At 43.2% G+C, this 144,179-nt stretch overlaps 1 protein-coding gene and 1 pseudogene across 1 annotated transcript; one reads left to right on the top strand and one right to left on the bottom strand.

Annotated features, from left to right (window-relative positions):
- Positions 1-22,956: 22,956 nt before the first annotated feature.
- Positions 22,957-125,061, bottom strand: NUDCD3 (NudC domain containing 3). Its single transcript, XM_053608964.1, has 6 exons — positions 124,624-125,061; positions 121,079-121,401; positions 52,794-52,926; positions 41,920-42,063; positions 32,200-32,388; positions 22,957-25,507 (listed from the first exon to the last, which is right to left on the bottom strand). Exons 1-6 carry the CDS (start codon positions 124,813-124,815, stop codon positions 25,397-25,399), a joined length of 1,092 nt encoding a protein of 363 aa, XP_053464939.1. The 5' UTR covers positions 124,816-125,061; the 3' UTR covers positions 22,957-25,396.
- LOC128598508 (60S ribosomal protein L30-like) lies at positions 25,514-32,192 on the top strand (annotated as a pseudogene).
- Positions 125,062-144,179: the final 19,118 nt, after the last annotated feature.

Genomic DNA, 144,179 nt, shown 5'->3' with positions numbered 1-144,179 from the left:
TATTTATCAATGAGGTATGTAGCACTTTTTTAAGGAAGAGTTAGAGTATTCAATTTTCAGACCTTATATAAAAAAATACCTAAGACTGTAATTTCTAAACAACTGAAATTTGTTTCTTACAGTTGTGGAGGTTGGGAAGTCAAGATCAAGCCATTGGCACCTAGCATCTGGTGAGGGCTTTTCTGCTACATGCTCTCATGGCAGAGTGGAGAACACTGTGTCCTCAAATGGCAGCAGATGGAAAGAGCCGAGCTAGTTCTCTCCAGCTCTTTTATAAGGTTGCTCATCCCATTCATGATTTAATCTCCTCCCAAAGACTCTCCCTCTTAATATCATCACATTGGAGTTTAAGTTCCAACATGAATTTTGGAGGGTACACAAACATTCATAGCAACAATTATAGTTGGGGGCTTCAAGAATTCCACTCTCAGAAACTGATAAAACTACTAAATAGAAAACAAACAAGGGTCTAGAAGAACTGCACAATACCATTAACCAACAGAATCTAATTAATATTTACAGAACATTCCCTCCAACTAATAATAGCAAAATACACATTCAAGTGTCCGTAGACACTCGCCAAAATAGACCATATCCTAGGTCATAAGACAAACTTTACCAAATTTTAAAAAATTGAAATCACATAGACTATGCCCTGTGATGACAATATAATTAAAGTAGAATTAATTAAGAGAAAGACAGGAAAAAAAATCTACAAACATTGTGCTTGGAAATTCAACACCACACTTCTGAATCATCTATGGGACAAAGAGAAAAGTCCCAAAGAAAAAAACAATCAAAATGTGTTGAATGCAACTAAAACAGTGTTGAGATGTCTTCCTAGTAAAGTATCACAAGAATGGAAAAGCAAATATCCAATGTACACAATACTAACATGAATCCAGCAGATAATCTAATTCACACCCACATAGGAGAAAAACTCATTTCAATTTAAGCTGGGGGGAGGAGAAAGGGAAAGGGGGGTTGGGGTGCTCCCACTTAATGGGCACAATGTAGGGGTATGGTACACCTTTCGGGTGTGGGATACAACTTACAAGAGGGACTCTAACAAATCCCAAAACTGTGACCTGGTTGTTTGTACCCTGACATTAACCTGAAATTAAAAAAAAAAAAAATAATACAGAGAAGAAAAAAATATCTTTGTCAGGAGTGAAACAAGGCACATCAGAACAGATCCATCAGCCATTTTTAATTTTTAAGGATAATAAGAGGCCCAGTGTTGTGGCTCACTCCTATAATCCTAGCATTCTGGGACCCTGACGCGGGTGGATCCCTTGAGTTCAGGAGTTCAATAAGAGTGAGACCTCATCTCTACTAAAAATAGAAAAACTAGCCAGACATTGTGGTGGGTGCCTGTAGTTCCAGCTACTCAGGAGGCTGAGGCAAGAGGATCACTTGAACCCAGGAGTTTGAGTTTGCTGTGAGCTACAACTCCACAGTACTCTACCCAAGCCAATGGAGTGAGACTTTGTCTCAAAAAAAAACAAAAAGAAAAGAAAAGAAAGAAAGAAAGAAAGAAAAAAAAAGAATGATGAGAGAATATTATGAATACTTTTACATTCATAAATTCAACAGCTTAGAAGAAATGGACCAATTTCTCAAAAGTTACAAACTACCAAAACCCAAACAAGATGAAATGGTCAACCTAAAGAGTCCTATAACAATTAAATAAATTCAATTTATAATTTTGAAGTTCCTGTAAAACAAATCTCCAGGCTCAAGTGTATTAAGAATTAACACCAGTCTCCCCCACAAACTCTTTTTATGAGGCCAAGATTACCTTGATACCAAGTCAAAAACAGACAGCATAAAAAAAGAAAACTACATAACAATCTTTCATGAACTTTTACATAAAAAATTCTCAATAAATCAAATCAAACAATGTATAGACCAAGTGGGATTTCTTCCAGGTATGCAAGGCTGATTCAATATTTAAAAATCAATTATTATTACCCACGATATCAACAGGCTAAAGAAGAACATACAGTTATATAAGTTGATCCAGAAAAAAAAAGGTACCAAAATTCAACACTCAGCACACCAGGAATAGAGATGAATTTCCTAGCCTCATAAATAGCATCTACCAAACACTACAGTTAGCATCATACCTAATGGCGACAAATTGGGTGCTTTCCCTCTAAGTTCTGGAACAAGTAAAGAAAATCTGTTGTTGGGCAGCACCTGTGGCTCAGTCAGTAAGGCACCGGCCCCATATACCGAAGGTGGCGGGTTCAAACCCGGCCCCGGCTGAACTGCAAACCAAGGGATAGCTGGGCGTTGTGGCGGGCGCCTGTAGTCCCAGCTACTTAGGGGGCTGAGGCAAAAGAATCACTTCAGCCCAGGAGTTGGAGGTTGCTGTGAGCTGTGTGAGGCCATGGCACTCTACCTAGGGTGATAAAGTGAGACTCTGTCTCTACAAAAAAAAAAAAAAAAGAAAATCTGTTGTCACCAATCCTTTCAATATAATACTGGAAGTTCTAGCCACTGCAATAAGAAAATAAAAATACACAAATGGTATCAAGATTGGAAAGGGAGAAATAAAACTGTCCCTATTTGTAGAGACATGATCCGTTATACGGAAAATAAAATCCCAAGGAAGCTCAAAAAAACATTCCTAGAACGAGTTTAGTGAGGTCATAGGATACAAGATTAACACACAGGAGTCTATTTCATTTCTGTATTCTGACACTATGACAATGAACAAGAGGAAACCAAAATTTATTAAATACAATTATAATTGATCCAAAGAACATGAAATACTTAGGCATAAGTCTAATCAAACATGTATAGAATCTATATAACAAAAATTACAAAGTGCTGATAAAACAAATCAAAGAAGGTCTAAATAATTGGAGATAGACACCATGTTCGTGAATTGGAAGACTCAACCTAAATGGATCTATAGGTTTAATGCAATTCTTAGCAAAATCTTGGCAAGGTTTTTGATATATGTAGACAAACTTATTCTAAAATTTATATAAAAGGACAAAGACCCAAGATTAGCCAAAACAAGTATGATAAAGGAGAAGAAAGTTCACTATGTCAAGGCTGACCATGTAGGGACAGTAGCAAAGCAAAGGAGCAGACACCTGGATCAAAGGAATAGAATAAAGATGCCAGAAAGAGATCCATGGAAACATGCTCAACTCATTTTTGATGGAGAAAAAGTAGTTCAGTGGAGGAAAGATAGCCTTTTCAACAATGGTACCTGAGCAATTAGACACTCATAAATGGATCATAGATTTAAATGTAGAACATAAACATTAACACCTCTAGGAAAAAAACCATAAGAGAAAATCTTTGAGATCTAGGACGAGGCAAGATACTTTTAGACATGACACCAAAAGCCTAAGGAAATAAAAGGAAATTGTGATATACTGGACCTCATCAATATTAAAAACTATTGCTTTAGAAAAGACTATGTCAAAACGATGAAAAGACTAATTATAGACCAGGATAAAATATTTGCAAATCACGTATCCAGCAAAGGACTTTTATCTAGAATATATATATTGAAAATGTTCAAAACTTGGCCAGGCGCAGTGGCTCACACTTGTAATCCTAGCATTCTGAGTGGCTGAGGCCGGTGGATTGCTTGAGCTCACAGATTTGAGACCAGCCTGAGGAAGAGCGAGACCCCGTCTCCACTAAAAATAGAAAAACTGAGGCAAGAGGATCGCTTGAGCCCGAGTTGGAGGTTGCTATGAGCTATAACACCATGGCACTCTGCCCAGGGCAACAGCTTGAGACTCCATCTCAAAAAAGAAAAAAGTTCAAAACTTGACACTTAAAAAAATTAATCCAGTTAGAAAATAGGCTAAAGACTTGACAAATATTTTATATGTATACACCAAATATTTTATATATACATATATAAGACTATTATATACATTAATTCCATCTGTCACTATAATTTCCCCTGATGTAACATATTCTATAGGTTGTGAGGATTAGGATTGGGCTTCTGTGGGGGCCAATATTTCCTGCCTATTACAGAACTAATATAAAATATGAAATATTTGGTGTGCATATATATATACTTGGTGTATATCAGTATACATACTTGGTGTGTGTATACATACATACATCAAATATTTTATACATATACATACATACATACACACATACATACATGCAGACATATCATGGCAAAAAGCACATGAAAATATGCTCAACATTAACCATGGAGAAAATGCAAATTAAATCATAACATACCACTATACACCTAGAACAGTTAAAACAAAAAATACACCTATGGAGGGTACCTATAATAGTTTCCTATTACTACTCCTATTACCACAAATTTAGTGACTTAAAATAGCACACGTTTATTACATTTATTATCTTATAGTCCTGAAGGTCAGAAGTCCTAAATGAGTTTTGCCAGGGTCTTGGCCACCACCCATCTCAAATCTCTCTCACATCACATCATTCTGACAGTCTGTGTCTCCCTCTTCCACATTTAAAGGACTCTTACCGGGTCCATCTGTATAATCCAGAATAATTTTTTCTTAAGGTCAACTAATTGGCAACCTTAATTCCACCCATAACCATAATTTCCCCGTTCATAATATATTCCACAGGTTGTGAGGATTAGGATGTGGGCTTCTTTGGGGGCCATTTTTTCTGCCTATTACAGAACTAAATACAGGCAAGAATGTAGAGAAATTAGAGCTCATACATTGCTGGTGAGAATGTAAAATGATACAGCCACTCTGGAAAAGTTTGACAGTTTTTTTAAAAAGTTAAACATACACTTAAGCATATGAGCCAGCAATTGTAGTCTTGGGTATTCATCCTAAAGAAATGAAATTTTATGTTCACTGTATATATACGTATATATATATATATATATATATATTCATGTATATGAATATTCATAGCAGTTTTATTTGTAATAGATAAAAAAAAGGAAACTACCCCAAACTACCCAAATGTCCTTCAATGGGTGGATGGTTAAACAAACTGGTATATCCATGTACCCTGGCATACTACTTAGCAATACAAAGGAATGAACTATGATACACACAACTCAAATGGACCTCAAGGAAATTATGCTGAGTGAAAAAGCCAATCTCAAAAATATACATATCGCATAAATTCCATTTATATAACACTCATGAAACAACATAATTATAGCTAAGAAGAACAGATTAGTGGTTTCCAGGGAATAGGGATGAGGAGGGTGTGCCTATAAAGAGGCAGCATGTGGGAGCCCTGTGGCTACCAAACAGTTCTGTATCTGGACTGTGGCAGCAGTTATACATAGTTACATGTGATGAAATGGCATACAGCTATACATACACATACACACATACCCCCCCACACGAGTGCATGTAAAATTGATGGAATCTGAATAAGCTCCGTGGTGTGAGCAATGTGTCAGTCCCCTGGTTTTGATGTTGTGCCAAGCCTTCACAAGACATTTCCATTGGGGAGGCTGAGTGAAGGGTACATGGGACATTTCTTTACAAATTCCTGTGACTCTATAATTGTTTCAAAATAAATGGTGATGGTAGCAAGATGACCAACTAGAAGCCCCTAGTGCTCATCTCCCTCACAAAAATAAAACAGAACAACATTTTAATGAGAAAAATTGAGGGAGAGGACCAGTTCATTATAAGAATAACAGAAACTTTGGTGAGTACAGAAACTCAAAACAGCCAAATAAAGACAGGAAGGATATGCCAGACTGCCATCATCCCATCCCCAACCTGGGGTCAGCTGAGAACAGGAGGAACCTCCCCTTATCACAGAACGTAAGCAAGAAAATTCCAACAACTCTCATCAACACTTCAATCACCTAAAGACCTCACCTCTGAGGTCCTTTGTGGTCCTCACAGGCACTAAGCCCAGCAGAGGGAGCTGCCTAGAGTCTACATAGCTATGCTCCACAGGAGAAAGAACCAGCACTGTGCACTGCACCCTGTGGCCCACCTGGCTACTATGCTACACCATCTTGAAATTGGAACTACAGCTGGAGTGTGTTTTGCTCCCCTTCATCCCTAGGCTAAGTCACCACTGAATCACCCCAGGGTGATGACCCAAAATTCCCAAGATGAGCTGCAGGCAGCTATTACACCCTTCCCCATGGGATCAAGCAGAGGTGGAGCTGCTCCTCCTACCCCACTCTGACCCTTCAGATCAAAGGTAAAACACTACCTGGCCTCCTAGGAAAATGGTGTCTTAGCTGCTCAGACAATCACACCTCCCTGGCGCCTAAGTTGAAGTAGTACCCTGGAAATGGTGTCTGGGTCTCCCAGAGCAGTCATGCTCTCCAGACCTGAGCTGAAGCAGCACACCACCCCTTGGGGAATGGGTGTCTTGGCTGAGACGAGCAGCTATGCATCCTGGGGCTGAGCTTATATAGTACACCAGGTCCCAGGGAAACAGAGCAGCAGCTAAACTGAGACACCACACCATACAAGCAAAAAAACACTAGTATACTCTCCTTCCCCGAAGCTGAACTAGCCCCCTAGAGTCTGAGCTTCTGTGACATCCCTCTCCTTGGAGAGTGGAGTCATTGCTGTACCATTCCCTGACTCCCTTCCTCAGGTCCAAATGATAGCTGTGATCCATCATTCTCAGGTCAGAGTCTGGGATATCGCTGAGCCTCATCATCACAGTATCTAGAGTTACTATAACACTATGTGGTGCTTTATTCCCTGGGACCTAAGTTGCCACTGGGCTCTTTTGGTTCCCAAACTGCAGCCATATCCTGCTCTCTAGGCCCAAACCTCTAGAGCATGCCTTTTTCCCAGGAGTCTTCCCAGGAATGTCCTGCCCGCTAGGGGTACAATCACAGCTGTAACTCAGCCTCCTGGGCCCAAACTGCTAAGAGTTGCTTTAGAGCTACCAGTCTTGGCTCTGTGGGCACCCCATAGTCAATCCTGTCATGCAGAATAAACCTATATCCCAAAACCCACGTGTCACAATAGGTTCACAGACCCTGAGCCTAGGACCCCCGCCCCACAGCCACTCCAAGTATGTGCAGCTGGAACCCAGCACTGCTGCAGATGCTTGTAGGTTGCATCAGACCTGATGTCAAGAGAGATCCCCTTGGCTAGGTCTCCCCATTGTGGGGAAAATGAGCATGGGGGGGTCCCAAAAGCCCTTGACCCTGAAGACACTAACATCCTACACTACTGCCACTGCCACCACAAACTTCTACAGCCTAGGCAGCTAAGATGTCCATAGCTACAGAGCAAAGCTGAAGAAGCCACACAGAGATTATACTATAGCTCCTATGTGGAAACAGTCAATGCACCCTTCCCAGCCAACACCCTAAGACCCAACTGTAAGTGAAAGACTTTCTCTGTGGAAACCACTTTAGAAAGTTGGAAAGTGGTGATCATTCCACCATCTGCACAGATATCCATGCAGGGACACAAAAGGCAAAGAGATATGACACCACCAAAAGAACATTACTCTTATTTATTTTTTATTTTTTTGCAGTTTTTGGCCAGGGCTGGATTTGAACCTGCCACCTCTGGCATATGGGGCTGGCGCCCTACTCCTTTGAGCCACAGGAGCCCCCCAAGAGCATTACTCTCTAGTAACAGAGTCCAATGAAAAGGAAATCAGTGAATTGACAGAAAAGGAATTCAAAATAATGATTTTGATGAAACTCAACAAGATACAAAAAAAGACAGATAATTCAACAAAATCAGAAAAGCAATGCATGATATGAACATAAAATTCAACAAAGATAGAAATCATAAAAAAGAACCAAATAAATGGGCAGCACCTGTGGCTCAAAGGGATAGAGTGCCTGTCCCATATGCTGGAGGTGTCAGGTTCAAACCCAGCCCCAGCCAAAAACTGCAAAAAATAAATGAATAAATAAATAAAGAACCAAATAAATATCTTGCAATTAAATAATTCAATAAATGAAATAAAAAAATGCAATAGAAAGCTTCAACAGCAGATTTGATTAAACTGAAGAAAGAATCTCTCAACTTGAAGTTAGGCTGTTTGAAAGTATCCAGTCAGAGGAGGGAAAAAAGAATTAAGAATGTAAAAGTGTGTGGGCGATGCCTGTGGCTCAAAGGAGTGGAGCACCGGCACCATATACCTGGAGGTGGTGGATTCAAACCCGGCCCTGGCCAAAAACTGCAAAAAAAAAAAAAAGAATGTAAAAGTGTGAAAAAAGCTGAAAAAACTTATGGGACACAATTAAGCACAGAAACATTTGCGTTATGATAATTTCAGAAGGTGAAGAGAAGGAAAAAGGTTTAGAAAAACCTATTTAATGAAATAATAGCAGAAAACTCTCCAAGTCTGGGAGAGATATGAACATCCAGATCCAGGAAGTTCAAAGATTCCCACATAGATTCAACCTAAATAGGTCTTTCCCAAGACCTTTTATAATCAAATTGTCAAAAATTAAAGACAAAGAGATAATTCCAAAAACAGCAAGAGAAAAGTTTCAAGTCACATGTAAGGGAATCCTGATTAGACTAAGAGAAGATGTCTCTGCAGAAATCTTACAGGCCAGGAAAGAATGAGATGATATATTCAAAAGGCTGAAAGAAAAAAAAGTCAGCTAAGAATACTATACCCAGAAAAGCTATCCTTCAGAAATGAGGAAAAAATGTCTTTCCCAGACAAACAAAAATTAAGGGAATTCATCACCACTAGACTGGTTTTATAAGAAATGTTTAAGAGACTCCTAAATCTGGAAATGATAATAATTACTACTATGAAAATGCACAAAAGTATAAAACTCTCAGGTTGAGCAGGTACACAAGAGAGAAAGAGAAAAGAATCCAATTTTATTATTACAGAAAACCACCAAACTACAATAAAAAAAAAGTAAGTGAGGAAGAGAGGAACAAAGAATACATAAAACAATCAGAAAACAATAAACAAAATGACAGGAATAAGTCCTTTCCTATCGATAATAATCTTAAATGTAAATAAATTAAATTCTATTCTTAAAAGCTATAGATTGTCAGAATGAGTAAAACACATGAGCAAACTACATGCTGCCAACAAGAAATTCACCTCACATGTAAGGACACATCTAGACTGAAAGTGAAGGGGTGAATAAAAGATATTTCATGCAAATGAAAAACAGAAGTAATCAGGAGTAGCTACACATATATGATATACAATAAACTTTAAATCAAAAGCTATAAAAAGATACAAACAAGGTCAATAAATCATGACAAAGGGATCAATTCAGCAAAAGGATATAACTGTTGTAAATACATGGGACCCCAATACCAGAATACCCAGATATATAAAGCAAATATTTTTGGATCTAAAGAGGGAGAAGATTCCAATATAATAATATTTGGGGACGTCACCACTCTCAGCATTGGACAGATCATCCAGACAGAAAATCAACAAAGAAACATTGTATTTAAACTGCTCTTTAGACCAAATGAACTGAACAGACATTTATAGAACCTTTCCTCCAATAGTTGCAGAATACACATTTGTTTCTTCAGTACATGGAACCTTCTCCAGGATAGACCATATATTAGGCCACAAAACAAGTCTTGATAAATTTAAAAGAATTGATATTATATAGCAAGTATCTTTTCTGACCATAACAAAATAAAACTAGAAATAAGTAATAAGAGAAACTTTCAAAATTATTTCTCTGGAACATGGAAACTAAATATACTCCTGGTTGACTGATGGATCAATGAAGAAACTAAGAAGAAAATTAAAAAATGTCTTGAAACATGAAAATAGGAACACAACATACCAAAATCTATGGGATACAGCAAGAACAGTATTAATGGGAAGTTTATAACAATAAATGCCTACATCAAAAAAGTAGAAAGATTTGCCAGGTACGGTGGCTCACGCCTGTAATCCTAGCACTCTTGGAGGCTGAGGTGGGTGGACTGCCTGAGCTCACAAGTTCAAGACTAGCCTGAGCTAGAGCGAGACCCCACCTCTAAAAATAGCTGGGCTATTTTTATAGCCACCTGTAATCCCAGCTACTCGGGAGGCTGAGGCAAGAGAATCACTTGAGCCCCAGGACTCAAGTGTGAGCTATGATACCACAGCATTCTAAGGGGGGGTGATAAAGTGAGACTCTCAAATATACATATATATTTCAAGAAACAATACAGTGATGCATCTCAAGAAACTAGAAAAGCAAGAACAAGCCAAACTCAAAATTAAGGTCAGAGGAGAAATAAATAAAACCAAGACTAAATACACACACACACACACACACACATATATATATATGAAAAAGGTAAAAGAAAAAAAGATCTACAAAATGAAAAGTAGGTTTATTGAAAAGATAAACAAAACTGACAAACCATTAGCTAGACTAACCAAGAAAAAAAAGAGAGAAAGAAAACCCACATAAATAAAATTAGAAATGAAAAAGGAGATATTACAACTGATACCACAGAAATACAAAGGATCTTTAGAGATTATCACAAATTGCTACATGCCAACAAGTTAGAGTACCTAGAACAAACTGATAAATTCCTAGACACACACATCCTACCAAGATTGAACTAGGAAGAAATAAAAAGTCTGAACAGAGTAATTATGAGTAATGAAATTGGATCTGTACTAAAACGTCCCCCATCAAAAAAAATAAATCCTCGGGCGGCGCCTGTGGCTCAAGGAGTAGGGCGCCAGTCCCATATGCCGGAGGTGGCGGGTTCAAACCTAGCCCTGGCCAAAATAAAACAAACAAACAAAAAATAATAATAATAATAAATAAATCCTGCTAGGATTTTGATTGGGGTTGCATTGAATCTATAGACCAGTTTGGGGAAAACTGACAGCTTACCGATATCAAGGCTTCCAATTCACAAACACGAAATATCTCTCCATTTCTTAAATGTCTTACTTAAATTCTTCCCAGCAGTTTTTAAATAGTTTTCAGTATACAAGTCCTATACATGCTTGATTAAATTAACTTCTATTTTATGCTTTGATGCTATAGTGAATGGCATGTTAAATTTTATTTTCCACTTGTTTCTTGGTAGTATACACAAATACAATTGATTTTGTATATTGATCTTGTATTCTGTAACTTTACTAAATTCACTTATTACTGTAGTAGCCTTTTTGGGTAGATTCATTTGTATTTTCTAAGTACACAATTATGTCCTATATGAATGTAAAAGCTTAGTTTTATGTTTTCTAAAAAAAAGAGAGAAGAAGAAAGTAGAAAGGAAGAGAGGTGATACTTTCATTTAGCTTTCATTGAACACGGCTGAGAATTCAAAGAAGAAAATTTGCAAAGGATGACAGCCACAATTATTAGGCAATTCAGAAGATGACAGATAGCAGCACTCTCTAATGATAATGATAATGATAATGATGAAACGGAAAGTATCAGGGAGATCTTAGAATGAGTCTTCAAATGATGATATCCTTGATAAATTTTCTCGAACTCAAAAATCAACAATGAACAATATGTTTCTAATTTCAAAAAGGCAATATGACGGTGCATCTTACAAGGGTACATGTGAAACTTACTAAATGTAGAATATAAATGTCTTAACCCAATAACTAAGAAAATGTCAGGTAGGCTGCGTTAACTAGTTTGATGAGAATATTTCAAATTGTATATAAAACCAGTGCACGGTGCCTCATGATTGCATTAATGTACACAGCTATGATTTACTTAAAAAAATAATAAAAATTTTTTAAAAAGGCAATATGGCATTCTTATCCAGTGAGTCATTAAATAGGGAGGACTTTATCCCGCAATATTTCACAACATCCTGGACCATCCCATTTTGCTATAAGGACAGTATTGTGTGACTGTATTCTTTCATTTTTCATGATTGTTCTTACATCTAAATAGACTTGGTATATTAAAATGTCTTTTAAAGAGTAGGAAGTAAAAATTAATCCCAGCAACCCATCTATGGCCACATGTTGAACATAACCTTGGTCGTCTATGAAGGCAGGGCTCAAACAGTGCCTTCATCCTAGGTGTCCACTTGGCCTTTCTGAATGGACGAGAGGGTTAGGAGAGAAGGCAGCCAGAGGTGGACAGTGTCCAGACCCTGCTAATGCATCTCCTTTCTCCACCTCTGACTTAGTCCCTCCCTGTGCCATGGTCCTAAATTCTAGGGCTTTCCCTGCCATGCAAGAGCTCTCTACATCTTCCACTGACCACAAACCTGCTTTCACCCTTTGGTTTGCTGTCCCTCAGGACCCTGGTAGCCTCTGTTGCTCAGCCTCCCAGTCAGGCTAACCAGGCTGACCACTGCTTCACCAGGGGATGCTGCCTGGCCATGGGCAATGGGTCCCCCTCTGCCTGAATGCCCCCATGTCAGGGAGCCCTGGCAGCAGTGGGGAGTGGTGGGACTGTGGTACTCAGCCCTGCCCACCTGCTAGAGCCATGGCTGTTCCTAGATAAGATCTCGTCCAGTGCTTCCTGGGCTCCCACTTTTTCAAAACAGCCCAGAAACTAGGACTTTAGATAAAATCTCTTGGTTTTTCAATGCCGGCAAGAAATATTTGTTTTTGATTTTTTGTTTTTTTTGGAGTTTTTTGGCTGGGGCCGGGTTTGAACCCGCCACCTCCGGTATATGGGGCTGACGCCCTACTCCTTTGAGCCACAGGTGCCACCCAATATTTGTTTTTTTTTTTAAGAGACAGAGTCTCACTCTGTTATCCAAGCTAGAGTGCATAGGCATAATTATAGCTTATCACAGCATCTAACCCCTGGGCTCAAGTGATCCTCCCACCCAGCCTCCATAGTAGCTGGGACTACAGGAATGCACCACCATGCCTAGCTAGTTCTTAAATTGTTTTAGGTACAGATAGGGTCTCACTGTGTTGCCCAGCCTGGTCTTGAACTTCTGGGCTCAGGTAATTCTCTTGTCTCAGCCTGTCAGAGTGCTGGGATTACAGGTGTGAGTAATTCTCCCAGTGATTAACCCCACTGGGAGGAACAGGAGGCTGAGCAAGCCCAGCCCAAATTAAAGATTTGAATGGATATGAAGTTTCAGTTGGGGAAGATTCTGGAGCTGGTTGATGGTAATGCTTGCATAATCACATGAATATACTTAATGCCACAAAGCTGTACACTTAAAATGGTTAAAATGATAAACCTTCCATAATGTATATATTATCACAATAAAACAATTTAAAGTGAGAAAGGGTCTCACAATGCCTCCCATCCCAAGCTGGAGGAGTGTAGTGAACAGTGAGGGGGCAGAGGATTTGAGTGGGCAGGCATCAGAGAGGAAGGGTCGGCTGTAAGGATCAGGCTGGGTTTTGCCTGGGCAGTGGGGGTTCTGAAGGAGGGGCACTGATGCACATCCAGGTCTGGGTCCTGAGTTTTGTGGGGGCTAAGAGGAGCCTGACAGTCCAGCAGAGGCAGGCAGTGGGTGCAAAGTAGCAGTCAGATAGGTGGGGGTTTAGGGTGGGTGACCCTAGGTTTAGGTTGGCAGGCCCCAAGCAGTGGTGGAGGCTGTTCACTGGAGGGCTAGGGTGGCGGTGCTCCCACAAGTTCTGATTTCACCTTGGGGTAGGCCCCCTAGAGGGGCCACAGATGCCTTTGAACTCTCAAGACCACTGTCCTTCTTGTCAAATGTTGGTCATTTAACAGCTACAGAAACTGAGGCATGGGGAGGTCATGTCCCTTCCCAACCTTCCCATGGTGGCCCTGGCTCTAGGCAAGCAGTAAGGGAGACCCCAGCTGCATTCCACCTTTCCCAGTGTGGAGGTGACAGTGAGGGATAGGCAAGGCAGGGAAAATGGCAGGGGTAACAAAACACCCCTCTGAGGACAAACTGAGAGGAAGTTCTCAGCTCCTGGGGCCACGGCCCATTCACGTGGCAGCCAACATGGACCTTTGTGTAAACCTGGGCTCAGACCTCCACCTTCCCACCTGCCCTCCCATAGGGTTCTCTAGGGGCCACATGTAGTGAGTCTGTGTGCCTGAATGGAGGAGTCGAAGGAGGAGGATAAGAGCGGGCACAAGAGAGTTAGGAAGGGGAGTGGAGGGAGAGCAGAGCGAATCTGAGCTGTGCAGGTCCGCAGTGGTGGGACAGAGAGTGGCCCCACCCTCAGGGGCCTGGCTGGACCAGGGTGTCCCTGTCTCCCATTGTCCAGCCTCAGGGTCTGGCTCTTTCCTACTCCTCCCTCCTGCCTTCAGGGATTTGGGATAAATCTCAAATACCATGCCATGGCCTTTCAGATCTGGCCCCCAAGGTCCCACCTTCCTTTCTCATCCCTGTCTCCAGGGCCCTCTCACCACAATGGGACCCCCAGGCCCTGCAGAGTCCAGCAGAGCCCAGGCCTCCCCGGCTTGTGACAGCAGAGTCCTTTGCTTTATCTTTAGTCACTGCCTGGATAATTTGGGTTTCAGTGCCCCGTGTTGCTTACATGGGTCCTAAAAACATGATGTGGCTGTCTGTGGCTGGGTAGGACCAGGCTGAGGCCCAGACAGCTGTCTGCTTTCTGCCAGTGGTGTGTGTATATGTTCCATGCAAACCCATGTCCTGAACAGCAGACATGCGGACTGCCTCCTCCTGCTTATTAAGAGGGTGTCCATCTCCCCCAAGCCGACACACTCATGTTTGGTGACAGCGGAGAGTGCTGACCAGGCCTGGGGTCTAAGGCTGAGCCCTGAGGGAGGTGGGGACTGGGAGGGCTGCATGGCACGTGGACCAAGGCCCAGGAGAGTCCTTCCCACAAAGCAGGGGCAGGGGCTAGAGAGACAGCCCCTCAAACCCAAGCCCAGCTGTCTGGGGGCTTCTGTTCCCTTTTCCTTCCTTACCTGAGCGTTGTGGACCCTGCCTGTCTCTACCGGGCAGATTCCAACTCACAATTCTGTGGGGCTGCGGGAGGCTGGTCAGGTCTCTATTTGGAGGAAGTGAGCTCTTTCCCACATCAGCCGCCCTAGCGCAGAGCTTGTTGGTGCCACACTGTCCCGCCCACGTGCTTGGGAGGGCTACAGGCTGTGTCCTGGGGTGAGTCTGAGGCCCCCCTTCCCGGCAGGAAGCAGGTGACAGGGCCTCCTCCTTCCCAGGTGGGCCCCTCAGCCCACCTTTCTGCAGAGGTCCAGTGGACTGCTAGACACAAGTCAGACACAGGGCAATCAGAAGATACACCTTAGAGTTCTGTCACCTTCCACCTGCCTCAGTTTTCTCAGTGTCACAGAGGGATGGGTAGGCCCACCTCAGGGCACTGTTCAGGGGAGTGCTCTGGTCTCCATCCTGTAGGAGGAGGGGTGGGGTCTGCCCTCTAACTGGCCCAGGTGCTGGACTCTACGATTGGGACCCCACTCTGAGAACCACCACTGAGGAGGATCTGGGAGCTGTGATCTGTCCCATAAACCCCACAGCTGGCAATGTGCCTTGGGAATAAGCATAGGCCTGCAAAGGGGACAAGAGTGGCCCCAGTTAGAACACTTTCTTACTCCAAAGACACAAAAATGACTTGACTTACCTTCAGGGATGTTTACCTTGATAACACAGAATACCATGCGGCCTGGCAGGATCCTCTCCGTCCATCCTTCTGTTCTTCTCTGAGCATGTCCTCCTCCCTCCTTGTCCCCCTGTCCCTCTGTCCCTGGGCATGCCTTTCCCTCCCTGTCACTGTGTCCATATCTCAATGTGCCCCTCTCCCTCCCTGTCCCTCTGTCTCTGAATGTGCTCCTCTCCCTCCCTGTCTCTGAGCTTGCCCATCTCCCTCCCTGTCTCTGAGTGTGCCCCTCTCCTTCTCTGTCTCCGTGTCTCTGAGTGTGCCCCTCTCCCTCCCTGTCCCTCTGTCCATCTCTGAGCTCGCCCTCTCTCTCCTTGTTCCTTCTGTCTCCATTTTCCTTTGTGTCGCCTCCAGCTTCTCACCCTTCAGCTATCCTCTGTCCTCAACCTGCTCCCCAGGTGGCTGCTCAGCCCAGCTGGGAGGTTTGGGCCCTGGTCCTCCCATCCCAAGACCAAGGGTCTGCTCTCAGAGGGCAGGTCAATTCTCAGAGAGCTGAGGGCCTGACAGCTTAGCATGTGCACCTCAGGGCTTCACCAGAGGCTTCCACCGAGGTGGTGAACATGGTGTCTCTGTACCCAGCTGATCCCTTTCCATGTTCCTTCCAGTGAGGCTCCAGCAGCGGCCTCTGCCCTCAGTGGGCGTCTCATGTCTGCCTGTCTGTCCAGCTTCAGGGTGGCAGTTTGCGTATGACTGTGATTCTCTGGTGATTCTGACAAGAGTTGTTCCTTCTCCGTTTGGTCCACTGTTTCCTCGTCATTGTGTGGATGGAGATCCCTCTCATGTTACCCCCACTGACTATGAGGTGCGGTGGGGCTGGAGATGCCGGGCAGATGCTGGCTGGGGATGCAGCAAGTGACTCCCAGACTCAAGGCACAGGTGACCTTTCCCTGGAGGGTCCGGGGATGGGAAAAGGGGTAGGGGGACATGGAGGGCTGGGTCACATAGCTGGCCTCTCCACCTGTGTCTTTACCCAGAGCCAGCAGCAGAGAGGGATAGACACTCCCCAGGCAAAGTGCTGGGCGGCTGCACCTCTGAGAGGGGCAACTCCTCAGCCCTGGTCCAGCTAGGCAAGAGCCAGGAAGGGCCAACGGGGTCTACTTCTGGGGCGTTTGCTTTCTGCTGTCCATGCAGATGTGGACCAGATGTGACAAAAGCTGCACAGCTCATTTCAGTGGCCAGTGCTTTCTTCCTTGAAGGCCTGCGACAAAGGATAGACATTACTCATTCAGTTGTCAAAAAGGTCATGAAGGGGCCCTGTCTGCAGACCAGTGAGTGGGGAGCTGCCACCAGCCACAGTTGGGAGAGCAGGTCCCTAAACCTGAGGAAATGGCCTTAGGCACAGGTGGCTTTGGTGGGGGGTCTGGGCAGCTCCTGTCCCAGGTACCTGCCTTGCTGCTGTTTTCCCACTTGGGAGGTATGGAAGAAATGCAGCCTATGTCTGGGGACTCGCTGTGGCCAGAAGACAGAATGAGGTGTGATCCCCTCTCCCAAGCGGCCCTTACCTTGGGGGAGTGGGCCCCTGAAGGTAAGGAGGGAGAGCTCAGAGTGAAAAGACAGGCTTCAGGCTGGGAAATTCTAGAATAAATTCAACTGACAAAGGTTTGTATTCAGAATGCTCCAGCAAGTCAGTAACAAAAGATGAACAGCTAACTAGAATAAAGACAAAAATGCAAACAGAAAATTCATTTTTTCATAGAAAAAACCTGAATGACTAATACAAATGTAAAAGGATGGCCAACCTCACCGTGACAAGGGACATGCACGGGCAACCCAACTTTATAATCAGAATCAGCATGACTGCAAATGTTAAAAAGTCCAGGCTAGGTACAGTGACTCATGCCTTAATCCCAGCATTTTGGGCGGCCTAAGTGGAGGGTTGCTTGAGCCCAGGAGTTCAAGACCAGCCTGGGCAACATAGCAAGACCCCCATCTCTACAAAAAAAAAAAAAAAAAAAAAGAGGGAGAATTAGCCAGATGTGGAGGTGCACATTTGTAGTCCTAGTTACTGGGGAGGCTGAAGTAGGAAGATCACTTGAGCCCAGAATCTTGAGGCTGCAGTGAGCTGTGATTGTGCCACTGCACTCCAGCCTGGGCAACAGAGCAAGACCCCATCTCATAAAAGAAACAGTCCACTGAAATGGTGAAGAGCTAAGCAACACACACTTCCCCCTGTAGGGGTGCATGGGCTGCACTATGCCCTCACAAATCCATTCGTAGGACATGCTCTGGGAATCTCTCAAACCTAAGAACGACTGCTGCCTTGTCATACTATTGAGAAACTGAGATCAACCTGAGTCCTCATCAGCAGGAAGTGGTTGAGCAAACTGTGATAGTCACTCAAGGGATCACACCAGAGACATTCACAAGGTAAGGGCAAAAGGAAAGCAAAGCAAGTGACAAATACATTGATTTTTGCAGTTTAGCAATATGTGTGTAGTAAAAAAATAACATTGGAAAATTCCGGTTGGCTGTTAGTTTGGGGCCGAGATGAGGCGACCAGGGACTTGCAGAGTCCTGGCTGCTCTGAAGCTGTGAAGTGAGGACAGCAGAGCCAGCTCAGAAGGTTGTTGTCTGTTCGGGGCTTCGTAGAGGGCCTGATTCAGCCAGTGGTGGGCTGTTAAAGGCAGGAGGGGCCAGGGTGTCCAGGAAACCCCCTGCAGAGCACTCGCTAGGACTCCATGCTCAGTTAACGCTCTGCTATTGCCATAGTAATAATTTTTGTACAAGGGAACCCATATTCCCATTTTGCCCTAGGCTGAACAAATTCTGTAGCCAGTCTATGGGGTATTAACGTGTAGGAAGATGGGGTCTGCCTCCTTGGATTTTTGAAGATTAACACGAACGTCCCAAGGGTCTGCTACAGGTACTGGGAAGGGACCGCAGGACGGACTGAGGCTGAGCCTAAACTGGAGGCCTGTGGCCCCGTCCTGGCCTCCCAGGTGTCAGTAGAGGAGATGGGGAGCTCTAGGGATGTAGCAGGGGGTGGGGTCCTGTAGGGAGGAGAGTCAGCAAGCCATAAGGGTTAGAGACATGACTGCAAACTCCAGGGTGGGGCCGGAGAGGGAACTCTTTAAAAGCAGTTTGTCAAAAGGACTCTTTATCGGGAAAACATTTTAAATTGGGTTATAAGTCTTCTATTCAGGAGAATCAATCAATATTGCCACTGTGGTCTTTATATACTGCTACCCAAACTGCACCCTTCCCCCAATTTTTTCTATAATAGTATCTGTGACATTGTAGGATTACAGAGACCACCTCTGACCTGACCTACTTTTATGAGATGTACAGGCTGGAGTGCAGCAAATCACTGGAGCCGTGAACTCCTGGCCTCAAGTGATCCTCCCACCTTAGCCTACCAAAGCGCTGGTATTACAGGCAAGAGCCACCATACCCTAAATCATCTGTTTAAAGCTTCAAAATGTATTTTCCAAACAGCATCCTGCTAGTCTGCTCAGATCCTGGGGTATCCCTGTCCAGCACATCACCAACCCATGTCCCCGGGGCTCACAGAGCAGATAGCCTGAGATAGCACCCTAGGTAGCTGTGAAGGACAGGATGGCACTCATTTGGCAGGGACAGAGGAAGGTCTTTTGGACATCAAAGTCCCAGTGGTCTGGACAATGAAGCTTAAAACAGATTCAGGGAGGGGTGAAGAACTTGGAGGAAGGGTTCCCAAGGAGACCTGCCTTAGTGAAGGGGGAGAGGATCAAGCTCACACAAGGAAAAAGCACCCACTGGAGGGCACACACACATCTGGTGGCAGTGAGTGACAATGTCCCTGTGAGTGCAGACACCTCTCCCAAAAGGACAAAATAGTCCCTCTCTTGATGTCCCTTGACTTCTGAGTGTGTTGGTGCTGCCTTAAGTTTCTGGAGACTTCAAAAGCTCAACATGTGGTTCTTGTAATCACAAGGTCAATCATTTCTGGGGTGAATACAGAACAGTTCACGGGTGCCCAAGTTTGCTCCACTGCAGACAGCCTTGTGCCACAGAAGACAGGCCACACTGCACTCTCGGAGGGTGATGAGGAACCAGAGCAGGATGCAAGTCTCTGAGGGGTGGAGCTGGGGGAGTCTAAGTAGTGGGGACTGCATGGACGTGAGAAACGGTGGGCACAGAGCTTGGCTAATTTCAACGCAGAAGGGTGAGGTAATTCCTCTCCAAAGTCAGAGGCAAAAGCAAACTGGAAAATGGTCCTGTAGGGAGGATAGACCAGCCCTAGGAGGCAGATGCAGGGTTCACCACCACCAGGCCCCTTTGCTTGGTGCTCACTTTCCTACCAGGACACAACAGCCTATGGTGGCTGGGGTCTTGTCACCAGGCACCCTGAATGCTATGGTGGGGGGTGGTGGTGGTGGCAGTCTGGATTCTTCCTCATGGTGGGTTGGTCCATGTGAGGACAAGCTGTGGATTGTACATTTGACCACTTTCTGTACAAGACCTGTCCCAGCCCCTCACCCAGTTCTCCCCTCCTCAGAGTTGCTGCCCTGACCCTTGGCAGGCCCATAAGGGGAGTGAGCCCTGTTGCCTGGAAGGGCTTAGATAGCCCCAGAAGAATGGTCACACACATCGAGCCCAAGTCATCACCCTTCTCCACACTGTCAGACTGAGAAACAGGTGGTCGGTCACCCAGGGCTGCTGGAATCTTCCTCACCTGAAGTCCTAGCTACAATCTACAGCCTCTTCCCTGATAGACACTTGGATCTCCCAGACCCTAATGACCCAAACTATGTCTTCCTAAGGGCCACTATCTACGGGATGTGTATGGGTCATTAGTCCTTCTAAGCAATCCTTGGGGATTTCCTGAGCTTCCACACTGGAGCTCAGTTGCCTCACCAGGGACCACCACTAGGGTCATAAGAGGGCTTGACCTGGGTTTCCTGGCTCTGACTGGAGCAGCCTCCATGGCCCCCGCCCCAGACTCCAGCCCCAACATCTGCACACCCTGTCCTCTGGCAGAACCCTACCCACCAAAGCCTTGTACAAAGTCCATGCAGGGAGGCAAGACCCCATGTCTGTAGTGAAAGGGACTGAGCAGCAGCGTCTGGCAGGCAGGTAGGCTGGCTGTGCCCAGTACCTGAGTCAGGAGGCTCATAATGGCTTCAGCAGCCTCCATTCTGCATAGGTCTCTGTGGCGCTAATCTCTGGGTTGTTGAGGGTTTCAGTGGGTAAATGATGCGGTCTGAGGGGGGTTCTCCCTCTCCCTTCTCCACCCAACACAGAGTATCTCTCACATGCCAGGCTTGCAGGACACAAGGGTGACTTCGACAGTCCAAGGCAGTGAGTCCTGTCATGAAACACCTGCTGGGACTGGGCTCTGCAGCAGCCACTGGAAGATCTCAGTCCCTGCTGCTTGCCTTGGGCGCAGTGCTACAGAGAATGTGAGATGGCCAGGGCTGTACCTGAGGCAGCTGGTCTTGCTTTTACCTCTGGAGACAAGGCAAGCACAGTGACCAAGCTTGAGCTGAAGAGAATGTTGGCCTCAGAGGAGGCTGCTCCAAGAAGCACGCAGGAAATAAGGAACCACTGGCCCCATAAAGAAGATGGGACAGGGGTCTTAAACTTGGGTTCCCTACGCCATGTGACCTAGGGACTGTCACTTTTGTGACCATAGCACAATGAGGGTTTGAACTACAAAGTCCACCAGATCCGGTTCAGCTCTGGGCAAGAAAGCCTAGGGCTGAGAAAGGCAGCAGGGATGCTGGCCAGGATCACTTCTAAGGTCCAGGCATCTTTCCTGCAGATGCCTCCTAACCTGCCCTCCTCTAGGCAAAATAGCCTTAGCCCCACTTGACAAGAGGCAGCACCCGCCCTCCCCAGTGTGCACCTGCACCTCCATCAGCACCACCAGGAGGATGGTGAGCTCCAGCATACCAGGGGTTTACCCAGCATACCCCCTACACAGTGGTCCCAGCAGGACTAAGCCAGCTGGGATCCCCAATAGCTGGCCCTGCCATGGGCTCTAGGTTCCCCACCACCCTCCGAGGGGCAGCTGTGCCCCACCTATCTTCCCTGACATATATGCAGTGGTGGTACTTTGGGCCCCTGATGCAGGAGGATGGGTGACAGATCTAAAATCCCTACCTGGCCCCAACCGCACAAGGGAGCCCAGTGATGTAGGGTTACTTCTCTCCCTTTGAAGGCAAGGTCAGTCATTCCATTTTCAATGTCAAATAAAACCAAGAAAATCAGATAAAATGAACAAAACCATATTAGTGTGAACTAAGGAGTTCTGTCTGAAATGACAGAATATTAATGTTTCTCTTTACCTGACAGTGACTGCACTGTCCTATCCAGGGTTGGCAGGGGAGGTCTCTCATGTTTTCTACGCATGTCCACATGGGGCGCCCAGTGTTCAGTGAACACCCTCTGGGGCTGCGGCCTGGTTCTGAAGTCTGTTCCCTAGACCCTCACAACGTGGATAGGAACTTCACTGGCCACAAGGAGTCCCAAGTACTGGGGACACAGCTCAGTTCTTCAGGACCTTGAGCCAAGTAGATCGCTCCATTTCTGACCAAAGTGGAGGGAACTTACACAGGCTGGCTGGATTCCACACTAACAACTTTCATGCTTTTCTTTTTTTTTTTTTTTTTTTTAATTTGGCCGGGGCTGGGTTTGAACCCGCCACCTCCGGCATATGGGACCAGCGCCCTACCCGCTGAGCCACTTTTCATTCACAAAGGGAGCCAGCTCCCTTTTGAGACTCGTCCCTTCCTGAGGTGGCGGCCAGCTGGCCTGGTGAGGAGCAGATCTGAGGTAGGAGTGAGGGTCTGCTCCCCACACACAGTGCTCTGGGCAGTAAGTTCTCCATGCAGCAGCTGATGCCTCTTGGACACATTTCTACACAAACCACCTCAGGACTATTCTCCCTCCTGCACTCTTTAGGGCAAAGCTGTTGAAGATGTCTCTCCTTTCTGCTGGTTTTTTTCTGGAAATTTGCTTGACAATTCCACTGTTTAGTGTTTGAAATGTTCTTCATTCAGCCAAGTACTTTTCACACACCCCAGGTCCTGCCCTCTGTGTGGGGCCAGAGGAAGCAGACTGAGCTGAGATGGGTCTCCAGGGAGGAGGACAAGGGCACAGACAGGGAGAGCCTAGGATCTGACTGAGGGAGGAGCAGTTGGCAGCTGCAGCAGGTTCCATATCAGACATCAGGTTATGTTCCGGCGGAAGCTGTGTTCTGAGAGCTGAGTACAGGTAATGGCATGTGTACACCTAGAGATGGAGGTCCTCCGCACCCCCACCCCAACCCCCGCCAGTAGAAACTGACCAGAATTCTGCACTCACCTTGAGCTTTCAAGTAACTACAGCATCCCAGAACCTGCTTGTAAGATCTACAGCTATATTCCTCTTACAGGATTTCTAAAAGCTGTGTGAAGTCTTGCCCCGGGCATTCAGATCAGATGGTAATAACCCTTAAGAATCCCCCACTCACAGGTAATGACCATGCATAGACAGAACTGCCTCAGCAGCAAATGTCACGCACAGACCCAGAACTGTTTAAATACAGATTTATTGCAAACCAACACCGAGGAGCTGGAGCAACTTTGCAGGCTGGACACCCCACTCTCCTGGACCCCTGGACAAGGGGAATGAGTCCTGCTTTCCTCGGACCTCAGCTGGTGGGACTTAGTGGCCAAACTGCAGTTGTCGTGTCTAAAAGAGAAAACAGGCAGAGTGCACCAGTTCTGGAGGCAGGGCAGGTCCAGGGTGGTGCCTTGGGTCAGAGAATCACCCACCAGATGGTGTGGCTCTGTGTAGCTTGCTGGGAGCAAGGTACATAGGACAGGCTCCACAGCCACACCAAGCACCACAGTGTGGCACAGGGACCGTATGCAGGTGGCTGCTCCTGCCACGGGCCAATACTCAACATTGCCCCTCAGCTGGTTTATCATTTATTACAGCAGGGCAGGGAGTGGGGAGAAATGCAACACAGAAAATAAAATCGGGCAAAAAGAATTCACCATGGAAGTGAATGACTCTCAAAGTCTCCCAAATAACAAAGTGGAGGGCACTCTCACCCCACTTAATCACTCCTTCTGGAAGACTGTCCACAGGGTGGGGGTTAACTTGGGGACAAGATAAGACAGGAGATTTACACACAATCTCTGAGAGACCTCCCTTCATTAGCTGGGGAAGCTCTCGCAGCACGGTGGTGTGCAAATCCTAGAACTCTGATGGGAACTCCAGGAAAACATGACAAAGCCTTTCTCAGGAGCCTTCATGGGTTCTGCTCCCCAAAGTGGAGACCTCTTCAGAGGGGCTTTTGCCAGCTCAGTGCTAGATTATTACACTGAGCTAGATATTACAACAGGGCTCTGATTCCAAAATGAGTACATGTATTTGGGGCCCTCTGCTCTCCCTTGACAATCAAAGTGACATGTTTTGACCCATAGATTATTTCCCAGGAATGCTTTCTTACAAGGACTGTCAGCCACCACTGTAAACCGGAAATCTACCCCTAAATGACCACAATAAGCCAGCTCCCTTCTATGCAGTCGAAAGTGGAAGCTTTTGGAAGGACCAACTACCAACTTATTCTACTAGATAGCTCCTTCCCCCACTTATTCACTGAGAGAGCTTGCAGGGAATAGGGTTCTTTCCCTAAGACAGTAGGCCTCCTTAGCGTCTTCAGGCCTTGATTCCTGCTGGCTGTACATAGTATCAGGGAGCAGAGACCATGCCAGGCAAATGGACAGCACTGGTAGCGGTGGCACCACATTCCTGGTGATAGGCACAAAGAGTGCTCCTGGGAGTACTCCAGGCATGGGCCTGATGCCCTGACCCACACTCCACGATCGGGTCTTCGCACCTGGGCTGGAGTCGGTCAGTAGCCACGGCTCAGGGGTCCTGCGGTGGTGGCCAGTCCTTGGAGAACTGGTGGGATGGGGCCACAAGCCCCAGGGAGCACAGTTCAGCACATGGAACAGAGGATGGTGACAGGGTAGTCCTTACTTTCTCTGGCTCAGTCATGGTGAGATAGTGTGCCTTCATGCCCAGTGCAGAAATTCCTCCTCCCAGAGGCCCCTCGAGGTCAAGGCTGTTCAGGACCTGAGTCTGATGTGCTCTGCATATGGGCTGCTGGACATGCTGTGGTTTCCTCCTGAGGGCGGTGGCTCTCCACTCCTCCCCACGCTTTGATACACTGTACCCAATGAGGTCTCACAGGGAGCCAAACAGGATGTGCCATGCAGTGGTGGCTGGGCTTGGCCCACTTCAGCAAGAATCAAAGCAAGGCAGCCACTGTCAGACAACAGACAGAAGCCCCACTGTGCCTGCCCTAAGGCCAGAACCTCCCAGCATCTAGAACGTGAGACTAGGACTCCAGTTTTCACTGCTCTACCCATGAGGCTGAGGCAGGCAGAGCACACTTACAAAGGGATGAGCATGACTGTACATGAATGTACCCAATGAGAGGTCAAGTGGCAAGGAGTTTCCTGGAGCAGCCCCAGAAAACAGCTGCACATCACTCCACACTTGCCCTCAGGCAAGCTGCAAGCTCGATACATGTCACACCTTCAGCTTCACCTGCGAGCCCAGCAGCAACTCCACACCATTAACCAGAAGCAAAGCAAGCAGAACGGCATCAAACAACAGCAAGCAGAGAGCAGAGAAGGAAAGAAATGCTGCCTGCAGTGGCTGGTTGCTGTGGAGACAAAAGCATGTGATCCCAGTTTGCTGGGATGTCCCCTCCTGCATTACAAACACCTTCACTCAGTGTTGGCCACAGTGACCACCATAAAGCAGCTGGCCCCGCATCTTCTCTGGAACAGTCTAGAGATGCAAGGTCAGGGCAGAAGGCCTGGTGCATCCTTGAAAGAAAGGATGGCTAGGGGTGAACAAGACGAGCAAGTCCCTGGAACGCAGGGAGCCGAGAAGGGCAGCTGAGGACAAGGCCTCTGCTTCCCTGCTGGCGAGGGTTTTCCTTTCCTTCTGGTCATTAAAACTGCACAGCCCCGGGGGAGATGTTGAACATAGCTGGGTCGAATCGCTGGCCTCGGAAGGGAGAGCCTTCAGCATCCCACCCCTTCTTCAGCATCTCATGGACTTTCTACAAACAAAAAATAGAGAGATTAAAGGGGAATCACAAAGCACCACGTACTTTCTCCCAGAGCTGACTCTGGCTGCAGGCACAGAGCCTCCCTGCTATCTCAGGGCTTGGGAACACACCTGGTAAGACCAACCGGCCAGAGAACCGTACTGCCCTGGAGCAGCCTACAACCAGGGGAAGTACTGGATAACTGCCAATTTCTCTGCAAGACTGTGTTCTCCGCACTGAATTTTTAGCCCTCCATCTTCTGTCCCCAGCAAAACAATGGCCACTCTCTACAGTTCAACTTCTGTCCCTTTTCCATCAGGATCTCTATCCAAATTCCTAATAGCCCATAAGACCTATAGCCCTAACAGACACTAAGGTGCGCAGGGTGGATGTTCCAGCCCCACTGGGGTTGCAGATAAAGTGTTCCAGGACCTCTAGGGACTAACATGTAAAAAGCAAGTGCCCTAGCCCCAACAGAAACTGAGGTGTGCAGAGAGGGTGCCCCAGCCCCCTCAATTCCCCCACCCTGGAAGAAGGTTCCCAGGATTGAGAATTAACATCATCTGACAATCCAGAGGTGGCTCAGGATGTAACGGAGAACAAGAGACCTCAGATCTCAGAATGTCCAGTTGGTGGACCCACCAGTCAGGAATTCCCCACTGCTTCCTTGAAGATAGTGAAAGTTGGCTGACTAAGCTTTTCCCAGCATGTGGCATTTCTGAAACTATCTAGCCAACAGAAGCAGGCCCAAGGTGTGTAGCCACAGCCACGGGATATCAGGAAGACTATGCCCTTGAGGGAGGCATCTGGACCTCAGCTAGAGTGTTATCCTTCCTAACAGCATCTCTGCACCGCCCCCACCCCCCACCCCAAGCCCCACAGTGTGCTCAGGTGTGGAGTGACCTCTCCTTTCTTGTGACCTTCTGACCACAAGAGACAAAAGAGACTGTGTGCAGAGGCAGAGGTGACCCTACCAATGTGGTTCATGGTCCCTGTCACTGAGAGCTGTGCAGAATCAGACACTTCTTCTTTCATTACAAGGCTAACAGACAAGAGCAGTGTGGGTAACTTGTGGTGTCTGATGAGGCTGCTGGACTCTCAGCACTACAGCCCCTCCTTAAATAAAATACAGTCTTCTTGCTTCTTTTCTTGTTCCCTGGCCATCTTGGCATCTTGGGGGCTGTCCTGCACCTAAGGCAGGGAGATGGTGACCATGAAGAAGATGAAAAAGTCACTAGAGTCAATCAACTCGAGGCTCCAGCTCATTATAAAAAATGGAAAATATGTGCTAGGTTATAAGCAGACTCCGAAGATGACCAGACAAGGCAAAGCAAAATTGGTCATCTTTACCAACAACTGCCCAGCTTTGAGGAAATCTGAAATAGAATACTATGCCATATTAGCCAAAACTGGTATTCATCACTACAGTGATAATAATAGTGAATTGGGCACCCCATGTGGAAAATACTAGAGTGTGCACACTGGCCATCACTGATCCAGATGACTCTGATATCATCAGAAGCATGCCAGAACACACTTGGGAAAAGTACTTCATGTACATGTTTTCTTTAATAAAACTTGCTAGAGCTCATTTAAAAAAAAAAAAAAAATTCAGTCTTCTTGTTAAGAGGGTTTTCTTTCTCATATATAATTTTTTTTTTTTTTTTAAGAGAGGGTCTCACTTCGTTGCCCTGGTAGAGTGCCATGATATTATTGCGCCCAGCAACCTCAAACTCTTGGGCTCAAGAGATCTTCAGCCTCCCAAATAGCTGGGACTATGGATGCCCGCCACAATGCCTGGCTGTTTTTAGAGATGGGGTCTCACTCTTGGTCAGGCTGGTCTCAAACTCCTGAGCTCAGGCAATCCAGCTGCTTCAGCCTCCCAGAGTGCTAGGATTACAAGTGTGAGCCACCATGCACGGACTTCTTTTTCCTGTTTTTAAAACTAAGATAGCAACAAAGCAAATCAAAGTCACATAATATATATTAGGGATTAATCACTATTACGCTCAACTTCTTAAAGTTAATTCATCTCAGAGACTGTGGAAAGACCATTTCAAGAGCAATATGCTGCGGCAGGATCTGAGCAAGTGGCACACACAAGTGGCTAGAGGAGCTGGGAAGGCTGGAAGAGTTCCCTCTGTGTGGCCCTGAAGGCCTGACCTATCCCTCCCCACTGGAGATGTGGGGCTGGATAGCCCCAACCAAATACAGGAATGGACCAACCAGATGACCTCAACAGGGCTATGAACCCCTCGATGGAGTCCAACCCAAATTATGGGTTGGCATCATCAGCACATACTCACCCTGAGCTACCCACACCCAGATGGGTCTATGTCTAGGATCTCTCCAGCTCTCTAGGATCCATCCAGAGAACAAGTGTGGAGCCCTGCAGCCACCCCACCCTGGGAACCAGGTGGCTGAGTGGAGACCCAAAGTAGGAAGCCGATAGTGCAAAATGCAGATTAGGAGACCTGGCCTTATAACCAAGGAAGTACAGGGAACTAGGGTCAGTGCTCAGATTACTCCTGGGCAAAGGTGGAGAGCAGGCTTTTGCGTATGTCGCCAAATTTACTGTATGCCCATACATTACGCTAATGCTGGTATCTGCCTGTGCAATGTCATAGCTATTGACTATTAGGGTCAGTCCCACCAAGCTGGAGAGATCCTAGACACAGACCCATCTGGATGTAGACTGAACAATGACATCTGTACAAACCATGCTCCTTTTCTAGATGGGGGAAATCCTGCTCGACAGAAATTAAATAAGGGAAAAGATGAAGGATATCAAATTTGTTGACTTTTACAAAGAAGTTACCTCATAGCGACATAAAAGAATGTAAAACAATGAGAAAAGTGTTATTTCATAATAAAAACCTTTAAATACACTAAGTCTATGGCATTAGAAGCATAATTTGATACCTTGGCAAATTTAGAAAACTAGCAGTTCACACCATGAGTAGCAATGCCAGAGCACATTGATAACTGTGACTGTGCCAATGTGCATGGCAGACGGAGGCTGACAGGAGAACCTGGCCCTGTTTCTGTTCTCTCTCACTAGTGAGGCCTGCTGGTCCCTGTGACATGACCCTGACCACAAAACTTTCAAAAGGATCCCCTGCCTGTGAGGTATCCCTGATGACAACTGAGCAAAATGTGGCTAAACTGTTAAATGAGGCCATTTAAGGGCAGGGACCTACCTTCCTAGGTCTATCTTCTGCATTCAATTAAAAAAAGGCAGCTACAGTCACTCGGGACATTTTGCATGGAACCGCTGGCGAATCAGGGCTCTTGTTTTTTGAAAATTCTCCCCCAGATCCAGTTAAGCCCAGAGGGAAATTGAGACTTTGGCAGCATCAGCACATATTCACCCTGAGCTACCAGAGCCCTGAGAGGCTGGTTCATTACTATCGAGCTGCCGGCCACGGACTGGAGGCTCCCTGACTACTGAAGAGCAGGTCAACCCTGGTGTGGGGGTCACCTCGGTTCCCATCCCCGCACCACCAGCCTGGGCTCCTGCATGTCACTGAAAATCTCCTGTGCTCTGGGTGCCATGCGCTGGGCAGGGACACCTATCCCGTTGAGGGTGAGCATGCTGCCCGGCCCGCAGCAAGTCCATAGCAGAATAGATTTAGATTCAAAACACAGAGCTCTTTCCATTAGACCAGTGTCTTCCAGGTTCTTCTCTGGATCCTTCCTAACTGGGTCATTGCCCAGTCCCTGGGCTCCCCAGGGCTGGGTCACGAGCAGCTGTGCATCAGGTTCAGGGGCACCCCCCATGGCCTATTGCAGGGACCTTCTGTTCCACACTTAGGCTCTGCAGTTCCCTGGGGACCAGGAAGGCAGCTTGCCCAGGGTACAGCACCAGGATGATCCCACTGCAGTGCTATTGGGACAGGGCCAAGGGCACAGAGGAAATGGCAGCTATACCCTGGGACAGTGTACACGTATGGTATGGGGCACCATCATTTCTTACCCTTTGAGGCTGGTCTACCCAAGGCCGGCAATCTTGATATGAATTTGAGGCCCAGAACTTTTCTGATACCACCTGAGTTTGCCTGGAAGGAACAGACCACCCTCTTCCTGGGGTGTGTGACAATCCCCAGAATGACAAGACTTTAGGTCTTCAGGAATGGAGAGACAGTAACAGCCATTTCCTGGGGAAGATTATCCATGAGATTCAAAGCGAGATTGAAATATTCTCTGGAGAAGAGAAGATTAAAATGGCTGGAATCTTAGTGCCATGAAAGCAGATCTGTGTCTGTTCCCTGTCACTGATATGCCCCAGAGAAGGAGGAGACCAGGCAATGTCAGGACATCAGCACAAGATGCAAAAAACAGAGGCAGGAGGGAGAGTAAAAACAAGAATAAGAAGAGGGAGGGACACAAGGCAGGGAAAAAGGCAACAGGAAGAAAAATGGAAGGATGGAGAAAAGAAAAAAGAGAGCACGGCCAGCTGAAGCCCTGACACCCTGCATGTGTCCTGGCAACTCCCATGACAAGCAGGTATTACTGCTGTTTTGTTTTTGACTTAGATGTTCTGAAAAAGATACAACCACAAGAAATCTGAGAACTTAGAGATGAAAGCCATAGAACATTCTAGCTTCTGCCACATCTCATAGTCTACAAGCTCTGACAAATGAATAAATATAATTCAAACCACAATTAATAATTTTTATCGGGTAGCCTCTGTGGCTCGGTGGGTAGGGTGCGGGGTCCGTGTACCGAGGGTGGCGGGTTCGGCCCCGGCCAAACTGCAACAACAACAACAACAACAACAAAAAGACAGCCAGGCGTTGTGGCGGGCACCTGTGGTCCCAGCTACTCGGGAGGCTGAGGCAGGAGAATCGCCTAAGCCCAGGAGTTGGAGGTTGCTATGAGCTGTGTGACGCCAGGGCACTCTCCTGCGGGCAATAAAGTAAGACTCTGTCTCTACAAAAAAAATATAAAAAAAAAATAATTTTTATCATTTATCTATAACAAAGCCTCAGCACTGGTGGCTGGGGAAGATTTGTGGAACCACCCACCCTTAGTCCTTCTATTCTGTGGCATGAAGGGTTGCTTAGCAGGACCTCCTTCTAACTCATCCAAATAATCAGCAACTCTGTTCATATTCTCCACTCAAAACAGACTCTTCCCCTCAAAGGTCAATTTGTGAATACAATTTAGCCTTTCTGTGGACATAGTACTGAACCTGGACAGAAGGTAGGTAGCCCCTAATGTCCCTGTCCCCAGTGGCTGCCAAGAGAAGGCCTACAGGGCAAGGGTTCAAAGACTGGACTTTCATCTGGTGGCTACAGGCAAACACAGCATACCTGGACTGAAATGTAGCCAGGTAGGCCCTAAGCAGCTGAGCTGATCTGAGCACCCACTGAGTACTGCCTGAGGGCACTGTGACCTCTGCAAGACATAGGCCAAATAGAGATGTCCTTCAGCTTCCCTATGCCCTAGGGTTGAAAAGGGGGCCAAGCAGAGAGGACCATTCTCTTCCATGGAGACTTAGGCCAGGGTGCCGGGTGGGCAAGGACAGGAGGACAGAAAGATCTGAAATCAGATGAGAGGTCAAATCCCACTCCTGCAGCTTGAGCCTCTGAGGGACCCTGAACATGTTCTGTGACCTTTATAACTCACATATCTATTGTGAAAACCAGACCATCTTTTCAGGGCCGTGTGAGGCCCTACCCTGCCTATGCATAGCAAGAGCTTACTATGTGCCCCTGGTATGGTGGGGCTGGCGCTCCTGTCCACAGGTCCCTTGACCTTTCAGGAGTGGGATGGGCTTATCGGAGATAGGCAGAGGGACCAACATATAGTGGCAGGGCTTGCAGAGCCACTGATGGAGCACACGCCACATGAGAAGACAAGATGAGAATAATTCAAATAAACCACAAAGTAAGGCTCCTCCAAGTGACAAACAGGAAAACATACAAATCTGAGTGGCTTTTGGTGTGTGTGTAGAGTGTGTGCTTATGTTTATAGAACAAAACTAAGAAGACTGGCCCTCACCCAGCAGCTGACCCATCTCCACGAATGGAAACTACATTTGGTCCACATGCCCTGCAACACTGCGGCCCAAACCCAACGGCTGTGTATATGGGACACAGGAAGTTAAAAATAATCTGAGGAAAGCCACCTTTTTTTCCCTAAATAACTACTCTTGGGATTATTAAAATAGGAAGAAAGTCTAATTAACCACTCTATGTGCCACAAGCGTCCTCTGCATGGGGTGCTATGCTGTTCAGACATGAAGCTTCTTCCTCCTGTTCCCCAACTGGCCACAGGCTGCACGGAGTCCCCACATATTGGTCTGACATGTGGATACTGGCCCTGTGGCCTGGCTCTCTCCCCTCCCCCACCCAGGGTCCAGGGAAGAGCAGCATGTAGATGAGGCACAAAGGTGAGGGCTATCAACACATTTGATGTCACCAGGCTCAGTGTGGACAGTACACCTGTCACAACCTCCAAGGCCCCACTACTTGAGCTCCTGGCCTGAAAGACCAGAGTGTCCTTCCTTAGGCAGTGATCAGGGGACAAAAGCAGGTAAAACAGTACCTCTGCTGGGCTACAACACAGTAGGGAAGACTGCCCATAAACCCTCTTCTTCTCCACCAGCAGTGCCACCCCCTCTGCTACTAGTCAGCTTGGTCAACAACACCACAAAGACCTAAAGGCTGGGCTCTTCAGGAGGACTGTGCAGTTCGTACCAGCTCATGGCTCTGTGGCTTGCCCTGCAGCTTCTGGTGGTAGTCGAAGGTGAGCCTGTCCAGCACTGCCTGCTCCTCCTCGTCCACCGTGGCCATGGAGCGCTCCTTGTTGATCTTGTCAATGTCAATGGGTTCTTCTCCCTCCAGGATAGCATTCCACCAATACTCACCCACCTTGCTCAGGTTCACCTGGAGACAAGCAAGGGAGAGACCTGTCAGGAGACATAGCATAGGCAGGACTAAGGACAGAGGACAGCCTGCCGAAGGAAAGGTGTTCATCACGAGCCCAGAACCACCTGCACAAAGAGAGGCGGCAGACAGGAAGAGGTGCCAGGATCCAAGGCAGGACCCTTTGAGCCTGGGAATGCATTTGCAGCCTATGGTAATACATCCCTGTGAAGAGCCTGGATAGAAGTGGGGGCCCAAAGGGACTGACATTCTGGTTAGGTTCCTTCTTCACCAGGCCCTTGATACTCAGAGACAGGACAACACCTAACCTGAGCACTCACCTCGCCCACTCTTACTGGGAGATATAACCCCCCATGCTAGGACCTGTTCAAAGTCATTCCAGCCCAACCTCAGAAGGCCCTGCCTACCTCTTTTCAACCACCTTCCTCTTCAGTGATCTTTCTTGTTTCCAAGACCAACACCCAGCCTCTTGGGAAGAAGCTGGGGTCTGCAAGAGCTCAGCCCAATATACCACAGAATCTCCCTCAGGCACTCCAGGTGCCTCAGCCCACTTCCTCCCTGGGCCAGGCTTGCTGAACAAGATGTCCTCCATGCCCAGTCTTTGGACATCCAATGGCTTGGGAAGGAAGAGCCAACATAAAGAGCCACCCCAAACCTGGTTCTAGCCTGTTCAGGCACTATTGTGGGGATGGCACAGATTCACCCTTGTCAAGGGAAGAAGCACCTATCTACTCAGATTGCAGCCTTATATTGGGGTCTGGGAAACTCATGTCATTACCACAAAGCCCCAAAGCCAACTGGAACTGCAGCATGGAAGCAAGCATGAGAGGTATTGTGTGAAGTTGGTGCAAAGTGCCCCTGGCTATTTGGCCTATCGCAGGTTCACAGGAGAAGGTCCAGGCCTTACCATCCTCTGTGATCAGTGGTCATGAGGACACACAAAGAGCAAGGACACTGGCTGCATCCTCTGAGGTCAGTGTGGAGATAATTAGGAAATTCTTTGGGTTTGCCCACTTTGTCCTAAAACTGCCTATCGTCCAATGTGAGGAAAACCCTACGTTACTCATAGAAAGGAGAAAAGGTAGCACAGAGCCAGCAAGAACAGCTCTCACTATGGATAGCAACCACCAGGGGAAGACTTACTGACTAGGTAAGTCTACTGACAAGCTACCCTCAGGGTAAGGTGACACTTGGGAGGCCATAGTGAACGTGTGGAAGCCATGTGCCCTAGGAGGAACACTGGAGACGCCTGGCGACTTGAAGAGCAACGTTCTAAAACAGCATCTCTACCCCCCTACCTCTAACCCTCCCACCCTTGGCCACAAAAACCCACCAACACCAAAGAACACACTCTGTGCCTGACCCTGCACAGCAGGGGGCCAGTCCCAAGAATGCTCTCTACTAACAAGGGTGGGCACTGATGAGGTGTGGAAGGACATGCAGTAGAGACTTTCCATCACCGAGAAAAGAGAAAAAGCTATGATCATGACCTGACACCGGCATCTAAGAAATCTCCTCCTTATCCAATGTTCCCGGCACAAATGGGAGACCCAGAGCAAGGGAGTGTGGCCCCCTGGCCAGCTCTGCCCAGTAAAGTGACACTGCTCTTCCAGTGCCTAACTTCCATACAGGATGAAGCTTCCATCTCCAGACACTATGCTCAGCCTTCTTGTCACTGACTTTACAGTTTACGTGAGAGGACCTGACTCATCCTCAGAGACCCCAACACTGAGAACTCCACCCTGTTTTACAGAGCTGATGCGAGGAAAAACGTTCCAAATGGAAGATACACTATCTTCTCTATTTCAGGAAAGACTCTGAAGAACTGAAGATCTCTGGACAACAGAGACCCTGTTAAGTTTTTTACTTCTATCTGCATCAGTAATTAACATTATTGAGATCTATTTAAAATATGTATGTAAGAACTGACAAGTCATGCAAAATGCATATCATTATCCACATTTAAAAATAAGGACAAACCCTCAGAAATTAGGGCCTTTTCCAGATCGGCCAGTGTGAAGCAGAACAGAGCCACACACAAGCTAAGAGCCCCATCATAGCAAGGGGAATGACCCAAACACAGAGGACTCTGCCATTGCTCCTGGGCCTTTTTAGATCCCACAGTCCATACAGGAGATTTTGTGGTCCAGATATGGACTCATGCCCAGACTTCAGGGGGTCTGTGGGCATAGCAGGGACTTGACCAGATTTTTCATTCAAATGCCCCAAATACTTAAAATGTTAAATATAAGTTCTTAAATTAAAATTTAAAATCAAGTTCCACATTCATGTGAGGAAGTGCTTGCTCACTGCCACACATGGCTACTAGCTACCTCTAGTCTCCAAGATGGCCATCCTCCCACATAGACATCACCTGGTGATGTGCCCACTTCTATACTCTAGCAATCTTCCTGCTGAGTCTCCTGAGTAGCCGGGATAACAGGTGTGTACCACCATGCTGGGCTACTTTTTTTCCTATTTTTTCTAAGAGTCAGAGTCTTGCTATGTTGGCCTCAAGCAATGCTGCTGCCTCAGCCTCTCAGTACCAGGGTTTTGAGTTGTATTTTCCTTAGTAACTCATGATGTTGAGCTTCTCATGTGCTTAGTGGCTGTCTCATGTTTTTATGTTTTATTTGGAAATAACTTCAAGCTTAAAGTTGCTAGAATAAGATAAGTGGAAAGATACCCACACAGGGGTTTAGCAGCTGTATATCTGCATACAATTCCCTTGCTCTGTATTTGGTATGTATGTGTGTATAGTGCGTGTACATGATAATGTATCTTCCCTGAAGCATGAAGAGAAATCTGCATCCATCATGGTCCTCTGCCCCAACTTACTTAAGGATAAGAAAGTCCTTTTATGTTGTATAAAACAGGGTTCAGTCCAGGGTCCTTACTGTATCTTGGAGGTCCTGACACCTTTAATCTAGGACACTTCTACAGCATTTCTCTTTCCTCAGTGTCCCCTCCTAACTCAAGCATGCAGGCCCAGGATGCACACATGTTCCACCTGCAGGCACACAATGTCCACGTCCCTTGGTGGGTAGGTGTTCATTCAGGTCACTTGGCCAAGAGGAAGTCTGACCTCTCCACTCTAGTTACTGTTTTGCAAACGCTGTCCTTCAGAATCCTCAGATTTTTTTCTTTCCAGTGCCTCTGCATAGACCAGTGGCTATAGTGCCTTACTGAAGCAAGCATCTTCTTTTATCTATTTGCTGTCAAGTACTGACTCCTGGATTCCTGACCTCTCAATGGCTTATAACTCTTACCATCCTTAATTATGCTGATTTCAGATGGTCCCAGACAAGGTTGGTAGAGGTGACTGTGACCCTGTGGCACCCCATCATTCCTTGGCGGCACGTTCTCACTTTCTAGCATAATAAAATGTTCTAGGTTCCTCTTTCCCTCTTTTATCTACCCAGTCCCAGACCTATAATCTATTTCTCTGAGGAACCCCAGACTGCAGGCTGAACAGTGTTCCCAATATGTCCTCATGGAAACTTCAACCTCAACGTGAATAAACTTACCTCAGCATCCCCCGATCTGTGCCGATGACTCACCCACATTTATATCCCTTTCCTTCCTTAGTAACGGAACCTCATTTCTATTCAGGGAAGCAATGTGCCCTGTGAGGACGAGTTTACTCCTCACAGCTGCCCGTGTGATCAAGCTTGGGCCAATGAGACTTATGGAAATGTTGTGGGATGTTCCTTCCGGGAAGGCACCTCAGAGTGAAGGCAGATAATGGGGTGAGACGACAGAATGTGGGGGAGGTCCAGAGCACCCACTCAGCACCTGATGCTGGGGGAACGTGGGCCACACTGGGGTAAATCTGACTGCAGGACATGCCATAAATCAGCTCTGTTATGGGCCATCTCCCAGTTTTTAATGTGGTCAACTATTTTCTTAAATTTAAAAATTACAAACAAAATTAAGACACTGAATAGCCAGACAGGACGTGCCATGGTCTGGGTATGGCTGGAAGGTTCGGGTATGGCTAGAAGGTCCATGTGCTCCAGGGAGAGGGGACAATAAAGTGATGCTGAGCTATGTTCCCTCTCTTGCTGCACAGAAAGGAGGAGCCTGTCCCCCCCGCCCCCCCAAACAAAGAAACAGCCTGGGCCAGCTTGGCTCTGCTGGCACATTCCTTCCACCCTCACTGGGACAGGCTGCCTCAGGCTACTGCCTTCTGTTGAATCTAGTCTTCCTACTAGAATAGATGTGAAGCATTCTGACCCCCCTGAAAACCATGGTGGGCTCTCCCCAGTGATGTCACTTGCACTGAAGGCTTGAGGGTTCACATTTCATTTCACATACTAATTTCCAGGCTTTGCATTCTGGCCCAAAATGCTAAAGTAATTTAATCTGCACTTCCACTCTGAATTTATCAAGAAGTATGTTAAGTAATCCATAGGACAGCCTCACCAGGCTAGAAAAGGTTGCCAAGATTCAGGATGGCAGCTCACTAACAAGGAAAAGTAGACAATAAACCAGGAGGAACAAGATTGTTTCAAGAGGAACAATTGATGGTATCTAGACAAACTAGCAACAATAAATGAAAATTAAACGTCCACTGCTGGTGGGAACATGGGGTACAGTTGCACACGTCACTGGCAACACCCCAGAAACAATTCATCCTCCAGGGAGAACCATGGCAAGCAGCTCATGGACTGTAATTATCCTGGAATTCCACTTCTGAGAAATAATATCTAAATTAAGAGGTAGGGTGGATGCAGCTTGTACAAAATCACTCACAAGGTTCAAAAATCATAAACAAATACACTACAGTGAATTTTAAAGCCTGAGCTTCAAAGTGTAAACCTCAAGAGAATATTTCAGTGCGATTTCACTGCTTTTCATGACTTATATGTGGAATGGTGTTCAACTCACACACAGCAACAATCACACTCAAACAGAGGCGTGCCCAGGAGCCCCTGCAGCAGAGGGCAACCTATCGGCTACCCTGACCACAAGAAGAAATGAGGACAATGCGCAAGCCAACTGCTGGGCTTCTGCCTCTGAACTAGGCATCGAGGCATCAGGAAAAAGAGCTGGTGCGTTGTCACTGTCGATTTTACATCTCTGTAACCAAGAAAGAAGCTTGCCTGAGTCAAGAAGTCTCATTTAACATACTCAAGTGTGGGAAGGAGGGAGAAGGGAGGGAGGCAGGCAAGAACTGTCATACAGTTTTAGCTGCCACCCCTGCCTGCCCTGACTGGCTGATGTGGGATCCACAGCACAGAGAGGAGGTTGAGGGGGAGGGTGCTAGGAGGGGAGAGGTAAGTCTGCACTGGCCTGCTGAGAGGTCAGAAGGTCAGAAGCTCCAGTTAGAGCTTTGTTAAGGAGTCTGAGGTTGGGAGGGTAGGGGCGGGGCCAGCAGTACAGCTCAGGGTGCCAGCCCCCTTCCTCTGTCTCATGAGGCTGGGTGGCACAGTTGTACCGTGATGGGAGCCCTGCCTGTCCTGGTGCTCCAGGCTGCCCTAACAAAGAACCACAGACCAGGGACATAAAGCAACACAAATGCATTCTCTCCCAGTTCTGCAGGACAGAACTCTGAAATCAAGGTTTCAGCAGGGCCAGGGAAGGATCCTTCCTGCCATTTCCAGCTTCTGGTGGCTCCAGGTGGCTCCGGGCTTGTGGCTGCATCACTTCCTCTCTACCCCCATTTTCACATGGCCTCCTCTCTCCCGTGTCCATCTGTGGCCTCTTCTGTGCCTTATAAGAACAGTTGTCACTGGATTTAGGGCCCACCTGGATAATCCAGGAGGACTAAGATCCTTAACTTATCATATCAGCAAAGGCCCTTCTTCCAAGTAAGGCTACATTCACAGGACATCTTCTGGGCCCTTTAGACCAAAGCCCTCACCTTACTTTCCTTAGTTACTCCCAGTGCCTGCTTAGGGTTGGGCACTTAATGGTAAGAAACCAACAAACATTTGGAGATGGACTAGAGTAGGATGTTTGGCATCGTCTGAAGGATGGGAAATAGAAGTCCAACAAAGCTAAGATGATGACCCAAAGAAAGGTAACTGGCTGGCAGGCCCCTTGGTTCATATGCAATTCCTCCCCATATCTAGAAGCTCATGGGACACAGGGCACCAAGTTCCACATAGCAGATGCCATGTGGCAAATAGAAGGCAAACAGGATCTTCATGATCAAAGCAATCTGCTTACTCATTTACAATTATTATTTCAGATATGTGATCAGAGAAAAAATATGGCCCCAAAAGGTCACAAGTAAATAAATAATTAAACCGAGCACAACTGCCCTAGTTCCCATAAAAAGTAATGTTTCTATGATACATTCTGATTTATTGCACTAGAGGCTACATGGCGGGTGGGGGAGGCTGGCAGATCCCTGCACGGAAGCACTGTGGGAAGAGGACTGCGAAGCTCCACACAGTTCCTCTTTACTCAGGGACTGGATTTCTCACAAGTGGAGCTGTGTTAGAAATGCAAAGCCATCTTCTGATAACAGAGGCACTGAAGGGACTAACTACTACTCATGTAGTGCCTCAATTCTAGAGGAATTTTCTATTCTACCCCTGCCCTACCACTGCCAGGGTTAGCAGAGAACATACCAAAGCCTCATTCATGGGTGAGAACAAGCAGCCCTCGGTCTATAGCTGGTACTGTTTTTTGTTTTTTTTTTTTATAAACCCTGAGTAGCAGGTGCTTAGCTAAAGCAAACTACAAAAACTACAGGCTTCTAGGGCACAAGTAAAATCTAGACTTGAGCAGAACACACAGGTGGGGACAGGCTTGTGGGGGGCACATTATGGCTCAGGGTACCCTAGTATAAGAGTAGGATGTATCACAGGGCCCTCAACCTGCCTGGTGGCTGCTCCTCACGTTTACCTGACATGAGGAAGCCGCCAAAACCCACACTGGCACCAACATTCATCCTTCCTCACTTTTTGCTCCAAGGAACCTTCCCAGCTCCATAGCCCGAGGCTTTTCCAGGCACTCCTAGTCCTCAGAGCAAACCAAAGAACCCTCTAGAACCAGGCAGGTCTGGATTTGTGGATTAGCACCTCGTGGGCAAGCTACTTATCTTCTTAAAGCAGCGGTTCTCAACCTGTGGGTCACAACCCACAGGAACTGTATTAAAGGGTTGTGGCATTAAGAAGGTTGAGAACCACTGTCTTAGAGCCTCAATGTCCCAATTTGTAAAATGAGTTTTGCAGAGAATTAAGCAGCATTGTAAGGCACCTCACATAGAGCCTGGCCCAAAGCACATGTCCAACGAATGGCGGCCATCATTAAAAGAAGTTATTGCTGGGGCCACTAGTCACGTCCCTATTCCACTGGTATCTGTACTTATAAGTGTACAAAAGTAACAGAGCTTTGGAATATCCATAATGTAGTCAGGGTCACCTCTAACAACATAAATCCTTAAGAGGAGAGCTATATAGTAATAACCACATATCTATAGAAATATTATAATGTAAAAGAAATCACTGGTACATTGATTCTTAATACAGTGGCTCAGAAACCAGTGACTAAGGCTGCTGGCTTCTGTGTCAAAGCTTCTATAATGTACAACCAGACCGTGTGTGAAGGCTCACAAAGAGCTCCCTACTCAGAGGAAACCCACGTGAGATAATGGAGACTCGCTGGCCACTCTGTACTGAGTTCAAACAGTGGACAGCAGGACAGTCAAGGCCAGTGTTTTAAGGCAAGGCTGTCACTGACCTTAGTCCATGGAATGGCATACCCCAGATCACAGGACCCCAGCGCAGTAAGGCAGCTACAGAAGCTGGGCTGCACCTGCAAAGGGTAAGCCAGCCACTGCTCATGCTCTCATACCTCCACAACCACATGAAGCTCAAGTGAGGCAGAGGCCATGCCAGAGGCATTGACATCTCAAATGTCACATATGATACAAAGGAAAGGAACTGGTGGTACTCACAGGCACCCACAGTTTGGGATAGGTTTCATGATGCGTAACTAATGCACAAGATTTATATGATGGGAACGAAGGGATAAGGGACAAGGGACTGAGCTGCCAGGTAATGGGGAATGTGTCACAGCATTCACAGGCAGGAGAACAGCACTTCTCCATTCTCTGGTTGCTGAATGGAACCCAGCAGGGAAAGCACAACAGAGCAAGATTTGGAACAAGAACTACTGACATCTACCATTGCCGGGGTGGCCAGGCAAATCAGAACCAGGGATAGCCCAAACCCCGCCCCACTGCTAGAAACTCCACACACCACATGTGGGGCCTTAGAAGACCCTGTTTAGGATGAAACGCTTACTAGGAGAGGGAGGGGTCAGGGCCATAGCAGCACCAAGGAGCATGCTATCTGTGCAAAGGCTGCCCTACCTCTGCAGCCCCGAACGAGCTCCGCCTTCTAGGACTGTCAAGTGAGACCAAGGTTAAGACTGGTTCAGGTTCCCACAACACTGACAAAATAATTTCCATTCAGTCCCTTGCCCAAATGTCCCTCCAATCATGAATGAGAGCAGCCAGGGCAAGAGCTTCTGTGAGTCTGGGCAGCATCTGCCTGACCATCGGCATTGGCCAGGGCAGTCCAGAGAGAAGTCTGCCCTCACTGAGCATGTCTTATACAAAATGAAACATATTTATTTACTGCACAAGTGAAGAACATGTCTGTATACAATTCTGAAGCTTTTTGTCCAAAGACCGAACACTTCTTTTTTTAAATCTTTAACCCTTTAACCATCATGCCCTGAGTAAGCCCCTTAGTGGGAGAAAAGAAGAAACAAGTCAGTTCAAAATATGCTACACCTTAATTTTTCTGTAAAAGCCTGCCACTTGGGCACCAACACAGAGTCACCACTGACAAGAGTTCAGGGCTTGCACAGGATAAAGCTAGATGCAGTGGCACACACACCTATAATCCCAGCTACTCAGGAAGCTAAAGTGAGAGGACTGCTTGAAGCCGGGAGTTCAAGACCAGCCTGGGCAACATAATGAGACTCAATCTTTCTTTTTTTTTTTTTAGGAAGGAAGAAAAATAGAGGGGAAGGGAGGGTGTTAAAGGGAAGAAAAGAAAGTAAGCTCTCATGGGGGAAAGGGGACTGAGCCACAAACAGGTCTGACCCACGTGTGCAACCTAGTGTGTGCAAGTCTGTTAACTGGTAACATATGAGCTATTCATTTGACTTAACATCTTAATCTCACTGTCATGAACTCTGATCTAGCCAGCAGCTGGGTGAGAGGAGCCACTGCGTCAAATGAACCTATTTGGCTGAATGTATTAACTCTGCACTCTGCAGACTGGCATCTGTGAAAAATCAACCCATCTTTTCATTTTCAATTTACTTGTTTTTGCCTTAGATAAAAGGAGAGTGAAGCTCTCAGAAATAACCAGGATGTCAAGGGGCCAAGCAAGGCTCAAGGGAGCCTTGAAAATGCACCCTAAGCAATGTGCTTAGCAAATTCTACCCAAAGTGATAAAATTAATGTTACTACTCAACTGTGAAGAAATTCATTGGTCAAAAGGGACACCCAGCAGGTTCGAAGTCTACCTGGGAGCTCTGCACATAGGTGCCCATACTTACCAAAACACACTTCCCTGGCTCGAGGCTCCAGAGAGAACTCTCGGTATTGATTTTATGCGTGAGCTTCCCTTCCATGAGGACACGCTCCCCATTTTCCTCCAGCATGGCCACACGGATGGAGTCACTGCTAAGGGCCACCGAGACCTGGGAACACAACAAAAGAAAAGCATCTCAGCTGTGAGGATGACCACTGATGTGCTATATGGTGGGAGGGATGATGGTTTCCAGGGTACCTGACTGCATACTACAATACTGTTGTGGGAATCACCAGGTATCTCAGTGAAGAAAATCATACTGACCTTATTTACATTCAGACCAACCCACAAACTGTCGGCTCCTTCAGGTAAATGTACTAGGAAACCTTGGTAATGTAAGATGCTGTGGTGGAAGTTGCTAGTTTTCTACCCAAATCTCTTCTCTCTTCTTCAGTTAGGGGAGATCAATTCTCACAGCAGAAGGCAAGCAGAGGAGACAGGGAGTGCTTCCCCCTAAAGCTTCCCTTGTGGCCATGTGGAAGGTGAGAGAGCCTAGCCCTAGACAGCAACCAAGATCACTTAGCAGCCACATACCAAATTTGCCCATCCCTGGACTGCTGGGTAAAAACCAAGCATTGCCTCTTCCTGCCATGAGCCAAATAGATGCCAAAGCACGTGTACGTGTACCCCAGGAGGTTCATAAGGTCAGTTATTACAAGAGGAAAGAAAGAGAACTCTTATTTACATTTTGTTTCATTTATTCTTTTTAAATTCTAAAATCTGTCTGTAATGTAAAAATATTTTATAATAGCATTTACATAATATATACATTAAATAGACACTGGGGGCCAAGAGTTAAATTTTTCTAATTGGTGTGTGGAATCAGAACAATTTGGAGGCTACTCTCCTGTGTCACTTAGTAGATGGCTCATTAAATGCTTATAAAATGATTGAGGAAAACCCCCTAAAGAAAAAAGCCCTCAAAGTTACAGATTTTTCAAACCAGAGTTTAGTATTAGCCAATGAAATTGAATACCACAATCTAACTGTAGCTTAAATATTCATAAATCTAAAAAGGAAATGGAAGAGATAATGAGCCACCACTTCCAGGCAGTTCAGTCTAAGTGAAAAAGGATTTCTAGACTATGTAGTGAAGGGCACAAGGTGGCAGAAGGCTGCCTACCAAGTGGGTACAGTCTGGATATTCCACTGGCCATGGGACTCACCAGCAGGTTCAGAAGCACTTTGAGGAGGCATCCTCCCATGAGACTTGCACTGACCTTTCATGGGAGAATTTACCACGGAAAAGTCTGCCTACTTGGCTGGTCCTGTCCAGCGATGGGGACAAATGAGCTTTGCTCCCTACCTTCTAATAGCAAGAGGAACACAAGCAAATGTGCCCGTGTCCTCACTCACTCCTGGAAGGATCCTGACACATGCTGGACTTAATCATGCCTATCCATGAACTTGTATACTATGGAAATCTGACACATAGAGCCAATGCTCCTCAGTCCTGGCCTCCCAAGAACAAGCTTACTTTTTTTTTTTTTTTTTTTGAGACAGACTCTTACTCTGTTAGCCTTGGTAGAGTACTGTGGTGTCACAGTTCACAGGAACCTCAAACTCTTGAGCTTAAGTGATTCTCTTGCCTCAGCCTCCCAAGTAGCTGGGACTACAGATGCCTGCCACAACAACCGGCTATTTTTTTGTTGTAGTTGTCATTGTTTTTAGCAGGCTTGGGCCGGGTTCAAACCCGCCAGCCCCAGCGTATGTGGCTGGTTACCCTAACCACTGAACTATGGGCACCAAACCAAAACAAGCTTACTTAACAAATACAATTCTCTTGGCCAGCTCTACACAATATAATAATTTCCAAATTTGGGCAAGCTACTCATACTGCCTACCCATAGGAATGAACTAACTCATCAAGGGAGAAAACCGGATAAGAGATACTTCTAGGATGCCAATTGTAGACATCACACTGGGAATAGACAGGTATTCATGTCTTTGACTTCCTGTGAACTGCAGAAATGACACACAAAGAGAAAAACCCCAGACAGTGAAAGGGGGAAAGGGATAGGGAACAGATAGGATGTCAACATCAGGAGGAGGAGGAGACGAATGGGGGACAAATCCTACAAGGCAAGGGACATCTGGAAGCCACAGCTACAAGGGCTCTGTTTGGGAGTAAAGAGGACAGAAGCAAGGAGGACAGTGGCACATAGGGGAACCAGCTATGCCTCTGGAAGCCCAATCTAAAGGAACAGGAATCCTGCTGGTTGCTACACAGCAAGGGAGGGCCTTGCTCCAAAGACAGTGACTAGCAGCCTGTGGAGCCTGATGAGGATGCCCAGGCCCCAAGTCAAGTCTTGCTCACTCAAGCCTTAAGACAGCCAAGGCCCCATGCCCTGAAAAGCAAAGCTGACTGGTCGATACACTCAGTTCTCAGCGGTGCTGGGAGGAGTTGATCTCAGACACAGTGGAGAAATCCATTAGTACTGTCCCTCACTTAAGAGAGTAAGGGAAAAATTATTTTGTTAAAAAACTAGAGAATTGAGAGTTGCATCTTAAGAGAAAAAATAGCCACATGAAAAGACAGGTAAAAAAACAAAAATAGGCTCAATGCCCATAGCTCAATGGTTAGGGCGCCAGGCCACATGCACTGGGGCTGGTGGGTTCAAACCTGGCCAGGGCCTGCTAAACAACAATGACAACAGTAACAAAAAAATAGCCAGGCGTTGGGGTGGGCACTTGTAGTCTCAGCTACTCGGGAAGCTGAGGCAAGAGAAGCACTTAAGTCCAAGAGTTTGAGGTTGCTGTGAGCTGTGAGACTCTGTCTCAAAAACAAAACAAAACAAACAAAAAAAAGATCACAGAGGTAAGTAGGAAAAAGATATTCATCAATGCTCCTTTCTTTACCAAAACAAGCAAATGATTAAAAAAAAAAAGCAAGCAAAAAGGAGATATTCTAAAATATTTCCATTTTGTATCTTCACAGAGATCTCAGAAAATACTATATTTATAGAACCAGGATAAAATATGAAAACAGAACAATTAGACCAAAAAGAAAAAACATGAGAGTTTCAAATATAGTAGCTAAAATAAAAATTTCGATAGAAAGGCTGGAAGATGAAGTCAAAAAACTCAAAGTAGAAACAGATCAATTTAAGCAAACTGGCATTCCAGAACTTAAGACAGTAATACGAGAATTTTCCAGAGCTAAAGAAAAATATGTCTTCAGGGGTGGCGCCTGTGGCTCAGTCTGTAAGGCGCCGGCCCCATATACCAAGGGTGGCGGGTTCAAACCTGGCCCTGGCCGAACTGCAACCAAAAAAATAGCCAGGTGCTGTGGTGGGCACCTGTAGTCCCAGCTACTCGGGAGGCTGAGGCAAGAGAATCGCTTAAGCCCAGGAGTTGGAGGTTGCTGTGAGTTGTGTGAGGCCACGGCACTCTACCGAGGGCCATAAAGTGAGACTCTGTCTCTACAAAAAAAAAAAAAAAAAAAGAAAAATATGTCTTCAGGTTGAGAAAACCCACAAAGAGCAGAATGAATGAAATATGACTTATATGAACTCATACAATTTCATAACTGAAATTCAGTTATAATTTAAAAGTTTATAAAAACACTTTATAAAAACAGTTATAATTTGACTGTTTTTAAAAAGGTCCTAAAAGTGCCAATGAGGAGGAGAAAAGGTTTACTCACAAGGAACCTAAATGGAAGAGACTTCTAAAATCAATCACACTGGATGTAAGAAGACAAGAGAAAAGCCTTCACTCTTCTAAGGGGAGAATTATTAAGATAGAATTCTATACACATCCAGCTATGAAATTAGTGAAATGCTAAAATAAATATATTACAAGACATGTAAGAACTCTGCACTTACCACTTATCATTCTGAGAAAAACAAAGTGAGGATGAAAACAGAAAAAGAGGAATGTCTAGCTTGGATCCAAAAAGCAGTGCATTTAATCACAAAGTGCAGGAAGAAAGTTCCAGGATGGTAGTTACGCAGAACTGGAGATAACCAGTCCAGACTGAAGCTGAGAAAGGGATTTCTAGACAATGTATACTATTAATGAGAGTCCGAGTAATTCTAAGGTTATGGTGAAAGTGTATTATTTTTGACAGCAAGATAAAAAGGCACTAAGAACCCTCAGGAAAATAAAAACTATATAAGAAATTCCCAAACCAGACTTTTACCAGTAAAAATGGTGAAGAAAAGGCCTCTAAAAAGAACTCTCCTCCATAAAAACAAACAAAAAAATGGGCAAAAATCATCAATCTTCTATGAACTTTGGAAACTAACCAAAGGTTTGCAGGAACCCACGGACCATAAATTCAATGAACAACCCAAGCTCTGTGACTTAATATTTTAAAATCCTACACCCATCGTCACTCCCCAGCCCCTTGGCAACTCACATTGCTGGTGTAGCCTAGTAGGCATCAGGATGAGCAAAATAGAGCCGGACCTCTTTGAAAGCTTAAATCCCAAAGAACTGTCATTGTTAGATTTGTCCAATGGTTGCTTATAAGACTATTTTTAACTGGACTCAGAAAAGCCTTTTCCCAGGGGAGTATTTGTTGAAAACAATTATAGACAAGTGTCTATAACTGATGCTGCAGCTGCCCCCTACAAAGTTAGTTTGTGGTGGCTAACAACTGAGGCAAGCCAAAGGAAAATGTGGGGAATAAAATATATGTGTAGAGGCTTTGAAAGGAATATACAGGGTTTAGTACATGCTCAGGAGAAACCTGAGAAGGTCTTGAGCTCTCATCTTTGACTGATTTTGACTCTACCTGAGCAGGAAGTGAAGGCTAAGGCAGAGTTTTCAACTGCTAGGCTGTGTGCTCCAATAAGTACTTGAAGCCCCTCCACAAAGACTGACATATTTTATTTACTGGTCCCAGGAGTTTAAGAAATTCTCTATTTAATACTTAGCTGACCACTAAACTCACCAAACAGAGATTTTACTAGCCACACACACAAAAGAACACACACGTTATAGAATTAGTGAGAAAAGTCAGTCAGTAAACAATAACAACAATTACATGAAGAACGAACAATCATGGAGAGAAAGGAACATCTGATTTCTAGAGTTGCTACATTATTATTTAAAATATCCACTTAACAACAACAACATTACAACAACTCATTGAAAGCACTAGCTCAAAAGGCATATGTCCATATGTCCCTCAAAATGTCTATGAGGGAGTTTTTAGCCAGTAGGGTCAGACTAACACTGGGCAGGGGCAGTGAGGTCATCTCAGTAAGTGGACTGCACCATCTACACTAAAGGTGGGGATGACAAAATATATGTTCATACTTGATTATACATATACACATAAAAATATCCCCCAAACCAGCTTCGCAGTAACTTAGGTCAGAACCGAAGGGTCAATACAGAAAAAAAGAATACAGGAAGAACAGTGCTCTTTTGCCATTGTTATTGTATATATTTATTCTTTTGAACAAGTAAATGTATAATGCATTCAAAAGTTAGATAAATTAAAAAATAAGTAGACAAATGCAGCCTATTAGCCTTTTCTGTTATGGAAGTTTCCTATAATAAAAAGTCTTCCTACATTTTTTCTAAACAAGTTCTAAGAAGGGAATGCCACATGTTATGAAGATTTAGCAAAATTATAGCACCTGCCTCAAGCTCAGAGGCAAACATTTTCCATTTTTCTTCTGATGAAAACATAAACTATCACCACAAATCTAAGCCTGGGCATCCATAAGAGCCATACAACACACACCTAGGGGCAAAGGTGCTATTCTAGAAGGTTCTTGAGTGGGGACTGAGATGGCAGCAGCAGGGCAGTGAGTACACCAGCCTGCAGGACCACCTACAACTCACGAGAGGAAGGAGATGCAGGAGAAAAGAGAGCCATCTGTCATTTAATGACATCCAATCATGGCTTCATTTGCAATGGCATTTTTCACTCAAAAGATGGTGGATAAAATGGGGGTGTGTGTGTGTGTGTGAAAGAGGGGCCCCTCTACTCTGCCACCACTTCACTAGGAGAGTTTTCTCACGTGCAGTGGAGAGGTTAAACTAAAAGTCTCTGGGGTTCAACTTTCAGAAACATTGAAATCCTGTGATTCATTGAAATGCCAGGTTTATAACCACCTGGCATAACCTGAGCAATCACATAAACATCTGTGTCATGAACTCAGAAGTTCCTTGTTCTGGGCCAGGCACAATGGCTCACGCCAGTAATCCTAGCACTCTGGGAGGCCGAAGCAGGTGGACTGCTTGAACTCAGGAGTTCCAGACCAGCCTGAATGAGAACAAGACTCTGTCTCTTAAAAAAAAAAAAGAAAGAAAGAAACAGCCAGGCGTTTCTGGTGCCTATAGTCCCAGCTACTGAGAGGCTGAGGCAAGAGAATCGCTTGAGCCCAGGAGTTTGAGGTTGCTGTGAGCTGTGACGTCATGGCACTCTACTAGGGTGACATGGTTGAGGCTGTCTCAAAAATAAATACATAAATAAAAAATAAATTAAAATGTTGCATATAAAATAAGAACATTTTCCATTTTTCTTCTGATGAAAACAGAAAGCATCATGCACACATTCTCATTTGTCTCCCACCACCATTGTGAGGGATCAATGAGAGAGACCACAAAGGCAAAGCTCTGGTAACACCAGCATCAAGCTACAGCTGGAGAGCAAAGGACCTAACTCTTCTGTCCCTCTGTGTCTGGCAGCCCCAACACAAACAGAGAGCTGCCTGCACAAGGCCCCTCCATCCCAGCCAGAGTAAATTCTGATTTTTGTGAGTTGCTACAGCCAGGGCTACCATCATGATAACTGTTAGATGCCACAGACAAACCGAAAATAAACCCCGCTGACAGGCAGCCATGATAGGTACACTTAAGGAACAACTTGGAAAGAAGCTAATCCAGAAAGACAGTGCACCTCTGAAGAAAAACCCTTAGACCAGCAAAATCTGAGAGATGCAAAATAAACTTAATTTCAAAGTTTTAAGTGAGGTATGACTAAAACTCCTAGATCACTAAGAAATTGAGAGACCAAGAATTTTTCAACCATGTAGGAGATGAAGCACAACACTAATACAGGTCACCACGTCAAATTAAGTCACCAAGACAAAATAAATCAGTGGCAGATGCAAGAGGCCCCTTCCTTCTGTCTTCATCTTATAACTAAACTTCACCTTTAAGCCTTCTCTGAGGTGACAAGTAACACTAGTTCTGGAGAGAGCCTCGATCCTGGCCTGGCTCTTGTTGGCTGGAACCCTGCACACACAGCTCTCAGCAGCCCTCAGGGTTACAGAGTGATTGCCTGCACAGTGGTCAGAAGGCCTGGAAGGGATAAGTCTCTGTTTTAAGGCACAAAGAAGACCCTACATCAGTGCTGGCCAAATATACAAATCACCAGTCTTACATTTTGTACTGCACTTGCCCTCATCTGGAATCACTATGGACCACCCTGGACCATCATCTTGTTTGTCTGGGTGGCCCCACATGCCTAACTCCTGGACAGAGCATGGTCTACATGCTCCAAAAATGTCTAATGCAGAATGAGACAAAACTAAGGTTATCCTTGATGAAAGAAGAGCCACATTATCCTAGAGAACATGACAAAGTGCATGTGAAAAGAGGTGTAAACTGAGAACTTCAGACAAGACACAGGGAAAGGACCCTCAAACACAGTGCCCACCACAGAGCAGAATCAAGGCATCAACCATGATTAGTCGGCAAGCACATCTGAGACATCATTTCCAGTAGGGAGTTATCTCAGGTAGCTGCGGAAAGTACATAGCAAAAGCTGTTAGGGAACTTGGGTCTGTTTAGTCAAAGGGAGAAAATAAGTAGTTTTAGGCTGGGCCTATTACTGAAGCAAAGACTATGGATGGTCTAAAACTACCAGCCTGAAACTACTTTTTCCTGAACAATACCTTTCAGGGAAATCCCCAGAGGTTCGTGGAGCAGTTTAGAAGACAGATAAAGGACCAGGAAGCTGTACTTTTTTTAGCCAAGTAAACAAAGTATGATAACGCTTCTCACAATTTATATAACCAGTAACAAGGATTCAATAATCCTACCCCAAAAATGAAATGAATCCCCTCCCCCAAAGACAGGGAAACTACCTAAGAAGGGCAGCTAGCACCTGTTCCTGACCTATTAAAAATATTATATACAAGAAGTATGCTGGCCACAGTGGCTCACACCTATAATCCCAGCACTCTGGGACGCTGAGGTGGAGGATCGCTTGAGGGCAAGAGTTCAAGACCAACCTGAGCAAGAGCCAGACTCCATCTCTACTAAAAATAGGAAAATTAGCCAGGCACAATGGCACTTGTCTGTAGTCCCAGCTACTCAGGGGGCTAAGGCAGGAAGATCACTTGAGCTCAAGTGTTTAAAGTTGCAGTGAGCTATGAGGACACCACTGCAAACTCCAGCCTGGGTGAGTGAGACTCTAGCTTTAAAAAAAAAGGAAAAAGACAAGAAGATGGCACTTGAAACTGGAATTCTGTGTGAATGATCCCTAGCGATCTGGTTTGACTTGGATCCTAAAGTTACAATTTTATGATTTTAGGGGTCACCAAGTGCTATTAAGATGAGAGGGAGGAGGAAGGGAGAAATGAGCAGACAATTAGTTCTTGCCAAAGCTAGGCTACTTGCAACTCACTGATCCGCATCTGTGATCGTTGCTCCAGTAACAGCCAAGTGAGTGTGTCTGGTCTTTTGTGCCACAGAGTGCATACATTCATCTCACACCAGCCATCTCTCCTTATTAGAAGTCACAGTCTTCTTACAACTTCTGTGGGCTCCACCCATACTCCTATACCCAGGGCAGTTTCAGGGTATGTCTGCCTGTTTCAAGTGGAGCTCAGAGTGCTAGAGAGAGATGGAAGAGGGAGTAGTCGTGGACCAGGGAGGCACAAAAAGGACTGAGATTAAGGCTGGCAGTCTTACTGTCACCATGTAGGCTGTGGGGTGCCAGCCAGGCTGCCCTCACTGTATAGGGTGAGTCACTTCCTAAGAACACACATGCAACTTGACCTGAACAGCCTCTCTCTCTAAGACACCAGCAACACTGGCATTTATAAAGTAAGGAGTGTGGCCCAGAAAAAACATCATGAGCTTTAGAAGCAGACACACCTGAATCAAATGACAGGTTTGCTACTTCATTCATTTTGCCATTCATTCATTCAAAAACTTATCTAGAGTGCTCACTGTTCCAGGCATAACGAGGGTGACAATACCGTAGGTTTTCCATGTCAACTTGGATAATTTAGTAACTTTTCTCAGCCTCAATTTCTCATCTATAAAATAGAATGACATTACTTACTCTGAAGGTTGCAGGTTCTCATGAAGATTGAAATAAGGATACAGTTTCTGGCATATATCATTTTTTTTCATATTTTGGAAATGAATTATGTAATTTCTTATTTTGCATTGTTACACGAGGTTTTTTAAAATAAAAGTGAAGCCTACTTATTTATAACCTAGGATAATATTATTCTTATCAAAGTTCCTTGAGTAAACATCTCTCTCCCACTAAAAGATTAAACTTCTATTCACTCAAACTCATTAAATGGAGGCTTCAGAAATCTTAAGCTTTTGAAACACAAGTCATGAATGCTATAGCTACACTGTGATACACTGTGACGGGCTCCCTGCTTCCCGGAAGAGCACTGCACAGCCTGGACATCCTCTTCGTCCTGTGACCTGAGTTCTTTGCCTCACAAGACTGGATGGGGCTTCAATGAGTCTCAAGATTGACCCCTTGACTTACAGGGGTGTGAAAGGAGTGTGGATTAAGAAGCAGCAGCATTTTTGTATCTGTTGTTGGTGAGGGGATAAGGCCTTAGCATGGTACCTGGCACCTAGCACCAAAGGAGAAAGCTCTCCATGAGGACCCTATTCTCAGAAGTGGCACAGCTATTCTCAGAGGGTGGCATGAACTACCAGCCCAGCCATCTTGCCCCAAGTGGTTGCAGAGACACAGACAGCAACACTACGTTGCTGGCCCTAGCAGGGCTAGATACTCTCCGAGGACCCCACGTTAACCTTAGAAAAGAGGGCCTCGGCACAGGGAAGCCTGTCCCTCCTTTTCTCTCATGCAGCCATCTCACTGCCCTGGGAGGACTGCAGGCTCTAAGACAGCGGTTCTCAACCTGTGGGTCGTGACCCCTTTGGACTGTATTAAAGGACTGTGGCATTAGGAAGGTTGAGAACCACTGCTCTAAGAATTCTCTTTCTACCATGATTAAAGATCCTGGAGAATTAAATCATAAGCCTTTCATTTCTGTGATACACAACTCATCAGCACACACAGGGAGGTGGTACCCACTGTGTCACTTTGTCTAAGATGAGTTTACTGGACCCTGGGCTGGCAAAGCCAGGAAACTTACATGACAGATGCACCCTAGCTATCACTGACAGTTTAGTTGCCAGGACTTTTCTTAGGGAGGCAAAAGGTAGATTTAATCTTTAGGAAAAATGTAGACTTTACTAAGGTAATATCTGAGTATTCCCTTGAGAATCAATGCTCCCATCTATAATGGGAGTCCCAAGAGTGTCTATGAGTTTGCTTAGTAAAAGAGTCCAGCACACATCAAATCCATGGGCTTCTCTCTTGTGGGCCATATATACATCTTGATGTTGAGTGCTGCTCAGAGTGACAACAGGGCTCACTATCTCCTAAGGGAGATTTCTACAGATCAGCTGGGAGGACCTCACAGAGAGAAGGATGGAAACGAGGGTGGTACACACAGCCCACTCCTCGGGGCATGAGAAGGAACACACCTCACATCCTACAGTTAATCTAAACCCTCCCTCAATGATGCTGAATCCTTCTTGCAACAGCTCAGTCCAGCTTGGGCGAATCCATCCCCATTTTCCCCCCACACCCCCCAAGGCAGTTACCTGCTTCCCCTTCACCACATGCTTGGGCACTGGCACCCTGACCTCCAGGTCAGTGTAGTCCTGTGACCAGGTATAGTTCTCACGAACAGCACCATTGTAACTGTCAGGGTTTTTCTGGAACTGCTCCTGAATCCTGAGAAAGAATAAGAAAGGATAAGATGCCAGCCAGGCAGACATAACCAAAGGAAACCACCCACCTGGCATATGCCACTCCTATATCCTGAAGGAGTGACCAACCTGAGTTTCAGCTCAAGCCCACCTGCTTTTCCATTTGTAAACTTCCTCTTTTGGGGGAAGAGGATTTCTGACCCTCCTACATAGTCTTCCCAGAAAATCACAGGACAAGGGAAAAGCTATAGAGAAGAAACCCAAGTACAACATTCTTGAGTTTAAGAAAAGTATCTGTGACCACAATCAAAGCACATGCTTATCTGTTAGCCTTTGCAGTTACTCAGAACTAGGCCTGTTAATTAACCATAGAGACCTTCTGAATAAAAGCCTTGGCCTCATGGGTGCTTGGTTCTTATAAACTGCTTGTCAGGGCCTATCTTTAAAAACAAAAATGAAAAAAGGTAAAACAATTTCATCCTGTAGCTGCTAAACCCCCAGCCTCTAGTTTCTCCTAGTAAATAAAGCAAAGCCAAAAGGACTAGATTAAAATTGTATGTATCACTAATAGGAGGTAAGCAATACATGTAACAAGACAAGTCTAAAAAACCCCGTCAATTAAATCCTATTGTAGATGCCTCTTAGAAACATAGCACAGATGCAAATAGGCCTAACCAAGAAGCTAATGTTAAAAAATACAGTATTTTCCATAAAATTTAACAATGTTAATAACGTAAGCACATATAAAAATAAGTTTAGACTCACCAGTCCATTATAGAGACAGACAAAAGCCTAGTCATGAAGGAGGCAGCAGCTATGAACACAGAACATTCCAACAGTAGGCACAGCTTAGTCCGCTGAGAACCTGGCAGGGAGAATGCCCAACAGCCTGCAAACAATGTGCACACTATAATTCTACTAATGCGGGAAAAGACAAAATTGTGTGTACATCTGTGCAGATGCATGTACAAGACAAGGTTAGGGAAGGGGTAAAGAAGACTTGCTTTCTCTGACCAAAGTTCTAAGACAAGAATATATTTACCTACAGTGGGCATGCCCTGCCCACCGTGTATGTGTGAGGCTGGGCCTCTACTACAGCTCAATATCTCTGGGCTGTGCAACTGGTGACTCCACTGTGTCCCCCAAAATGTTATGTTGGAGTCTCTACCCACAGGACCCCAGAAGGTGACCTTACTTGGAAATAGGATCCTTATAGGAGTGATCTAGTTACAATAAGGTCATCAGAGTAGATCCTAATCAGTATGACTGGTATCCTTAAAAGGGGACTTTGGGACACAGAGACAAACATACACAAGGAAGACAATGTCATGAAGGCCATGTGAAGAGACTGATGTCTATAGGCCAAGGAACGTCAAGGACTTGTAAGCCACCACTTGAAGATGGAAGAGGCAAGGAAGGATCTCCCCAAGAGCTTTCAGAGGGAACATAGTCCAGTTGATGCCTCGATCCTGGACTTCCCAACTCAGAACTATAAGAGAATCAACATCTGTTGTTAAAGCCACCTATTTGGGGTACCCTTTGGCAGCAGCCAGAGCAAACACAGTAGGTAAGGAAACTGATTTCAATCAGAGGTAATATTCAAAATTCAGCACTGAATATTGGCAGGCACTAGCTAATCAGAAGGGATGCCAGCCTGAACTTCCCACATAGGCAGGCCATTGTGGGGCACAGTGATCAAAGATGGAAACAAGAGCCACACAGGCAGCCTAGCTCAATGGCACAAGAAAACAGAGTAGGAAGGAAACTAAAGAATGGTCAATACCTTGAAAATAGGCAGCAAAAGAAAGGTTAGTGTAGATGCAGCCAAATGCAGAAAATACTTTTTGAAAGTATTTTCAAAAACTAGTGATATGGAGTAAGCTTTCAATATATTATAAAAATGGGGGGGAAGGACATTTAAGTATGATATGGCTTCGGTTTCTAAGAAGATACATATATACATACTTACACAGAAGACTGAAAGGAAGCGCATTAAATCTCTGTGGTTATCTCTGGTAGTAGAAAAACAAGAAATCTGACTTTCTTCTTTGTATCCATGTATTATCCAAATTCCCTAAAATAAGTAGACATTTTTATGACCAAGAGAAAAACGGTTCTCTTTAAAAAGTGTTAAACACTGGGAGACAGCGTTGTGCCCTGTATCCCAGCATCCAGGAGCCGTCCTGGGGCCTACGAGCCTGACCCTTAGAACGGGGTGTGGAGGAGCTGGGCATAGCAAGAAGGACTCACCCAGTCCCCAAGATTCCATGGGATCCTTCCACATGAGCACTACAGTAGTTCTAAAGCTCATATCTGATGTGGATACCCTTATACATGAAGAGAATATCTCTGAAAGAACAACAGGGTAGCAGCAGCTCTTGTACAGCTGAGAAATGGGACAGAATTCCTTCTCACTAATGGCTTTGTATACATATTACCACTTGAAAATAATAAAATTATGAAAACAGGTAACTTTACTTATTCCCATACACAGAAAATGAATACCAAAATTTGGTCGGTCTGAGACAGAGATAAGGAAATGAACATGAAGAGCTCACAAAAGTCGGAGAGAAGAAATAGCTCTGTCAAGAGAAGAGAAAGAACACAACAGGGGAAGGAGGGCACCTTGGGGGTGCTGTTTCCAACAACACAGCAGTCACTCAGCCCACACCACTGGTGATACCCACGCATGCTCTGCCTCCTCCAGGGCTAAGGGCTGCCAGTCTCAGCCTGGGTGGGGCAGGGGGGTGGGAAGACATCTGCCATCTTCACCCCCACACCCTGCCACCAAAGCTCTGTGATTGTGGAGGTGCCTCTGGCTACATAGGACCTGCCTTGTCTTGACCTCCCACAGTGTCCTCAGCTGTGCAGAACCTGCAGCTTCCTTCCAAAGGAGGCAGGAGAATCACTCCTAAAACAGCCCCAGCAAGTTGCTGGGTGCTTTTTTTAACATTCTGGATCCATATTTTCTTTAAATAAAGCTGATTATTTCCAGCTGACAGTATGTAAAAATAAGCGTTCTGTCAAAGTGCAGGTGTCTCTGGCCCCCACTTTGCCACCACTGGTCACTCCTGCAGCTGCAGGCCTGGGCATGTGGTAGGAGGCGGGGGAGCAAACAGTAATGCTTCAGTGGCAAGGGTGGGAGTAGGAAAGTGAGTCAGCAGCCAGGTTGCAGATTATGGAGTAGGTCTCACTCTGGCTCCCACTCCTGATGAGCTGGGATAACAAGGTTCCAAATGTGTTAAAGGAAAAACACAGAACAGGCTCCTACTGCCTGCCAGGTGCTGTGGGCAGCAGGGTTCTGTCTCCCTAGGACAGGCCCTGAAAGCCAGACCCTTCCCAGCAGACTGCAGACCTGTGTGCTACTGGGTGGAACAAGCTGGGAACCAGGGTCACCAGCACAGGAAAAGCTGGAGGCACTCTTGCCAAGAGTCACCATCATGTTGGCAAGTAGGAGTGAGCTCACACCTGATCAGGATCCTGACTCACTGCATTTGTGTCTAAGTGTTACTACTAGAACAAAAGGTCCTCTCTCCTTTCGTTTGCCCTTCACGGTGTAATGCAAAGCTCACCACCTCTGTGTATTAATGACAAGGTCCCCATCACCCTCATTTCCCTCAGTTACCCAGGTGTGAGAGCTGTTATACCTTTACCACCCACCTGTTGACTCTACTGCCATCTGTGCCCGCAGGGGAGGTATCACAACAAGTGTGTGTAATGTGCATGTGTGTGCTGTAGTGTGAATATTTGTGCCCACCCCCTCAAATTCATATATTGAAATCCAAACTCCTAAGGTCATAGGATTAGGAGATGGGGGACTTGGGAGGTGACTAGGTAAGGAGGATGGAGCCCTCATTAGTAGGATTACTGCCTTTATAAAGTAGGCCCCCAAGAGCTCCCTTGCCCCTTCCACCATGTTAAGGACACAGAAAGAAAACACAAGTCCAAATGGTCTATGAAACTAGTGTATGGTGCCCCATGATCACATTAATGTACACAGCTATGATTTAATTAAAAAGAAAAGAAAGGAAAACACAAGTCCATGAAGTAGCCCAGGCCTTCACCAGACACCAAATCTGCTCTGCCTTGATCCTGGACTTCCAGCCTCTAGATCTGAGAGAAATAAATCTCTGCTGTTTGTAAGCCACCCAATCTATGGTGTTTTGTTACAGCAGCCCAAATGGACTGAGGCTGGGTGTGTGTGATACATGCAGGTGCTGTGTGTGTGGCCTATGTGTACTGTATGTGGAGTGCTTACGTGTGGTGCATGTGGTATACACGTGTGTGGTATGCACAAATGTGCACGCAGAGTGTGGATGTGGAAGGCGTGTGTGTCATGGATATAAGGCAGCTAGCAGACCATGACTCACTCCCTCCCCTCATACTCTTGCTTTCTTCTATCATCTCCTTCTCACTTCACAGCCTCAGTCCCTCTCAACCTCTTCTCATGCCCTATGACCACCCATGCTGTCCTCAAAAGCTTCTATGGCTCCCCATGGCCCAGGCGACAAAGCCCAAGCCCTCATCAAGGCAGCCTATGGTGAGCCGTCCTGGCTCCTCTCATCTTTTCCTTCTGTTCCCACAAATGAGTACTCCTCCTCTATCAACTCCTTCTTGCCTGTGCTCAGTCAGTCTCAATTCAGGATTTACTCAAATTCTTTCCTTCTGGTGGAAATACAGTGAATTTTCTTGTAAGTTTCTTTATTTTTGAGGCTTTATAAAATGAGCATTGTTATAAAAATGGTCCACTTCTGACGCCTGCTGCCCTGCTTCTGAAACCTAACAGTGGTCTGCTGGATCTACTTCCTGCTTCTCGGCTGCATCTTCCTAGCAGTGTCCACTCCTGGGAGCTCATCCACTCATGCTGCTCTCAACTCCAACGTAACACCATGCCTGGACCCCGGACCCCAAGCTGCCAGGCCTCCATCTCTGCAGTCTTCAGCCTTCTCACTTACAAAGGGGCGAGGGCAGGCCAGTCACCACTCCTGGGCATACACACAGACAAGCAGCTCAGACTAGCCAGCCCTCCTATGATCCTAGCCAGGTCATCTCCAGGGCAGCGCCTCTTGTCTCCTGCCCAGCTCCCACTGAGACTCCCTACCTGACAGACTTCTTCTACTGCAGTGCACACATTATTTCTAAGTTCATGTTTCTTCACCAAAGTGGATGTGACTCCTGATCAGGTCAATACTGTAGTACTCCTCCAGCCTTGCATGTCTTGGTGCCACCCCAGCAGCTACCCCAAGCCACAGGCTCTGGCCTCAGGGTGTTCTACAACTCAGTGCTTCCAGGCCAGTCCTCCACAGTCAAGCAGTTTCCCTGAATGCTGTGTCTACAGTATTCAAACCTGAGGTCAAGCCTGGCTTTGCTGTGCATCAACTGCAGAATGGCGAGCAGATCACTTGGCCTCTCTGTGCCCTGGTCCCCTGATCGAGATGGGAACACTAACAGCATCAGTCCCAAAAGGTAGCCATGAGGAATAAATGAGACAATCCATGTAAAACTTCCAGAACAACGTCTTGTGACAGTGTTTCTATTCTTGCTCAGGGCTTTCCTCTTAGAAATTCTTTGGCTATGGACAGAAGACATCAAGAAACTTTTATGAATAAGGGATGGTTCTTGAACCTCTGAGACACTTTGAGAGGTTAAGTTATACATTTTGCCAGTCTCTAGTCCAGGGCCAGAACGCACAGGATAAGTCTAAGCTATCTGTCCTCCCAGTGAGCAATGAAGCATCATAGACCAGGCGGGTCATGCTGAAAGGACACACAAGCCAATTTCAAGAGGCTCCCCACTGACCAAAGACAGGACAATCTGAGCATCAAAAAGAATAAAGTCCACAACAGAATGAAGCACACAATGAAGTCATAAAATGATAACTCCTTGGGTCATCTTTGGTGACCAAGTATAACACAATTTGAAAATTCATCAGTAAAATGGTCCTGTAGGAACTGTAATTTCAGAAAAGCCAAATCTCTACATAAGAATGCCAGGAAGTGAGAACAGTGTAATCTAAAAACTTGTACCCACATATTTAATTGGAACTAAAAAAGAATGCCAGATAATAAACAAAGAAAGTAAAACAGAATGAGAAAATCACCATCTTGCAATATGTAATAAAAAACAATGAGTCTGGCAACTTTCCTCCATAGTTGCTGAGCACTAGGTGAAAAATGGAGGGAGAACCTGTGATAGAAGAATCCGAACACCCCAAATATTTGCAAGGCAGACACTACACACCTGCTGAGAGGGCCCGCCTGTGAGGTACTGCTGCTTGCAACATGTGGCTTCAAAACCATTCCACCTAGTGGTCTAAATACCAGTTGACAAGAAAGACGAGAGACAGAGAAGCATGGCCATCAAAACCAGGAGCATGCACGCAGCCAGCCAGATGCAAAACCCAGAAACTACACCAGATGAAGCTCCAAGTTCCTTTAACAAACAAATGGTACAGGATAAAAACAGACAACAAGAATTATTCTACATTAAGAGACTTATAATTCAATGATTGGACTTTGCTGGAATGCTAATAAAAAAAAAATCTACAAAAAGACATTTTTAGACCATCAGAAAAAAGATTAGGTATTAGATGATTGTAAAGAATAAGAAATTTATAAGATATGATAATTAAATTCTATTAAATCTAAGGCCTTTTTTATTGAAGTATTCATGGGTGAAATTACATGATGCCTGGGATTTTTCTATCAAAAAAACTCCTAGGGTAGGGAAAAAGATGAAATGAAAACCATGACATGTTGGTAAGTGATGAAGCAGGGTGAAAGTTTTGTGGGCGTTCATTATGCTATTCCCTCCTTTTTGTGTATTTTTGGAAATCTGAAGAATCTGACTTGACTATACAACTAGGAGTGAAAATGCTGGGTCAAAGAGTGTATACATTTTCAACTTTAAGAGATAATGCCAACTATCTTCCAAAGGAATTGCCCAACTTACTCACCAGAAATGTGAGTGATGCTGCAGACCCACACAGTCCATGCTTCATACTGTCAGACTTTGTAAAACCTTGCCAATTACATATCCATAAAAATAGTATCTCAGTATAGTCTTAATTCACATTTCCCTGCTTACTAATATTGCTAACCCATCCTCATATGTCTTTTAGCCACACGTCTCTCTTCTGTGAAATACATGTTTACATCTTTTGCTATTCTTCCTTTGTAATTTCTTCAATTTGTGGGAGTTCTTTTTTTTTTTTTTTTGAGACAGACTTAAGCTGTTGCCCTCAGTAGAGTTCTGTCGTGTCATAGCTCATAGCAACCTCAAACTCTTGGGCTTAGTGATTCTCTTGCCTTAGCCTCCCAAATAACTGGGATTACAGATGCCTGCCACAACGCCCGGCAAGTTTTTGTTGCAGTTGTCATTGTTGCTTTTTAGCTGGCCAGGGGCAGATTTGAACCTGCCAGCCTCAATGTATGTGGCTGGTGCCATAACCACTGTGTTACAGGCACCGCCGGGAGTTCTTTAAATATTTTGATAAAAATTTTCTTATTGTTTTGGCTCGGCACCTGTGGCTCAAGCGGCTAAGGCGCCAGCCACATACACCTGAGCTGGTGGGTTCGAGTCCAGCCCAGGGCCGCCAAACAACAATGACAGCTGCAACCAAAAAATAGCCAGGTGTTGCAGCAGGCGCCTGTAGTCCCAGCTACTTGGGAGGCAGAGGCAGGAGAATTGCTTGAGCCCAGGAGTTGGAGGTTGCTGTGAGCTGTGATGCCACAGCACTCTACCCAGGGCAACAGCTTGAGGCTCTGTCTCATAAAAAAAAAAAAAAAATTTTTTTTATTGTTGTATAGCTTACAAATACCTTCTCTTAGGTTTTAAGTGGTCTTCATACTCTAGTACGTCTACCTGGTCAACACAGGTTCTTCATTTTAATAATCAAATCCACTGACCTTCTTTCATATCCATGCTTTCATATTGTCACAACTCCTTTCTTCCTCAAGGTCTAGAAGAGGCACATTAATTTTCTACCAAGAATATACTCTCATAAATTTTTTATTCTCTACTTGTTAAAAGCAATTACCTCCTTTACATTCAACCTTTGTTCCTTTATGAATTCTCCTTTCTTCTCTTGACCAGTTGTACCAAAAATGTGTCTAATTTGGTATGGTTTTTCTTTTCTTAAAGAACTTTTGCCTCTTTTTCCTCTGTTGATCTTTTGGATTGTACCATTTAATCCACCTAAGGAACAGAGAGTAGTCTCTTCAGGACTACCCTGTCATTAACCTGACTCTGATCAGTTTGCCCCATAAGCTGCTGCTCTCCTGGCAGAGCCCTCTGGGGTGGGGCAGTCAGGTTCCTTCCAGTCCTAACACTGCACCTACTTGATCAGGTGACTAGCCAATGATTACTTAGAAAGGCTCACTTTAAGAAAAAATTCTTCAAGAAGTTTATTTTGAAGATTTGTTTTACATTTTAAAATTAACTCTGTAGCTATAGTTCAAAAATTCTGATTCTGTATTTATGGAAAATAAATAAGGCAAAGTACACCTGGAATCGCTCATAATATGTCCATGAATACTTGAATAGTTTTAAATGAAAATTTAAGGAATACTTTTGACAATCTATTAATACACCATCTGGTCAGCAATATGAACAATGTGAGGGATGCTACAGACCCAATTAATATTTACAATAAAACTATTTTATTAACTAAAAATGCAAATTTGTAAAGGGAGACTTTTCTTAAATCTAGTTAATTAACAAGGTAAAGAGGCATTCCATTTTGTACAAGTATATATACATAAAATGTATTTTTAAATCAAGGATTAGATAATCTACTTCATAAATATATCAATATAGGAATTCTAAATTATGTTAAGTATCTTCATTTTTAACTTGACTTTCTCTTCCTGTTCATTCAAAATCAGAAAAATTAAGACCAGCTTTACTTATTCAATTCCCAAGATTTCTCAAATGAGAAATAATTAAGGCAAAGAAAACTACTAATACTCAAGCCTCTAGTACCTACTATATCAAAAAGGATGCATCCCAGCAACACAATTTCTTGGAAATGTCCTTTTCAGAAGTGGAGAAAATACAAAGGGCACAGGTGCCTGCAGCATCCCATCAGACAATGGAGGTGAATGAAACTGGGGGTCCAAGTAACCTCAGATGAACACTCGGGAGAAATCCACACCTGGGTATGCCATCATCGGCAGGAACTTGTTCTTAAAGGTCTCCTGCCCAGGCAATGGCTTGACTATTCATTACAGCAACTTTCCAGAGAGCCATTAACTCTTCAGTGGCTGTAAACTCATGCACAGTTTATATTCTAGAATCTGAATCCCTCCCTTTGAAAGCACAGCTTCACAGGGTCTACCAATCCTGGACTGTACTCATCTAGTCCTCATCAAGACTCCCACTCTGACCCTAATACCCAGTCCTAATCCAGACCAAAACATACACCAAGTCCTAATCTGGACCTCACCCTATCTCCGGTCCTAATCCACACCCTACCCTCAAAAGAGAGCTAAGGAAAGGGGACCGTGAACTTGCACTTACAGATGCAAGTTACTTGTAGCGTTTTTCAAAGGGTAAGTATAAAATTTACTTAGCAGAGAAGAATAAAACAAAACGAAATGAAAACATGTAAGATGTATAGCACAGAAAGAGATCAAGCTCTCTTTTATGAAACTGCCACTATATAGGTACGTGTGTATTTGGGAGCCCAGTTACATGGATTACTCACTATGAAAGCCACCGCTTGTAAAAACCAGTCACATATGTAGTAGAGAAGGGAAGAATGGCAGTTCTCACTACACTGTGTTGAGGAGATAGCCACCTGGTCAGGAGGAAGCCCACAGTAGAGACAATCTAATCTCCTGAGAAGGAATGAACAAACTTAACGGTAGGGCCCACAAACAGCATGTGAAGAGAAGTAACTAAAAAAACAGAGACGAGAAGCAGCAAGTGAGCTCTAAGGGCTATGGCTTGCGAGGAGGAAGGATGCACCTGTCATCACTGGGGGAAGATGAGAAAGAAATTCGGGTCTCACATCCACAGCAGCCACAGAAGTAAGGATGCAGGGTCCTACTGGCTAACAGCTTGTCAGGGACATAGCTACTGTGACATAGAACTCACCTATTAAAAGAAATTTGCTAACTGCTAAATATAGGTGACAACTCATATTTATTTTACAGCCAGGTAGAAACACAAAAATAAAGAGGCCTGTGTATACAGTGGAGAAGTAAAAACATATCCATGTCCTGGCTTGGTCCATAGACAGGGCCTAGAAGCAGGAGTAACATGCCCTCTGAGTGCCCAGATCTTGGTTTCTAAACACCATTCTCCAATAAAGACTAGCGGCTTCCTGGAGAATACCTGATTCTAGGACTGGAATAAAAGAAAATAAAATAAGAGAAAATAAAAAATGAGCCTAGAGCCTCTCGTAGTGCCAGAAAATAAGGAAATGCTGTGGAAAAAAAGTAATGCAGGGGTGTCAAAGGACACAGCAGCTAACCTGAGAGAGCCCAAGCTGGCCAGAGCTGACCAGTGCAGGCAATACAATACCAAAGAATAAAAGAACTACCCTTTAGGCCATATTAATATAAATAACTGAATAAATAATAACTCAATGAATGAGGGGGGAAAGAAAAAAACTTCCTTAAAGAAAAATTCCGATTAAAAATGTAAAAGGAGTGAGGGAAATAGGAAATTGCCATTAAAACATTTGCTACAGGCAAGAACCACTGATGACACTAACAGAGTGGGTGGGACTTTCAAGAAAAACAGGATATTTGCATAACCTCTTAGTATCTTCCCCAAAATATTTATCAATTACTTTTGGTGGTTTTAACATATGCTAAGAATTGAACGAATTCTTTGAAACTCCTCTGTCTTCCTAGGAGGTGCAATTAAATCCCCAACCATTGACCAGGTTGGAGATAGGGCTGGACTTCGTGGCCCTAATGAACAGAGAACAGAAAGGGGACATAAACTGTGTGATGGGGCAGAAACCTGGTTGACATCACAGTGATAATTTATGTTGACATAGTGCACTCCTGTCGTGATGTGAAGAGCAGGGCACATTACCTCTGTGGTCTTCCCTGCCAAATCCTAGCCCTGCTCTAATCATGAGAAAACAAACACAAATTTGGGAATATTCTACAATATAATTGACCTCTTAGAGAGGGTGAAGGAAGGTCACAAAAAAACAGAAAACAAAATAAAAACCAAAAAGACAGAAACTGCCACAGACTGAAGGTGATGAGACATGATGAGTAAATGCAGGGTAGATCCTAGATCCAATTCTGGAATAGAAAAGGGACACTAACTAGTGGGGAAACCAAAATAATAAAAAGCCATGGTTAAGTTAAGTACATCAATATTGTATTGATGCTAATCAGTTTCAACAAATACATCATGCTAACATTCAAAGAGCGAGGAGATTTACATCTACAGGGTGACAACTTCAGGCCATGGAGTTTGAGCTAGCCTAGAGTTTGACTCCTGGGGTTCAGCTCATACCAGCTATGTTATCTGAGCCAAAGCCTCAATTTCCTCATCTGTAAAATGGAACAACAATGATCCCAACTTTTAGGCTGCTGTAAGACTTACAAACTCTTAACAGTCTTCATGCACCATGAGCTCTCTCATCAATGCAAGGTTATTAATAAGACCAGAGAGTTCATTGCCTGCCCTTGATACTGAATCATAGTCTTCAGCAAAAAGATTCAGCATCATTTTCAACTCAAGATTACTGTATTTGCTCTTTTTGACCCCTCCCATCTCTCCTATATTTCTCCAGTCCCACCAATTCTGAGAAGCAAATAAAAGGGCTTTTTGCCTCTGCATAATTTCCCTGCTGGCTGCCACTGTTCACAACACTTGATATAGCAAATTCTGGCAATCTTTTCCCATTTGCTTTATCTAGAAGGTTGTTATTTACTGCTCCTGCTGTTTTGGGGGCGAAAATGTTAGCGATCTACCAAGAGGACTTTCCACAAATAAGGTGTGTTTTCACAACAGTCAGTATGTGATACTGAGGGCACCGTTATGTTAGTTTCTTAACTTTACTCATAGTATGTGGCATTGATAGATTTTTAAGGATTCTTAGCCTAAATTACTTCACTATGACTAGTAAAATGGTCTTTTGTTTTCTAGGGGTTACATACACTGAGAGGACTTTGAGTATCAAGACCACCCAGTTTTGCTAGGGAGAAATAAGCTCTACATCATCCAATCTTGCCTCTCATAGTAAGAGCACCAATTTACTCTGCCTGGAGTTGTGTTTTTCAACCGTTTTTATCTCACAGCATACTTGAACCTACAGTTAAACTTCTGTGGCATACTTAAATTATGCTGATAAAAAAAAAAGAGAGCTAAAAGAAGAGAACATATTTACTGTGCTTTGAACATCTTTTGAAAATAATTAATGATCTTTAAAAATTTTCACAGCACACTTAAGATCCTCTCACGGCATACCAGTGGTGGCACACTGGTTGAAAACCACTGGACTGGCCTGGAGTATGACAGCGTATGCATTCTACATGCAGCTTTACCATGGACTTACCATGCCCTACCTGCCCTTCCAGAGCCACTAGCCCTGCCCAGGTACTGGCCTCTCTGTGCCACCCTTGCAGCTAGCACTGTTCATGCTTGGATCCCAGGCCCCAGAAAGAGCTCCATGGCCAGTCTGCACATCAGAGCCAGCCCTTCTGGCCACTCAACAAGTACTGGCCCAGTACCTGCCAGGTACCTGTCTTGTAGGCACCAGGGACACAAGTGGGAGAAACACGGGACTCACAAACTTGGACTTAATCAAAAGTAACCAAGTGGCTCGCAGAACCTCCAGAGGTCAGCACAGAAGGCTCTCGGGAGGAGATGGACATTCACACTGATGTCTGAAAAATGACAAGACAGTGAAGACTGCAGGGACAAGCAGCCCAGGGAGCTGCTTGACTCATGGCCATAGCATTGACTCAGAGGCCTGCTTTGCCACCAAGTCGCTGTGCCCTTAGGCTTATGTCTCCATTTTTGTAACTATAAAATGGGGATACATGAATACCTTCCTCTGAGATGTTTCCAGAGTTAATGAGTGAATAGATACAACACACCTCAGAACAGAGTCTAGAACAGAATAAGTGTTAGCCGTGGTCACCACTGTTACCATCATTAATATTCTAAATAATGTGGATTAATAGTAGTACTAGTGAAGGCTATGTTAAACAGTTTGATAAAAATATTTCAGATTGTATATGAAACCAGCACATTGTACTCCTTGACTGCACTAATGTACACAGCTATGATTTAATAATAAAAAACAAAAAAATAGCAGTAGTGGTAATAATAAGCAAATGATCATCAAAGAGAAGCTGTCCTACTAGACAAGATCAGCATAGGGATATTTAAACAAGAATTCAGAATTTGATCAAAAAGTGATCACAAGTCATTATTTGGTTGTTTTTATTTTTTAGTATGATATATATGTTTTTAATATGAGGTTAACCTGAGGGTTCAAACAACCATTATTTGGTTGTTTTAAAATGTCACACACATAAATACCAGCAGAAAGTGGATTGTACAATGCTGAAGGGTAATTTGGGTGTTTGGGGCATTAGCCTGGAGATCAAAGGAAAGCCTGAGGCTGTAAGGATCCACAGGAGAGTAAAGGGCAGAGGCAAGGACCCTGAGATCTGAGGCGGGACTAAAGGGGGGAGGGGCCCCAATGACTGCCTCTCCTCACCTATCTTCTCCTACCACACAACGCTGGACATCCACTTTCCTCTTACCACCACACCCCCACCCCTCCACCCATCAACAAAATTGAACTTCCTCCCTAAGTACATAAGGGCTGAACTCGACCCACTTCTTTTTTTTGGAATTTCCTTTCTTTTTTAATTAAATCATAGCTGTGTACATTAATGTGATCATGGGGCACCATACATTGGTTTTATAAACATTTTGACACATTTTCATCACACTGGTTAACATGGCCTTCCTGGCATTTTCCTAGCTATTGTGTTAAGACATTTACATTCTACATTTACTAAGTTTCACATATAACCTTGTAAGATGCACCACAGGTGTAATCCCACCAATCCCCTTCCCTCTACCCCTCCTTCCCCACCCTTTTCCCCTTCCCCCCATTCTTAGGTTGTAACTGGGTTATAGTTTCATATGAAAGCCATAAATTAGTTTCATAGTAGGGCTGAGTACATTGGATACTTTTTCTTCCATTCTTGAGATACTTTACTAAGAAGAATATGTTCCAGCTGCATCCATGTAAATATGAAAGAGGTAAAGTCTCCATCTTTCTTTAAGGCTGCATAATATTCCATGGTGTACATATACCACAATTTATTAATCCATTCGTGGATCGATGGGCACTTGGGCTTTTTCCATGACTCAGCAATTATGAATAGGACTGCAATAAACATTCTGGTACAAATATCTTTGTTAATGATGTGATTTTTGGTCTTCTGGGTATATGCCTAGTAGAGGAATTATAGGATTGAATGACAGATCTATTTTTAGATCTCTAAGTGTTCTCCAAACATCTTTCCATAAAGGAATGTATTAATTTGCATTCCCACCAGCAGTGTAGAAGTGTTCCCTTTTCTCCATATCCACGCCAACATCTCTGGTCTTGGGATTTTGTGATATGGGCTAATCTTACTGGAGTTAGATGATATCTCAAAGTAGTTTTGATTTGCATTTCTGTGATGATTAAAGATGATGAGCATTTTTTCATATGTCTGTAGGCTGTGCACCTGTCTTCTTCAGAGAAGTTTCTCTTCAAGTCCCTTGCCCAGCCTGAGATGGGATCACTTGTTCTTTTCTTGCTTATCCGTTTGAGTTCTCTGTGGATTCTGGTTATTAAACCTTTATTGGAGACATAACCTGCAAATATCTTCTCCCATTCTGAGGACTGTTTGCTTGCTTTACTTACTATGTTCTTGGCTGTGCAGAAGCTTTTTAGTTTGATCAGGTCCCAGTAGTGTGTTTTTGAAGCTGCTTCAATTGCCCGGGGGGTCCTCCTCATAAAATACTCGCCCAGACCGATTTCTTCCAGGGTTTTCCCTGCACTCTCTTCTAGTATTTTTATAGTTTCATGTCTTAAGTTTAAATCTTTAATCCAGTGACAGCCTATCTTAGTTAATGGTGAAAGGTGTGGGTCCAGTTTCTACCCACTTCTTTACAACTCCTACACATGTAACACCATGGCATCAAATGATGGTAGGCAGAAGAAGGCATTTTGTTTATTGGTTTATTTCATTTTTACTTATACAGTCATGAGATTCAACATGGCTATCATGGGAGCCATCACAGAGAGATTATAAACTTCTAGAAAAAGACCAACCACATCCAATAGTTTCTAATATATTCTGCATACAGGTTAAGACAAACTTTGAAAATACTTAATGTAAGGCCAGGCGCAGTGGCTCACACCTATAATCCTAGCACTCTGGGAGGCCAACGCAGGTGGATTGCCCGAGTTCACAGGCTCGAGACCAGCCCTGAGCTAGAGCAAGACCTCATCTCTAAAAACAGCCGGGTGTTCTGGCAAATACCTGTAGTCCCAGCTACTTGGGAGGCTGAGGTAAGAGAATCACTTGAGCCCAAGAGTTTGAGGTTGCTGTGAGCTATGACACGATGGCACTCTACCAAGGGTAACAAAGTGAGACTCTGTTTCTAAAATAAAAAAAAGAAAGAAAATACTTAATATAAATAACAGACTCACAAAATAGGTGCTGCACACTATGAGATTGCACACTAATCTTACAAAAGACATTCCACATTTATTTCCTTCAAATGATCAATTTTCCCAGCACATTTAACAGGACTCAAGTAACCAAAGACTGAGCTTCATTTTCAATTTTACAAAAGCATTTCTAGAATTCTAAGAACTGGATGCTGTTTAGTCCGATGTCCTTGACTATCCTAGTGAAGACATGAAACCCCGCTTCTGGTTATAACAGTGGTATGGAGACCCTATTGTTGCTTGAGACTGGTCTTCAGTTTTCGTGGGAGGTGGTTATCTTAAAGTCAGCCTTCTTTTTCTCTTTTCATAGATACTGGGTCTCATTGTGTTGCTCAGGCTGGTCTCAAACTCCTGTTTGTTACAGTTGCCATTGTTGGTCAGCTGGCCTGGGCTGGGCTTGAACCCACCACCTTTGGTATATGTGGCTGGTGCTGTAACCACTGTACTACTGGCGCCACGCCAAAGTCAGCCTTCTTTATGGGCACTAGCTAGCCTCCTCTCATTATACCCTAAAACACCTGTGTCTGCAAGCAAACGTGTACAGCTAGAATTCAAGAGTATAATCCATCAAATTCTCACAAGTGAGATTCCCGGTATGTTCATCTAAGACTAATGCATTTAGACACCTCTCAGCTTCAAGAAAAGGTACCATGAGAAGAGATTGTAGTTTTCTATAAGCAAAACCAGAAGGTCTAGTGTTTTGGGAATAGAATTTCAAGACTGAGGAAGGCTCAGGCCAGGTCAGGAAACTCTTTTACTCTCTTACCTCACCTTACCTCTCCTATCACCTAACTCCCAGACATGGAATCCAAAATGGAAAGCCAAAATAAGGAAAAGCAGCACCTTGCCCCTCTTCTTTCTGGGAAAGCACCCAGATAAACAAGACTCCTCCAAGTCTTGTCCATCCCCAGCCCAGCACCAAACCTAGGGACAAGGGAAGGTGAACAAAAGAAGAGAAATCCCTTCTGCCTGGGAGACAGCACCCAATCACCCAATCCTTGGTGAAGATCCTCACCAAGGTGCAGCATTCATGTATATTTACAAAAGAAAATCCCAATGAACTCAGGAGTTCACTATTTAATAGAATCTTACAATAAATCCTTATAGTAAAGAGAAAAATTACTTTGAAAGAGCAAAGTTTCTTTCCTAATTGAAAGGTTATATAACACACAACTTTTTTGACATTAATTAGCATACACCCACTATCAGTAATGTGGAGTCCTGTGGGCCTGGGAAGGGCTTCTGCTCCCACCCCCGTGAGACCCTGTGCCGTATCACTTGGTCTCTTCCATCCCCAACCTCTTCTTCCTACTAATTCCCTGCCCTCACACCTCACCCTTCCATAAAAATCAGTCAAACACAAGGACTCCTCTTCTTTCAATCAACCTTTTGTTCAGGCTGCTGCCGTCTTCCTTGTATTCCCAGTGAAATGTCCTGAAATGTCCTTTCTCTCTACCTTCTCTCTACCCACTGTGAAATCTGTGCCCATCAGGACCAATACCTAAGCATCAAAACCAAACTTGCCTTTTTGTAGTTTTTGTCCATCTGATGTCTCTACAACATGTGACATCAACGCCCCTTGCATTCCGCCCCCCTCTACTCCCCTCCCCCACTTCCACCTCATTTCCTTTGGCTGACCTGTCCTGCTACACCCCAAGCACCAAAGAACATAGTGCTATCCCTGCTTCTTCCACATACACCCTCAACACTCAACAGCTGCCTGGTGTGTATCCTTTCTGCATCCTCTACTTTGTCTACTCTGCTGCCTAACTTTCTGATAAATCTGAACATAATACTCTTGAGTTAGAAAACGCTGGTTAATCCAATTTCTAAAGATGAATCAGGGTCTTAGTAGAGAGACATGCTCAGTATGGTCCCTGCCAGCCCCATTGCACTCATTCTCCTCCCCCAGGAATACAGGAATGTCAGCGCCCCTTTAATGCCATCATATATGTGCATAGGTTATTCCTTCTGACCAGGTGCTTGGCCCTTCTCAACTGCTGACCTCCAATGCCATCTTCCTTGTAAGGTCTCTCCAAGTTTCTCCACACTGAACTGATCGTTTCTGGGCTTTTCCTGTTTTGGTTTTGGAGGAGTGGCAAGATGACTGTTGTGTCCGGTAGTAGGTGCGTCTAGACAGTTTAACACAATACAGACAGTCACACACGCTGCGTGGACATTGGGTACAGAAGCTCTACAAAGCAATGAAGTCCCTAATGAGAAAGTGAGAAATCAGGGCAAACAGGTTTTACATGTCAGATTTGTTTAATGCATGGTACATCTTTCAAGAATTCCAGATAAAGAAGAGAAAGCAGTACCACTTCGTGCTTAACGACACAGATTCTAAAGTCAAAAATATCTGCTCAGTCACTGGATGGAGTGAAACCTTGGACAACCTTGGATAACCCTCTTTAAGCCTCAGTTTGCTCAACAATAAAGTGGGGGAAATGGCACCTCTGCTGCAGAAGTGGTAAAGGGCTCAGCTGAGATAACATACTAGCTGTATCTGACATTAATGCACACTTACCTAAGACTCCATGCCAGTCTTATTACTGTCCCCAGTTGACACATGAGGCTGGACTAATGAAGTCCAGGCAGACACCTTTTCACCCAGCCTGTTAGCTCTGGGTACTACTGCCCTCAGCTACTGAGTGTATGTATGGACATATTGTCAAAATGACAAAACAGGCTTTCCCCATGACCATCTCGGGGTCTTGGTCAGAGTGCTGCTGCTTTCTTTACCTAAGACAATAGTTCAACATGGAAGGGATTGGCCATCCCAGAGAGCAGCAAACGCAACCATCAGCAACAAAGCATCACAGGAGCATTCAAGTCGGCTAGCTTAAATCTCTGCAAACAGTACTTTTCCGTTCTCATTAGATACAGGCTGCCAGGAAATTTTAGCTGTGAACAGAATGAAGACAGGCTGGAGAAACAGTCCTACTATTTATAAAGTCTCAGTGTTAGCCAATTTGATCCTCTTCTGCATGTAAATGGGCTAAGATCCTCCAGGCAAGCCTGTTCTGAGGGTGGCTGGACAGCTGGTAGGGACACCCCAAGACCCAGGTCACAGGCTGCCCAACTGGGTCCTTTTGATGCCCAGGATGTGACTGCTTTGTTTTATTGATTTACATCTGACATTTGGGCAGGGGACGATCTGCTTAGCTCACTGCAAGCAGCAACAGTCACTTTTTATTGCCTCCATAAAAAGTGTTTCAGAGGAACATCTTTGACTAATGTATAAATTAGCAATCCCCATACTATTACTCTTTTAACTAGCAGAATTAGATGCTCCATCAAATGTAATTACATAATTTGACTGAAAATCAGAAAAGTAAATAAAACAATGCCTCAGAAATCCAGCCCAGTTTTTGGCAATGCTCATTATGTTCATTAAAGAATTCTCTGCAGTGAATTATGTAGAAGTCTTTAGTATAGCCACAATAAAACAAATGTTAGAAAGTCATCTCTGATAGCATTTAGCTGCCCACGGAAAAGCAATTTGTTCTTGCCTTGCCTTAGAAAGAGCCTAACAAAGAGATGCTTTGCTGTGGGGCTTTTTCATTCTCTGGGGACAGGCCTGGTGAGAGGAGACCTGAAACCTCTCTAACATACTTACTGAAGTCCCATCTCAACATAGGATGGTCCATGCACGTCTGACATCCACAAACTTTACCTGCCAAAGCCAATCACTTGGTCCACATAAAGTAAAGACATTAAAAATGCTTCTTTAAATGATGAGCTTAAACAGCCCTTCCTCAACGACAGAAAATGCTAACAAAGGCCTTCTGTAAAAAGCTTCCACACATTTGCCATCTAGTACAATTTGACTGAGTCTCCTCCAAAATTACTATGTGGAAACTTAATGGTCAATGTGATGGTATTAAGAAGTGACTGGTCAGCTGGGTGAGGTGGCTCACTCCCGTAATTTTAGCACTCTGGGAGGCCAAGGCAGGTGGATTGTCTGAGTTGATAGGTTCAAGACTAGCCTGACCGAGACCTTGTCTCTAAAAATAGCCGGGTGTTGTGGTGGGTGCCTATAGTCCCAGCTACTTAGGAGGCTGAGGCAAGAGAATCACTTGAACCCTATGAGTTATGACATCACAGCACTGTATTGAGGGTGACAAAGTGAAACTTGGCCTCCAAAAAAGAAGTGACTGGTCGGTGAAGGCTCCTCCCTCATGAATAGATTATAAAAAGGCTTCACACAGTATGCATCTCTTCACACAGTATTCTTCCCTTTCATCCTTTCTGACACGTAAGGACACAACAGTCTAGCCCTCCAGAGAATGCAGCAACAGGTGCCATCTTAGAAGCAGAGAGCGGTCCTCACAAGACAATCGAATGTGCTGGCACTTGGATCTTGGACTGCCAAGCCTCCAGATCTGTGAGAGAATACATTTCTGTTCTGTATTTAAATTGCTCAGTCTTGGGAATGCTGTTACAGTGCACAAATGGACTGAGAGTTCATACTTGCATTAACCATCCTCAAAGCCATGGACCCTAGGTGATTCCAGAGACACATAACATCAAGAGAAAGGAAGATGCCTGTCAGCAAGGGCATCTCTGCCTTGGAGCATAGAACCACACATAGGATTGACCACAACTCTAGGAAACTATCATCTCCACAAAACAGTGGCTCTCAGAGGCTAAAGGAATGGTCCAAAGTCACATACTCTTAAGTGGTTGAGCCAAATTCTGGCCCTGTCCCAGCTCTTAAGACCAAAATGCATCTGTCAAGCCCCTGCCTACACTTACCACACATGGGACCTGAACTCAGGCTTCCCCATTGCACACTTGGTTTCCTGGCACTCACTACCACAGCTACAGTCTACTCCCACTTGCCTTCAGCCTCCACCCTCCTTGGCCTTAATAGGCTTCTCTCAATTCCTTCACTGTGCTCCTGTCCCAATTTTAAGAGTCTAGCAGGCAGAAACTGGAGTTAATTCCTGATCTGTGCAACACACAATGAACATGAACAGCACCAAGGCCTGTAAGAGCCCCAGGCATGTCGGCCTGTCTCTGATTACCCCTGAAAACAGGTGGTCCCGCCTGCCACAGAGGAGACATGAAGAGTGACTACTGACACCCATCCAGAGGCTCTCCACAGAGTCCCAGAATACCTGCCCAAGATACTGGAGAAATAGTAAGTGTAATGTAATTCTGCCTTACACTTAATTCATGTATGATAATGCTATACTTCCCAACATTATTGGCACCAAGAGAAGCCCCTGCAGCTTCCCTGATTCCCACGCAGAACCATAATCAAGATTAACAACAGGTAAAATCAAAGGCCACTGAGATGAGAGACTATCTTCACCATATAGCTTAGTCTAAGCTGCATAACATATTCCTGAGTTCCTGTTCTACATTGGCAACCGCAAAGACCTATCCTTTAATGCCAATGGCCTGCTCCAGCTCAGATGGGAAGCTGAACATAGACTGCCTGCCACCCCTACTCTCCCATCCTCGTTCCGAAAGAATTCACAGAAAGGGGGAAAAGTACCTAGGACTTTCTCAGTAAGGATGTGCTCATTTTATTCAGAATAACAAAGGAAATCACAGTGAAGTCATGATGCTTGGGCAATGAGGAGAATGGAAGGACTCTTCCTAGAGTAAGGAGCTCAGGAAGCTGAGGTGGTTCCTGTAGATCTGTAGGACGTGAGGACAATTAAACTCCAAATTAAACTGGGATGGAACATAGGGAGAGGCAGAGAAGAGGGAACAGAAGTCAGAGTGAACCACGTATGTGTAGCTTCAGGCTCAGGGAGTAGATGAACTCTCCAAGAGAGAAGACTGCAGAGAGAAGAAAGAAAAGGGCTGATCATAGACATGATCTTGGTAACACCCATGTTTAAGGGGTGGAAAGAAGACAAGCCTAAGAATGAAGCTGAAAGAAGAATCACTGGGGAGGAAGAAAATCAGGAGAATACAGAAGCCAAACACATGTGTTTGAGGACAAGGGGCAGTCAACAGCATCAAATCAAGAAAGGGAAGCCTAGAGAAAGGGAAGCCTAGAAGAAAGACCACTCACTCTAACTAAGGAAGTTGTGTCTAGCTTGTGTGACAGCCACTATGTTAATTTGAAAGGCAGAAATCAAGCTGCTGGCATTAGAACCGAAGAAAACAAGGACTGGATGGAACTGAGGACAAAGATAGAAAACACAGGACAAAATGAAAGGTAATAATACGCTTGATAGGTAGCAAGACAGAAAAAGATGTTAGATACTGGAGGCTTGGCATACAAAGAGGCAGAAAAAATAAAGGGGAAAAAATATATAAAAGTTTAGTGAAGGTACTTTGGAAGGCCAAGGTGGGCAGACTACCTGAGCTCACAGGTTCACTGAGAAAGCCTGAGCCAAAGCGAGACCCCATTTCTAAAAATAGCTGGGCACTGTGGCAGGCACCTGCAGTACCAGCTACTTGGGAGGCTGAGGCAAGAGAATCGCTTGAGCCCAAGTGTTAGAGGTTGCTGTGAGCTATGATACCAGGGCACTCTACCAGGGGCTTGGACAAAGTAAGAGTCTGACTCAACAACAAAAAAAAAAGTTTAGGGAAGAAAGGTTAGTGCTTTCAACAAATGATGCTGGTGCAACTAGACAGCCATACAGAAAAAGAGAGAAACTTTAAGACATTCCTTGCATATACCAAAAAAAACTCAAATTGGATCATAGAACCAAATATAAAAGCTAAAACTATAAAACCTATTTAAAAAACTATTAAAAGACTATAAAAACAGGGAAAATTTTTTGTAACTTTGAGTTAGGCAAAGATTTCCTAAGATTCTGGTATGACACCAAAATCATGATCCATACAAGAACAAATTAATGTACTGCACTCCATGAAAATTAAGAACTTCTGTTCTTTGAAAGGCAATGTTAAGAGAATGAAAAGACAATCTGAAGACTGGGACAAGAATGGTGAATATTATGTATCTGATAAAGTATCTGTAACCAGAATATGCAGAGAACTCTCCAAACCAAGTAAGAAAACAGTACAATTTTTAAAATGAACAGAAAATTTGAAAAGATATTTCACCAAAGAAAATATAACAGACTGCAATATAATTGTTTATTAGGGAAATAAAAATTCAAACCATAATGGAATACCATTATGCACCTATGAGAATGTCTAAACTTAGGAACTCTGATAGACTAGTGGGGTTGTAAAACGGGCAGCACTCTGAGAAACAGACGGCACCTGCCACAGAGCATAGCCATTCCACTCCTAAATTATTCACCCAGAGAAATGAAGTATCTGTCCACATAAAGACTTGTACACAATTGTTCATAGCAGCTTTATTTGTAATAGCCAAAAGGCAAGAACATCCCAAATAGCCATCAATAGATCAATGTATAAACAATACAAGCAATAAAAAGGAAAACTGTTGATACACTACCATGGCTGAATCTCAAAATAATTATCCTAAAAGAAACCAGACCAACAAAAAGTAAATACTTTTGATATTTGTAACTCACATTAATAACACCATTGTTCACAACAGTTCAAAGGTGGAAGCAACCCAAATGTCCATCAATGCATAGATAAACAAAAGGTAGTATATCCACATGATGGGATATTATTTAGCCTTAAAAAGGAAGAAAGCTGGGTGCACTGGCACATTTCTATAATCCTGCCAAATCCTACCACATTAGAAGCTGAGACAGGGGAATCACTTGAGCTGCAGTTTGAGACCAGTCCAAGCAACATAGCAAAACCCCATTCTCTATGAAAAAGTTTAAAAATTACCTGGGTGGGGTGGTGAGTAGTCCAGCTACTCAGCAGGTTCTCCTGAGCCTAAGAGTTTGAGGTCACAGTGAGGTATAATGACGCCATTACACTCCAGTCTTGGCAATAGAATGACACACTCTCTCCAAAAAAAAAAAAAAGGACAGAAATTCTGACATATGCTACAACATCAGCAAATCTAGAAGAAAGACACATTACGTTAAGTGAAATAAGCCAGGTTCACACATACAAAAATAATTATATAATTCCATTTATATGAGATGCTCAGATTCATGAAGTCCGATTCACAGAGTCAGATCTACAGAGCTAGAAAGTGGAACAGTGGCTGCCACAGGCTGCATGGAGGAAGAAGGGGAGTCACTGTTTAATGGACAGAGTTTCAGTTTGGAAACAGATGAAAAAAGTTCTGGAGCTCATGGTGGCCAATAGTTGCAAAACCATGTACATGTACTAAATACTACAGAGCCGGCTCAGTGCCCGTAGCACAACGGTTATGGCGCCAGCCACATATACCGAGGCTGGCAGGTTCGAACCTGGTCCAGGCCAACTAAACAACAATGACAACTGCAACAAAAAAATAGCCAGGTGTTGTGGCGGGCACTTGTAGTCCCAGCTCCTTGGGAGGCAGAGGCAAAAGAATCACTTAAGTCCAAGAGTTTGAGGTTGCTATGATCTATGACACCACGGCACTCTACCGAGAGTGACATAATGAGACTCTGTCTCAAAAATAAATAAATAAATAAATACCACAGAGCTGTACACTTGAAAATGGTTAAGATGTTAAATTTTATGTTATAGGTATTTTACCTCAAATTTTAAAATTAAATAATTTTTAAAATATACACTGTATGATTATTCCATTTATATAATCTAGAAATCATAAATTAATCTACTGTGCCAGAAAGTAGAGCAGTTCCTATCTAAGTATGGGGAGGGAAATGGAAGGATGAGCAGCAGGAAGGAGTCCAAGTAAACTTCTGGGGTGATTACTGTCCACAGCTTCATTGTGGTGATGGTTTCATGGGTGTGTACATGCAGTTTATATGCAGTTTAGTATGTAAGAAAATAAAATGGGCTAAGTTGAAAAGAAGGTGGGCAGAGTAGAAATTTAAAAAGAGAAGCTAGAGCATGTGGTTGACAGGGTCATCTCTAGAGAAAAAAGAACACCAAGAATTCACTGTGGATTGTGTCATGATCTCATGAAAAAAATCAAAGGCCATTTGTGGAGAAAAGTCATCTGTGGAGAAGGAAAAAAGGCACAGAGAGAAAGTATAACTGATGAGGGCAAAAGTGTCTTTCCTGCACCATGTAGACAGTGAAAGCTATGATTCAAAACTAAATACGAACCAGAGTCAAGGGCAGCCCAGGAGGGAAGGAGTCCACCCTGAGTCTTCAGGATAGGCAACCAAGAGTAAAAAGTCCCAGGGATAAAAGAGATGGGACTCCTTGACTCAGATAAACAGGCAAAACCAGGGTGTGGTGACAGTGAAGATGCAGGCACTCCACCAGGACAACAGAGACCATCTCATTGGGGAGTTTGCTCCTGGGATGGGCACAAATCCCAGGAAGCTAACAAAGCACAGGAGCTGGCAGCAACCAGACGGAGCTTAAGATTCTGACTCTGTATCTCCTTCTTAATGTTTTTGGGAGAGGAAAAAAGATCATAAGATCAGTCATTTGCTACAAATGGTTTGATTTAATACAATCAAGTCAGAAACAACCAGGAAGGGCCATCAGAGTGAGGCGATGGCCTGGAGACAAGAACCAGCCATCTGGCTGCCCTATGATTAAGGGAGGACTCCCACATAAAGGCTGATGTTACTTGAGCCATGAATGTAAACTCGCTGAACTGTACCACCTTTGAAATCATGCTTTACAAGTTCTTCAGGCATTGACTTCTCCATCTTCTTTGTTGCTTTGAGCAATTCAGATGAAAAGTCAACTGTTGGGTTTCAGAGACATTCTGTTCCCGACTCAAAAACCCAATTATTGTTATGAAGGCACAGGACGGTTCTGCACAACAGCGCAGAAGGCTGGGAAAAAGTGACTTTAAAAATAAACAAGGTTTATAGAATCCCATGGTGGTTCCTTTGGAATATAAACTCACTACTGCTAGAAATCGGTTTCCAAGCCAAAGAAGAAAATACTAAGTCATTTTGAAGAATTTTTTTTCTGGACTTTACTTTCCTGCTCCTATAACTGTACATATAACCCCCAAATAAGAGTTAAAAGGGTGCTAGGACTTGGCAGGGCCTCCATGGCTTTGAAAGGCAGTGCATCTATTCAGCAATCACAGACCCATCCGACCCAACACAATGAGCTACAGAAAGGTAGGCATGCAAGAAGGGCCTATGTCCCAAGCCAAGATGCTGGGACTTCAAAACATCTTTAACTGTAAAGACTATAACATCTTATGTCAAAAATAGCTGGCAAAGTGCACAAAAATAGAATGATCTTCCACTCTACCAAATCCTGCCATCTCAAGTTTGGTCACAGTAGTGTTAAATGAGTAAATTCAACTCCTTCCACCTTCATCCACACTAAATAACCACTAAGGTCAACCTCACCCACCTCTATGAGCTCTGCCAGACGCCTCTGTGACCTAACTTGTTCCCAGGGTCATACATAGTATCTATCCTTTCAACTCTTCTTCATCTCAGGTCAATGACTGAGTTCTTCTCAAAATTTTCTTTTATTTTTTATTTTCTGAGACAAAGTCTCACTCTATTACCCAGGCTAGTGTGCCTTGGCAGCAGCCTAACTCACAGCAACCTGGATTCAAGTGATTCTCTTGCCTCAGCCTCCCAAGTAGCTGGGAGTACAGGTGCCCACCACAACACCTGGCTAATTTTTCTATTTTTAGTAGAGGAGAGGTCTCACACTTGCTGAGGCTGGTCTAAAACTCCTGACTTCAAGCAATCCTCCCACCTCAGCCTCCCAGAGCGCTAGGATTACAGGTGTGAGCCACCATATGCAGCTCCAAAACTTTCTTTTAAATATCTGATTTGGAACACTCCAGACTTGTCTGCTCTTTCTATCTCATCCTCCTTTGCAGGTTCCTGTTCTCAATCACCTAATTGTGGACCTCTTTCAATTTGGCATTGACCTCTGTTGTTCTTACTTCCTTCAGAGACAACAACTACCATTTCCAAGACTATGACTCTCAAATCTAGTCCCAACTTGATGTTTCTCTTGCCAAACTTCAGATCCCATTTACAACTGTCCTCCAGTCATTTCCACTTAACATCTCAAACAGGTGTCTCCTAGCTGAAGCCAAATGCACATTTCTTATTTGCATAAAGAGCAGCAGTGCGTGGCATGAATATGGCCACTACACAGGTACTTTCTCATCGATAGTTCACACCCTTATCTGTTACAATATCTAACTAGAACCAGGCTTGTCTTCCTGGAAGGCCTAGAGCCCTCATTTCTTCCTTCCCATTGCTGCACATTTCCCAGCTCACATGTCCTCCCCATTAGCCTAGCCCAGGACAACCAAGCTCTCCTCATCCAGCCTTTCCCTCTCTCCCTCCCCACCCAATTCTTCTGGCATGTGTGTGCACATGTAGGTGAGTGAAAGTTTGTGAGTGCACTGAAAGTGTGCATGAGAACACACCAGAGTATATGTATGTGTGAATATGTGTGTGACAGAATGTGTGTGCATGTGTGAGAATATGCCCATCCTCCCACAACAAAGACACAACATTGCATCCTTGAAACAAGATCAGAACATTTTAAAAAACTAACCGTTGGCTCGGCGCCTATGGTCAAGTGGCTAAGGCACCAGCCATATACATCTGAGCTGGTGGGTTCGAATCCTGTCCGGGCCTGCCAAACAATAATGACAGCTGAAACCAAAAAAATAGTTGGGCATTATGGCAGGCACCTGTAGTCCCAGCTATTTGGGAGCCAGAGGCAGGAGAATCACTTGAGCCCAGGAATTAGAGGTTGTTGTGAGCTGCAATGCCACGGCACTCTACCAGGGCAACAGCTTGAGGCTCTGTCTCAAAAACAACAACAACAAAAAAAAACTAACAGTCATTTTCAGGAAAAAAGTGGGGGGGGGGGCTTTTGGAAACTAATAATGATAGCAAAGAAAAATAACTCAATATAAAGATTAGAGGACACAGTTGAAGAAATTATGTGTGGGGTTCCTAAAGAGAAAGAAGAAAAAAGAGACATAGAATTCAGGGGGGGGAAATGGAAGAATAGAACTGGCGATCAAATTTCTGAATAACAGAGGTAAAGAACAAAGAAAATAAAGGAGATAACAAGAAATAACTTAAAGAAATTTCTTAAATTCTGAGATGAATGACACGAATCTTCAGCTGGGAGGCCCAGCAAGCACCCAGAACACAGGATTTTAATCTAGAGCCAAACGCAGATAAAGCATGATGCACTTTCACAACACTGGAAATAGGAAAGATCTAATAGCCTCTAGAGAGTAAAAAAGTATCATAGTAAGATCAAATTAGAGTTACATTGACTTATTAAAAGCCACACTGTAAGCTAGAAGAAAACAGAGCAATACAGGGAATATTTCCAATTTTATTCACTTGTTTGTTTTTTTTTAATTTATTTTTTGAGACATGGCTAGTGTGCCATGGCATCAGCCTAGCTCACAGCAACCTCAAACTCCTGGCCTCAAGCCATCCTCCTGTCTCAGCCTCCCAAGTAGCTGGGACTATAGGCACCTGCCACTACACCCAGATAATTTTTTTATTTTTAGTAGAGATGGGTCTCATTCTTGCTTAGACTGATCTCGAACTCCTGATCTCAAGCAATCCTCCCACCTCGGCCCCTTACAGTGCTAAGATTACAGGCATAAGCCACTGTGCATTGCCATATTTCCAAATTTAAATCACTAAAGATTCAAACTATCCATCAAGCATACAGGTAGGTATACAAAGCATTTTCAGGTATATGACAGGGTAACCAACTCATCCTGGTTTGCCCAGGACTTTCCTAGCTTCAACACTGTTAGTCCCATATCGTAGGAATTCTCTCAGTCCTAGGCAAGTCATCTGCCTAAAACTAACCTGGTTTAAAACTAAAATTCCCGGGGTGGTGCCTGTGGCTCAGTAGGTAGAGCGCCGGCCTCATATACTGAGGGTGGCGGGTTTGAACCTGGCGCCGGCCAAACTGCAATAAAACTAAAAATCCCACATTCCAAGACCCCATAATTCCAGGCAAATCAGTTACATTGTGATTCATGATGAGGTCTCAAAGACTTTCTGTCTCTTGGTCACTTTCTCAAGTGGTTACTAGAGAATTTTGTCAAACAAATCATGAGAGTAAAGAAAATAAGGAGCACAGCTCACGTCACCCGCAATGGTAAAAGATTTTATCAAGAACAAAAAGGACTAAGACTAGCACATCTGCTCTTACCATTTCAACATTATACTGGAAGTTCTAGCCAAGGACATTGAACAAATAAGTAATATCCAAATTAGAAGAAAGAAGTAAAATTATCTGTTTCAGATGACAACATCTTGTATGTAGAAAATCCAATGGAATCTTCTAAAAACTATGACTTGAATTACAGATTACAAGATCAATAAACAAAAATCAATTGCATTTCTATATACCACATTACTAGCAATGAACAATCTGAAAAAGAAATTAAGAAAAATTCCACTTACAATAGCATCAGAAGAATAAAATAAGAATAAATTTAGTAATAAAAATAAATAAAAAAAAAAAAGAATAAATTTAGGCTCGGAGCCCATAGCTCAGTGGTTAGGGAACTGGCCACATACACCAGGGCTGGGGACCTGCTAAACAACAATGACAACTACAAAAAAAAAATTGTGGCAGGCACCTGTAGTCCCAGTTACTTGGGAGGCTGAGGCAAGAGAATCGCTTAAGCCCAAGAGTTTGAGGTTGCTGTGAGCTTTGACACCACATCACTCTACCACGGGCAACATAGTGGGATTCTGTCTCAAAAAACAAAACAAAACAAAAAGAACAAATTTAACAAAAACTCTAAAATTTATAATACTCTAAAAGTAACAAAAGATTGTTAAAACGAATTTTAAAATACCTAAATAAATTGAGGAGACGTCCCAATTTCATGAATTGGAAGATTTAAATATTGCTGAAATGGCTATACTTCCAAAACTGACCTTTAGAGTTAATGTAGTACCTATCAATGTCTCCTGGCTGCTCTGCAGAAATTGACAAGCTGATTCTAAAATTCAGACAAAACAATCTTGAAATAGTTGAAGGGCTCATACTTCTCAATTTCAAAGCTTACTAACAAACAGTAATCAGTAAGTACGGTACTGGCATAGGGAATGACATGTAGGTCAATAGACTTAAGAGTTTAAAAATAAACTCTCACATTTACATCTGATTTTCAAGAATGGTATCAAGTCAATTCCATGGGGGGGGGAAAGTTTTTTCAACAAATGGTGCTGAGACAACTGGGTATCCACCTGCAAAAATAGGAGTTAAATTCTTACCTAACATTATATTCACAAATTAAATCACAGTGGATCAAAGACATAGATGCAAGAGTAAATTTGTAAAACTCTTAAGAAAAAAATATAAGAGTAGTAAATCTTAGTGATTTGGAGTTAGGCGATGATTTCTTACATACAACACCAAAAACACAAACAAACAAAAAATACACAATTAGACTTCATCAAAATTAAAAATTTTTGTACTTCAAAGGATGCTTTTAAGAAAGTAAAAAGACAACTCAAAGCATGAGAAAAATATTTGAAAATTATGTATGTAATATAGGATTTGTATCTAGAATATATAAAGATGGTTAAAGGATATGAATAGGTATTTCTCCAAAGAAGATAAACAAATGGCAAATAAGTACACGAAAAAATACACTATTTTAATCACTGCAAAATGCAAATGAAATTACTACACTACAATTACTATAATCAAAAAGACAGATAACAATAAGTTTTGGCAAGAATGCGGAGGAACTGAAACCCTCATATATCACTGGTATACAACATAGAAGTTCCTCAAATGGTTAAAACATACACTTAGCACATTACCCAGCAATTCTACTCCTAGGTACGCATCCAAGACAAAGAAAAACACATGTCTATTCGAAAGCTTATACAGGCAGTCTCCAAGTTACAAACATTCAACTTACATACAACATGCACTTACCAACGGAGGCTAGTACAGTAAGTCCCCAAGTTACAAACATCTGACTGACATATGACTCACACTTACAAATGGAGTCTTTCACAGGTAATAGGTAAGTGTGCCTGTATATTTACCTACAAATTCAACTTAAGAACAAACCTATAGAACCTATCTTGTTTGTAACCCAAGAACTGCCTGTATATAAATGTTCATAGTATCATTACCCACAGTAGCCAATTCAAATGCCAGTTAACCTAAGGAAGAATAAATAAAATTGAGTGCATTCATAAAATGAAATATTTAGCCAATAAAAGGAATGAGGCACTGATCTATGAACCTTGACAACATTCCACTAAGTGAAAGAAACCAGACACAAAAGGCAACATACTGTATGATTCCATTTATATGAAATGTCAAAATTGGCAAACCCAGAAGGGCAAAGTAGATGGTGATTACAAAGGGCTAGGGGGTTTGGAAGGAAATGGGGAGTGACTGCTAATGTACACAAAGTTCTTTTGGAGATAAGAAGAATATTCTGGAAGTAGGTAATAGTGATAGTTGCACAACCTTATAAATGCACTAAAAACATTGAACTGTACATGATATAGGGTAAATTTTAAGATATGTGAACCATATCTCAATTTTTAAAAACTGTGAGCATGTATGTGTGTTGTGTGCTATGTGCATGAGTGGTGCAATGTAAGTGCAATGTATATGCACACGCATGTGAGCTTGTGTGTGTATGAGCCTGAAGAAAAGCATACAAAGACACGCCCCACAGTGTAGTGAAATTGGCTACAGGATTACAAGCGTGGAGAGGAAGAGTTTATTTTTAACTATTTGGAATTCACTTGTCATTGTGGCCATGTATCTTCTAATACTAAAATTGCCTACTAAAGAAATAACAAATGTAATTTTTTAAAACGAGGAGGCTGTCAGTCATGGTGACTCATGCCTGTAATCCCAGCACTTTGGGAAGCCAAGGTCAGAGGATTACTGGAGGCCAAGAGTTTGAGACAGCCTGAGCAACACAGAGACACCCTCATCTCTACAAAAGCTTTTAAAAATTAAAAGGGAATTCAACAAGATACTAACAGGGATGGAACTTGAATAATTTTCTCTATTTTCCAAACTCTAAATTATTTTTATAATAAATTAAGCAACAGCTTTCCTAATCTCACACAGCTACAACACATAGTAGGAAAGAAGACACCATTCCTAAAAGCAACATTACTATTAACTATTAACTATTACTATTAATGAAACTCAGCACACACAAGATTTGTATATAATCCTCCAGGGTAACTTTCTATAACTGAATTTTTTGGGAGAAAGAAAAAAAAGAAGCCACCTATAATGGAATGAAATATCTGCTTTTAATGGGAATAATTCAATGACAGTAAAATTGATCATATTCTTCAAGTTAATACGCAGTTTTAACATAATATCAATTTAAGCCCCCAAAGGGTATAATACAGAACTTGATCAAGTCAAAGTGAAATTAGTCTTAAAGAAATCCATTTGCTCATCTCAAAATGAGTTCACCCTTCTCGAGGGGATGCTTGGACACATCTCACGTGCTTTCTTCCAGCTCCTTAGCTTTGGGAATCTCTTCCTCCTTTCTCCTAGATCCCAGGACCCTGTACCTATGAAGGTATTACCACAGGTATCACCTTCTCTAGGACTCATTTCTGACATTCCAGGACTGGGTTTGGCCCCTTTCTGTGTACTAATCACATGGGATTGCAATTGTTTGTCCAAGTTCCCCTACACTATGAGCCCTTGGAGCATCTCCATGCCCTGTATGACCAACTCTATGATGCCTGGCACAATTGCAGAAGGAACTCCACATAGCTGTGGGATGGGAGGATGGAAGGGCAAGTCATATTGCAGGGAGAATGGGGACTGAAGATCCCATTCTTGTCAAGGGAAAACACCTCCAGAAAAGAGGAAAAACAGAGAAATAAGCTGAGCAAGGTAGAAGAAAAACAGTTTAGCTAGCTTACTTTAAAACCAGCAGCTAAATTACTTATCGGAGCAGTTCCTGCTCTTACTAGAAGCCTGGCCTGTAAGGGATACAGCTTGCCCCTGCTGGGTCTGTAAACACTCTGAAGAAAACAATGGCCATTGAGGAAGCTATATGTGCAAGGCCTGGGAAGGAACGTTAACCAGGCCATCCCCTGCCCAGTCAACAGTCAAAGCAAATACCCATTGTGAGGATTTGTATTAGGGCCAGGGCAGAGATCAAGAGAATAGCTCAAGCCCTAAAATACAGGCAGGAGGGCTTATACCCAAAATCACGGACGGAAACCCCTTTGGTGAAGAAAATACTTCTCTCCCACTGATTCTTCAGAGGAACCTGACGCCATTGGGCTCCACAGAGAACTAGAGGAGATTAACCTCCTCCAAGGATTCTGTGTGCATGACCACAGACAAGAGGCTGCCCACACACAAGGCTCAGGTTTTGGATTTCTCAAGGCTGCTCAGACCTTGAGTTAATAATTACAGACAGAATGAGAACTAACAGGCTTACTCAGAGAAACTGCTGACGTTTTTGTTCCCTTCCTCAGCTTACCCTCTCAGCTAAATGAGAAAATAGCCTTCAATAAAAGCTGAGTAGAACAAACACTCAGGGCTACTCGCTGGAACCCTACAAGCTAGCTGTGGTCCCCTGTGGTCCCACCTTTGAAAACTACATTCTGTGTGTCCTGTCTCTTTATCTCTCCCCACTTTTATTTTTCTTCAGTCGACAGCTGCCAGTTCCACAGGTCTTAAAGGACCCTGTCCCTGGGGCAGGACCCCAGCACATATGAAGTGAAAGTGTTCTCTGAAAATCAGTGTGATCTGTAAAAGTAACAGGCTGTCTTCAAATCAAGATCACCCTGAGGCAGAAGGCCATAAAGACAACTATAAGGATGTTGTGGGAAGTACTGAAAAGCTCCCATAGCTGAGTGAGAGTTAAAAGCTAGTGTTAACTAGGGGAGAGATAAAGAGACAGGACAGACAGAATAGTTTTCAAAGGTGGGAACACAGGGGACCACTGCTAGCTTGTGCGAGTGGCTCTGAGTGTTCGTTCTACTCAGCTTTTACTGAAAGCTATTTTCTCATTTAGCTGAGAGGGTAAGCTGAGGAAGGGAACAAACTTTAACTCCCTGAGTTAAAAAGCTTCCACAGCTGAGTGAGATGACCACAAACACACAAAACATTCTGCCCTCTACCATTCAGAGTCAAGGAGCCTTTGGAGAAGCATCAAAGGTAGAGAAAAAAAAGAGTCCTTCATTAGCCATATGACATCCAGCATGGCTATGCCTCAGCCACAGTGGCCAAAAACCCTGAAATGAAGAAATCAGAAGTTTAGGAACCAGGCTCTGACCCAGGACCATGTGAAAGCTGTCCCTGGTTGAGATGGACAGGTGGTGATGGGACAGTGTCCAAGTGCCCAGCTCCACAGTAAACAAAATCAGGGGTCAGATGATTCAGCTATACAGGCAGATGGTCCCTGAACACAGGTGGTCTCTCCAAACAGATGACCTGTATCTATAGCATTTTACAAACTCAATGCTCATAAAGCATATTATTGATCTGTAAGGTCTTCCACTGCTCTGACATAGGAATTATCAGGAATATGTACACATATACATACACCCCTCTCTCTTACATCCATCCACATGGTACAGAGAAGGAGAGAGTGAAACAGGAAGTGAGAAACACAAGAAGAAAGAGAAGTATATTACCCATCTTTGAGGATATTTAGGGTAACTTAGTCAAGAACTAGGTACATATTGCTTGCAAATAACATTTCATAAATTACTAAGAAATTCTATATAAAAAGCCTAATTTCCAGGGCTCTAGTTATAGTTACTAAACAAATGCAACCATCTTGCGTACTGTTAGCATCTCCACTATATAATTACCTAGGACAAATTAACATACATACACAACTTATACTCTAAAATCCCCTAATAATCTCATCTCTAGAAAAATTCCTAAATAAGAAAACAATGACCAATACATTAGCTTAACTTTTCATGGAATAAAGATATTATAAAGAAGATTATTCCAACTTTTCAGACATGAATGAAAACATAAAACTCTTATCTTAACAACAGTTCTCAAGTGGAGCGTAGGCTCTGTCCCCTGGAGTTCAGAAATGTATGGGCACCCGGGGGTAGTCAGGGGGCACTGCCCTTTGCCCCACACTTCCTTTACACGTCCCATCAGACCTGTAGGTAAACAGAAGCCTGTTTACATTCTTCTGTACCTGGAACCTAATTCAAGTTGAGATAAAAATCCAAATTACTTTTTGGATGGTTTTATTATACTATGAATTTTCTAAGAATGAAAACTATTACTGCATAAGTTTTCTGATTCTGGAGACCAGCCTGAGCAAGAGCAAGACCCCGTCTCCACTAAAAATAGAAAAATTAGCCAGGTATTGTGGTGGGCACCTGTATTCCCAGCTATTTGGGAGACTGAGGCAAGAGGATCACTTGACCTTAAGAGTTTGAGGTTACTGTGAGCTATGACACCACAGCACTCTACCCAGGTGACTCTGTCTCAAAAATAAATAAATAAATAAATGTCTGATTCTGGCCTTTATTAATATTTTAGCTGTTTTTTTGAAAAAACTCATCACCAAAGCAACACTGCCTATGTGTTCTGACTTAGCAGCCAAGACACTCCCAGGCTACACATAAAGCCTTCACTCAGTGTTTATGTTCAGTGCAAGCCACTATCTCATGAGAGCTGCTGGCATTCATAACACAAAAAAGATATTATAAATCCCTTATATCTTTGTTTATATATGTATGTATATGCCCGCATATTATTTATAATATAAAGAGTGTGTGTGTGTGTTAAATATCATCTATTTTCTTTTCAGGATAGATGGGGTGGTTAAAAATATGTTAGGGGTATTAAAGGACGGGTGTTAAAAAATACGTTATAAAAGTAGAGCACTGATATGGTAGGGTTAAGGTATAGAGTTTAAAATGAAACCTAATTTTTACATTTTAAATAAATTAAAACTGAGCAGCTCTTTAGCAGAATCACCTCTCTAGAGATACTGTTATGCAAAACAAGACATAAGGAAAGAGAGGACATCGCAGCACAGCCACATGGCTCCATGCCACATAGCTTTTCCAACAGAAAAAGCCACCTGCCATCCCACTGCACCCACTAAGGAAACACACTGTGCACTGACAGAGATAGCACACTCAAAAAGCCACTCTACCTGTAAGATTCCATGGAGTCCTATGAACTTCTAGAAAAATCAGTGCAATACCAAGCCCTTGTAGTGTCACAAGATCAGAAGAGCACACCTGAGCCAAGTCCCCATCTTTCAGATCAAAGTCTCAGCCAATGCCTCTCACCCCAAGACATTACCTAAGAGTCTTCTTGCAAAGCATAGTACTTACACTTTACAATAAATGTTATTAGGACAACTGAGTAGCCATTCAGAAAATCATAAAATTGGATCTGTATCTTCTGACAAGGGTAAACTCCAAATGAATCAAATAGGAAAACTAAAACCATACAGAGGTCATTTTCACAGAACTATTAAAAAAAAAAAAAAATACAAGGGTGGTTCCAGCACCAGCCACATGCACTGAGGCTGGAGGGTTCAAGCCCAGCCTGGGCCAGATAAACAACAATGACAACTGCAACAAAAAATAGCCAGATGCTGTAGCGGGCGCTTGTAGTCACAACTACTTGGGAGGCTGAGGCAAGAGAATTGCTTAAGCCCAGGAGTTTGAGCTTGTTGTGAGCTGTGACGCCACAGCACTCTACCAAGGGTAACATAGTGAGATTCTGTCTCAAAAACAAACAAACAAACAAACAATACAAGGGGCTGGGTGCAGTGGCTCATGCCTGTAATCCTAGCACTCTGGGAGGCTGAGGTGGGTGGATTGCCTGAGCTCACAGCCTGAGCAAGAGCGAGACTCCATCTCTAAAAATAGCCAGGTGTTGTGGCAGGTACCTGTAGTCTCAGCTACTTGGGAGGTTGAGGCAAGAGAATCGCTTGAGCCCAAGAGTTTGAGGTTGCTGTGAGATACGATACCATGGCACTCTACCGAGGACAACAAAGTGTGACTTTATCTCAAAAAAAAAAAAAGTACAAGTACTACAGGAAAAATGGGTGATAGCTTCAAAACCTCAGTGTGAAGAAATGCCTTCTAAGTCTTGACTCAAAATCCAGATGCAAAGAAAAAAAGATTGAAAATTTTTATAGCATAAACATTTTAAATACTTCAAAAAAAATCTTTGGCAATAAAAAATCTGTCATAAGCAAATGTCAAAAAATAATGGGTGGTGGTGGTAATATTTAAATATGTATTACAAAGTTCTTATCTCCCTGATGCATCGTAAGTACTCAAAAACTAAAGTTAAAAAAATAACAAATCCCCAACAGAAATATGAGCAAAAGACATAAACAGAGTACTCCCAGAAGAAGATACACAATTGACCCTTAAACACATGAAAGTATGAACGACTCTATAGAATAATAAAAGAAATAAACATTAAAAACATCAATGTAAGGCCAGGCATAGTGGCTAACGCCTATAATCTCAGCACTTTCAGAGGCCACAGCAGGAGTCATCTGAGGCCAGGAATTTAACATCAGCCTAGGCAACAAAGTGAAACCTCATCTCTACAAAAAAAATTTTTTTAATTAGCTGAAGGTGGTGGTGAGCACCTATAGTCCCAGCTACTCAGGAGGCTGAAGCAGTAGGATTACTTGAGCCCAGGAGTATGACGAGCTACCTTGTTGCCACCGCACTCCAGCCTAGGCAATACAGTGAGACTCTGCCTCCAAAAAAAAAAAAAAAAGAGCATACCACCTTTCAGATGAATAAAATTTAAATCTTATGTATACACCTCACTAGCCAGCTGTGAAAGATACGGCTTGTCTTACGCCTTACACTATGAAAGGAATACAAAGGAGTATATCCCTCAAGGGGGATTTGGTTGCCATTATTTAACAAAACTTCACAGCCATTTGCCATCCAAACCCCAATTCTAGCAATTTATCCTGAAGATACATTCCTTCAAAGTTGAAACAATATATAGCAATAAGGTTATCATAGCCGTATCACTCTATCAGCAAAACAGAGAACATTGTATGAATGCCCCTCCACAGGAAGCTGGCTTATTAATAAATGACACAAAGCCACACAGTGGGGCTGATACTACCATCATGGAAACAGCTCAGGTTACAATGAACTACTAGGATAGAATTCCCAGGACGCGTTCTTAGCTGAAAAATCAAAATGCAGAAGTATACACAGTATGCTACTTTTTGTGTAAAAAAGCAAACTCCCTAAAAAAGTTTCCTTAAGAGAAAATATGTGTACATGCATGTAGCTTTACTTGTTTAGTTTTACAAAAAGAAAAACAGAAGAACACACCAGAAGCTAATGAAAAATAGATTGGACAGGAGTAAAATTTCTCTGAGGACATCTTTTTCATAAGTTTTGACTTAGGAACTCTGAAAATGTTTTACATATTCAAAAAATAAAAAGACTAAAAAAGCAAACCCTAAAATTAAATACAACAGATACAAATGTACCTAACTATACATTAAATCGACAATATGACTACAAGAAAAGAAGAATTAATTCAAATAACTTCTTGACAACATTCTGACCATATCTATGTGGGATATATTCTATTAACAAAAAGAACTTCAGAGGAATCTTTAGCTTTACTTGGTAGGTTTACCGTTGATGATACTAGTGTTGGTATAGTAATTCTAGGCTAATCTGCACATCCTGGAAAGCAGGATGTGCAGACTGGCTTAGTAAAATATTGATCCTGGAAATTGGAGTTGTCACTGTGAGAGAAGGAAGCAGAAATTCAGAACAGAGAAGTAAGAGAGAGAACACTGATGATGGATCTGAACTTGCATCAACAGGAACTGATGACTTTTTAAAAATATATAATTCCTAGCTCTGTCGACTGAAAGAATCCAGAAGCACTTAACCCCCAGCCATGAGCACATCTCCTATTCAAATTCTAAATACCATACCACTAAATAAAACAGAGCTTCCTGGGGAAACAGGTGGCTCCAGACCTAAGGGAGAGAAAACACGGATGACCCTGGTAAATTCTCTGTCAAAGAAAAAGAGAGGTGGAATCAGACACGACCTGTTTGGGGGCTTCCCACTAGCTAAACAAGGAACAATCTAAGAATCAAAAGGAATAATAATAATGGATTATAACATAGAATCAAAATCCTTAATTCCACAGTAGTCCCTGAATTTCTTGCATCAGAGGAAAGAAATGCCAGCTAATACATGCAGAGGGAATAACAGAACCTTTCAAATCATCATTTTGCAACAACTGATGCCATTACTGATAGCAGAATCATCAATACATACAAAAGGCGGCCTCAAACTGTCTCCCTGCAACTTACGGCCTCAAACTGTCTCCCTGCAACTTATTTATTAACAACAATGAAAAAAAGCTGAGCTGCCTCTGCAGCAAAGTCTCTTATAGAAACCAACCCACTCAAGGGCGTTGATCCCAAGTCAGCCAGTGACAGTGGACACTCTACCCTCATACAGTTCTGAGCACAATGAGGTGTAGTGTTAAACAAAAGCGTCTTGTTTGAGCCTAATCATGGGGAGAAAACAGACCCAGATTGTAAAACATGCTGCAAAACAAGTGGCCTCAACTCTACAACAGCCAAAGTCAGAAATGACACAAAGAGCAATGAAGAGAGACTAGAGACACACGAGATAACCGAATGCAATATGTGGTCTTTGGATCCTGGTTAGAAAAAAAACAACTTCGGGGGCAGCGCTTATGGCTCAAAGGAGTAGAGCACCAGCCCCATATGCCGGAGGTGGCGGGTTCAAACCCAACCCCGGCCAAAAACTACAAAAAAAAAAAGAAAGAAAAAAAACAACTTCATCAATGGTAGAATGGATCATATTATAGTTGCAGAATTCAACATCATATAAAAAGAACTACTGATTCTGTTTGTGAATGGGTTTCATAAACATGAGAACAAAAGAAGTCAGACAAGAAAAGAAGACACACTGTATAATTCTATATATGTTTCAAAACCAGGTAAAACTACCCTATGATGGTGAGTTGAAAGATGCCTCCCGCAAGATACAACCATCTGAACCCCAGAATCTGTGAATGTGCTCTTAACAGGAAAAAAGGTTTTTGCAGATATAATTAAGGATCCTGAAATGAGATCATTCTGGATTATCTGGGTGGGCCCTAAATCCAGTGACAAGCATCCTATACGAGACACATGGAGGAGAGACACACAGGGAGGAAGGCCATGTGATGGCAGAGGCAGAGAAAAGAGTGATACTGCCAGAAGCCAAGAAACACCTGAAGTCACCAGGAGCTGGAAGAAGCAAATATGGACCCTCTCCTAGAGGTTTCAAAGGGAATGTGGCCCTATCAACACCTTTGCTTCAGGCTTTTGCCTTGGGAATAGTGAAATAATACATTTTTGTTGTTTTAAGTCACCAAGTTTGTGGTGCTTTGCTACAGTAGCCCCAGAATCAGAACAGCTGAGTAAATGGGGGTCAAGACTAATGTCTAGGAGGCAGTACAGAGGATGCTTTGAATTATTGCTAGGTTTTTTTCTAATATCTCATTCTTGGTGATGATTCCATGATAATGTTTATCTTGTAAAAATTCATCAAACTGCACTTTAAAAAAACTGCACAGACTAGCTGCACACACAAACAGTACGAGTGATTTTATTAGCCTGATGAAGGTAGAAGATGTCTTCTAAACCACTTTCCCTGGTCACGTCTGAAGACAACATTGAACAAGATTTGGAAGAGTTGAGAAAGTATAGCCATGACTATCCAAAGACTGTCACAGTCAGACACTGTCATGGATGAGCAAAGGTTTCACTATAGCATGTTCAACTCCACCACTCTAATTAGTTGTTTCCTAGCAGTGGTTTAGCAGAGAAGCTTTATCTCCCACCTCTGACTGGGGCTCATAGAGCATGGGGTTGACACAGTCCTGAATGCTGTTAAGACTTGCAAGAACCTCCACCAATACTACATAGCAGACAGAGCCAGATTTGCCAAGTATTTGCAGCACACTTCACACACACTCAGGCCAAGAGAGGCCCTACAGGTCTAGCTCTAGAGGGGTGGCCCATGTGAGCCAGTGAAAGTAGGCAGAGTGACCAGATTCAGTATCTTGGGAGGTATCCAAGGATCACACAGAGTCATCATGATCTCAGTAGTATGCCAGGATAACTCTGTCCCCTTGGCAGAAATTTGTGCTTTCTCTCTAGATCTATAGAAAACAGGGAAGGGGGAGCAGTTTTCTTATGAAGAGATCAATAGCCCCGCACACACCCTGACCTCCACACAGAGGATCTCTGATGCTGGGGAGGATGGAACAGATGGATGAGGACAGTCAGTGTTTATGTCTCCCCAGACTTAGGAAAGTAGACAGGGCTATAGCAAGAGACAAGGATGATTCAGTTAGGATGACATTTTTTGGTTTCTAATTTGTATTTTGAAACAGAAAACAAAGTGTTACTAGATAATGAGCTGCAGGCCTCAAACTTCAAGTTATAATTATCCACATAAAGAAAGTCTGAAATGCAGAAAAATGATATGAACTGGAGAAAGATATCAGAGGATTTTAGTAGGTGTTACAGGCCTAGGTACAATGGGAGTATGTGTGTCCACAGAGGATGGGAAGGAGACAGCAAGGCAGGGGGAGGAAGGCAGGAGAGGAACGAGGATCAAGTGGCTCAGAAGAGAGGATGTCCTAGAAGCCAAGGAGAGAGTCTTAGAGAAGAAGAGTCAGAGTCAAAAACCCCACCAAGAGATCAAGAATAGGACCAGGACAGAAAGGATCCACATAACAGAGAGTGGGATAGAAGGACAGAACATGACCTCGACAATCTCAGCTGTAAAAGGAAGAACCCTGAGTTAACCAAGACTCACAAGTTGAAAGAGGAGTTTGCTGGCTTTTCTGGAAGTTGTTTTAGAGCATTGTGTGTGGTGACTTAAACCCATTTATAAGCTGTCTTAGTCTGCTTCAAGCTGGTGTAACAGAATTCCACAGACTGGGTAATGTTCATGATGTCCCAAGGGTCACCACACAAAGCAAAAATTAACAGACTCATATTATATATATATATATATATATATATATATACACACACACACACACACACACACACACACACACACATATATGTATATATACATATTATATATATATTTTTTTTTTTGCAGTTTTTGACCAGGGCTGGGTTTGAACCTGCCACCTCTGGCATATGGGGCTGGCACTCTACTCCTTTGAGCCACAGGCACAGCCCTATTTTTTTATATTTATATATCAACACGAAGAGAAATATTTGTAAATAACTTAAAATTTTGTAACAAGTACTTTGTACACAGCAAATAAAAGTACATTTAGCTACAATTTCCCTTTTCCCTATGTATGTGTGTGTGGTGACCTTTGAGATACCTATATAAGAATGGAGATTTATTTCCCACAGTTCTGGAGGCTAGAAGTCCAAGGTCAACAGGCTGCATCTGGTAAGGACCTTCTTGTTGCACCACATGGTGGAAGGCAGAAGGGCAAAAGAGCATGAACATGAGCATATATAAGAGAGGGGGGAAGGGGAGGAAAACAGGAGGGAGCAAAGGGAGTTACGGTCAGCTTTTATTAAGGAACCCATTCCCATATTAATTCATTTGTGAGGACAGAGCCTTCACAATGTAAACACATCTCAAAGGTTTCAACCCTCAACAATTAGAGAGTTGGAGATTAAGTTTCCAAAAGACAAACTTTAAGGGAGACATTTGAACCACAGCTAAACTAAAGGAAGAAACAACTGGAGAGGGAAACACATGAAAAATCAGGAAACAGAGGCTGGCTAGAGGGGAGCTCCAACATTCAGGTCTGAATCAAGGGAGGGACACATTCCCTGATAGGGGTAGGAGGGAGAGATGCCAAGAAACTCTAGGCAGCCCTAGTTTCTCTTCCTGACACTGACAAAGTGATCAGGGTATGACAGGATGACCTCCTCCCCCCACTTCAATATACACATGTAACTCCACTCACTTGAACCCAAGTGGATCAATCCCAGAAAGCAGCAGAGAGAGGAGACCCTTGGCTTGGGGAGACAGGAAGCCCGCATTCCCTGAGAACTAGCAACAAGCATATCTACCCCTGTCAAGCCCACAACAATGTCCAGAGACCAGCTGTGAAAAACTGATGCAGCATCCAGACAGGCTAATGGTAGCCTCAAATATAAAAATGAACACACAGGTGAATAATCCCAAACCCCAAGAAAGGAGCACTACATTCTACACCCTATAAAGGTGATGCTACAGGACATAGTTAAAGCAACAGGACTTCAGATAAGGTAAAATCAACAGCCTCCAACCATTGTTAAAGTGTAAGAATTGACCGGCAATCTCACACATTAAAAACTAGAATCACTAAAATTTAAATCAATAAAATCCTGCTTCACAAACATGGGATATTGGAAATGGAAGGCTTTTCAGTGCTTTTGTGGCAATCTCAAGATATTACTCCTTGACTTTAATCCAAAACGTATGGAAAGGTAAAGTAGTCTAAAATGTACTTTTACGACTACTGTTACTTGTGATCTCAAGCAGTTAAACCTCTTCTAGCATGGCACCTCTTCAATTCATCTGGTTTATTCACAAATAGGTAGCAGATCCATTCCTTCTCAGTTTGTGTGTGTGTGTGTGTGTGTGTGTGTGTGTGTATGTGGTTGGTTGGGAATACTCAAACTCTTTTAAAAGTTGAGACAGGTGATCAGGCACCAACTGGGAGAAAGAAGGCTCTGGCTCAGTCTCTTCGAAATCTCTGCTAATGTTTGAAACGTGTCAAAAATTCCAATGTTCCCTTGTCGCCCCCATAATTCTAGTTTGGCTTCGAATGCAGCCACTTTATCTGCTGACTTGAACACAGTTGTCGTTCTCCCATAAAGTGACAGATTGAGTTCGTTGAGCAGGCTGAATATGTCACACAAGTAAGCAAGTTTTGCAACCCATTCTGTGTCACTGAAATGTGGGCCCAGTGGTGACTATTTTTCTAACAGAAATCTCTGGAGCGGCTCTCATAACTCAAAAACTCTGGCCAGTAATCTACCTTTAGAAAGCCACCTCACTTCTGTGTATAAGAGAAGACACGTGTGCTCTGTGTCCACCTCAAGAGCTGCGTGACCAGACATAAGTTAAGGGCATGCACTTTAACGTGGTTGATAATTTTAATCACATCCTGCAAAATGATTAGTTCCCGTAACATTTTTTGACTAGCTAGCATGTATTTCTCCATGGATGACATAGTATACAGACTCACATTCAGAAGCACCCTTCTTGACCCAAGTAGTGAAAACAGAAAGCCATCCAGTCATGGCAGCCATTCTGTCTATGTACATACCAACACAAAATGACCAATTCAGTTTTCCTGATATGTAATCATTCAAAGACTTGAGTGGTTCTACAGCTGTGGTGTTGGTTAGCAACAAAAGTGCACATATCATATCCTCATGTACATCCTCCGAAAAAATATATTGCACAGAGACAAACATTGTTGCCTATTGTTAACATCAGTAGACTCATCAATCTTGACTGAATACCATGTGACTCATTAAGCCTCTCTAACAATTGTGCCTCAATAACTTCTGCTATCTTATCAATCCAATCCATCATCTAGTTATGGTGCTAGCCAAAAGAGGAATGGGCGCCACCTTTAAACTGCAGCCTCTTCTAAGAGTTCAGGGCAAATGTCCTTAGAGAAGGCAGGTGAACTTTTCATCAATAGTAGAAAGCTTCTTAACTTCAGCAATGTGATAATTTCAGCCATGAAGAATAATGCTCTCAATGCAGACATAGTTGATGAGGCAGTGGCTTTCGATAACTGCTTCTTTTCTTCATATTCATGTTTGTTTGTTTGAAAAACTCCAAAGGCTTGATATTAATGCAAGGTGCTTGGTATCCATGTGGCAAAGCAGTTTGGAAGGTTTCATGGCTTCTGTGGATAGCTGGTCGCCACATATTATACAAAGTGCACTTGGAGAATATGAATTTCCTGTTGCAATGAACCCGTAATTTAAGCAGGACCCTTGGTATTTTCTTTTAAATGCAATCTTCATTTTGTTGACACGGAGTCTTCTGCTGTCTCACTGATTCTTTCTCTCTTTTCAAAGAAACTCTCCAGCAACATTTGTTTTTTTACTAGTAATTTTTGCCAGGGTTAGCTTGTGAACTTACCCAGACTGAAGTAAGCATTCAGTGAGGGTAAAAGGCATGAATGGAGGGGTAAATAACATAATGAGCAGGCCACACATACACTAAAATAAGTGTCAGATTCTGAATTAAAGTCTATCACCAGATTCACCTGTACACTTGAATACATAAACTCACTTGCCACTATAAATCCTACCACCAGATGCAGTTTAGTTACTTGCTACTCACTGATCAAGTTTTGATATGAGTCTGCAAACAATTGATTTATTATGGTGTTTGTGCAATTGAACCACTCTGCTAATGATAAGCTGTATTTGCAGTCACTCCCCAGTGCTAGAATCACCACCTCATCAGGAATTAAATTCTCATAAGGAACCACAACCTAGATCCCTCACACACGCAGTTTATAGTAGGGTTCATGCTCCTATGAAAATCTAATGCCACTGCTGATCTGGAAGAGCTCCAGTGGAGACATGAGTGATGAGGAGTGGCTGTAAATACTGATGAAGATTAGCTAGCTTGCCTGCCACTCACCTCTTGCTGTGTGGCCTAGTTCTTAACAGGCCATGGACTGGTACTGGTCCATGCAGCCCAAGAGTTGGGGACCACAGAACGCATCAGTGCCCTTTAAGAAGGATGGTAACCACCATTCCTTGGCTTTTAGATTAAGAGTCCCTCAAATGCTAACATTTAACACAGCATTTCAAGCTCTTTTTCTTTATTTTAAATTCCCTGATCTTACAGTGCCATAGACAATAACCCACATCTATTTTAGGGGATTGAGGAGTTTGAAACCTTTTTAACATGTGTTACAACAGCAATTTTTAACTCACGTCATTTATTTAGGAAATTTTAACAGGAAAGTATTTGCTATACAGCAAAGAAACTCACAGGGCAGAAGTGCCTGGGACTTGTGTGAGCCGAGCCGAGCCCAGGGTGTCCAGAGCAGAGGTCAGTGCTCTGCTCGACCCAGTGGCATACATGCCTTATACCAGCTGGCATCCTACAGCCTGAATATCCCCAGGACACTTTTAATTCGCTTAGTCTTTTTGTGTTTTCATGTATATTTCCTAATTTTGCTCTATGCCACTGCTAAAGAAATTTTCAATGTTTTAAAAACTCTCATAGGGCAGCGCCTGTGGCTCAAGGAGTAGGGCACCGGCCCCATATGCCAGAGGTGGTGGGTTCAAACCCAGCCCCAGCCAGAAACTGCAAAAAAAATACTCATAGTCAGGCGCCCATGCTCAGTGGTTAGGGCGCCAGCCACATGCTCTGGGGATGGTGGTTCAAACTCAGCCCAGGCCTGCTAAAAAAACAAACAAAAAAAAAAGGGGGGGGGGGAATAGCTAGGCATTGTGGCAGGTATCTATAGTCCCAGCTACTAGGGAGGCTGAGGCAAGAGAATCACTTGAGCCCATAGTTTGAGAGTGCTGTGAGCTAGGACACCACGGTACTCTACCAAGGATGACAAAGTGACACTGTCTCAAACAAAACAAATTCTCATAGTCATCTCTGTTTAGTCACCATTCCCCTATAATTCTACCAGAAATGAGGCTGAGAGACTATGTACAAAGACAGCTGTTGCATAGTTCACAAAGTAAAGCATCGTGAACACCTAAAGCCCGTCCACACAAAGTGGGAGAACACTGGGCAGCCATTCTAGAGAACTCAGCAGACACTGAGGCTAAAGGGGATGATCAGTGTATACAGCACGCTATCATCTTTGGACAGGTTACAGAAGCAGGGAGATGCAGGACATCAAATGTGGAGGCTACAGGGGTGGGTATATATGGGAACTCCCTGCACTTCCAGCTCAATTTGCTCTGAATCTAAAATCACTCCAAAAAGTAAATCTATTAAAAAAACCGGAGGCATAAATAAGCATATCCATAGAATTATCTCCTGAAGAGTACACATATATGCATTTAACATTTTTCAAAATACCAGTAAAAAATAAATGTCTAAGTAAATAGAAGTTCCAGGATAGGAGGGGTTCAAGATAGTCAAATCTAAATAAAGGCTACGGCAGCAAAATCACAGGAGCCTAAAACCACAAAGCCAACTTCAAGAGTACAGTTTCTGGAAAGGAACGGCCACTGGCAAATGACAGCACAGAAGCCGAGGTAGCACAGCCATTCCAAACAGGACTTCTCAGTGGCATAAAAAAGACACTGGCTGCCAGAAGTGTGCACTACACCAACATAAAGTTCACAGTTTCCACTAGAAAGGACAGCCACCAGAGGCCAAGTTGAGAAGAAAAAAAGCGAAAAAAATGGGGAAAGTCTAAGAATCTTTATCTCCAGAGAGCCACCTTAATCTGAAAATGCTCGGCAGGCACAAAAGCCTGTCAAGAGGGCCCCACCAACCTGCTGGCACAGAGGGCCACAACCAAACACCCAGACAGGTTTCTGGGGTCACTGTTCCTGGTGCTTGTGGTTTCCTTTCTTATTCAGAGCTATGAGGTACCTATATGGTGTTTTTAAATTTTTGTTTCTTTTGAGGCAGAGCCTCGCTCTGTCACCCAGGCTAGAGTGCCATGGCCTCAACCTAGCTCACAGCAACCTCAAATTCCTATGGCTCAAGCCATCCTCCTGCCTCAGCTTTCCAAGTATTTCGAACTACAGGCACTCACCACTGTGCCTGGCTAATATTTTCTATTTTTAGTAGAGATGGGGTTTCACACATGCTCAGGCTGGTCTTGAACTCCTGAGCCCAAGGGATCCTCCTGCCTTGGCTTCCCAGAGCACTAGGATTACAGGCATGAGCCACTGCACCCGGCCCCCTACATGGGTTTTATTGCTTGTTTTCCTTAGGGTGAGAAATGTTTTCTGATTTTCTTATTTAAGACCCAATACAGTCAGCATGGAGTTCAAAGGCCTCAGAAAGAACACTACTGGTCATCACACCAATCTGTACAGCACCCATCCTGCCAGCCACACACAAACCCGGTTCAACCACATGGTTCCAGGCTCAGACACTCTGCCTTAAAAATGAGAGGACACAAAAGATCTGGAAGTTTGTTCTCCTGGGAGGACTTAAGCATCCAAAGTGACATTTCTCTCGCTTTATTTATCTTTTCACTAGGGATATCCAGATAACATTTAAAGTGTTTTCTAGGTCATGACTAGCCCTACCCACCCACTTACTAGGAAGCACTGGGTGAGTCTGCAAAGGAGGAGGCACACTGGTTGGGACAGGAAGGAAAGACGGTGCAAACTCTACCACTTCCCATGAACCATCACCAGATCACAAAGCCCCACAGGGCAGAGGTACACATAAGCAGCCCAAACTTGTGTTTCAGATTCTGCCTGGAAGGTAACGTATAAAGAGCACTGGCCCTCCCAGAAGAAGGTTCTAGTGTAAGCCTACAGTGGGGCTTGTCCACCATCATGGAAGATGGATAAGGCCTGGCTGGTTTCCCTCCCCACATCTACCCTACTGACCCTCAATTATGAGTCTCCTGCTACCTCCTCCACCTCTTGCAAGGCAGACTGAGCCTGTTGCTGCAAGGCCTGCTGAACCAGCACTCTACCCCTACTGAAGAATGGGTCAATAAAGACACGAAAGTTACTCCAGAAAAGGAGGGAGGAGAGAAGGAGTCCCTTCCAAGGCACCACACAATAATACCACCCACAGATCAGTGTGAAGCTCTGCTTTCGGAAGCAGAATGTGCCCAGGCAGAATCAGGACTGCTCATTTAATTTGGGGACAGCAAAGCGCCCACTCCAAAAATTCTGCTAGTGGGTGGCCAGAAAGAAGCCTTTTTCCCTTCTATCCTGACTCAAACCGTACAACAGTTTAAGAGAACAAGGAGGGAAGTCAAAGCTCCTCCACATCAGCCAGAGGCCGAGCCCCTTGATCCAGGTTCACAGATGAGAGGCTGAGCTCCAAGGCCCTAAAATAAAGATTTATGCCATAAATGCTTGCTGAATCCAAGAATCAAACCTAGCACTCAGCTTGTACTGACATCTTTAATTATGCTACCTGCTTTAACCCTTACAACAACCTCTAATTATTATCACATTACTTCATACATGAGAAAACTAAACCCCCCAGGAGATGAGGGAATTTTCCCAAGGCCGGACAGCCTATCTGCATCAGAGTTAGCAACTGAATACAGGGTTTGTTGACATCAAATTTCATACTCTCACTCCATACCATAAATTTTTTAAGGAAAAAAGGCTTGAATCAGCAAAGATTCCAGAAAAGATGAATGGGATGGTTTCAGAGGGTAAAAAAGCAAACCACTAACAGGGCAGAAGACAAGCATCTTCCTTGCTAGTCTAGTGGGAGAGCCCAAAAGCACAACATCCCAGCAATAACAAACGCACCAGCATTTCAAATCCTAATCTCTAATCCAAAGCCGGAGGCTCCTGGGGGAGAAGATCACTCCACAGCTGGGGCAGGAAAAGAAAAGAAACATGGAACGTGTATGTTGTGCAAGAAAGTAAAGAAAAGCTATAAAATGATGAGGACATGTCACAAGGAAAAGGTGACCAGAAGGAGCCACTTGATCATGAAAATAATGACAAGATCATTAACTCTGGAATAAAATCCTTGACTTGAGTACACACTGTTAAAAACAATGAATGAATAAAGAAGCAGGGGAGAAACAAAAGCTCTTACTTACAGCAGGTTAAAGAAAAATAATGGGAGGCCATTGTTTGGGACTGAGCTCTTTTATAAGGCCCAGCACACCAGACCAAATCAGAATGGAGGAAATCAAACTGAACTTTGAAATGAGCCAGTTTTGTGTTTTTTTTGTTTGTTTGTTTTAAGAGAGAGAGTCTAGTCAACCTGAGCCCGTAAGGGAGATCCCTCTGTTTTAACCCTGCAAAGTAAGTGACTTTGAAGCCACCCACTGCTTTTTGTTCTCTATGCTTTTCTCAGTCTTCATCTGCCAATAGAGCCACTCCTCTGCTCAGCTCACAGAAACACTCATTTTATTATAGAATGAGGTGTTGCCCGATTCTTGAATCACAAATAAAGCCAACCAGATTTTTAAGCTAAATTTGTTATGTATCTTTTGACAAGTAAAATTCCAGTTAATAAATGTAGAAAGAATGATGGAAATAGAAAATCATCTAGCAAACATCACAGTAATAATTGTTTGCGGGAAGAATAATCAGTAGTTGCTAACATTAGTGGGCAAATGTTATGTTGAGAAACAAGGTATTTATCTAGTTTCAAAATATCTCCCCATAAGACACTTAATAATTATAAAAGGGAAACATAGTAACTTCACAGTGGAAAACAGCAACAACAGCCACCACTTCAGCCAGTCTAATCTCAAAATATCTCCCCCTAAGACACTTATTAATTACAAAGGAGAAACATAGTAACTTCACAGTGGAAAACAATAACAGCCACCACTTCGGCCAAATGATCTCAGTAAATATCACAGGAATGGGATAAATCAACACCATGAACCTCCTAATAATTTTTTTTTTTTTTTTTTGAGACAGAGTCTCACTATGTTGTCCTAGGTAGAGTGCCATGATGTCACAACTCATAGCAGCCTCAAACTCTTGGACTTCAGTGATTCTCTTGCCTCAGCCTCCCAAGTAGCTGTGACTACAGTAATCTGCTACAATGAGTGGCTTTTTTTTTTTTTTTTTTGGTTGTAGTTGTCATTGTTGTTTGGCAGGCCCAGGCTGGATTCGAACCCACCAGCTCCGGTGTATGTGGCTGGCACCCTAGCCACTGAGCTATAGGTGCCGAGCCTGAACCTCCTAATGTGATACACCAAGGACATAACATCCCTTCTCTGGTATTCTTGCCAAAACTATACACCATGAATACAGTCTTAAGAAAGTATCAGACAAAACCATAATGAAGGGGGCGGCGCCTGTGGCTTAGTGGGTAAGGCTCCAGCCCCATATACCGAGGGTGGCACGTTCAAACCCGACCCTGGCCAAACTGCAACAAAAAATAGCCGGACATTGTGGCAGGTGCCTATAGTCCTAGCTACTAGGGAGGCTAAGGCAGGAGAATCGCCTAAGCCCAGGAGTTGGAGGTTGCTGTGAGCTGTGACGCCACAGCACTCTAATGAGGGTGATAAAGTGAGACTCTTGTCTCTAAAAAAAATATAATAAGGGCAGCGCCTGTGGCTCAGTCGGTAAGGCGCTGGCCCCATATACTGAGGGTGGCGGGTTCAAACCCGGCCCCGGCAAAACTGCAACCAAAAAAAAAAAAAAATAGCCGGGCGTTGTGGCAGGCTCCTGTAGTCCCAGCTACTCGGGAGGCTGAGGCAAGAGAATCGCTTAGGCCCAGGAGTTGGAGGTTGCTGTGAGCTGTGTGAGGCCACGGCACTCTACCGAGGGCCAGAAAGTGAGACTCAGTCTCTACAAAAAAAAATAATAATAAAAAAAAATAAAATAAAATAAAAAAATAATGAAGGCTATTTCACCAAAAAAAAAAAGAAGAAGAAGAAGAAGAAAGGAAAGAAAGAAAGAAAAAGACTAGTTCTTTAAAAGTGTGAAGGTCATGAGAAGAGGACTTAGAAACTGTCCCAGACAAAGGTGACTGAGGAGACGCAACCACAAATACAATGACAATAATAGACTGAACCCTGGGCCCAGGAAAAAGGACAAAGCTAGAACAATGAGCAGAATCTGAACAAGGTTTACGGAAGAACCTAATAGTAGTCCCTGATTATAAAAGACACGAACATTTGGTAGAGCTGGATGAAGGACATACGGGAATTCTTTCCATGATTTTTGCATTTTGTGATAGATCTGACTTATCTAAAAATCAATGTTTTCTTTTTTTTTTAAGACCAAAAAATAAATACAGACACTGACAAATGTATGAGAGAATATGTTAGTCCTTTGTTGGCTAAGAAAAAAATGATTCCACACCATAACAGCCAGCATCCAGGCCACAGACCTGACTCTTACCCTTCAGAATCCCACAGCTACTATTTAGGCCTGATCTCCACAGCTCTAACTCTGACTTTTCAGCCCACAGGACCTAGAGCAGGTCACCTGAGATGACCTATCCCAGGGAGCTTCAGTGCAAACTCTACAGGACTGGGCTACCCACACACCTGGGCTCTGCCTGAGGTCCCCCTACATCACCCAGCCACTCAACCACCACTTCCATAGGCAATTCCTCAGCTTAATAAAAAGATACAAAAACTCAGATCACTCCAGATCCCTTATAGTGTGGGCTAGGAGCTCAAGGCCTGTGTGGACTAAGGTCTGCACAGTCCTGGGCTTTTGTCACTTGGGGGCTACAAGCCACCAAAGAAAAGAAGAGCAAAAACTATAAGGGCAGCTGACAGCCTGGCAGCTCAGCACAAAGGCAGAAAAACAAAGAAGTGGCCTCAGGATGCTACTATCAAGTTTAAAGCACGACTCTGAGATACCCTAAGAAGACAAGAAAATACAGAACATGAACTCATGTGAAAATATAAAAAAAATTAAATGTTACCAGATAATGGTATTAATAAGATAGCTAAAATTCAAAGGCTGATCACCTTTAACATAACTTTTAACTTCAATCATTCCTTTTCAGCTGTTTACTGAGTGCCAAATATGTGCCAGGTGCTGGGATCCACAGTTAACAAGGTAGACTAACTCCCTGTTTTCACAGGGGAACACAGATACCTAGATATGAGTAGATATACAGTTGTCCCTTAGTCTCTGCAGGGGATTGGTTCCAGGATCCCTGTAGATACCAAAATGGTCAGATGTTCCTGGTATCCTGATATAAAATTATGTCATATTTGCATATAACCCACGCATATCCTCCTGTATACTTTAAATCATCTCTAGATTACTTGGAATAGCTAAAACCATGTAAATGCTATATAAATAGTTGGTGTTCTTTTTTAATTTGAATGATTTTTTATCACTGTATTCTTTTTTCTTTTTTTAATATTTTTGGGCCACAGTTGGTTGGGTCCACATATGCAAAACCCGGAGACACAGAAACCAGGGATATTGAGGGCCAACTGTACATGGTAACAATCAGCTCAGAGCCAGGTGACCTAGGCCAATCCCATCCCCATCCTTCCTGCCAACTTCCCTCCTTCTGATTTCTCTGCTGAGAGAATGAGTAGGGTGAGCACGAGTAGCCAAGGGAGAAGATCTACAAAGGGCAGTTTGCAAGGGACAGGCACATGGAGAGGTGAAAGTGATTACAGCTGCCACTCACAGTACAGAGACCAAAGGACCACCTACCTAGGGGCACACAAAGGCTGCCACAGAGCAGAGGTGGCACAGAGACTTTAGACATGCCTCTTGGAAGGAAGTGATGTCAAAGACACCCAAAAATAAAAAAATAAATAAATAAAAGTGTGTCTAGGATTTTAGGTGCTCATCAGTACTCCAGCAACATACCAAAGTGAGCTGCAGCACCAAGTCTGATCAGAGTTGCTGCACCTGTCACAACATGTCCCAGAACACTTCCAGGTTTGTCACAGTCCTGTGATCTGAACCTGCCTGCTCATGTACCTCATCCCCTGGCCCCCTCCTTGGTTTCCTTGGCAGAGAATCCTCACTTCACAGCTTCCTCATCCTTAGACTTGTTCTGTCCTCCATTGGCATTCACTGCTTCAGTGATTTTACCTAAACTATAGGTACATGCAACTAAACACTATTATTTTTCAAATGCCCATCCCAGTCCCAGCTCTCCCCAGAACTCCAAACCTTTTGACCCAATAATTCCCATTATGGGAATTCATCTAACTGATACTCATACACATGTTGCAAGAGACACATACAAGCATATTCACTGTGGCAATATTTGTAACACTGGCAGATTGGAAGCAACTTAAATATACATCCCCTGGGGATTCATTAAATAATAATGTTAAGATCTACTTGGTAGAATACTATGTGGCAGCTGTGTCAGTCTGTTTTGCATTGTATAAAGGAAATATCTGAGACAGGGTAATTTCTAAAGAAAAGAGGTTTATCTGGCTCACAGTTCTGCAAACTATACAAGAAACATTCATCTGCTTCTGGTGAGGGCTTCAGGGAACTTCCAATCAAGGTAGAAGACAAAGGGGAAAAAGGCATGTCACAGCAAGAGAAGGAGGAAGAGAGGGAAGAGGTGGTATCAGACTCTTTTATACAACCAATTCTTAACATGAACTATTATTAGGTTATTAAGCAAGAAATGTCCGATCTCTTTAAGTACAAAGTTTGACAGATGATATCTCTGTGACATTTTACTTTGACACTTCTTGGTTTTTCTTTTATTGTGAAGGTACATCCTCATTCTTTTTAAATGTATGCTTTGGCTTGTGACTATCTATCAAACTTTTTTTTATAGAACAATTTTTATAAAAACATGAATAAGTCAAAAATGTGTGTTATTTTTGTATGAGTTCTATCACAGAACCAATGTCATGCACATGGCTCAAAATATTAATGAAGTGCTTGGGAAGGATGTGGCTGATGAACACACAGCAGCATGTCAATAAATTCATCTCAACCTATGTATGAATTAACAGCAAGGTTTGATGGTACTATTCCAACAGTACTGGGCCATTTGAAACAAATCACCAAGGTAAAGAACCTGAATAGATGGGATTCGCATGAACTAAACAAGTATCAAAAGAGACATCGTCTCGGGGCAGCACCTGTGGCTCAAAGGGGTAGAGCGCTGGCCCCACATGCCAGAGGTGGTGGGTTCAAGCCCAGCCCTGGCCAAAAAAAAAAAAAAGAGAGACATCATCTCAAAAACTTACCTTTCCTTGGTGTCACAACATAAAAGATGAAACTTTTTCTACCATTGTTACGTGCAATGAAAAATGTATTGTTGACAATTGCAAGTGTTACAGCACAATGATAAAGATGAAGTGCCAAAACACAGTCCAAAATCAAATATTCATCCGAAAAAGCTAATGGTGTCCGTTTGGTGGTCCAGCACTGATACTACCCAATACAGCAGTGGTCCTCAACCTTCCTAATGCCGCAACTCTTTAATGTCACGACCCACAGGTTGAGAACCGCTGCACTACAGCTTCATAAAACCTGGTAATCGATTCCAACAGTTGTCTACTGCAATTAAATGGGAAACATGAGGATGCTTGTGATTAAGCAGCTGAGACCGGTCAATAGAGATAGGCCAACTCTCTTGCAACACAATGCTCAACCACATGTCACACAAATAACGCTACTCAAACTATATACGCTAGACTTGAAAACTTTCTCTCATCCACCATAGTCACCAGACTGTGCATCAGCTATCATAACTTCTTTCAGGCTTTGGATCATTATTTGCAAGTAGAAATATTCAATTCTCGGGTGGTGCCTGTGGCTCAAAGGAATAGGGCTCCAGGCCCGTATGTGTGAGGTGGCGGGTTCAAACCCAGCCCCGGCCAAAAAACTGCAAAAAAAATTCAATTCTCAATGAGCTGTGGAAAAATGCCTTTCACAATTTCTTTTTCTTGTTTTGAGACAGAGTCTCGAGCTGTCACACTGGGCAGAGTGCCGTGGCATCACAGCTCACAGCAACCTCAAACTCTTGGGCTTAAGCGATTCTCTTGCCTCATCCTCCCAAGTAGCTGAGAATACATGTGCCCGCCACAACACCCAGCTATTTTTGTTGTTGTTGTTGTTGCAGTTGTCCTTATTGTTTAGCTGGCCCAGGCCAGGCTCGAACCCGCCAACCTCGGTATATGTGGCCAGGGCCCTACTCACTGAGCTACAGGCACTGCCCACCTTTCACAATTTCATCACCACTCACTCTCTTAAGTTTCTTTAATGATGGCATATACAAGTTACCATTAGATGGCAAAACTGTGTCCATAGTTTAGATACAAATTTTGATTAATTGTGCTGCTTATTTGAGATATAATAAACCACTTTTGATTCAAAATCAGACATTTCGTATTTAATGATCTAATAATAATAAAGCAAGAACTCACTCATTATCATGGGGAGAGCACCAAGCCATGCACGAAGGATCCACCCTGATGACCCAAACAGGCTGGTCTCCCACCAGGTCCCAAATTCAATATGGGGGATCAAATTTCAAGGAGATTTGGTGCAGCCAATCATCTAAACCAGGAGTCCTCAAACTGCAGCCCGCAGGCCACATGAGGCAGTGTGATTCCATTTGTTCCCATTTTGTTTTTTTACTTCAAAATAAGGTATGTGCAGTGTGCATAAGAATTTGTTCATAGTTGTTTTTTTTTTTAACTATAGTCCGGCCCTCCAACGGTCTGAGGGACAGTGAATTGGCCCCCTGTTTAAAAAGTTTGAGGACGCCTGATCTAAACCATATTAGCAGCTAAGAAAAATCCTGACCACACGTCAGTCACCTGCAAAGTTTCTGAAAATCCAGGAACAACACAGAAGCCACACCCAGACCAATTAAATCAGATCTCTAGAGCAGTGGCCCAGGAGTCTACATTTTAAAGCCCCTAGTGACTACAACGATAGCTGCAGTGAAGACTTAGGGCAAACTACCTGAAGGCAAACTAAGTTCCACTGCTCAACAATATAATCCTGGGTCACTTTTCTTAGCTGCAAAATGGGAAGGCAACAGACCTGCCTCAGAGTTGTAAGAACAGTAACACACGTAAGAAAAAGGGTGCTTGACAATGGAAGTACTCAGGGTCAGGTGCTCATCAACTGCAAGTGTTCATAGCACATTCCAGGAATATGACAAAGTCAACACTCATACATGTTTTTGTGTGCATATATATACTGTATATAACAGTGAAAAAATATAAACATATATAATATAAAAATTTTACAAAACTACTATTGACAAGAATCATCCCTAAGAAGAACTCATTTCCATAATATATTCTCTTAACTTTCAAAAATGTTACCCTAAATCCAACTCCAACTTATAGGAAATAGGACAGAGGGCACACTAAACCATACCACAGGTATCAGCAAAATCCAGGCAGAGGGCCAGTCATGGTGGCTCACACCTGTAATCCCAGCACTTTGGGATGCCAAGGCAGGAGGATCCCTTGAGGCCAGGAGTTCAAAGACCAGCCAGGGCAACACTGTGAGACCCCATCTCTAAAAAAATTTATTTAAAAAATTAGCAGATGTGTGGCTTGGCACCTGTAGCTCAGTGAGTAGGGCGCCGGCCACATAACACTGGAGGGTTCGAGCCCAGAACCCAGGCCCGCAAACAACAATGACAACTGCAACCAAAACACAGCCTGGCCTTGTGGTGGGCGCCTGTAGTCCCAGCTACTCGGGTGGCTGAGACAGAAGAATCACTTAAGCCCAAGAGTTTGAGGTTGCTGTGAGCTGTGATGGCACAGCACTCTACCAAGGGTGACACAATGAGATTCTGTCTCAAAAAAAAAATTAGCAGGTATGGTGGCACACACCTGCAGTCCCAGCTACTCTAGAGACTGAGGCAAAAGGATCACTTGAGCCCAGGATTTTGAGGTTACAGTGAACTATGATTGTGCTACCACACTCCAGCCTGGGCAACAGAGTGAGACCCTGTCTCAAAAGAAAAAAAACAGACACAGGGAAATTTAAATGTAATCTGATTTCTTTCAACAAATAAATTTCAAGGAAAAACGAGAGAAAGTAAAGCGTCAACTATGAGCCATGAGTGTTTGGAGCCTTATTTGTACACTGATTCATACAACCCCTTTAAAAAAAATTAGGACGTTGAGAGAAAAATCAGAAGTTGAAACACTGGCTGAGAACATTTGCACATAAAATGATACGAAAAGAATTTACTTCAAAATAAAACAGGAGGGAGAGATGTGGGCTATTGCTGGGGTCTGGCAATGAGCACACGAGGAGTCATGTTCTTCCATCTACTATGGTTTGCTTTTTAAATTCTGCCTAATAAATTTTTGTGAAGTACATATATTACCTTTTTGATACGTAAAAAAAAAAAAGTTAGCATAAAAGGGTGACTATTGCTATAGAAAAATATTCCAATAGAAGTTAGTTATTTTAAAAGAAGTTGGTTAGTTTTTAAAAGTATCTCTCAAGATAGTCTGTTAATAGTTGGTTTGGTATACAGCAAAGCAAATAAATCCATGTTTAGTACACTGAAGGAGTACTGCTCAATTCCCAATAACTTCCTGGCCTTACCTTCTAACTGTATGATTTAAGCAAATCACTGACCTCATCTGTAAAAAGGAAGCAGGTCCGTAATCATAGCACTCTGGGAGGTTGAAGTCAGGAGTTTGATACTAGCCTGAGAAAGAGTAAAACCGTGTCTCTACATATAAAAAAAAAGAAAAACTACCAGATCTCATGGCACATGCCTGCAGTTCCAACTACTCAGGAAGCTGAGGCAGGAGGATTACATAAGCCCAGGAGTCTGAGGTTGCAATGAGCTTCAATGACGCCAGTACATTCTACCCAGGGTGACAACACAAGACTCTGTCTCAAAAAACAAAAAAAAGAGGCAGCGCCTGTGGCTCAGTGAGTGGGGCACCAGCCCAGTATACCGACGGTGGCGGGTTTGAACCCGGCCCAGGCTGAACTGCAACAACAACAAAAATAGCTGGGCATTGTGGCAAGCCTGTAGTTCTAGCTACTCGGGAGGCTGAGGCAAGGGAATTGCCTAAACCCAGGAGTTGGATGGAGGTTGCTTTGCGGCACTCTACCGAGGGCGATAAAGTAAGACTCTGTCTCCATAAAAAAAAAAGGGAGGGGGGGGCAGATCATTGGTTTTGGTTTTCGGTATTTTGAAATATGTACTTTTTCAGAAGACCCCCCCCCCCCCGGTGATTCTAATATGCCTTTTCCTCTTTCTCAACCCATATGCTCCCCGAGACCTCTCCAACTCTGACAGATTAGGAATCCAGGTCATTTTCTTACATATCTTCAATATCCAGCAAAGTCAAAACAAAGCACTGCTTTCTAAAAGTAAAGCCTAGGCCAGAGGCAGTGGCTCATGCTTGTAATCCTAGCACTCTAGGGGACCAAAGTAGGTGGATCCCTTGAGCTCAGTTCAAGATCGGCCTGGGCAACAGCAAGAGCCCAACTCTACTAAAAATAGAAAAAGTAGCTGGGCTAATTTAGGCACCTATAGTCCCACTTATTTGTGATGCTAAGCAGGAGGATCGCTTGAGCCTAGGAATTTGAGGTTGCTGTGAGCTAGGGTAATGAAATACTACAGCACTCTAGTCTAGGCAACAGAGTGAGATGCTATTTCAAAAAACAAAACAAACAAAAAAAAATCAGGTGAAACAAAATAAATAAAAATGCATTGTTTCTAGAAAGGAAGAAAAAGTCCTCTTAACAACCTAAATCAGGTTTTCATAACTTGTAAATCATAAACCAAATCCTTCGGAGGCTTCTTATGCCTGAGTTTTCCTTAGAGAAGCAGTTTCAGGGTCAGTCAATGAATAGCAGCTATAACACAACATGAGGTGTGATCCACAGATGGCTCAACTTCCAGGCAAACAAACTGACATCTCTCAACCCCTGCCTTTCCACTCCTTATTCTCTCTCAGAGTATAATACACAGCATACCCTTTGTGTAAGAAGAGGAGGAATTTCAAGCACACAACATGAGCAATGTACAGCCATGAATTCAAAATCAGCAAAAGGAATGCAGGTAATGCTCAGGGTACAATGTTCAGCAAAAAAAAGAAGGCACAGTGTAATTAAGTTTATATATATGTAAATGCTTATACATATACACATTATGTTTATATACACACACACATATGTTTATGTGCTTAAGAAAAATTACAGAAAATATTCCAGAAAGTTAATACGGAGTGGGGGATTTTTTTTCTTTCCTTATATACTCGTCCCTATTTTCTAAATATTGTATACTTAGTATAATCAGAATGAAAAATGAAATTCTTTTTGTTTTTTAAGAGAAATAATAATAGCTTGTACTTGCTTGATTGCTCACTCTATCAGAATCATGCTAAGGAGGTCTTAAGGATTTATTTCATTCACCAAAGCCAATTCAGTGGGTAGATGGGGTGGACACTCTGATTATGCCCTCATGGCTCTACAAAGCCAACTAAAAAAGCCTCAACTAGCAAAGGAAGAATCTAAAGACAAACCATGGAACCCAACTTTCTCAGGCACTACACATAGAAACAAGTCCCAGGGCCAGAGTACAGGTACCTTTTTGTTCTGACAGTCTAGCTGAGGAACATGAGGAGCACAGACATCATGATAAGGGGGTTAGTGCTACAGAATAATGTTTATGCTGGGTGTGGTGGGTCACACCTGTAATCCTAGCACTCTAGGAGGCCGGGGCAGGTTGACTCCTTGAGCTCAGGAGTTCAAGACCAGCCTAAGCCAGGGCGAGACCCTCATCTCTAAAAATAGCCAGGCATTGTTGTGGGTATCTGTAGGCCCAGCTACTTGGAAGGCTGAGGCAAGAGAATCACTTGAGTCCAAGAGTTTGAGGTTGCTGTGAGCTATGATGCCATTTCACTCTACAGAGGGTGACAAAGTAAGACTGTCTCAAAAAGAAAGAAAGAAAAATGTTTATGTCTCCTACCCATATGTTGAAATCTTTTTTTTTTATTTTTGCTGGGGCTGGGGCTGGGCCTGAACCCACCACCCCCAGGATATGGGGCCGGTGCCCTACTCCTTGAGCCATGGGTGCTGCCCTTTTTTTGTTTTTTTTTAAGAGATAGTCTCATTTTGTTGCCCTCAGTAGAGTGCTGTGGTGTCACAATTCACAGCAACCCAGCTCTTGGGCTTAGGCGATTCTCTTGCCTCAGCCTTCCGAGTAGCTGGGACTACAGGCACCTGCCACAACGCCCAGCTATTTTTTTTGTTGCCATTTGGCTGGGGTCAGGTTTGAACCCGCCACCCTCATTATATGGGGCCTGCACCCTACCCATTGAACCACAGGTGCCGCCCTCATATGTTGAAATCTTAACCTCCAAGGTGACAATATTTGGAGGTGAGGCCTTGAGATAAAAGATCTTGAGGATAAATCCCTTATTAGTGCCCTATAAAGAGGCCCTTGCCCCTTCCACGATGCGAGGACTTAGCAGAACAGGAGCTAAGAAACAAGAAGGAGTGGGCCCTCACCAGACACTGGACTTCCAACCTCCAAAACTGCACATAAACTGTTGTTTATAAGCCACCCAAGCCGATTAAAATAGTGAGCAAAAGCAAAGAGGCACTAAGAAATGGAATCTAGCATGCAGTGATCACCTCACACAGGGCTAGGAGGTAAGAGAAGCTGAATAAATCTATGCTTCTAATAACTGACGATGCAGGAAGAGCCAGCCATAAAGAAACAAGGTGAAAATGGAAGTGTCTGCTTGAAGGAGGCACAAGTTACCTGCTGGGAGAGTAGAGGGACAGAGTACTGAGAAGACTTTGCTGATCAGGTGGAAATGGACAAGAGTGGCAAGGAAAATGAAAAGCGCCCACACCTAGGGAGGCTGAGTCAGGAGGAAAAGCCTAATGAAGCTTGAGTGTCTGCCATGGACACTATTAGGAAACCTGAAACATCTCTTCCAAATGATGTCATTCCCTTCCCAAGAAGCACGTAGGCCCTGTAACGGGAGCAAAGCAAGAGAATATACTGAACAGTTTCCTCAGGTACGAAACTTGTCACCCAGTTCCATGATACTCTCTTCCCTGGCTGTACTCTACTTCCCTGTCCAGAGCAGGAGGGACAGCCTGATTAGACAAGGGCCCAAGGCACTGCCCATTCCACACCAACAGCATGGGAGCACTCTGTCCATCGAGGACAAAAAGACACCCAGTCACAGCACTCAGGATAAAGATAAGTTTCCAAGCAGTTACTGACATTCTTAGTGCTACTTTTTTCCCTTTTTCTTTTTAAAAGAATTCTGAGTGATAGAGATTTTTGTCAGCATCTCTGCACCAGCAAATGCAGTCATCATCCCACTGCCCACAGCAACACCTGCAGGTTGAGAGCCTGAACTGCAGGGGCAATGACTGCTGACACCTGACAGCCTACGCCAAGGAAACCAACACCAAATCGTACTTCAATGGAGTCCAAGAGGCCTCTTAAGAGGTGGCAGATTAGTGAGGACAACTTAAGATGCTACAGATGCCCTTACCCCTTCCACAGTACTAATTGAGTCTACAAGCACTCATCACCCTGTCAAGCACGACATAAACACTGACACTCAAACAATACTTTTTTACAGTCTTTACTATGGACAACTCTAAAAACTGCAACGTATCCACCCAAAGCAAGAAAATATACTGAACAGTTTCCTCATGTTCTACCAGGCTTGTCAAGAAGTTCCATGATAGTCTCTTTCCTGGCTGTACTCTGCTTCCCTGTCCAGGGCAGGAGGAACAGCCTGTTGGACGAGGGCCCATTGCACTGCCCATTCCACACCAAAAGCATGGGAGCATCTATCCATCAACCAAGGAACAAAAAGACACCCAGTCCTAGTACTAAAGACAAAGATAACAAGAAAGAGATGCAAGCAGCATGCTTTTTGTGCAGTCTATGGAACCATGAGCCAAGTAAACCTCTTTTTCTTTATAAATTACCCAGCCTCCAGTATTGCTTTAGGAACACTAAACGGACTAAGACAGCTACTAAGTAGAAAGGTTAGCTTGTCCTGAAACCCATCCAAGTCTGCACTCTATACTTAGTACTAGGGTAGAACTCACAAAAGAAACTATTAATTCTAACCCAAAACACAACTCCTTTGTTCAAGAATTTAAAAATTAGGGTCTCTACAAGAGAAAAAGATAGCTGTTCTAGTCTATTACTCAGAATAAAAAATGAATGCCCTTTTAAAATTCTTTAGAAATTATAAAAGGAATGCAAAACAATTAATGAAACAAACTATATGCTAATTATAGAAAAACTGGAAAAAAGGCCAGGTGCAGTTGCTCACACCTGTAATCTTAGCACTTTGGGAGACTGAGTGAGAGAACTGCTTGAGGCCAGGAGTTTGAGACCAGCCTAAGCACAGAGGGAGACCCGGTATGTACAAAAATAAAAATAAAAAAAGTAGCAAGGTGTGGTGGTACACACCTATCATCCCAGCAAAAGGGGGGGTGGGGGGTACTGAGTGAGGCAGGAGGATCCCTTGAGCCTAGAAGTCTGAGGTTGCTGTGAACTATAATTACTCCACTGTACTCTAGCCCAGGTGACAGATGGATGAACGGATGGACGGACAAGCAGAAGGGAAAACACAGAAAATACAGCAATGGACAAAGATGAAAATGAAGAACAACCAGAATTCCAACACTGTGATTACCATTATTGATCACTTATTTCCTTCTAGGCTTTTTCTTGGCATATATATAATTTTAAACGTTCTTTTTTTTTTTTTTTTTTTTGGTTTTTTGGCCGGGGCTGGGTTTGAACCTACCACCTCCAGCATATGGGACCGGCGCCCTATTCCTTGAGCCACAGGCACCGCCCAATTTTAAACGTTTTCCAAATTCAGTATTAGATTGTGCAGTTGGAATCTTCCTCTTCTGATTTAACATCACATCATAAAAATATCTATATAAGCCAAGGTTCAACCAAAGAAACAGACTAAGCAATAGATACAGTCAGGCCTCAATATCCATAAGTTCGGCATCCATGGGTTCTGCCTCTGTGTATTCAACCAACAGCAAATTGAAAATAGTCCCCCAAAAATGGATGGTTTCACCAATACAGAGTATGTCCCACTTTTTCTTGTCACTATTCCTTACACAATGCAGTTTAACAACTATTTGCATAGCATTTAGATTGTATTAGGAATTATAAGTAACCTAGATATGGTAAAGCATATGGGAGGATATAATTATGTCATATGCAAATACTACACCATTTTATATAAGGGATCTGGGTAAATGTCGATTTTGGTATCCACAGGTGGTCCTGGATGCCAAGGGATGACTATATTTACTAAGAGATTTATTGCAAAGACTTGGCTTATGTGATTGTGGAGGCTAGCTAGACCAATTCAAAATACACATGGGAAGCCATTGTGGAACTCTCCAGAAACTAAGTGCAGCTACTGTCCACAGGAGGAATTTCTTCTACTTCAGGGGAACCTTTGCTGTTCTTCAGGCGTTTAGCTGATGGTTCAGGCCTACTCAGATCACCTAGGATAATTGCCCGTATTTAAAGTCAAATGATTATGACTTTGATAACACCTACAGAATACCTTGATAGCAATACCCAGATGAGTGTATATTTGAATAACTGGGGACTACAGCCTAAGCAAACTGACACACAAAACTGACCACCACAATACCCAAATCAGTAATCTTTAAAAACATTCTATAAGGGCCAGGCGTGGTGGCTCATGCCTATAATCCCAGCACTCTGAGAGGCCAAAGGAGAAGGATGACTTGAGGCCAGGAGTTCAAGACCAGCCTGGGTAATACAGCAAGACCCCATCTCTACAAAAATTTTTTAAATAGCCAAATGTGGTGACACACACCTGTAGTCCCAGCTACTCAGAAAGCTGAGCCAGGAAGCTGAGGCATGGGGGACACTTAAGTCCAGGAATTCTAGGCTACAATGAGCCACAATCACACCACTATACTCCAGCCTAAGTGACAATAAGACCCTATCTCTAAAAAAAAAAAAAAAAAGTAAAATAAAAACATTTTATAAATGTATTTATTTATTCACTTACTATAAAAATTCAGCATCATTTCAAATTTTTTTGACATAAATAATGCTGGAATAAATAAAGCTCAAATGAACAATGCTATATAGTTTGTGTCCCAAAATTCATGTTAAATATTAACCCCAATATGATAGTATTAGCATCTTTATAGAAGAGAGCTCACCCCTTACACCATATGAAGACACAGCCAGCCGTCCTACAAACCAGAAAGTGGGCCTTCACCAGACACTGAATCTACCAAAATCTATCACTGATCTTGGACCTCCAGCCTCCAAAACCGTAAGCAATAAATTTCTGTTGTCTATAAGCCATCAGGCTACAGTTTTTTCTTTTTCTTTTTTTTTGTCATTCAACAAATATTTATTTATTTTCTACTTATTTATTTTCTATTTATCCATTTTCTTCTTATAATAGACTAAGACAAACACCTTTATGTATTCAATCTTCATTCTTACATCTGATTATTTTATATCAATACTACTGGTAAAGAGGAGGTACATGTATAAAGAACCCCAGAAAATTGATAGGGTCCACTTAAGTCACTGACTGAACATTAAACTGCATGTGTAAAGTGTGACATGAGACAGGAAGGAGCACTCCTGGGTAACTAATTTCAACAATTCTTAACACTCACACAAGACTGGGAGATGCTTAACTTTTAAACAACAAAAATGGAAAGACTTCATTGAACAGCTATAACATTCATGAGAGACCCCAAAGATGCCCCTATCTTACAATTAAGAATAAAGTAGTCCTAGAATAAAGGTATCCTAGAAACACTTTAACAAAGCTAAAAAACAAGCTTCTAAAAGATCATGTTGACCTGCAAATAAATGAGTTGCCCGGACTGCATTAATGTACACAACTATGATTTAATAATAAATAAATTTTAAAAAAAATTAGTTGCCTGCAAGCAAAACTGAACAATTTTTAAGGAGTAAAACAAAATCTAGGTTTGGCGTCTTTGCTCACTGGTTAGCGCACCAACTATATACACTAGGGCTGGCGGTTTCAAACCTGGCCTGGGCCTGCTAAACAACAATAACAACTACAACAACAACAACAAAATAGCCAGGCATTGTGGCGGGTGCCTCTAGTCCCAGCTACTTGTGAGGCTGAGAAAAGAGAATCACTTAAGCCCAAAAGTTTGAGGTTGCTGTGGGCTACGATGCCACGGCACTCTACCAAGAGCGACGTAGTGGGACTCTGCCTCAAAAATAAATAAATAAATAAAATAAAGCAAGACCCTGTCCCTACTAAAAACAGGAAAAAATAACTAGACGTGATGGTGCACACCCATAGTCCCAGCACTCAGGAGGCTGAGGCATGAGAATAGCTTAACCCCAGGATTCAAAATTGTAGTGAGCTTTGATGAGGCCACTGCACTCTGCCTAGACAACAGAGTGAGAACTTGCCTTAATAAAATTAAAAATTAAAAAATTAAAGTATCTGAAATAAAAAATTTACTAGTTGAGTTTAACTAAAGATTAGACGTGGGCAGCGCCTGTGGCTCAGTGAGTAGGGCGCTGGCCCCATATGCCAAGACCAAACCCAGCCCCGGCCAAACCGCAACAAAAAAAAAAAAAAAAAAACCTAAAGATTAGACGCTAAAGGAGAAAAGACTATAAACCTGAAGGGCAACAGAAACTATTCTAAACGAAGCACAAAGAGAAAAGAGATCTAAGGCCGGAGGTAGGAGAGAGCATGGAAAAAGCTCAAAAGTCCCTAAGCAGGATAAACACAAAGAAAACTACACCAGAGCAAATTATAAACAAATTGTTAAAACTAACGATAAACAAAATATCTTAAAAGCAACTGAGGGTGGCTCGGCAACCTAGCTTGGTGAGTAGGGCGCTGGCCACATACACCAAGGCTGGCGGGTTCAAGCCCAGCCCAGAACTGATAAACGACGACAACTGCAACAACAAAAAAAAAAACAGCCCGGCGTTGTGGCAGGCACCTGTAGTCTCAGCTACTTGGGAGGCTGAGGCAAGAGAATCGCTTAAGCCCAAGACTTTGAGGTTTCTGTGAGCTGTGACGCTACAGCACTCTACCAAGGGGGACATAATGAGACTCTGTCTCAAGAAAAAAAAAAAGCAACTGAAAGGTGAAGAATGAGGATATATCACATACAAGGGAACAAAGAGTGCTCAATCACTTCTCATCAGAAACAAAGCAAGCCAGGAAACAATAGAACGATACTCTAAAATGCTGAAAGAAAAAAAGTATCAAACTAAAATTCTATGTTCAGAAAAAGTATCCTCAGAATTGGAAGGAGAAATAAAGACATTTTTGGAAAATAAAAGCTGAAAGAATTCATTACCAGTAGACAGGCACTAAAAGAAATATTAAGGAAAGTTCTTCAAGCTAAAGGGAAATAACAGATCTCTACCCTTGACCCTCTGCCTCCTACTTCCAGACTCTAAACACTCATTTTGTCCCTTCTCAGTCAGAGATCTATACTCAAGACTTGCTCCTCTTCTCCACCAACTTGGTTCATCCACCTAACAACTATTTTCTCTGAAACCCATTGTTTAGCTTGGCCTTTAATTAAGACTTTGCAGTCTTGCCCCAACTTGTCTTTACAAAACTTATTTTCTCTTCTTCCATATTTTATAAGTCATTCCAAGTTATTCACTTTGCTTCATTAACTAAAAACTAAATTCAAAAATTCAAAAACTTCCTCCAAACAGGTTAGAGAAAACATGCAAAGAGTGAGAATAGAAGAGCAGTCAAGGTAGTGGGGAAACAAGTCCTGCCAAAGAGAGAGAGAAGATTTTCCTAAAAACAAAGCAGGCCAGAGGATGACAGCTATTGGGCAGATAATGCCACACAATTCCTGTACAAGGAGGTATCAGTTTATCTTACTCAGGCTACACGAGACTGTCTAACCTAATTTTAGAGTACCCAGGAAATGTAACTCCTGAAAAGTGAGTACAAGTATAGAACAAGGTTTCATTCAGGGAACCTTGGTGTCATATTCAAGCTCAACCACTCATTAGCTACTTGACCACTGGCTCATTTAAAATTCACAATAGCCCAATAAGGCAGACAGAAAAGGCAGAGAAGGAAACCAAGAAACATAAAGGTTACATTGCTTGCCCAAGGTAATACATTTAGAAAGTGGTAGAGCCGGGGCGGCACATGTGGCTCAGTCGGAAAGGCGCCGGCCCCATATACCGAGGGTGGCGGGTTCAAACCCGGCCCCGGCTGAACTGCAACCAAAAAATAGCCGGGCGTTGTGGCAGGTGCCTGTAGTCCCAGCTACTTGGGAGGCTGAGGCAAGAGAATCGCTTAAGCCCAGGAGTTGGAGGTTGCTGTGAGCTGTGTGAGGCCACGGCAATCTACCGAGGGCCATAAAGTGAGACTCTGTCTCTACAAAAAAAAAAAAAAAAGAAAGTAGTAGAGCCAGGATGTGAATCCATTCTATTTAAGACTGGTGTCCATTATATCTCGAGCATTGTGGGCACACTCCAGCAGTACTCCTGCAGGGAGAAAAATACAAAGAATCGAGACACTGAGGCTAAGCTTCTACACACAAAGTCAGGTCTTTGTAAGGTGGGCCAAGTACTCTAATTTTGGCTCTGGCTCTTAATTGGTTGTGTAACTGTCAACAGATTATTACCTTACCTTACTTTATAAGGAAGCAAGATAAAGATGACTAAAGCCAAATCACTTCTCATCCTACGTTACTGAAGGACTGTAATGGAGTCTGCAAATACTAAGAGCTAAATACATGCTGAGATAAAGAATTGGTGTGTTACAAAATAAGAATGACTTGTTGACAAACCCAACCACCAGATGTCAGGCAAGAAAGAAGGAAGCAATAAATAAGAATTCCTACCTAGAAAGAGCTGGGGGCTCCCTAGGGACTTCAGGAGCATCAGCCACTGCTCCTGGAGCTTCCGCCTCATCTGAGCCATGGGCAACCTCCTGCACAGTGTCTTGTGGGCCTGAAGGCTGCACTTTCTTTACTTCCAAAGCTCCATCCAATTCTGTGGTAGGGTTGATCTCTATTTCCTGGACTGGTGCTGGGACCAGCTCCTTCTCAGCTGCAGCAGCCACAGCCCTGGCCTCTTCTTCCTCCTTTCTTCTGATTTTCTCTTCAAGTTCCTTCCTCCTCTTCTCATCATCCTGACGGGCCATGTGGTCAAAGGTTTTGAATACCTAAAATCACACAGCAATCCAGCAATCAGTTCATCTGCCCAGCAATGTACTACACATTCTATAGAAATGTAGCAAAACCTAGTAAAGGAAAAAACTAAAAAGCAGTAGACCAGAAAGTTTTCCCATTGGCAAAATGGAAATGCACTGCAATTTCAACAAAAGCTTATAGAAAACACTCTAACAAGAGGGTTCCAAAAATTGACAAGCCAAGGTTAATAGCCGTATGTCCAATACCTCAAGGATGCTTATGAGCAGCTAGGTTACCTCGGCTGTCATCATTTTTACAGACCCCTAACAGTCTTGTTCACAATGCAAAGAACACACTGTCCTGGCACTATAGGTGTAAAAGCACAAAAAATTCACATTCACAAATTAAAGATGAAAATGTTGAACTTTAGGCTTGATGCCTGTAGCTCAGCGGCTAGGGCATCAGCCACATACATCAGAGCTGACAGGTTCAAGTCCAGCCCGGGCCTGCCAAACAATAATGACAACTACAACCAAAAAGTAAAAACAGCTGGGCACCTGTAGTCTCAGCTACTTGGGAGGCTGAGGCAAGAGAATCGCTTAAGCCCTAGAGTTTGAGGTTGCTGTGAGCTGTGAAGCCACAGCACTCTATCGAAGGCGACAAAGTGAAACTGTCTCAAAAAAAAAAAAGAAAAAAGAAAATGTTGACCTTTAATCCACAAAATGCACCAGGCTTACTGGACTGCTGCTATCTTTCACTGAATAGCAAGGGCTGAAGGGAGGCCTGGGCATTTAATTCAATAAACATCCACTATGTGCCTAAAATGTGCAAGGAACACAAGGTGACAACTCCTGCCTTGTAAGAACGCAAAATACATAGATAAGTCCTTAACCTTTTTTGGGATAGTCACAGTCATGAAGGCGCTAAGACCTCCCTACCAAAAAGTACAGTCAAGACAGACCTACACGTGACAACTCTGTTACAAGAGGGATATGATGGATCCTTCGATGCCCTGTCAAGATTGTGGGTGGTAATGACATTTCCAATAAAAGAAATCTAAGGAGCCTTCTTGGAACAAAGAGGATCTCAATTAGAACTTAAATGAGAGCCACTTCTTCCATAGGGAACCACTGGAGAAAATGCTACAGCTCCAAGAATAGGCTCACCAACAAAAAGCAACAGCTCCTGTAGTAGCTAGGGAAGAAAACTGAGAGATTCGCCTGGGAAACCAGCAGGGAAATCAGATTCCAAAGAGCTAGAATGCAGACAGTTACCAAATAACAATGTTTGGTGGGTTGCACAGGAAGATGAACAAAAGGGTGCTAACACATGAACTGTGTCAAATGCTCATACAAACATTAAAAATCCTGGGAAGATGACAGCATCCACATTTCAAAGATAAGGACAAATAAAACTTGAAGAGATTGTAAGTAACTTGCCCAAGATCTTGCCAGCAAAGGAGTAAAATAAAAAATTACACAGAAAGCACCAAACTGCAGAGATGATGTAGGCAGAGGAAAATTAATGAAATCCTAAAAGGTTAAAAACTGGAAACAATGTCAGACCCATTTCTACTTCTGCAGATAATCAGAAGCCCTGATTCACTTCTAGCACCCATGTTTCTGACACTTTGGGTCCTTTGCCCTTAGAGCTACTCATGCTCCGGATGCCCCAGATCTTCATCTTAACTCTACAAACACAAGTCAACAACAAGGACTCTCTGCTAATATGCTAATACCTGGGACTTCTAACAAAGGCACCCAGGATGGTCCTTACTGTGTCCACTGTCTCTACTCACTCAGTACATCCAATCTGCTCTGACTTGTCTATCCACACCACCAGGAAGCTCTCTCACATAACTACAGAAACCACAACTGCCACATGTTCTCAGTGCTTATTCTAGAGTCATAGAATCTCAGAACTGGGAAAGACCTTCCAATCTGTGACCTCCAGTTAATTTTCTCAGCTGACAAGAGATGAAGTGACTCCCCCAAGATTTCCCAGTAAGTTTCATAAGAAATAAAATATAGCCAGCTTTCTCAATTCTTATGCTGAGGACTTCTACTAAGAGACACTCTCAAATTTGACTGTAGATGAAATACAGACTTATCGAATGTAATAAATGGCATGCCATTCTAAACTTTTTGTCTTAAAACATGCTAATATATTATGAAACGGAATGCAATTTTCACTAGCTCTTGCTGAGTGAAAACCTCTCTTCCTAATTTCAGCACAGCCATCACATCAGGGCAGAAAAAGAAAAATCCTAAGGAGACATTCTAAACTTTGGTTTCACCTGATCAAACTGTAGCCGACAGTAAGCCTTCAGGAGGTAACATATGAAGCACTTTATAAACTGTAAAGTTCTGGAGAATTGTTCGAGGTATCAGCATCTGTATCTTTTTTGGTTTCTACAAACTGACTCAGGGTGCTTGGCTGAATACTTTTTTGTCCATCTCAGCAAAAGTCCCACCTACAAAACCATCTTTATTTCTCAACTATCATATTCCTTTTCTTCTAAACAGGCTCTATCACATAATTGGCCTTGCAGAGTTCTCTATTACTTTGTGTGTTTTCTCTCAACGGTTAAGCGTCACAAGGAGAGAGGCCAGTACTTAAACACCTACATCACCAGTGCCCATGGCACGTTGACAGTTGTAAACTACATTCAGCAAACGCTGGCTTACTAATGCATTCCAAGTGCCCAACTTCACTGACTATTAACAGTGCTTCAGGAGTACAATACATTTAACCTGAGATGCATTTAAGTCCAACTGAAACTTAATAATCACTACAATGATTGTCTACCACCTGGGAAGTTTCGTTTCAAACCAGCGGCCACACCCGCTGATCAACAAAAAGCCACCGTCATCCCTACCACCTCCAGAGTCTGGTAGTTCAGGGGCGTGCAGGATTCTGTTGTGAATAGCCGTCCTCTCGTGTGGCCTGCACGGATTTTACTGACTAGGAGCCCCCAGCACTGTGAGGGGTATGCACTGAGGAACGCCGAGCAGAGCCCTCAACAGGGGATTACCCCTCTGACACCTCAAGACGTCCTGGGCAGGCCTCGGCTGCTCCCTCAGCAGAATAACCTGACATCCGATCTGCGCTTCAAATTACTAAAGCCACGCTCAAAGGGCCCCAGGAAAAGAAGAAAACAGGCCGAGAGAACTGGAGGGGCGGCCACGCTCGGACCGGGAGTCGGGGGCAGGCCCAGGCGGCGGTTCCCTAGACCGCGGGCCCGCCCGCCTCACCTGCAGCACTAAGGCCTGCGCAGCCCCGGGCGGGAAGCCCATGCGGTCCGACGGGTGGCGCAGCAGGCGGTAGAAATCAGTCTTGCGGTAGAGGAAACCGAAAAGCACGCGCAGAAAGTCCTGGACATTGCCCACGTGCTGCAAGATGCCTAGCAGAGCCTGGTCATACAACTCAGCTGCGCCCGGCTCCATTTCGCAGCCAGCCCCAGACAAGATCCACAACGCTGGGGCCGCCTCGGACCGGCCAATTGGTTACTTCCGGCGTGCCCGGCCAATGGCTCCGCCGGACTGCGCGGCCGCGGAATTTACAGCCCGCGCTCCTTACGCCCCGCGGCCCACGGCTGCTTTCTCCGGACCCTGCTGCCTCGCTCGCCTTTCCACTCCAGCAGCTCTCGGTAAAAGAGCCCAGTGTGGGTCGCAACGTACTTCCTACGCGCCAGGAGACCAGTGTCTGCTGCGCAGAGGGAGGCCTGGCCGCCTTGCTTGAAGCGGGCGGAAGAATTTGGGTGAGGGAATCGTCACTTGACCCGGGGGAGGGGATGTCACGCGGTCGGTGGAGCGTGGCGTGTTTCCGGTTATGTGGTGCCAGGAGATACTGGAGCTGCGGTGAGCTATTTTTTGTTTATTTGTGTGAGATGGTCTCATTATGTCGCCCTCGGTAGAGTGCAGTGGCGTCACGGCTCACAGCAACCTTAAAGTCTTGGGCTTAAGCGACTCTCTTGCCTCAGCCTCCCAAGTACCAGGGACTACAGGCGCCCGTCACAACACCCGGCTTTTTTTTGTCGTTTTTGCAGTTGTCATTGTTGCTTTAGCTGGCCCAGCCGGGTTCGAACCCCCCAACCTCGGTGTAGGTGGATGGCGCCGTAACCACTGTGCTACGGGCCCCAAGCCGCTGCGGTAAGCTTTTGTTAGTGGCCAGGAAAGGGAAAATGCATATATGTGGGTCGTATGGATTTCTTATTAATTACAGCTGTGAATGAAACTCAAGCTATTGCATCAAAAGAATTTCAAGGTGGCAAGTAAAAGGAGAAGAAACGTATGTTAAATGGAAAGAGTTAAGCCCAGAATAGGAAATCTCGTATTCCATCGCTGTAAAATATATACGTGTTTGTATATGGTATATGTACACGTCTACACGTCATATACGTGTCATTAGTGTCTCAAGCTATAGTCTTGGAAAACTTGACACATACAGATATATAATGGACACCTGTCCAAGATTTACTCAACAAATTAATCAATGGAGGAACCGGGGATACGGTAATTCTGGTTCAAAGAGCATTTTGAGAAACTGAATATTCATAAACATTTTGAGAAAACATTGAAGTAACATTGTTAAGTTGGCTATAAAGCCGCATGGTGTTCTGCAAGGATGGTAAACTGTAGGTTATCTTGTCTATTGAATAGAAATAATTTGCACCTTTAGTGGACTAAAATGACAAATTAACATATCTTCATGGTGTATGGAATATAATGAATTGTAAACAAAATCAAACTCTGGTAAATTACCCCGGAACAGTGGTTCTGAAACTTTTACTTAGGAACCGTTGATGCTCTTAAAATTTGTTGAATACAGGAGGCGCCTGTGGCTCAAAGGAGTAGGGCCCTGGCCCCATAGAATGAATAAATAGGAGGTGGCAGGTTCAAACCCGGCCCTGGCCAAAAACTGCAAAAAAAAAAAAAAAAGTTTAGCACTCCAAAGAACTTTTGTTTATGTGAGTTATGTTTATCAATATTCAGTTAGAAATTAAAACTTAGAAAAATTTAAAATATTTATTCATTTTTAAATAACTTGGCTCAGTGCCGGTAGCACAGTGGTTCGGGGCTAGCCACAATCCCCCCTAGGCTGGTGGGTTCAAACTCAGCTGGGGCCAGCTAAAGGACTATGACAGCTGCAACAAAAAATAGCCAGGCATTGTGGCAGGCACCTGTAGTCCCACCTACTTGGGAGGCTGAGGCAAAAGAATCACTTAAGCCTAAGAGTTTTAGGTTGCTGTGAGCTGTGATGCCAGGGCACTCTTCCAAGGGTGACAGTGAGACTCTGTCTGAACAACAACAAAAAAATAACTATAAAACACTTACGAAACAATATTCTTCAAAGCAATGAAAGAGAAGAGTAGCGTACTTTTACATTTTTGTAAATCTCTTTAATTTCTGGCTTTATAGAAGACAAAATTCTCATCTGCTTCCCTGCATTGCTATATATTGTTTTGAATGAAGTATATGAAAAAAATCCAATCTCCTACAGATTAAAAAAGGGTTTTGTCTTTTCAAGTAAATGTAGGTATTCACCTTTAAAAGTACATTAAAATCTGGCTTGGTGCCTGTTCTGCGGCTAGGGTGCCAGCCACATACACCAGAGCTAGCCGGTTCCAACCCAGCCTGGGCCTGCCAAACAATAGGACAACTACAACCAAAAAATAACCAGGCATTGTGGCCGGTGCCTGTAGTCCCAGCTACTTGGGAGGCTGAGGAAAGAGAATCGCTTAAGTCAAGAGTTTGAGGTTGCTGTAAGCTGTGACGCCATGGCACTCTACCCAGGATGACATAGTGACACTCTGTCTCAAAAAAAAAAAAAAAAAAACTACATTAAAATTCTACAGGTAGTAGTTTCTTAAAGAGATTACCTGCAATATGGAATCTAAAATCCTATCTATAAACTTCTACATTAATACCCATTAATCTATCATCCACTTTGAATACATCTTTACATAAATACATAATTTTGTACCATTATGCATTAGTCATTTGAAATTGTTAGTCCACTGTCTTATGCAGCTCTTTCCAAATGTTTGCTCATTTCATTAAACAATAATGAAAAGTCACATTTATTTATTTATTTATTTATTTTTTTTTTTTTATTGTTGGGGATTCATTGAGGGTACAATAAGCCAGGTTACACTGATTGCAATTGTTAGGCAAAGTCCCTCTTGCAATCATGTCTTGCCCCATAAAGTGTGACACATACCAAGGCCCCACCCACCTCCCTCCTTCCCTCTTTCTGTTTCCCCCCCAATAACCATAATTGTCATTAATTGTCCTCATATCAAAATTGAGTACATAGGATTCATGCTTCTCCATTCTTGTGATGCTTTACTAAGAATAATGTCTTCTACGTCCATCCAGGTTAATACGAAGGATGTAAAGTCTCCATTTTTTTTAATGGCTGAATAGTATTCCATGGTATACATATACCACAGCTTGTTAATCCATTCCTGGGTTGGTGGGCATTTAGGCTGTTTCCACATTTTGGCAATTGTAAATTGAGCTGCAATAAACAGTCTAGTACAAGTGTCCTTATGATAAAAGGATTTCTTTACTTCTGGGTAGATGCCCAGTAATGGGATTGCAGGATCAAACAGGAGGTCTAGCTTGAATGCTTTGAGGTTTCTCCATACTTCCTTCCAGAAAGGTTGTACTAGTTTGCAGTCCCACCAGCAGTGTAAAAGTGTTCCCTTCTCTCCACATCCATGCCAGCATCTGCAGTTTTGAGATTTTGTGATGTGGGCCATTCTCCCTGGGGTTAGATGATATCTCAGGGTTGTTTTGATTTGCATTTCTCTAATATATAGAGATGATGAACATTTTGTCATGTGTTTGTTAGCCATTCGTCTGTCGTCTTTAGAGAAAGTTCTATTCATGTCTCTTGTCCATTGATATAAGGGATTGTTGGCTTTTTTCCTGTGGATTAATTTGAGTTCTCTATAGATCCTAGTTATCAAGCTTTTGTCTGATTGAAAATCAGACATTGTGTAGGTTGTCTCTTTGCTTTGGTTATTGTCTCCTTAGCTGTACAGAAGCTTTTCAGTTGAATGAAGTCCCATTTGTTTATTTTTGTTGTTGTTGCAATTGCCATGGCAGTCTTCTTCATGAAGTCTTTCCCCAGGCCAATATCTTCCAGTGTTTTTCCTATGCTTTCTTGGAGGATTTTTCTTGTTTCATGCCTTAAGTTTAAGTCCTTTATCCATCTTGAATCAATTTTTGTGAGTGGGGAAAAAGGTGTGGGTCCAGTTTCAGTCTTTTACATGTAGACATCCACTTCTCCCAACACCATTTATTGAATAAGGAGTCTTTCCCCCAAGGTATGTTCTTGTTTGGTTTATCAAAGATTAGGTGGTTGTAAAATGTTAGTTTCATTTCTTGGTTTTCAATTCGATTCCAAGTGTCTATGTCTGTTTTTTTGCCAGTACCATGCTGTCTTGAGCACTATGGCTTTGTAGTACAGACTAAAATCTGGTATGCTGATGCCCCCAGCTTTATTTTTGTTACAGAGAACTGCCTTAGCTATATGGGGTTTTTTCCGGTTCCATACAAAACGCAAAATCATTTTTTCCAAATCTTGAAAGTACGATGTTGGTATTTTGATAGGAATGGCATTGAATAGGTAGATTGCTTTGGGAAGTATAGACATTTTAACAATGTTGATTCTTCCCATCCATGAGCATGGTATGTTCTTCCATTTGTTAATATCCTCTGCTATTTCCTTTCTGAGGATTTCATAGTTTTCTTTATAGAGGTCCTTCACCTCCTTCGTTAGGTATATTCCTAGGTATTTCATTTTCTTTGAGACTATGGTGAAGGGAGTTGTGTCCTTAATTAGCTTCTCATCTTGACTGTTATTGGTGTACACAAAGGCTACTGACTTGTGGACATTGATTTTATATCCTGAAACATTACTGTATTTTTTGATGACTTCTAGGAGTCTTGTGGTTGAGTCTTTGGGGTTCTCTAAGTATAAGATCATGTCGTCAGCAAAGAGGGAGAGTTTGACCTCCTCTACTCCCTTTTCCAAGGGAATAAATTTGGATTCCCTTTATTTCCTTGTCTTGCCTAATTGTATTGGCTAGAACTTCCAGCACTACGTTGAATAGTAAAGGTGACGAGGACAACCTTGTCTGGTTCCAGTTCTAAGAGGAAAAGCTTTCAGTTTTACTCCATTCAGTAAAATATTGGCTGTGGGTTTGTCATAGATAGCTTCAATCAGTTTTAGAAATGTGCCACCTATGCCTATACTCTTCAGTGTTCTAATTAGAAAAGGATGCTGGATTTTATCAAATGCTTTTTCTGCATCTATTGAGAGGATCATGTGATCTTTATTTTTGCCTCTGTTAATATGGTAGATAACGTTTATAGACTTGTGTATGTTAAACCAGCCTTGCATCCCTGGGATGAAGCCTACTTGATCATGATGAATGACTTTTTTGATGATAAGCTGTAATCTATTGGCTAGGATTTTGTTGAGAATTTTTGCGTCTATGTTCATGAGTGAGATTGGTCTGAAATTCTCCTTTTTGTTTGGGTCTTTTCCTGGTTTTGGTATCAGGGTGATGTTTGCTTCATAGAATGTGTTGGGGAAGATTCCTTCTTCCTCAATTTTTTGGAATAATGTCTGCAGTACAGGAATAAGCTCTTCCTTGAAGGTTTGATAGAATTCTGGAGTGAAGCCATCTGGACCAGGGCATTTTTTGGTTGGAAGATTTTTTGTTTCTTTGATCTCAGTGCTTGAAATTGGTCTGTTCAGGAGCTCTATTTCTTCCTGGCTGAGTCTAGGGAGAGGGTGTGATTCCAAATATTGATCCATTTCTTTCACATTGTGAAATTTCTGGGCATAGAGTTTCTGGTAGTATTCAGAGATGATTTCTTGTATCTCTGTGGGATCAGTTGTTATTTCCCCTTTATCATTTCTGATTGAGGTTACTAGAGATTTTACTTTTCTATTCCTCGTTAGTCTGGCCAATGGTTTATCTATTTTATTTATTTTTTCAAAAAACCAACTCCTTGTTTCATTAATTTTCTGAATGATTCTTTTGTTTTCAATTTCATTGATCTCTGATTTGATTTTGGGTATTTCTTTTCTTCTACTGAGTTTAGGCTTAGATTGTTCTTCTTTTTCCAATTCCATAAGATCTCTTGTGAGATTGTTGATGTGCTCTCTTTCTGTTTTTCAAATGTAGGCATCTAAAGCGATGAATTTTCCTCTCAAAACTGCTTTTGCAGTATCCCACAGGTTTTGGTAGCTTGTGTCTTCATTGTTGTTATGCTCAAGGAAGTTAATGATTTCCTGTTTTATTTCTTCCTGCACCCATCTGTTATTCAACAGAAGATTGTTTAATTTCCATGCCTTTGGGTGGGGTCGAGCATTTTTGTTAGAGTTGAGTTCCACCTTTAGTGCCTTATGGTCTGAGAAGATACAAGGTAAAATTTCAGTTCTTTTGATTCTGTTGATATTTGTTTTGTGTCCCAGGATATGATTAATTTTGGAGAATGTTCCATGGGGTGATGAGAAGAATGTATATTCTTTATCTTTGGGGTGGAGTGTTCTATATATGTCTATCAAGCACAGTTGTTCTAGGGTCTCATTTAAATCTCTTATATCGTTTAATTTCTGTTTAGAGGATCTGTCCAGCTCTGTAACAGGAGTGTTAAGGTCCCCTGTTATGATGGTATTATCAGATATCATATTGCTCAGACTGAGGAAGGTCTGTTTCAAGAATCTGGGAGCATTTAAATTGGGTGCATAGATATTTAGAATTGAAATGTCTTCTTGTTGTATTTTTCCCTTGTCCAATATAAAGTGACCATCTTTGTCTTTTTTGACTTTAGTTGCTTAAAATCCACATGTATCTGAAAATAAGATTGCAACTCCTCTTTTCTTCTGAATTCCATTTGCCTGAAAAATTGTCTTCCAACCCTTGACTCAGAGCTTTAATTTGTCTTTTGAAGCCAGGTGTGTTTCTTGCAGACAGCAAATGGATGGCTTGTGTTTTTTAATCCAGTCAACCAATCTATGTCTCTTCAGTGGGGAATTCAAGCCATTAACATTTATTGAGATAATTGATAAGTGTGGTAGTATTCTATTCGTCTTATTTTGTGAGAGTCCATTGCTTAGTTTTATCTTTTGCATCAGTGTGGAGGTTTGGTTCTGTCCTTTAATTTCTGAGTTCTTACTTTGCTGCTGATCCATTGTGGTGGTCAGTGTGCAGAACAGGTTGAAGTATTTTCTGTAGAGCTGGTCTTGTTGTGGCGAATTTCCTCAATGTTTGTGTATCCGTAAATGATTTGATTTCTCTGTCAATTTTGAAGCTTAGCTTAGCAGGATACAGAATTCTGTTCTGTTTAAGTAGATTAAAGGTAGATGACCATTGTCTTCTTGCTTGGAAAGTTTCATTAGAGAAGTCTGCAGTCAATTTGATGGATTTGCCCCTGTAGGTCAACTGGCGCTTACTCCTGGCAGCTTGCAGAATCTTTTCTTTTGTCTTGACTTTGGACAGGTTCATCACAATGTGTCTTGGAGAAGCTCGGTTAGAGTTGAGGCACCCTGGGGTCCAATAGCCCTCTGAAAGCAGTGTGTCAGAATCTTTGGTGATATTTGGGAAATTTTCTTTTATAATATTCTCTAGTATGGCTTCCATTCCTCTGGGGCATTCTTCTTCCTCTTCTGGAATTCCTATAACTCGTATGTTGGAACGCTTCATAAAGTCCCATAATTCTGACAGTGAACGTTCTGCTTTCTCTCTCTTCTTTTCTGCCTCTTTTACTATCTGAGTTATCTCAAAAACTTTGTCTTCTACCTCTGAAATTCTTTCTTCTGCATGGTCTAACCTGTTGCTGATACTTTCCATTGCATCTTTAAGTTCCCTGATTGACTGTTTCATTTCCTTCAGCTCTGCTATATCCTTTTTATATTCTTCATATCGTTCATCTCTGATTTGATTCTGTTTTTGGATTTCCTTTTGGTTATTTTCCACTTTATTAGCAGTTTCCTTCATTGTTTCCATCATTTCTTTCATTGTTTTCAACATGTGTATTCTAAATTCCCTTTCTGTCATTCCTAACATTTCTGTATAGGTGGAATCCTCTGCAGTAGCTACCTCATGGTCCCTTGGTGGGGTTGTTCTGGACTGGTTGTTCATGTTGCCTGTAGTTTTCTGCTGATTCTTCCTCATGGGTGATTTCTTTTACTTGTTTCCTTGCCCTAATTTTCCTTTCACTTCCTCTTGCTCTTTAAGTTCTCGTCTCTGTGGACTAAGGGTTACAGGACCAGAAGGGTGAGAAGGTTTAAGAGCAAAAAGGGATGAAAGAAAGGAGGACCGAGTGATAAGAAAAATAGAGAAAGGAGAGGGGGTGGGTAAAAGGAATATTGACAAAAAGAAGAGAGGCACAGAAAGCGGGAGACAGAGCAATATAGGTGTACAGTAGGGTACTTTGATACAACCTTAAAAGAAAAGCCACCTTCTGGGGGTGCCCAGTTGGGTGGTTCCCTTGAGGTCAGCAGCTCTTTGCTAACCTGATCAGACACAGTACCCCACCTCCACCAAGTAGAGAGGAAAGACGAAAATGCTATAAATCAAACCAAAACAAGCAAACAGAAAACTTTACGGGATGAAATTGGCTGGAAAAACCAAATAATAGCGGTAGAAACACTAACAAAAATGAAGTTCTAATTATTGAAATAGTCAGCAATGGGAAATTATAATTGAACTAGAAAAATTGAGCAAGAAAAAGGATCTGTATGGAAAAGGTTGAACTTAAAAAACAAAACAACAATCCACAACATCAAAATAAAACAAAACAACCAAACCAAAAAAAAAAAAAAAAAACACAACCAAAAACAAAGCAGTATGTATATGTTATTGAATATTGTCTGGGCAACACGTGGTCTTCTGGGGTATGAGATGTTAATCACAGTTCTGATACAACTGGAGACTGCTAGTTTCTCAAACCCCAGCAGGTAGACACCCTAAATCTCTCTTCAGCCCACTTAAAAGGCATTTTGAACTTGTTCACTTACTGAGCAGAAGCTTTCTCAGGGAAGTGCTTGTCGCTGGAATCACTGCTGAAGTGGCTATCCACTTACCCTGTGTGTCAAAACTGGTCTCCCTCTGCCCCCGAGGGTTAGGGCTGCAGGGCGGCTCAGACCCCGCCCTTAGGCTACTTGGTCGCTGGGTTACCAGCTCCCACCCAATTCCAACTCTGCGACCCTGAGGGCGGAGCTTGCTGGGGCAGATCACTCACAATGTCTGCCTGTGACCCAGAGCCAAGCACTATTAGCTCCGTCTGGCTCAGCGGCTCAGACTGGGGCCCTAGACAAAGGCCACAGTTCTCCACACTCCCGCTCAGGCTCTCCCCAAGGCAGTTCAGCTGAGTGCCAAATCCAAAGACACCAAAACAGTTCACAGGTAAGGCCTTTCTGGTTTGTAGTCTCGCTGCTACTGAACTTACAGTTGCGGGCGGGTTTAGACGGATTGAACACACGCGACCACTTGCCGGTTTTCCACTGTTTTAGTCCTTCTCTTGGGGTCCAGAAGTCTCTCGCTGACTCCCTGTATCCTCTCAGGGGTGATGATAGATCCCACCAGCCAGAGATGCCTGGAGTCCTATATCCCCAGACTCACGGTGCCCAGATGCAAGGAAGCTGTTACTTGGCTGCCATCTTGCTCCGCAACCCCCAAAAGTCACATTTATTGACTTGGCTCCCATAGCACAGTGGTTACATGGCCAGCCACATACAGGTTTGAAGTCAGCCCAGACCTGCTAACCAACAATGACAACTGCAACAACAACAAAAAAAAACAGCCGGGCGTTGTGGTGGGGGCCTATAGTCCCAGCTACTTTGGAGGCTGAGGCAGGAGAATGACTTAAGTCCAAGAGTTTGAGGTTGCTGTGAGCTGTGACAGCACAGCACTCAACTGAGGGCAACATAGTGAGACTGTCTCAAAGAAAAAAGAAAAAGAAAAATCACATTCATTAAAATCACCAGTAAACTCACCAGAGAAAACTTTAATTATTGAGAACTGTCAAGCTTATTTTTTTTTTAACTTCTTTTTTTTTTTTTTTTTTTTTGTAGAGACAGGGTCTCACTTTATGGCCTTTGGTAGGGTGCCGTGGCCTCACACAGCTCACAGCAACCTCCAACTCCTGGGCTTAAAGCGATTCTCTTGCCTCAGCCTGCCGAGTAGCTGGGACTACAGGCGTCTGCCACAACGCCCGGCTATTTTTTGGTTGCAGTTTGGCTGGGGCCGGGTTTGAACCCGTCACCCTCGGAATATGGGGCCGGCGTCCTACTCACTGAGAACTGTCAAGCTTATGGAGGCTATCTAGGGGCTTTTTGAAATTCTAATTTTACCTTAGAATATGAACTTTATTATTGACAATAGATGTTATCAACTCTTTTCCTTGAAGTAACAGGCTCCCTTCATTCCATCATTCAAGGTAAAAATGGTGCTCCATGAAAAGAGGTTCATCTCAACTGGCAGCTTAATTGCACAAGTGCTTTGCAAGCAACCATTCTTCAGTATGAAGCAAAAATATCTTATGTGTACTTGTCTTTTAATCACACAGAATATTAAAAAGACTTGTTCTCAGGTATCACATTTTAATAAAAGGAATAATTTTAACACAGAAGCATTATAAAATGAAGCTGGCAATTTTAAAACTATAAATGTAAAGTAGTGAAGACTACAATGCCGACTAGTAGAGTTTGGTACCTATTATGGACTAAATGTGCCTCCTACAAAATTTGTATGTTTAATCCCAAATCCTTAAAATGACTGTATTTGGAGTCAAAATGGTGAGTAGGAGGACTTTGAGAAGATACAAGTGTGGTCCTAACCTAATAGAACTAGTATCCTTCTGAGAAGAGGAGGCGACACTAGGATCTTGTTCTGCCCACGCATAGAAAAAAGGTCACGTGACAACATGATGCAATTGCTGCTAGCCAGGAAGAGAGCCTTCACCAGATACTAACTCCTTCTTGATCTAGGATTTCTGGCCTCCAGAACTATGAAAGAATAAATGTGTGTTGTTTAAGTCACCCAATATGTGCTACTTTGTGATAGTAGTCCTGGCAAACTAGTACAGTGCTACTTTTTGATTCCTGCTAAGACACTTGGAGTTTTACCCATCATTTCTATTATACCATTGTTGCAAATGCTAACACAGTAAAAAAGCAAGTAACAAAATACTATTGTTATTTTGGCCTTGGAGAACACAACCCCCTTCCCCTAGAGACCACATACTACACTCTGAGAACCACTGCCCTAGTAAATTAGTGAATCCATGGGTAAGCCTCTGTAGTACCTCAGTATGACTTTGAAAAGGCATGTAGCCCTCTTGCTTTATTTGAAAGTTTTGAATAATTTCTTCTAGCACCTAAAAGTATCACAAAAAATAGAACAGATGCTGCCTTTGAAGAAGGGAAATCAGGTGAAACCAGAGTATAAAATACAAGGAAAACTTGTATTTGATACCCTATACTTGTGTTAGATATTCAAACGTAAATAAAGTAATTTTAAAAATTGAGTGGAAAGATTAAAAAAAGATAGAGACTTGACATCTTTTGTATTAACCTAATAGACTCGGAGAACATTCTCTTAGTAAAGTATCACAAGAATGGAAAAGCAAGTATCCAGTGTACTCAATACTAATATGAAGCCAGTAGACAAGTACATGCCCACAAAGAAAAATTCTAATTTAAGTTGGGGGAGAGAGAGGGAAAGAGGGAGAAGGATGTGTTCTCCCCTAATGGGCACAATGTAAGGGTATATGGCACACCTCCTGGGTGAGGGGCACAACTATAATGGGGACCTTAACTAACAAACGCAAACATTGCAACTTAATCATTTGTACCCTCATATTAATCTGAAATTTTTTAAAAAATGAATAGAAAGCTAAACCATTTTACAATGCAATCCAACTGTGCTTTTTTTTTTTTTTTTTGAGACAGTCCCACTCTGTTACCCTCAGTAGAGTGCCGTGGCATCGTAGCTTGCAGCAACCTCAAACTCTTGGACTCAAGCGATTTTCTTGCCTCAGTCTCCTGAGTAGCTGGGACTACAGGCTCCTGCCACACGCCTGACTATTTTTAGAGACAGGGTCTCACTGTTGCCCAGGCTGATCTCAAACTCATGAATTCAGGCCATCCGCCTGCCTCAGCCTCCCAGAGTGCTAGGATTATCAGCAGTCATGCTCTTATTATTTACCCAATTGACTTGAAAATTATGTCCACTCAAAACACTATAATTTAATTGTTCATTGCAGCTTTACTTATAACTACCCAAAACTGGAAGCATCCAAGATGCTAATGGATAAGCAAACTGTAGTACTTTCTTATAACGAAATACTATTAAGTTCTAAGAAGGAATAAGTTATCCATAACAAAAAGATACGGTGTCAGATGCAGTGGTTCATACCTGTAATCCCAGCACTTTGGGAGGCCAGGCAGGGGGATCACTTGAGAGCAGGAGTTCAAGATCATCCTGGACAACATAGCAAGACCCCATCTCTAAAACAAAGAAAAATGAGCCAGGTCTGTTGGTGTACACTTGTAGTCCCACCTACTTGGGAGGTTGAGGCAGGAGGATCACTAGCACCACTGCAGCACTACCTGGGCAACAAAGGAAGATCTTTTCTCTAAAAATATACATATTTATGGATTAATCTTAAATGTATATTGCTAAGAGATAGAAGGCAGTCTGCAAAGACTACCACCCAATTATATGACATTTTGAAAAAGGCAAATAGCATATAAACAGTAATAATATCAATGGTTGCTAGGGTTTGGGTGTGAGAAAAGGATGAGTAGGTGAAGCACAGAATTTTTTTTTTATTAAATCAATAGCTGTGTACATCAATGCAATCGTGGGGTACAATGTGCTGGTTTTATATACAATTTGAAATATCTTCTTTCTTTCTTTTTTGCAGTTTTTGGCCAGGGCTGGGTTTGAACCCGCCACCTCCAGCATATGGGGATGGTGCCCTACCTCTTTGAGCCACAGGGGTGGCTCACAATTTGCCACCCACAATTTGAAATATTTTCATCACACTGGTTAACATAGCCTTCATGGCATTTTCTTAGTTATTGTGTTAAGACATTTATATTCTACATTTAGTAAATTTCGCACATACCCTTGTAAGATGCACCGTAGAAAGCACAGAATGTTTTAGGATCAAAGCCATTCTGTATGACAATAATGATGACACTATGCATATTTCAAAACCCATAAAAAGTTACACAGATTGCATGAATTAAATCTTATTGCATGCAGTTTTTAAGAAATATCACTTAGAAGACTGGAGAGTCCCAGAATGGGGTGCAGAATGTGACAAAACAATCTGTTATAAATGTATGAAAAAACCTCACTGAAGAAGGTGAGAGAAAGAGATGCTGACCTAAGAGGTTAGACAATCAAATTCACGAACTCATACTAGAAAAAAACGCTACATACCTCTTTGCTGAATAGCACCACAGTACCCTTCCAGGTATTCCCTTTGGGAAGTTATATACCAATGCCAGTGTCTTACCCTTTAAAGCAATTTTGAAACTCTTTTTCTGGAATGGCCATGAGAGCTGTCATCATATAGGGTCTGACAATTAAGCTCATAAACTCATCCTCAAAAAAGTCCTACATACCTCAATATGATCACCAGATGCCTCGAAGGTGACCATAGTGATATTCAGTAATGAGATATGTAGCACTTTTTCTAGGATGAATTTTCACACTTATTTTTCTGACCTCATAGGACTTTGGAAATGAGTGAAGTCTATAAAACTAAAAACAAAAAGAATTATATGTAAGCACCAAACTCTAATTGATTAAAGTTATTTCACATGAAAATAGGGTATGGATTATGACTTCTGAAACCACTAGATATGTATGGTGGAAATGAACAATTCAGTAAATGGTTGTGGGAGCCAGATTTCTTACTGGTGGAATGAGAGGTTACAGATAAGCTTTGCTGGGCTTAGCCAGTGTATCAGCTTTCTTTGGTTGGAGTCTCATGACTGCAGCTCTCCTAGGCTGAGATTGCAGGCTGGTAGCTCAAAGTTCTAGTGTGGTGGCCCTACCCTTGCAGCTCTACTTAGATATTGCCCTGGGAGAGACTGCAGAAGCTCTGACCCTACATTTCCCCTCAGCATTGCCTTAGTGGGGACGTTCTGTGGTGGCAGCAACCCACTGTGACAAGTCTGTCTAGCCCCCAAGCTGTTTGATAACATCCTATGAAATCTAGGTGGAAGCCACCACAACTGGGTAGTTCATGCTCTCTGCAGGCCTGTGGATGCTGCCACATTACTACTTGTGCCCTTTAGAACAGCAGCTCAAGGTACACCTGGGCCCCCTTGAGCAGCAGCTGGGGCAGTTGTGGAGCATTGTACCAGAATTTGGGAATCAAAGTTCCAAGGCACCTCTGGGTAGTAAATTGTTAACGGGCACCCTAGACGTGTCCTCCAAAACCATTCTGCCCTCTCAGAGCTCTAGGCATGTGATAGGAGGGGCAGTTTCAAAAATCTCTGAAATGTTTTGGGGGTCTTTCTCCCATTGTCTTGGTGAATAGCAAGCTCCCTTGTATGCATGATAATCTTTTTAGCAAACAGTCTCTGGGATACACTGTGGGGCATCAGTGATTTGTAGGATAACATTGCCTGGTCTAATATACATGTAATCAGAATTCCTGAAGTTTGGGGTGAGGAATTAAAAAATATTTGAAAAAATGGCTTAAAAAGACCTAAATTCATTTAAACTACAAACCCATCATCCAGTAAACCCTCAATAATAAGAAACATGCAGAAAACTACACCAAGGGATATGCTAATAAAATTGTTCAAAAGCAGTGATAAAGAGAAACTCTTTTTTTTTTTTTTTTTTTTTTTTTTTATTTTTTATTTTTTGTAGAGACAGAGTCTCACTTTACTGCCCTCAGTAGAGTGCCATGGTGTCACACAGCTCACAGCAACCTCCAGCTCTTGGGCTTACGTGATTCTCTTGCCTCAGCCTCCCGAGTAGCTGGGACTACAGGCGCTCGCCACAACGCCCAGCTATTTTTTTTTGTTGTTGTTGCAGTTTGGCCGGGGCTGGGTTTGAACCCGCCACCCTCAGCATATGGGGCCGGCGCCCTACTCACTGAGCCACAGGCGCCGCCCTTAAAAATAGCCAGAGACAGCTCGGTGCCTGTGGCTCAAGTGGCTAAGGCGCCAGCCACATACATCTGAGCTAGCAGGTTTGAATCCAGCACAGGCCCACCAAACAACAATGATGGCTGCAACCAAAAAATAGCCGGGCATTGTGGCGGGCGCCTGTGGTCCCAGCTACTTGGGAGGCGGAGGCAGGAGAATCGCTTGAGCCCAGGAGTTGGAGGTTGCTGTAAGCTGTGATGTCACACACTCTACCAGGGCAACAGCTTGAGGCTCTGTCTCAAAAAAATAAAAAATAACCAGAGAAGGGCGGCACCCGTGGCTCAGTGTGTAGGGTCCCGGCCTCGTATACCAGGGGTGGTGGGTTCAAACCCAGCCCTGGCCAAACTACGACCAAAAAATAGCCAGGCATTGTGGCGGGCACCTCTGGTCTCAGCTACTGCGGAGGCTGAGGCAAGAGAATTGCCTAAACCCAAGGAGTTGGAAGTTGCTGTGAGCTGTGACACCATGGCACTCTACTGAGTGTTAATAAGTGAGACTCTCAAAAAAAAAAAAATAGAGAAGAAAGACATTATGTCCAAAGATACAGCAGCAGAATTCTTGAAAACAATACAAGTTGAAGGACAGTGGTGAAACATCTATAAAGTATTGAAAGAAAAAGTCAACTGAGAATTCTATTCTGTGCAAAAATATCTTACAAAAATGCATGAAAAATAGAGACTTTTGATAAATGTAAAATGGAAGGAATTCATCTCTAGCAGACCTGCACTACAAAAAACATGAAGTCCTTCATGGAGAAGGAAAATGAGATAAGGTAAAGATTTTGATATACAAAAAGAAATGAAGAGCACAAAAATGCGTAAGTATAAGTGAAGCTTATGACATGTGAAAGTAAAATGTATTATAACAATACAAAGACCAAGAGGGAGAAAATGTAAGGACATGTTGTGAAATTTTTATACCATGTATGAAATGGTGTAATTTATTTGAAGGTAGACTGTGTTAAGTTAGAGATTATTTACAAACACTAAAAAAATCACTAAAAAAATAAAAACAGAATGATTACATAAAGAAACAAGGGAGATGAGGTAGAATCAAACATACTACTCAATAAATTCCAAAGAAGACAGAAAAAGTGGAACAAATAACAAGATGATAGATTTAAAGTCTTATCAGTAACATAGGTTAGGGGTGGAGCAAGATGGCCAAATAAAAACCTCCAGCAATTGTTCTTCTATACAAATACCAAATTCAAAAATTATCCACGCAAGCAAATACCTTCAGAAGAACCAAAAATCAGGTGAGCAATCATTCCACCTGGAAACTATCAAGGAAAGAGACACTGATGAGGGCAGGAATGATAGTCTTGCATTGACTACATCACCCCTTACCGGTCCCCCAGCAGTGCTGTGCCAGTGCACCAAGTGGAGAGAGAATCTGCTTGTCCAGGGGAGGGAGAGTGAAGTAATTGTGCAACTATGCATTGAAACTCAGTCCCACGATGGCACACAGTAACAAAGTACAGGGTAGAATTCTGTTGATCCCCATAGAGGCAGAATTTTGACCAACCCAGCCAAAGGGAAATCTGCCCTGAAATGCAAGCTCTGGCTAGCCTTACCACTGGATGAAACAAGCCTGAGGCCTGGATTAAATGGCTGCTCTGGCTCAGAGCCAGTGGACTTGGGGTGCACATGATCTAGTGAGACACCAGTGGTGGAGGCCAAGCCAGTGCTTTTGTTATCCTTCCCTTAAGTATAGGCAGCGTGGCTCAGGTAAGTCTTCCACTGGGGAAAATAAAGGGAAGGGTTCAGAGGACTTGGTCTTGCAACTTGAGTATCAGTTCAGCCGCAGTAAAATAAAGTACCAAGCATACTCCTGCAGCCTCAGAGTTTAAGCCTAAGTTCTAGGGTGGCTGAAAAAAATATGCTGCCATGAAAGGAAGCACCTGGCAGGATTCATCATCTTTTTACTAAAGAATTGTTGGGCTTTGAATAAACATCAAAGGTAGCCAGGCAATTGTCACAATGGGCTTTCAGTGGGAGTGGGCTGGCTTCAGTTGTGACTAGGCACAGGTGGCCATGAGGAAGTGCCCACATCACTCTTCCAACTTCAAAAGCACAACACAGAAAGTGAGGGAAGAGAGTGAGAGACTTTACTTTTTAACCCAGGGAATTCTCCCATATCTTTTCTCAAGTCTACCAAGGTAGTACCACCAAGAATCTTCAAGAGTCACAGCATTATTGGGCTTAAAGCATCCCCAGTACTGATACAGCTGCAATTCCCTTTAAATATTTTGAAAGCCTTCTCAAGAAGGATGGGTTCAAACAAGCCCAGAGTCTGAAGATTAAAATAAATATCTAACTCTCCAGTGCCCAAAATCAATAAATATCCACGTGCATCAGGAATATCCAGGAAAACACGAACCTACCAAACTATAAGTACCAGTGACCAATCTTGGAGTGATGGAAGCATATGACCTTTCTAACAATTCAAAATAGCTGTCTTGAAGAAACTCAATGAACTTCAGAACAACAACAGAATTTAGAAGCCAACGAGAAATTTAATAAAGATAACATGCCCCCTGGGCGAGGGGCTCTTCTACAAAGGGAACTTTACTCTGGAAGTGAGAACAATGTAACCTAAATATTGTACCCTCAATTTGAATAAAGTTTTAAAAAAGAAATTTAACAAAGAGATTGAAATAATTAAAAAATCAAGCAGAAATTCTGGCAGACTGAGAAATGCTTCTGATTCAGCGGCACAAGTGAGAGACACAAAGAATTAGCTTGAAGATAGGCTATTTGAAAATACAGTCAGAAGAGAAGAAAGAATAATGAAGCATGCCTATGAAAGCTAAACAATAACCTCAAAAGAGTAAATCTCAGAGTTGATAACCTTAAAGAGGAGGTAGAGAGTTTGGGGTCGAAAGATTACTCAAAGAAATAATAACAGAGAACTTTCCAAACATTAGAGAAAGATAGCAATATTCAGTTATAAGAAGGTAATGAACACCAAGAAGATTTAACCCAAGTGTGGCTACCTCAAGGCATTTAATAATCAAGCTCTCATAGGTCACACGCGCGCACACACACACACACACACAAGTCCTAAGGAAAGCAAAGAAAAAGAAAACACACACACACATAAAGGAATTCCAATATGTCTGGCAGCAGACTTCTCAGTAGAACCCTTGCAGGCCAGGAGAGAGTAGCATGACATATTCAAAGTGCTGAAGGAAAAAACTTTAACTCTCGAATGTTGTATCCTGTAAAAATATCCTTCAGACATAAAGGAAAAATAAAGACTTTCCCAGACCTGTCCTACAAGAAATGCTAAAAGAAATTCCTCAATGTAAAAGAAAAGGACATTAATGAACAATAAGAAATCATCCAGGGCGGCGCCTGTGGCTCAAGGAGTAGGGTGCCAGTCCCATATGCCGGAGGTGGCGGGTTCAAACCCAGCCCCGGCCAAAAAAAAAAAAGAAATCATCCACATTGTACCCCACGATTACATTAATGTACACAGCTGTGATTTAATTTAAAAAAATAAATAAAAATAAATCATCTGAACATATACAATTCATTAGTAACAATAAGCACACAAATACAGAATATTGCCATAAATGTGGTATATAAACCGCTTATATCTTGAGTAGGAAGACAAAGACAAACATATCAAACACCACAACGACTTTTTTTTTTTTTTTTGGAAACAGTCTCACTATGTCACCCTCAGTAGAGTGCGATGGCATCACAGCTCACAGCGACCTCAAACTCTTGGGCTTAAGAGATTCTCCTGCTTCAGCCTCCCAAGTAGCCCGCCACAATGGCTGGCTATTTTTTGTTGCAGTTGTGATTGTTGTTTAGCTGGCCTGGGCCAGGTTCGAACCTGCCAGCCTCAGTGTATGGAGCTGGCACCATAACCACTGTGCTACAGGCGCCAAGCCCATAACAACTTTTTGAGAAATAGATACCATAAAAAGATACAGACAGAAACAATAAAATGTTAATAATAAAAAGCAGAGGAGTGGAGTTAAAGGTTAGGATTTCTGCCAGATTTTTCTTTGCTTCTTTGTAAGAAGAGTAGTTATATGTTTAAAATAATCAGCTACAAGATTTTGCTTGCTAGCCTCAAATCAAAAAAACCTACAACAGATACACCAAAAAAATCAAGAAATTAAAACACATTACCAGAGTAAATCATTTTCAACAAAGGAGGACAGAAAGTATAGAAGGGAGAACCACAAAACAACCAGAAATTAAATAATAGGGCAGAAGTAAGTCCTTACCCATCAATAGTAACATTGAAATCCTAGCCCTCTGGGAGGCCAAGGTAAGAGGATCACTTGAGCTCAGAAGTTCAAGACCAGCCCAAGCAAGAATTAAACCCCATCTCTACTTAAAAAAAAAAAAAGATAGCCCAGCATTATGACCAGGGCCTATAGTCCAACCTGCCTGGAAGGCTGAGGCAGGAGAATCACTTGAACCCAGGAGTTTGAGTTTGCTGTGAGCTAGGCTGATGCCACAGCACTCTGGCTTGGGCAACTGAGGGAGACATTGTTCTAAGAATAATAATAACAACAACAACATTGAATGTGAACAAACTAACTCTCCAAAGAATGGATAAAAAACCAAGAACCAATTAT

The sequence above is a fragment of the Nycticebus coucang genome, chromosome 11, assembly GCF_027406575.1.
Source record: "Nycticebus coucang isolate mNycCou1 chromosome 11, mNycCou1.pri, whole genome shotgun sequence".
In the NCBI taxonomy this organism is placed as follows: Eukaryota; Metazoa; Chordata; class Mammalia; order Primates; family Lorisidae; genus Nycticebus; species Nycticebus coucang.
The sequence above is the reverse complement of the archived record's forward strand: the minus strand, read 5'-3'. Positions and strand labels throughout refer to the sequence as shown.

Excerpts from the sequence above, each read along its gene's own strand:
- NUDCD3 (XM_053608964.1), bottom strand. The coding sequence starts at position 124,815 with ATGGAGCCGGGCGCAGCTGAGTTGTATGACCAGGCTCTGCTAGGCATC. Across the intron at positions 121,402-124,623 it reads CGCAGGCCTTAGTGCTGCAG|GTATTCAAAACCTTTGACCA; the intron begins GTGAGGCGGGCG and ends GTGTGATTTTAG. Across the intron at positions 25,508-32,199 it reads AGCCACAGAGCCATGAGCTG|AAAGTCCATGAGATGCTGAA; the intron begins GTACGAACTGCA and ends TTTTGTTTGTAG.